This window comes from Balaenoptera borealis, assembly GCF_965194805.1.
Source record: "Balaenoptera borealis genome assembly, chromosome: 12".
Taxonomy (NCBI): domain Eukaryota; kingdom Metazoa; phylum Chordata; class Mammalia; order Artiodactyla; family Balaenopteridae; genus Balaenoptera; species Balaenoptera borealis.
Window position 1 is genome coordinate 4667443 of NC_138869.1, and position 139464 is coordinate 4806906.

The 139464-nt window shown below is 58.2% G+C and overlaps 1 protein-coding gene across 1 annotated transcript; it reads left to right on the forward strand.

Annotated features, from left to right (window-relative positions):
• The first annotated feature begins 2712 nt into the window (after window positions 1-2712).
• On the forward strand, window positions 2713-49340 carry PLXNA1 (plexin A1). Its single transcript, XM_082345177.1, has 32 exons — window positions 2713-2931; window positions 7282-8533; window positions 10262-10444; window positions 20029-20169; window positions 20878-20978; window positions 21162-21285; window positions 21369-21522; window positions 21782-21881; window positions 23015-23129; window positions 25872-26072; window positions 27695-27791; window positions 27873-28066; window positions 28146-28297; window positions 28375-28495; window positions 28745-28881; window positions 30116-30283; window positions 30714-30807; window positions 30974-31213; window positions 31299-31442; window positions 31649-31883; window positions 34235-34377; window positions 35586-35842; window positions 36088-36154; window positions 41168-41314; window positions 41411-41570; window positions 42195-42298; window positions 42489-42585; window positions 42892-43082; window positions 43160-43329; window positions 44566-44778; window positions 44860-45010; window positions 46167-49340. Exons 2-32 carry the CDS (start codon window positions 7355-7357, stop codon window positions 46260-46262), a joined length of 5676 nt encoding a protein of 1891 aa, XP_082201303.1. The 5' UTR covers window positions 2713-2931; window positions 7282-7354; the 3' UTR covers window positions 46263-49340.
• Window positions 49341-139464: the final 90124 nt, after the last annotated feature.

The following is a 139464-nucleotide window of genomic DNA, read 5'->3' on the forward strand; positions in this document are numbered from 1 at the left end:
GTGATCCAGCCCACTTCATGAGGGTCCATTCTGGGAATTTTCTGGACCTATTGGGAAAGAAGCACCTGGAGCTGCAAAGGCCACCGGGCACAGAGGCTGGGGGGCCCCTGCAGAGCCCACAGACAGGGAGGCAGCACCATGACCACGCTTCCCTGCTGCTCACCTGAGCGGCCCTGGGAGCTCGGGCCCAGGTGAGGCTTGTCTCCTGGACCACAGCACCCGCTGGGGAGGGCGGGGTGGGTGGGGATGCGCCTCCGGGCTGCGCCCCATCCTGCTCTAGGGGACCGCTCTGTGCACACCCCTCCATCGGCCTCACCGCGCTGCTGGCCCCCGACAGACCCCCACTCCCGTCTCCACCCAGCGGCCAGCGTGGACTTCCCAGAACGCGGCGGTGACTGCAGCCGCCCCGTGTGCACAGCGGCTGCCTGGGGGCTGAGGCTGGCGGCACCCACCCCACGGGGTGGGAGAGGGTGGGCCACGGGGACCCAGGGTGCTGCACGCTCAGGGCCAGCCCCGTGTGTGCATTCGCACATGTGCACGTGTCCGTGCGTGCACACGCCACGGGTGCGGGGTGGGGGGCTCCGTGTGTGATGCAAGCCCCTGGAGGGTCTGCCCAGGGAGGGTCCCAGCCTGCGTCCTCCCTCCTCTCAGGCCCTCCTGCAGCCGCATCCCTCTCCATCCGTCTGCGTGGAAAGCTGCATGGGGAGGGGCGGGTGGGAGCTGGCGCATCGGGGCAGGAGGTGACAGGTCGGGGTGAAGGCCAGGCAGGAGTCAGGGCCTCCCTGGCTTTGGGCCCGGTGGCCGGGAATCAGTGGCCACCCCCAAGGGGCTGAGGTGTCCGGCCCTCTCTGCTACCCCGAGCCTCTTCCTCCTGCCCCATCAGCGGTGGGGTTCTGCCTCGGGGAGGGGAGAGGCCCCCCAAGTCTACTTCTGCACAAAGCTCTGAGTCACAGAAACGCAGAAGCGGCCCTGGCATGGCTGCAGAGGCAGGAACACTGGAGGTTTGGAAAGGCCCTCCTCCCCAACGCCCCTGCACACACACACCCCCCCCCCCCCCCCGTGATCTGTTTCTGGTTCTAGGAATTGTTTTCCCTGCCTCACCCACCACACACTGCCTGCCCTCCTGAAGGGTGACAGAAGCGAAACCCACGCAGGAAACCCAAGGAGGAAGAGCCCAGCGCCTGCTGACTCATTTCCCTCCTTGTGAGGTGGGATGGGGGGGCGCCTGAGCTGTAGTCCCCACCCCCCATGAGCCCCCGCTGTGCTCCCCCCTCCATCTGCACCCGGCCGGCCTCCTCAGGGGCAGGGACACACTGTGCCAGGCTTTTAGGAGCAACAATTTGCCATCTTTGCTCCAACAAACTGCGTGCTGGGGATCTCAGCCCTGTGTCCCTGTTGGACTGTGGGCTTTCCTTGTCGATTCTTGGGAATTTCTCCTAAATCCTGGATACGCAGCTTTTGTCAAGTGTACGTGCGTTGCAGATGTGTTTTCCTAAGTCCTGGCTTATCTTGATATTTCCTTTCCTAATTTCTAATGAACAAAAATAACCAATATTAAGGTAGTCAAATTGACCCGTATTCTCCTTTATTTTTGATTTGGGGTTGAAGAACTCCTTCCCTGGCCCACGGTCATGAAGACAGTCTGCTCTACTGTCTGGAGTGCCTTTACGGGGCCCTCCTGGATTGACAGTCCTGCGTGGTGCTGAGCGTTACCTAATCAGGTCTCCTCTGGGGAGCGGACCACAGGTGAGGGGCAGGAGCAGGGAGTGGAGGGAAGTGGAGTAATCTGCAGTGTTTTCAGAGAGACCCCACGGGGCTGGGGCTGGGGCTGGGGCTGGGGCTGGCGGGTTCGGGGGCCCAGCGGCGGCTCTGAGAACAGGTGGGACTGCTGTGCTGAACCAGCCACGCTGGGATCCGCGCACCTTCGGGGGACGCCGCAGAGCAGAGCGAACGGCCCGCCTGCCTGTCGGCCACTCGGCCGCGTCCCCGCGTCCCCACGTCCCCAGATGAGCACAGCGGGCGATGAGCGCGACGTCCCGACAAGCCAGCCACGCCGGACCCATAGGAAATGGAGAACGACCAGCTCAGAAACCGGGACGTGGCTGCGTGAGGCGGGGAGGGGCGGGGGCTCACCGGGGCCTGGGGGGGGTTCCTCTCCTAAGGGGTGACCGCCCGGCTCGCGGCCCCCGCTGCGGCCCTCGCTGCGCCCCAGCTCGTCCTCCCGCACGGGCCCCCGGCCCTTTGGTTGTTTCTATGGCTCCGGCCGCCTCGCCTCCCCTCGGCCAGGTGCCCCTGCGGCCTCACCTTCGGGCGGCTCTGGGGCGCGCGGGCCGCTGCGGGAGCGCGGCCACGGGGACCGCGTCTGCCCAGCCGCCCGGCGAGTTCGGACCCGCGCCCCCCGGACCCACTCTCCGCCCCGCGTCCCACCGCCGCCCGGCCCCGCGCTCAGCCCGCCGGCCTCGTCCCGGACCGCGCGCCCCACGCCCCGCCGCCCCCTGAGGACCCCGAGCCGTGACCGCCGTCCTCGGCCGCATCGGGACCAGGTTCCGTCAGCTCCTGGCGGCTGCGATGCCCTTTGAAGCAAGCGGTGGGCTAGGGCGGGCGGCGGGGATCGAGCGCCCCCTGGAGGCCTCCGAGAGCCCCGCCCCGCGCAGGCCCCGCCCCCGCGCAGGCTCCGCCCAGGCCCGGCCCGCCCGGGCGGCGCATGCGCGCGACGCTCCGCGGGCGGTGAGAGCGAGGCCGGTCCGCATCCGCGCGGCTGGCGCCCCATTCATGCTGGGCAGCGGCGGCGGCCACGCAGTGGATCCCGGGCGCGGCGGCCTCGGCCTGGGTGGCCTGCGAGGCTTCGGCGGCCCCGCGGCGGGGCGGGGCGGACGGTGGCGCGGGCGGCGGGCGGCGATGGCCGGCGGCGGGCGCGCCCCGGGGCAGCCCGTGAGTAGGGGTGCAACTTTCCCCGCGGCGGGGCGGGCGGGGGTCCGGCGGGGGTCCCACGGTGGTCTGGGCGTGGGGCGGCCTCGGGCCGGGGTCCGGGCGCGGGGCGGCCTCCGCGGGGTTGCGGGCGGGCGGGCGGGGGTCGCGTGGGGGGCGGCGGCGCGCGTGTCCGCGCCCCCGCGTGTCCGCGCCCCGCTTGTCCCTGCGTCTCCGGTCCGGTTCACGCGTGTCCGGGCGCGGCCGCGGCGCCGAGCCTGCGCGTCCCCGCCCGGCCGGGATGGGACCCTGCCCGCCGCGCTCGCGGGGCCGCGCCGCCTCCTCCGGGCCGGGCGGGGAGAAAGTTCGCGGCGGCGCCGCCGGGAGGGCTCTGCGGCCGGACCGGGCCGACGGAGTGCGCTGGATCTCCGGCGCCGGCAGGCCCGCGCGGCCGGAGTGGGCGCCGGTCCGCCCAGGCCCGCAGGCCCGCGCCGGCTGGGAGGGGCGGTGCGCCAGCCGCGCGCCCGGCCTCCTCGCCGCCCCGCGCGGGGCCTCTCCAGGGTCAGCCGCTTCCCGCGGCCACTCCGAGGGCTGCTGCGCGGCCCCGGGCCTGGTGGGCGGCGGGGCTGGCGGCGACGGGGCGCGATCGAGCGGCTTCGGGGAGGGGATTGCGGCTCCGGGGACCCCCGCCCGTTCCCAGACCCTAGGGGATCCCGGGAAGGGGGCGAGAGGGGCTCCGGTGGCCGCCTAGAGCCGGGAGCTGCCCCTGGCTCATCTGTGGGGTGCTGGTGCCACGCCCCTTGAAAGAAAGAGGGGTGTGTGTTGGGGGACGTGGACCGAGCCTCTGCCCGTGAGCCTGGGCTCCGGCAGCGCGGCCGTCCGCGCTGCTCCACCTTCTTCCGAGCTGAGGCCGGTTCTCTGGGTCTGCGCGGGGGTGGGCTCAGCCTTTGCTCCTCCGGCCCTCGGGAGGCCCTGGGCCCTCGGGAGCTCACCCCAGGCAGGTCCCCTGGCGCCCTGCTGGTTTGGGGTGTGCAGGAGAGACCAGGTGCTGCGCTAAGCAGCCCAGAGCCTGCCCGGTCCTGTGCCAGAGGCGGACTTGGAAGCCAGTGATTCCCTTCAGGGCCGGGCAGCAAGTGGGCCTGGGAGGGGGCCCTGGAGGCCCCAGAAAGGCATTTCAGGCAGGGGAGACAGCTCTGCCGAGGCCTGGCCCGCCCCGGTGTGGCTGAGGTGTGTGCTTGGGGGTGGGAGGGGAGGAGGGCTCTGGACAAAGCAGACAGCCCTCTGCTGGCTCCTGGTCGTGGCTTGTGTGTTTTAAACTCCCCCGCACCCCCGAAGGTCCGTGTGTGTGGAGTATGGGGTCAGGAGGAGAGGACCCTCAGGGAAGCCCGAGGGCAGGCACTTTTTCTGAGGAGCAGGACTCCAGTGGCCCTGGATCCTGGTCCCATAGGACAGGCCTGGAGCGGAGCAGACGGCTGGGGACCACCTCCCGGGGCCTCTGCTGGGGGAGGTGGGGTGACGGGGCAGCTCTTGGTCCCAGTTGCTGACAAGGTACCTTTGGGTAGGAGGGCCGTGTCTTCTCCGTCCCCCACACCTCAACCTGTCCGTGCCCCAGAAGAATCCAGATCCCGTGGCGGGGGTGGGGGTGGGCGCAAGATTGGGGCTGCCCCTCCGTGAAGAGGCCTCTGAGGGCCTTTGTTTCTCAGGGTGAGGAGTGGTGGTGGCCGCTGGGCCCGGGAGAGAGCAGGGCATGACGCTCGCTCCACGCTCTGCTGGACAGCTGAGCCTGTCCGGTGCCGGAGTGGCGGCCACTGTGCCGGCGCATCTGGCCTCTCCCTGCCCTGCTCACCTCCAGTCGGCACACCCAGCACCAGGCCGCTTCTCCTGCCCGGTCTGGTTCTGATTGGCCAGGCCCAGCCCGCTTCCTGTGCCGGGTGCTGCGGTCCCTCTCAGTACCCTCTGCGTGGTCCAGCGGGTTCCACCCCCGGCCTCTGCTCTGGCTCCTCTGTGCCCAGGATGCCCCTCCCCCCCAGCTCTGGGGCCTGGTCCTTCTAGAGCAGGTGGAAGGGCCTCCCCAGACCCCAGCGCTGGTGCTGCTCTGCCCGCCCCCCCCAGCCCGGAGCGTGCATCTGTTGGTGTTCCCCTCCCCCTGCCCAGCATGGAATGAATGCGTTTTCTCCTGGGCAGACCAGAGGCCTGTGGGAGTCCAGGTCTCTGTAGGAGTGTTCAGAACTAGCTGGGTGACCTTGGGTGTATCCGAGCCGCGGGCCCCGTTCCTCTCGGGTAGGGGAAGTCACCCAGAGTCTTCGGTGGCCCCTGTGAGGTGGTGGTCACGAGGACTCAGCCCCAGGCCTGGGTCCCCCTTTCCTGGCTGCAGCCGCGTGCCCCTGGCTGGTCCTTTCGGGCAGCTCTGTTGGGGGAGGGGCAGCAGGCCCCCGGCCAGGCTGGAGTTTGGATGGTGCTGCTTCAGCTGGGTTCCTCCTGTTTAATATAAAGAGTAGGGTCCGTAATTGAGTTAAGACGTGTATAATTATCCCAAAGGAGGAGAGAGCCCAGCCCCTGGTAATTGCAGGCCTTCTTTGAACTGATAAACGGTGAGTGATTCATGTTTTCTTTGGAGTTCCCAGGCTCTCAGCCCAGGCCCCGCCGCCACCCTGAGGAGCCCCTTCTCCGGCTCCAGGTCTGCCCTGGGCTCCTGAGCTGGGGGCAGGGGCTGCCTGCCAGGTCCCTGGCGGCCATAGTTCCTGGGGTGTCTGGGCGGAGATCTGCAGGAAGGCAGCTGACAGCCTGCTGGGGGGGCCTGCAGGCAGCACAGCCCTGTCCCCTTACTGCGGGATCCTGGCCAGAGACCCTCATTTCCTAAGCCTCAGCATCCCCCCTCCCTACCACCTGAGCAGAGGTGTGGGTTTTCAGTGGCAGAGGGTGAGTGCGGAGTGAGGACACAGGGAGGGAGCAGGTCCTACTCTGCAGGACCCAGTCGTTCACTCTTTCATTCACAAGTGCTGGGTCCTGGGCCGGCCTCTGGGGTTCAGTGGGAAACCACAGAGCCAGGCCCTGCTCTCGCAGAACCGCCACTCTGGTGGGGAGAGCATCTGGGAACAATACGTAACAAAACCGTTAGCAAGCGCCATGCCACAAATTAAACGGGGTGACTGAGAGGGAGCGGCTGCTGCCTTCGGCCAGCAGGTCGGGGGCTGTGGGCAGGGAGGGAAGAGCACCCCGGGAGAGGGGCAGGAGGCCAGAGGAGCCCTGTGCTGCAGGGGCAGACGTGGGGGCCCAGAGACCCACAGGCCCTGGGGCCAGTTTCCAGCCTGGACTTGGCAGAAGGCACCTATCCTTTGGGCCTCGGCTTCCCCACCTGTAAAACGAGAGGCGTTGTCTGGGGGCAAAGAGTGCGTGCAGCATGCCTCAGTGCCTGCCTGCAGTGGGGACCCGGCGTTGCTGTGGTCAGTTTCCATCCAGGAGTGGGGTGAGGCCCCAGCAAGCACGTCTGGGGGCGTGACCAGCAGAGCCAGGGCGGGACCCCTGCTGGCCCTGAGAGGGCACGCCGCCTCATGCGGGAGACAAGCTGTTGTCATGACCATTGCACGGATGGGGAGACCGAGGCTGGCAAAGAGGAGTGACCCCACCGGGGCCACATGGCTGCAAAGCAACGGGGTCTAGGTTTAACCTGGTGCCCGACTGCCAGCTTCCGGGCTGCGGGGAGCTGAGACTTTCCGAGAGGAAGTGGGGTCAGGGCAGGATTCGGGGACCTCACGCACAGGGTGGGGGCACCGGTGGGCTGGGGGTGGGGATGATGGGTGGGAGGTGCAGGGCTGGGGGCTGGGCCAGGGTCAGCAGGGAGCAGCCCTGGGGTCAGTGTGACTGGCCCGCCTTCTGCCGGCCCCGCCCGAACTTCCTTGTCTCCCTGAGAGTAGGACTGCCCAGGGCCTCAGGCAGAGAGGTGGTCACCCGCCTTGGGAGCTTGGGGCTGGGGGTCTTGCTCCCTAGGGCGTGGGGAGGCTTGAGTCAGAGGGTGATGGCCTCCAGGTTTGGGTGTTGGTGGGGCTCCCGATCTAGACCCTGAACCCTTGTCACCCGCTTTCTTGTTCTGGGTTCATTTTTCTCCTCCACCCGGCCACGGTGGCCCAGGCAGCGATGGAGCGTGTGTGGCCCGTGCTGCCCGCAGGTCCTAGGCTTGGTTTAGCTGCTTGCAGGGTTCCAGGTGGGGAGGTGCGCTTCCTGCACCTCGGGCTTTTCCTGGAGAGTTAGGTCACGCCCCAGAATTGGGACGTCCCAGCGGAGGACGGGCGCGTGGAGCTCGGTGACGGCACGTGTGCGTGTGGGCACGTGAGGGCTGCTAGCGCTCACATACTTTGTCCCCCGTTCTCCCCACAGGGCTGAGGCTCCCGGCCCCGTGAAGCGCATCCCTGCAGGACCTGAGCGCCGCAGCCCGAGGCCGCAGCCCGTCATGCTGCTGCCGCATCTGAGCCCACGGGCGCTGCTGCCGCCACTGCTTTTGCTGCTGCTGCTGCTGGGGGCCGCGCCGCGGGCGGGTGGGGGTCCACAGCCCCCTTTCCGCACCTTCACGGCCAGTGACTGGGCCCTCACCCACCTGGTGGTCCACGAGCAGACGGGCGAGGTGTACGTGGGCGCTGTGAACCGCATCTACAAGCTGTCGGGGAACCTGACGCTGCTGCGGGCGCACGTGACGGGCCCCGTGGAGGACAATGAGAAGTGCTACCCACCACCCAGCGTGCAGTCCTGCCCGCACGGCTTGGGCAGCACCGACAACGTCAATAAGCTGCTGCTGCTGGACCAGGCCGCCAACCGCCTGCTGGCCTGTGGCAGCGCCTCGCAGGGCATCTGCCAGTTCCTGCGGCTGGACGACCTCTTCAAGCTGGGCGAGCCCCACCACCGCAAGGAGCACTACCTGTCGGGCGTGCGCGAGGCAGGCAGCATGGCGGGCGTGCTGATCGCCGGGCCTCCCGGCCAGGCGCAGGCCAAGCTCTTCGTGGGCACGCCCATCGACGGCAAGTCCGAGTACTTCCCCACGCTGTCCAGCCGCCGGCTCATGGCCAACGAGGAGGATGCCGAGATGTTCGGTTTCGTGTACCAGGACGAGTTCGTGTCCTCGCAGCTGAAGATCCCCTCGGACACGCTGTCCAAGTTCCCGGCCTTTGACATCTACTACGTGTACAGCTTCCGCAGCGAGCACTTCGTCTACTACCTCACCCTGCAGCTAGACACGCAGCTGACCTCGCCCGACGCCGCCGGCGAGCACTTCTTCACGTCCAAGATCGTGCGGCTGTGCGTGGACGACCCCAAGTTCTACTCCTACGTCGAGTTCCCCATCGGCTGCGAGCAGGCGGGCGTGGAGTACCGCCTGGTGCAGGACGCCTACCTGAGTCGGCCTGGCCGCGCCCTGGCCCGCCAGCTGGGCCTGGCCGAGGACGAGGAGGTGCTGTTCACCGTGTTTGCCCAGGGCCAGAAGAACCGCGTGAAGCCGCCCCGGGAGTCGGTGCTGTGCCTCTTCACCCTCAGGGCCATCAAGGAGAAGATCAAGGAGCGCATCCAGTCGTGCTACCGCGGCGAGGGCAAGCTCTCGCTGCCCTGGCTGCTGAACAAGGAGCTGGGGTGCATCAACTCGGTGAGCTTCCCGCCGTCCCGCAGCGAGGTGCCCACCGCTCGTCGCGTGGCGCCCACCCTGCGCTGGGGGCCGCTGCCGGCCCGTCTTCCAGGGTCAGGGCTGCACCTGGGCTGTGGCTGTCCTGCCCATTAGAAGACGGGGTGACGTGACCGTGTCCACGAGTCCACGAGCCCCCGTGGCCATTGGGCGGAGCCCCTCTGACCACGCGCCTGGTGCTGTTCTGGGTGCTTGCGGGCCCCATCTTGTCTCCATTTAAGAGACAAGGTTGCCCAGGGGTGGGGTGACTTGCCCACAGTACACGGCCAGTAAGGGGCGAGCTGGGGCCAGACCAGGGTCAGGTGGACGGCAGACACCGTCTTCCTCTCTGTGTCCTGTTGATAGGCTCTTCTGACTCTTGCCCTGGGCGCCTGGCCGTGCACTTGACCTGGGAGCGGCCTGAATGCTCGGGAGCTGGGTGCTCAGTAGCCGGCAGTCCCACCTCTAGGCCCTGACGGGGTCCTCTAGGGGCCAGCTGCTTTTTGGGGAGTGTCTCTTGCACACCCCCAGGCAGTAGGACCCATTGTTTCTCTGAGTAAGACCCCAGGCTCAGAGAGGGTAAGGGACCTGTTCAGGGCCACTGGGTAGAGGACCTCCAGTGCCAGGCCTTAGCTCCTCTGATGCTGCCGCCCGGGACTTGCTTGTGGCCTAGGGAAAGCCCGGCCTCTCTCTGGCCTCAGTTTTCCCATTTCCGTCCTGGTTTGTCTTCAGAGCAGGGTGGGGTGGCCCTTCTTTCTCACATCTGTTGCTGTGTGTGGCGGGGCCCCATCGTGGCAGGGCTGCCCTCCAGACCTCGGTCTCAGGTGCACAAGGCTGATGCATCGCCCATCCTCCCCTCGGCCTCTCGAGGAAGGCATTTGGTCTCCATTGTACAGGTGGAGAGACCGAGGCTCGGAGGGCCAGCGCTTGCCGAGATCGCTGTGTGCTCTGCACGCCCTGTGCCACGGCTGGTCCCCCCTGCCTGGGCATGGTCCCCACTGCCCCCGGCATCTCCACTGGCCCCTCTTCCCCTGGCCCAGCCCTGACCCCGCCTCCCGTGCTCCTTCTGCATCGGTGACTTCGCGCGCTGCAAACCTCAGACCCCCAGCCTGCTGCAGCGGAGACGCCCAGACCCCCTCCCCCCGCCCCCGGCGTCTGCCTTGCCCTCCCAGGCCCTTCTCCGGAACCTCACGCTATCGATTGTTTCCTCTCTGACCGTAGTCGTCTCCTCTCAGCCGGCCCGTCCCTTTGCCTTTTAGGTGTAACGCTGTGTTCTGTCTTGAATAAGCCGTCCTAGTGCCCCACCGGTCCCTGGCCACCGCCTGTGCGGCCTCACTGTGCAGCAGGCCTGGCCCCTCCCTGCCCACACCCAAGGCTGCCTCTTGCCTGCTCCCCCCTCAGCGGTGGATGCAGGGCCTGTGCCTGGTGGGTGTGAGAGGTGCCCACCCCCGGCGCCTGCTCCTGGGCCTCGAGTGGCTTCCAGGGCCTCAGTTTCCCCATCTGTCAAGTGGGTCCAGGAATCCATGACCCCCCACCAAGGTCTGTACAGTCTGCCCCCAGGCCGCTGCCCCACATGTGGCCTGTGCAGGCCTTGGAGAGCGGCCCCTGAGACCCCGCCCCAGCCTGGTGAGGGGAGCCGGCCGGTGCTGGCCGCGCCGCCCCCCAGGGCCCAAGGCGCCTGGCCTCACCCCCGACCCTCCCCCGCTCCCGCAGCCTCTCCAGATCGACGACGACTTCTGCGGGCAGGACTTCAACCAGCCGCTGGGCGGCACGGTCACCATCGAGGGGACGCCCCTGTTCGTGGACAAGGACGACGGCCTGACCGCTGTGGCCGCCTACGACTACCGGGGCCGCACCGTGGTGTTCGTGGGCACACGCAGCGGCCGCATCCGCAAGGTCAGCCTGGGCCGGCAGAGCGTGAGCTGCCTCGCTCTGTGTGCTGGTGGACGGGGCGGGGGCTCCCCCGTGCCAGGCCCGGTGACCTCCAGGGGCTCAGGGGCCGGGCCAGAGCGCCTGCCTCCGTCCCCTTGTGCTCCCTGTGGGCTGCTTCCGCGTCCGGCCCGAGGCCCTGGCTGGGCGTCGGGGCCTGGTGACGCCGGAGCTGCTGGCCCTGCTCCCCACGGGTGTGGGCGGCAGGGGCGGGGCAGGCCTGTGGGGCCCCCTCCCCTTGCGGGATCCGGTGTCTGCTGAGGCAGCACTCTGCCCTGGAGGGAGGCCCCATCCTGCAGGGAGACGGCAAGGCCGAGGGCAGGGCAAGGGGCGCGCCCTGCCCCCGCTGAAGCGCCACTGTTGGGGTGCTCTGGAGTGGAGGTCAGCTCCTGGGCCCCTCCGTGGGCCCCTGGGGCGGGGCCGGTCCCGTGCTTCCAGGTCTCCATCCCCGCCGGCAGGTGCTGGGCTGAGCGGAGCCGGTGCTGAGCTGGGCAGGGGCGGGCTTCCTGGGGCAGCAGCCCCCCGAGGCTCAGCCGCGACCTGGTGGGTGGGTAGGGACCAGGCCAGGGGAGGGCCGGCCTGCTGTGGAGGAAGTTCCTGGGGCGCAGCGGGGTGGGGGTGCCTGGGAGCCCCGAGGATCAGCGCAGGGGCGGGGCCCGGTGCATGAAATAACAGCCGTGCCGAGGCCACTGCTGACACAGCTCCCCAGCCGGCGTGCGCCCGGGGGTGGGGCCTGGGCCCGGGGCCAGCGAGAGCCTTGCCTGCTCCCAGAGCTTGCGGGGCGGGGTGTCTCCTGTCCCTGCCATGCTGGGTGCCCTGGGAATCACGTCCCACCGCCGGCTGGCTCTGTGGCCTCTGGGAAGGGCCCTGCCCCCAGCCTCAGCTTTCCCACCTGTGAAATAAGCCTGAAGCAAGGGCTTTGGGCAGTGGGGGCCGTGCTGGCCGAGGGCCCCCCGGGCCGGGTGCCGCGGAGTTCTGCTCACAGCGCTTGGGGGCCTCTGGGGTGGTGGCAGCCCAGCTCTGGCCCCTGCCACCCTCCGGGCCAGCCCCTGTGCCCCCCGTCCTGGCCCTGGTGTCGGATCCTGCCTGCGCCCTGGGTGAAGGGCACTCTCCCTTGCTAGGGGTGGGGCCTCACCCAGCTCACAGCTCGCTGCTGCTGCCCCAGGGCTGGGGGAGCAGAGGAGAGGGGCCGTGGACCCCCGTGTGTGTGCGCTGGTGGGCTGTGCCTGGCGGGGCCTGCCCCACTGCAGCAAGAGCCCCCGTGGGGTTTGGCTGCGGGTGAAGCACTTGGAGACCTTCCTGCGAGGCCCCAGAGCCTGTCACCAAGCCAAAGGCCGGGCTCCAGGGGCTGGGAGGGGCCCTCCTGATGGCTGGTGGGCTGGCGGGCAGCTGGCCCGGCACCGTCTTGTCCCACAGTAGCCAGCCTCCCTGTGAGGCCGGGGGAAGGACTAGTTAGTCCAGCGCGGACTCCCCCTGCCGCCTGCCGGTCTCGCTCCCTGCCCCGGTCCCACCGAGGGGAAACTGAGGCCCCGAGAGTGGACCGCGGGGGTGGCCTGGGCTCTCCTGTGAGAAAAGGCTGCTTCGGGAGTGAGGAAGCCACAGCTGAGGTCCCCTCGTCCCTCTGCGCCTCCCCCGCACCTGCCTACCAGGGTACCATCCACCCCGGTGCATCCAGCTGGGCACCACACACCGCGTGAGTGGACGGCACCCTTTTTCGGGTGTGTGGGGTCGGCCACACCCAGGGGCTGTGCTGGCTTGAGGCTCTGGCCCCTTGCCCCCAGACCGGCCCGCCACACCCCTCCTCGCTGCGCGCCCCTGCCCCGTGGGGCGGGGGACGGTCTGCGGCCCGGGCACCAGGTCTCGTGGGTGGCCCAGCCCTCTTCTCTCTGGGCCTCTCTGTCCCGCTCTGGGGCCTGGGGCAGTGTGAGGGCCGGGGGGAGGGGTGTCCCCTCCCTGCCCCTAGGCCTGGGCTCCCGTCCCCTTGGCCCGCCGGTTCCTGGACCTCCTGAGGTCCCCAGGCAAGGCCTCTGGCCTTGGCCCGCTTGAAGGACGCTGCTCCCTGCTGGCGCCCACGTCTCCCCGGCCGGGCCTGGCCTTCAGCAGCAGAATTCCCGCCCCTGCCTCGTCCCTCTCATGTCATCCTGACCTAGCCCGGGGGTGGGTGCGGCTGTGGTCCAGGGGCCGGGGCCAGGGCAGGGGGCGCTCCAGCCGGCACGGTGCCCCCTCCCTGCTGGCCTGCCTGGCTGTCTCCTCCGGGCCTGGGGCGGGCTGGGCCCTCGGCTCTGTCTCCGGGGTTTAAATCCAGGCCCTTCCTGCCCGGGCCTGGCCCCACCACGTGAGCCGCGAGCCCTGGCTCCCTGTCTCCCTGTCTCGTGTCCTCTGTCTGCCCCGAGCGGGAGCCTGGGCCTGAGGGCTTGCCCGCACCTTTGGCCCAGGGACAGGCCCGCTGCGCTGACACACCCCATCCTCCCCACGTCCGGTCTTTCCCGGGCTTTAAAAAGCGACTGGGCAGCCCTAGGGACATGGCTGGCTCTGGGCCATCTCTGAACGGTGTTGTGTAAAATTGTAGCTGATTAATTTAAGAGCTGCCAACTTGAGCCGCTGAGGGCTGGCTGGGGTGCCCCCTGAGTCCTCTGCCCTTCCCCAGAGGCCCTGCCCGCCACCTGCCCCTCCGACCCCAACAGAGGCCGTCATGCTCCTGTGCTAACACCCCCAGACCTCCGCCCTGCCTGTCCCCTCCTGTGCCTCCCCTGCCCGGTGGCCTCCGGGTCCTTGGGTGCCCGCGGGGGAGTGGGGGGTTGGAGCACAGGCTGTGGTCTCCTGCCAGGGGTGCCTGCCCTGCCACTCCCCAGCTGGCGGCATGGGCCTGGTGAGGGCAGTTGTCCTGCCACTGCTGCAGGGCCAGACTGCTCTGGGGACACAGCTGGCCCTGCCGCTTGGTGGCCATACCAGGCAGGAACACGGCCCCGTCCCCCTGAGTAGCCGGTTTTTCGAGAGAACCTGAAAATCTGTGTTTTGTGTGATGTCTCTTGATTGTTAAGTGTTGGCAGCTAATCTACATCTTAAGAAACCATTGTGGGCCAGCCTGAGCGGCGGGGGTGCCCACGGGGCGCCGGGCCTCGGGGTGGGCCCCGGGGCAGCGCAGCTGGACTCCCGGGCTGGGCCCACCAGTGGGTTCACACTGCTGCCTGTGCGGTGATCCCGTAGGGAGGAGAGACCCTGGGCTGCGGTCTCAGTGCTCTGTCCCCAGAGCGGGCCTGGGGCCGGCCCCTCGGGCACCAGTGCTCTGTGTGCCTGCCGAGTGCAGCGCTCTGGGCCTGGGTTGCCGGGATGGGAACGTCCGTTACCCTCCAGAGATCTTGGTCTCTAGAAGCTGCCTCTGAAAGATGGCAGCCCCTCCCTTCACAGCCCCCCCCTCCGCCCTCCCCAGGATTCTGAAACTCAGAGGCCCTGGAAGTCGAGTGGCTGTGGGTAGGTCTCTGCATCAGGGCGGTCAGGGCGGCCTGTCCTCAGGGTCCCTGCTCCTGCTTGGTGCATCAGTGGAGACCCCTGCTCCCCAAAGCCCAGGCCTGTGCGGGAGGTGGGTGGGGGAGGCCCCGTGGCACTGGGGACGCTGACCTCTTGAGAGATGCTGGCAGGAGCTGGCTGGGCCCCACCCCTGGCCTGCTGCCTGCACCCCCGTGGGGCTCATCTCGTGTGTCTGGAGGACGCGTTGATTTCTAGCAGCTTGCCCTCCAGTGGCCGGTGTGTCGCGGTGCTGAGACTCAAGCCCCAAGCGTGTGCACGTGGCCTCTGGGGGTGGGGGCAGGGTGGTATCCAGCGTCCTGCGTGAGGCTGGCCTGCCACTGGCATCCACTCTGAAGGTTACTCACCCTCAGGAAAGCGCCCGGCCCGGGAAGTGTCACAGGAGAGCACGGCGGGCACCTACTAGGGCACTGCCCTTCCCGTGGGTCCCCTCAAGGCCTGACCATCTGTCCCTGGGCCTGGCTGTGGCCCGAGTCCCCCAGCACGTCGTCCATCTACCTCCGCTCAGCACCCTGCGAGACTCACCTGTGCTGTGCGGTCAGTCCCGTGCCGTGGGGGCGTCCTGTGCTCCAGACACTCTTGACGACATCCCCTCCTTCTGGGCGGACGTGACGTTGTTTCTGTCTGTGTTGCCGTTTCCAGCGCCCGGCGGGGGGTGGGTCAGCGGTCACCACGCAGCCCTGCTCGTGGACGGTGTTGGGTCCCTGCGGTGCTCCCTGCCCGAGGAGTTGTCGGTGGGGAGTGGAGGGGCTTCAGCCGCCTGCTTCCTGCGTGTCTCAGCTGCTGTGCCCGTGGGGCCCCGTGGGTGCACTGTCCCTGCCCACCCAGGGCGGGGGTTCCCGGAACCTGCGGGTGGCGTCGCACGGTGCCCCGGATGTTGCTGTGTCCTGGGGGACGTGATGTCGTCTCTCTGGCTCTCGAGGGTGGCTGGCTGCGGCGGGCTGAGCCAGCGGGCACAGGGACCTGCTGGTCACCCTGTGGGTCTATCCGACCCACCTCAGCCCTCACCCCAGAGCCAGTGTTGCACCAGGGCACATGCAGTGGCGGCCAGCGGGGTTGCCCACAGGGGTCTTGCCCCAGGTCCACCTCCCTGCGGGGTCTGGCTGGTCAGGCTTAGGCCCAGCGTCAGCACCGGGGCACCTTTGGAAAGAATGATGTCCTCGGGTGCAGGCCGGCAGTGGCCTTTCTGTGCCCGGTCCCCCGAGTGCCCAGGCTCAGGGCCAGCCTGGTGGGGGTGGCCTCACAGGGCCCAAGGTTACCGCCCACAAAGTGCAGGACCCCTGCCCCCTGGGCAGACAGGGCTCTGCCCTCCAGGACCCATCTGCGGTGGGGAGTGGGAGCCCCTGGCAGCCCAGGAGATGGGTACGGAGGCCGGAATAGGCCAAGGAGCTGTGGAGTGCGCGGGAAGGGCGTTCTGGGGGGGTGGGAACAATAGGGCACAGCTCAGAGGTGCCCGAGCACTGCTGGGGACAGAGCAGTGCTGGAGGGGGTTGGGGGCTTATTCTGTGTGTGGTGGACACATCACTGGTGACCCTGCGGTGGTCATCAGAGGCTGCAGAGCTCAGGCCTGGGGACGGAGCTGGAGGGCAGTGGTGGTTTTGGGAAAGTGGAGGGGCTGCGTCAGCTGCTGGTGCAGAGGGGGTAGAGTGGGTAGGTGGGTGTTGGGTTTGAGGCAGGGACATCTGGCCAGGTGGTCACTGCTGCCTGCTGCGGCATCCGTGGCTGGCCTTGGCGCCACTTGAGTCTCAAGCCGCAGTGGCACCCAGGCCGTGTCACTGCCGTGTGATGGAAGGCTGTACGATCGCAGCTGCCTCCTGGCCCAACTTTCTGCAGCCTCCATAAGCAGTGGGACAGATTCCCCAGGACAGCTGTCACCTCCTCCCCCTGGCAGGGCTCAGCCTTGGGGGCCCACCTCCAAGCAGCTCCCGATTAGGCTGGCCTCTCCGCTTTTAGGAGCTGTGAGTTTTTTAATTCTCACAGTTCTGTGAGTGGGGTGTCTGTGGGCAAATGAGGAAACAGGGTCAGGGAGGACCACTGCTTGCGTTGGTTGGTTCCTGCTCTCCTGTCTGCGTGTTGAGGGTTGAGAATAGGAAAGATGAGATTCCTGGGTCCCCATGCCCCAACCTTACCAGGTGTATCTGGCCCAATTACAACCATCAGGCCTCCTGCAAATCATGTTTTAATTACTTAATTACTGCCAAGAGGAAATTGCTAATTGCTTTTCCAGTATCAAATTCCTCATGGCCTTTCTGAGAACGGACCCAGGAAGGGGCCTGGAACCTGCCCCCAGTCAGAGAAGGGGGGATGCTGTGGTGGCCTGTGAGGGGGTGGGGAGGGGTCTGGGAGCTGGGCCCATCGGGGGGCCTCAGCCCTGTCCGGGAAGGAGGGGGTGGCAGGGGCTCCCGTCCCTGGTAGCCCCTCCCTGGACCACCCTGCCTCCTGGGGGCTGGGAACAGGTTTGGCCGCTGCATCTACAGGAGGAGGGGGTGCCTGTGAAGTCCCAGCACCGTGGTGGCCTGCTGGCCGCTGCCCGTTCTCTGCCTGTTCCCCGACCCAAGGGCCTGTCCTACTCCCCACCCCCATCCCCGTCCGGAGACCAGGAGTCTTGCTCAGCTAGGGCAGCCCCACTTTGCAGATAGACACGGGGGCTGCTGTCTTGGGGTGGGCAGGACAGGGAACTTGCCCTTCCCGGAAGGGGCCAAGCTGGGCAGCCCCCTGCCTCCGGGGGCTAGGGCGCGTGCCGGCCTTGGCATGCAGCCTGGACGGCCCAGACATCCTCCCTGGTGCCCACACCCGCCCTCGGCCCGGAGAATGGACCCTTTGTTGGCTCTGGGCTGGACAGACAGCTGACCTGGCCGGGCCGTCAGCTGCCTGCCCTCAGCCGTTGGCCAGGGCTTCGCGGTGATGGGTATGGGTCAGCCAGCTGGCCCAGCCTAGGGCTGGGGCCTCCAGGGCCAGGGGCCCCCTCCCCTTGGCCCTGGGCAGGGGTCCCTGTGCAGGACTTCCTGTCTGTTGGGCCCTGGGCCCCAGGGTCCTGCTGGCCTGGGGATGCCGAGGTGAACCCATTCCCTGGCCTGTCTGTGGGGTGCGGTGGGCCCGTGGTGGCAGTAGGTGCACAGCCCATGGTCAGCGTCTTGCCTGGCTCTGGCTCCCGGAGGCTGCTGGGGCCCAAACCCTTCGTGGGGGCACTGACAGCCCTTGTGCCTCAGCTCAGCATCCAGGGGACTCCCCCTTGTACAGAGGGATAGGGACGACCCCGGTGGAGAAGTGAGCAGGGGCCAAGGGTCTGGGTCAGAGCCGGGCTGGGTGGGTTTCTGGGCCTGGTGCAGCCTGGCACGCGTGCCAGGGCAGCTGGACGGCTCCGCTCAAGCCAGAGGGACCGAGCTGGGTTTGGGGAAGGAGGGCTCTCAGCTGGTAGTGGAGAGTTCTGGTGGTCGTCGGGGGAAGGTTTGCAGAGCGCAGCGGTGACAGCTGGAGGTCAGGGAGGACACCAGGGGACGAGGAGTCCGGGGTGGGCCGCCCCAGGTGGGTGGCCCTCGAGTGACAGCTGTGGGCCGGGGTGTGGCGTCAGCACGCGCGCTGCCGGTGGTGTGTGTCCCGCTGTCCTGCCAGCTGCTGGGCCCCGTACCCGCCCTGCACGCCCCTTCTCCCCGGAGTGCCCCCCTGGTGGCCTGCCGCATCCCTCCTCCCACTTTAGGAGCAGACGGTGCATCCCCAGCTGCAGCGGGCGGTCTGGAGCCCGGGGTTTCTCTGGCAGGTCCTTGTGGGCCTTCGTTTACCTCGGTGCTGCCTGGGCTCTGCAGCCCGAAAACCAGGCTCCGTGGCAGGTGTGTCCCGAGGACTGGCCGGAAGCCCGTGTGTCTCGTGTGCGTGCGGGGCTCCTGCGGAGCCTGGACGGGGCTGCACGGCGCACGGAGTGGGGCGTGTCCTCCCACTGGCCTGTGGGCCGTGCCTCCCCGGCCCCCCCTTGCTCCGTGCCCTCCGGAAACGGGGGAGCCTTGCGGGTTTAAGGGCTGGGGCCGCCCAGTGCAGGGCGGGGGGGGTAGATGGGCGCGTGGCGATGGACAGCTGGACGAGCACACTCCTGCCGCAGCTGTTGGGAGCCGCCTGTCGAGTCGCGGCGCTTGGCGGGCCTGGGGGCGGGGGCGCTCTGGAGACGGGCTGGCCGCCCCCCCACCTTGCCCGGGACTGTGCCTTCCCCTAGGTGCCCGCCTTCCCTGAACTGTCTCCCTTGTCCCCTGCGGGGGGGTGGGGGCACCCCTGACGCGACGTCCATGCCCCAGCCCGCGCCCTCGGCCCTGAGCGGGGAGGGGTCGGGCCCCGGGGGTCTGGGTGGGAGAGCCTGGGGCCCGGCAGTGTCCCAGTTCAGCGCCCCCTGCACGAGGGCCAGGGGTGTGGTGGTCCCAGGAGTCCCAGGGGCCGGCAGTGTCAGGTCTGGGCTCCAGGGGGGCTGCAGCGGGTGGAGGCGCCTGCAGGGAAGAGGTGTAGAGGACCCTGATTTGGCCCATTTGTGTTGAGATGGCTCCGGAGCTCTGGGTCCCCACTGGTGCCCTGCCCTGCCCGCCGGCCGTCCAGCCCCCTGCTCCCTGGCTGCGGTCCAGCCTGGCCTTGCTGCGCCTCTGTGGCCGGCCCTTGGGTTTTGGGGGTTGCCTCGGGGCCTGGCCCCCCGGGCACCCTCTGCTGGGTCATTTAGTCCCCGGAGTGGCTCTGGTGTGGGGGCAGGCGCCCGTCGCCCGGGGTGTGTGGGGGACCCTGAGGCAGAGGCCCCACAGCGGGGACGCGCCTGAGCAGGGCTTGGGCCCAGGCGGTGCGGGTGCAGAGGCCAGCCTCCCGGCCTCCCGGCCTCCGTGGCCAGGGCCCAGTCAGCTCCCTGTGAGAGCAGGGCAGCAGGCTCTGGGGTTTGGGGGTGCAGGCTGGGGTCCCCTCCAGGCCCTACCCGCGGGGGCTGAGGCTGGGCTGCTGCGCGCCCCCTGCCCCCCTCCTCCCTCTCGGCCCAGTGCTGGCTGCCTCCCCTGCCGGCAGGCGCCGGACTCGGCTCGGCTCTTCCGGGTCTGGTTTGACTTAAGCCTGCCTGCCCGGCGGGGCGGCAGCTGAGCGGAAGTGGGGGGGTGGCCGCGGGCGCTCAGGAATGCGGCCCTCCCCTCCCCCTTCCCCGTGGCCTCCCCGGCCGGCCGCCCTCTCCCAGCCGCCATGGAGCTGGCCTGAGCTAGGGGTGTTCGCCTGGCCGGTCAGGCCTGCCCTGCCCTGTCCAGTCAGCGTGAGGTGCCAAGGAGGGGCGCTGGGCCAAGGTGGAGGTGGGCCGGCGGCCCCGGGAGCCTGCCTGCGGGCTGAGCCGGCCGCCCCACGTGTCCCGTCTCTGGAAAGCCCCTCGGCTCTCTCGCTGTTAATTAAATACGTTTGTTTGGTAAAAGCAACTAAAAATACTTGCAGCGTCGAGCGCAGCGGGCGAGAGCTGGCTGAGTGAGCCCCAGCGTGTTCGGGACGTAGACAGTGTATTTCCTTATGCGTGCGACATCCGCCCCCCCCTCCCGCCTTCGTGCTGGGGGTGCCCCCTCTCTCGGACCCGGCTCCCACTGCCTCCCACTTGGGAGGTTCCTGGTCTCTCTTCTCGGCTGCACTGGACACCCCTGCGGGCCCGCTGCCCCTCGTTCCCCCTCCCCTCTGCACAAATAGCCCTTCCTCGGCGATGGGGACGCCCAGCCTGGCCCCAGGGAAGGCCGCCCGGGCTCCTGCCGCCTCTGCCCTGGATGTGGCTGTGCAGCTCGTGACGGGTGGTGGGTGGCGGGCTGTGGTTTTCTCCAGCCCCCAGAGACCCCCACGCCTGGCGAAGGGGCTGGGCCGGGACCAGCCTGCCGGCCACGGTTGGTCCTGCACCGGCTCCTGGGCGTGGCGGTGGGGGGGGGCTCGGCCTTATTCTTCAAGGGCTGGGAGGGTGGCTAGAGGGGCTCCCGACCCCACACCTGGGCTGGGAGTGGGCAGCGGCTGGAAGGCACTGGGGCAGCACCACGTGGGTCTCGCTGCTGCAGATCCTGGTGGACCTGGCGAACCCCGGCGGCCGGCCGGCCCTGGCCTACGAGAGCGTGGTGGCCCAAGAGGGCAGCCCCATCCTGCGTGACCTGGTCCTCAGCCCCGACCGCCAGTACCTGTACGCCATGACGGAAAAGCAGGTGGGTGCCCCGGGGAGCTGGGCGGGGCCCTCCCTGTCCAGCCAGCCTCCAGGGTTGCCCCGGCGGGGTCTGGAACTGCCCCCGGTCCCTGGACGACTGCACACCCACGGGAGCAGATGCTCAACGAGAGCGTTTTCAGGGTAGTGATGTTGGGGGGTTGGGGTGTCCGTTGGGGCCCCCGAGTTCCCGGGCTCTGGCCCGGCCAGCTCGTCAAGGTCACGTACCATGTTTCTGGTCCAGCCTGCTTGGAGCCGGCCTCTGCCCTTCTGCTCCACCTGGTGACCCCGTGGCAGCCGGAGGGGTGCAGGTGGGGCTGGGCCTCCCTGCCGTCCTGGTGGCTCCCTTCCCCTTTGCCCCTTCCCGCTGTCGGGTTACTTGGTCGCTCTGTGTCTCGGGCCAAGCCGGCGAGGTTGGGGTAAGCGGCGCCCTGCCTGCCTCTGGGCTCAGGATTGGGGCTGGAGTGCCCACGGCTCCCCTGGGAAGCTCGGGGTGCAGCAGAGCGAGAGGGACTGGCCAGAGCTGTCGCCCACACCGACGCGCTCCCTGGAGACCGGCCCGGCCTGCTTGGCCTGGCTTGGCCGGGTCAGGGTCACCCAGGACTGGCCCTTGGAGAGACGAAGCAGGAGGAAGGCCTGAGACGGGGGCTCCCTGGTGTGTGGGGCGCAGGGACGGGTCCGAGAGGACCTGACGCCGAGGTCCCTCCTGCAGGTGACTCGGGTGCCCGTGGAGAGCTGTGTGCAGTACACGTCGTGTGAGCTGTGCCTGGGGTCACGGGACCCCCACTGCGGCTGGTGTGTCCTGCACAGCACGTGAGTCCGCACAGGCCGTGGGGGTGACGGGGGGCCCGGTGGCCTCACTGGGAGCCTGGGGGCCCGGCTCCCGTGACCCGCCGAGTGACAGGAGCCCAGCTTCCCGGGTCCGGACGGGGTGCAGGGTGGGCCAGGGGCTCCGCTGGCCTCCCGTCCGAGCCCGCCCCACACCTCTGCCCGCAGCTGCTCCCGCCGGGACGCCTGCGAGCGGGCGGCCGAGCCCCAGCGCTTCGCCGCGGACCTGCTGCAGTGCGTACAGCTGACCGTGCAGCCCCGCAACGTGTCCGTGACCACGTCTCAGGTTCCGGTGAGCGCGGCCGCTGGGGACGGGACGGGGCGGCGCGGGGGCACAGGGGGATGGGCCGGTCACCCTGTCCCCCTGCCGCCCAGCTCGTGCTGCAGGCCTGGAATGTGCCCGACCTCTCGGCCGGCGTCAACTGCTCCTTCGAGGACTTCACGGAGTCCGAGGGCGTCCTGGAGGATGGCCGGATTCACTGCCGCTCCCCCTCTGCGCGGGAGGTGGCGCCCATCACGCGGGGCCAAGGTGAGGCCGAGTGGGCCAGCCTGGGCAGCGCGGGGGCCTCCTGTCGGGGGTGGACGGTCACAGGGACAGTGGGTGGGTGTCCCATGGTGACCACGGAGGGCGTCAGGGGAAGGCACTGCAGGGCTGCAGGGTGGGGGGCGGGGGTGGGGGCGGTGCCCTTGGCCGTTGGGAGGGTCCTCGGCGAGGTCTTTTTCTGCGCGGGGCTCCTGGGTTCGGCGGCCCCGGGGCCCTGGTGACGGAACCTGTGCCGCTGGTACAGGAGACCAGCGGGTGGTCAAGCTCTACCTGAAGTCCAAGGAGACGGGCAAGAAGTTTGCGTCCGTGGACTTCGTCTTCTACAACTGCAGCGTCCACCAGTCGTGAGTGTCTCTGGCCTCCTGCACAGCGTCCCGCGGGGCAGAGCTTGGTCGGGTTGCAGGAGCCAGGACGGGGCCTCGAGGGGGAGGCCTGAGGCCGGGTGGCGGGAGCGGCAGCTGGGGTGTGACGTGTGCTGATTCCCCTCGTGTGGGGAGTGGGCCGCGGGCACCAGAGCAAGGCAGGGAGCTGGGGGCGCTGCTGCATCGTCCAGGCAGGGGACGGCCAGCCGGGGCTCGGGCCCTGGATGCCTGCTGCTCTGGGGCAGGAGGGGTCCGGGTCCCCTCTGGGTCGGGCAGCCCCTGGGGCACGGACAGCCGGGTGTGGGCGCTCTCCCCGGGCCTCTGGTCTTCTGCGAGCACGCCAGCCTCAGAGGAAGAACCGGAGGAGCTGAGGGCCCCCTGCTCGTCCCACGGGGTCCAGAGCACTGGGCCTGGAGGGGGTCCGCCTCGAGCTGAGTCGCTTAATTTTTCAATCGTGTCTTCGTTTGTCGACCGACTTGCAGGCTGACGCCCTCCTGGCTGTTTGTGGGGCGCCCACTGTGGGCCTGGGTGTTGTTGGCACCGGGGTCCAGCCTCCCCATGCTGGGCGGGCTGGAATCTTTGGGGCAGGGGCTGTGCTCCAGAGGCTTGGAGGGGTCGAGGGTCTCTGTAGAGGCAGGGCGGTGGGTTACGTGGAGCTACAGGGACGGTGAGGTGAGGCGTGGGCTGTGCGGCCCGTCCAGGCCCTGGAGACACGTTGGAACGAATCAGGCCCTTGCCAGGCGAGCCTGCTTTCTGGTCGGGGAGGTGACGTCTCCCACGGCCGTCCAGCCTGCAGCCGCCACTCACCACCTACGTTTAAATTTTAGCGTATTAGAACAAGGTGGATTTTAAAACGCGCTTCTCAGCCGCACTAATGCGTTTCCAGTGCTGATGGTCACGCGTGGCCTGGCGCTGGCTTTACACGTGTGCGTCTCTGAGAGGTTCTGTCGGCCTGTCAGGCAATGGAGGGAGGAGGGAGGGGAGCCCCGGCGGGCAGAAGCAAACCAGCTCCGAGCAGTGAGGAGCAGCCTGTGCAAAGGCCCTGGGGCGGCTCCGTGATCGGCAGCGAGGTGGGGGCCCAGGCTGCGGCCTCACCCCCCGCCCTCTGCCTGCAGCTGCCTGTCCTGCGTCAGCGGCTCCTTCCCCTGCCACTGGTGCAAGTACCGCCACGTGTGCACACACAACGCTGCCGACTGTGCCTTCCTGGAGGGCCGCGTCAACGTGTCCGAGGTAAGGCATCCTGGGGGCTGGGTTCGGAGGTGTGGAGGAGTTGGGTGCCGCCTGGGGGTGGTGGGGATGCTGGCCGGAAGGTATAGGGGGACGCCTTCCGGGGCTGTATCGGCCTGGGGACCTCAGCCAGTGGCGTTGGCTTGGGGACCTCAGACCCAGGGCACGTCCGGGGACCATGAGGGCAGGGACCGTCCTCCCAGTGCGCCCGGAACTAGCTGGGAGCGTGTCTGGCTGGGTCCACATGGACGGAACTGGCTGGGCGAGGTGCAGGCGGCGGGTCATTCCTGGAGTCGCTTGCAGGGCTGCGTGGTCATCAGTAGCCATCAGGTAGTAGTTGTTTTGGAGCCGAGCAAGGCGCTGACTTTATCGTGAGCAGTGGGGCTGAGCACCAGGCCGGACTGACCCGGGCCTGCCAGGCAGGGGGTGGGGGCAGGGCTCCCCGCGTCCAGCCTTCAGGTGTGGAGCCAGGACCTGATGCCAGGCCTTGCCTCTGCGGTGGATACCACATCTGTTGGCTGGATGGGGTAGGAGGGTGTGAGTCCCACCAGCCACGGGGTGCTTGGGGGCTGCATCTGGGCCGCACTTGCCTGGGGCTGGAGGATGCCGCAGGCACGGGGCCCCGTCACAGAACCTGCCCTGGCTGCCCCGCCCCATTCCCTCGGGCTTTGGTTCTTCCACTCCCCGGTGACGATACACAGGACAAGACGGCAGTGGCGGGGGCGGGCCAAGAGCGGGCGGGGACATGCGGTGGGCAGGTGGGCTTCCCAGGTGTGCGGCCTGCTTGAGGAGCTGGCCCAGGGGTCCTTGGGGTGGGGTATGGGGTGGGGTAAGGGGTGGGGGCAGCAGGAAGCTGGGGGGCTGAGCCAGCTGGGGGTGGCAGCAGAATGGATGTGTGAGGTGGGGGCCTGGTCTTCACTGGCCGTCTCTGAGCTCTCTGCCCATCCGAACTGTTCCAGAGGAGCAGGCCGCCCGGCGGGGCACTCGGGGAGGGCTGGCATGGGCGTCGGCCGGGACAGGGAGAAGCAGGGGTAGACCCTGCTCGGGAGCTCGCCTGAGCCAGGCGGGGCTGGGGGGCTGGTGGGGGTCAAGGGGGGCTGTCTGGGGATGGACTTCACGGACGGTCCCTCCTCAGCCAATCCCAGGTTGCGTGGGGATGTTCCTAAGGAGTGTGACGTTGCCACAGTCCCCCCATCCCTGGTTCACGTCTGGTTCTCGGGGCGACCCCTCCCCAGCTCGTGCTCAGGCCGCAGGGCCCCAGTCCCAGCGTTTCCCTGCTTCCCGCCCGGGGTGGGACGGGGTCCCTGTGCTCCCGCGTCTGCCCGGTTGGCTTCGCCTGGGGGGGCCACCAGAGCATGGTGGGGACGGGGTGGCCCGGCAGGGGTCCCACGTGGAGCAGCCCTGGGAGGTGGCCTGCGCCCAGACCCGGCCTCCCCAGGATCAGGGTCGTGTGCTCCCCCGGCAACCTTGTCACCAGGAGGCTCTGGGCCTGAGGCCGGTGCCCCTGCGAGCGGAGTGGAGGTCAGTCTTCCAGACACGTCCCTGATGTGTGTGAGCGGAGGGGTTCTAGGTTAGGGGAACCTAACTTGAGTTATGAAAACGGAGTCGTGGTCCCTCATTCACTCATAGGCCCCGAATTCCTTGGACGGCGGAGCCTCTGCGTCCACGCTGCTTATCAGCTCCCGGCTGCCTCTGGCTCAGCCTGGTCTCAGGCCACTCAAGGGGGTTGGGGCCAGGCCCGATGGCGCCCGTCCATGGCTGGGGTCATGAGGTGCTGAGGCCCAGCCACAGGGAGGCTGTGGCCTGACGGGGGCGTGGAGCCTGCACCCCGAGACCCACAGGGGGACAGACAGCGGTGCTGGCCTCCCGGCAGCAGAGCTGGTGTCGGTGGAGAGGGAAGGTGTGAGGTCGAGGGACAGTGGGAGTGGGACCTGGTGGCCAGGACGAGCTGGGGCTGCTGAGGGATGTGGAGGGGCAGCGGGGGCGTCCCTGGGCTGGGGGCTGGCACGGGCGCCCTTTCAGGTGGCCACCGTGCACACCAGCAGCTCCCGCAGGGCTGCAGCCTGAGCCCCAAACGCAGCCCACATGCCGGTCAGTGCCCCGTGAGCAGGTGGCCGTCAGGGCAACCGCAGACCCGGCGGTCCGTAGTCAGCCTGCCAGCCCTGCCCTGCTAGCTGTGCCCCCCCCAGTGCCCCCAGGGGCCCCAGAAACCTCTGCAGAGCCGGCCCGTGGTGCCTCGGGAGCTGCATGGGGCGTGGGGATTGCAGTCTGTTTTCAGTGTCTCTATTTAAAGCACCTTTCGCGGGGTTCCCGCGGGCCGGCTCCTCCACGGTCGCCGCAGCCCTGCTGCAAGGGAAGCCAGGCCGTTGCATCAGTTAGTGTTGCTGAAACGCTGGTCCTGGGGGCCGGGCTGTTTTTCTGCTCGCTCTGGCTATTTTTACCTACTCCCCGGGCCCCCAGCTGAGAACTTGCTCCTGCTTCTGCCTCAGGGGCCTCTCGGCTGCTGCCAGATGGGGCCCCTCTGGTGGGGTCCTAGGACCCCGGGGCAGGGCACTCGGGCCCCCGGGGCAGGCCTGCCCAGGTCACAGTGTGCAGCCCGGAACCCGGGCCCGGCTGGCTGTCATCGACGTCCTCAGTCTGCCGGTGTGTAAAATGGGCGCGGGGCGCTTGTCTTGGAGGAGCTCGGGCTCCTCGCAGCCCGCCCGCCAGCCTCCACCCCGGCTCAGCTGAAGCCTTGTCCCCCAGGACTGCCCGCAGATCCTGCCCTCCACCCAGATCTACGTGCCGGTGGGTGTGGTGAAGCCCATCACCCTGGCCGCCCGGAACCTGCCGCAGCCGCAGTCGGGCCAGCGGGGCTATGAGTGCCTGTTCCACCTCCCGGGGGGCCCGGCCCGCGTCGCCGCCCTGCGCTTCAACAGCTCCAGCCTGCAGTGCCAGAACTCCTCGGTGGGTCCACTCGGCGCGGGCGGGGCCGCCAGGACCCCGAGCGCCGTGTTTCTGCTTTAGCAAAAGGGCTGCACGTAGTCAGGTCTGCCACGCCCTGTTCGGGGGGCACCTCGGGCTCCCAGGCCCTGCCAGCCTCTCAGCTGGGCCCGGGTGAGCAGGCTGCAGGAGCCACGCCAGCATTTGGAGGGAGCGTGTCTCAGACGTGGCTTTGCGTGCCGTCTTGGGGACCTGGGTGAGGGGGCTGGGGTTGAGGGCGTGGGGGCGTGTCCCTGGGGGCCAAGGTCAGGGTGACAGCACCGGCCCCTTGAAGGCGTCCTGTGTCCGGACACAGAAGCCGTGCGTGGTGGCCAGTGCGTTCCCACGACCCAGACGTGCCAATAGGCAGCCACCTTCGGAGCCTCAGATCTAACTCGTCCCACGGATTAGGGACGGTGGTCTTTGCAGGGCCAGAACCTCCTGGTGGGCGAGGGGAGAGGGCCAGTGGGTGGTCCTGAGGCCGGCTGTGTCTCGCTCCCCCGGCTCGCCCCGTGACTGCCAGCAGGCCTCGGTCTGCCCATCTGTTCAGGAGAGCAGTGGGCTTCCCGGGCTAGCCAAGGCCCTGAGTGGGGAGTGGGTACCTCTGGGCCGTTGGCAAGGCCCCCAGAACCCTGCGGAGGGGCATAAGGTCGGAGGTCAGGGTCCATTGCAGAGGTGGTGGACCCTTGGCCCACCAGCTCTGTCCTGGCAGGGGGGGCTGGGGTCCAGCGGTCAGCACAGTCTCCCAGCCCAGGTCGGCCACTCGGCCGGGCCCCAGGCTCCCCGAGCCTGCCTGCCTGTCCGGTCCTCCTGCCTCCTCTCGGCTCCACCCTCCACCTGCGTCTCGCTCCGGCTCCCCTGGCCTGGCTGCCTGCACCCTCTCCCTCCTTTCTACGCATCCCTGAGGCCAGCTGTCTCTCGGTTTCTCCCCCATCCCCGAGCCTGTCACCTCTGTCCCTGCACCCCCGCCCCCCCAGGCCCACATTTATCTTTCTTGCAGCTCTTGTGTGAAGGGAGAAGAGAGCGTCAGGGAGTTTGATAGGATCCAATTACGTTCCTGCAGATAAGACGATGATGAATCGCCCTGGGGTGGAGCGCAGGTCTTCAACTGCAGAAAGTGGGACACAGCTGGGCGTCCGGGGAGGGCTGAGTCCCTGAGCCTAGCCCAGCCTGGGGTTGGGGCTGCCAGGGCACAGGGGACACATGTCTCGCACCTCAGGGCAGTCCCGGAGGGGGGCTCGTTGAGCCCGTTTGGAGACGAAGCCGAGGTTCACAGAGCAACCCTGACATGTGTCCAAGGGGTGCGGGGAGTCCTGGTTTCCTGGCGGGGGCTCACCCTGGAGGCTGTGCCCCCGTAGCTGCTGGAGGTTGGGGGCCGTGGCTGTGCTTGTGCAGAGGGGGACCCGGGTGGGGCAGCAGACGCTTAGCCCCCTCCACAGGCGGGCAGCGCCGTGGGGAGTCTGCCTCCAGATTGGCCCCCAGACCCCGCCCTGCTGAGCCCGGGCCCCCAGCGGCCGGTCCCGCAGGTGGCCACGAGGGACACACAGGCCCTGAGGAGCGGCCCGGGCTCGGGCCGTGTGGCCTGACGGCTCCTCCTGCCGCCGCAGTACTCCTACGAGGGCAACGACGTCAGTGACCTGCCCGTGAACCTGTCCGTGGTGTGGAACGGCCACTTCGTCATCGACAACCCGCAGAACATCCAGGGTAAGCTGGGCGGGGCGGCTGGGTGGGGCGGCTGGGGGGCGGGGCCGAGGGTGGCCGCTGACGCCCACCCCCTCCCTGCAGCCCACCTGTACAAGTGCCCGGCCCTGCGGGAGAGCTGCGGTCTCTGCCTCAAGGCCGACCCTCGCTTCGAGTGCGGCTGGTGCGTGGCCGAGCGCCGCTGTTCCCTGCGCCCCCACTGCCCCGCGGACTCGCCCGCTGCCTGGATGCACGCCCGCCACGGCAGCAGCCGCTGCGCCGACCCCAAGGTCCTCAAGGTGGGCAGGGCTCCCGGGCCTGGGGGGCGTCGGGGGTGCTCCGAACGCCCGGCCCGCGTCCCAGCCTCTGCCTCCGCAGCTGTCCCCTGAGACGGGCCCGCGGCAGGGAGGCACGCGGCTCACCATCACGGGCGAGAACCTGGGGCTGCGCTTTGAGGACGTGCGGTTGGGCGTGCGCGTGGGCAAGGTGCTGTGCAGCCCCGTGGAGAGCGAGTACATCAGCGCTGAGCAGTGAGTGTGGCCGGCGGGGCGGGGGGAGCCGGCGGGGCCTGGTGCCCACAGCTGCTGAGGCCCCCCCGTGCCCGCAGGATCGTCTGCGAGATCGGGGACGCCAGCGCGGTGCGGGCCCACGACGCCCTGGTGGAGGTGTGCGTGCGGGACTGCTCCCCCCACTACCGCGCCCTGTCGCCCAAGCGCTTCACCTTTGTGGTAAGCCCGCCCGCCTGGCCCTCTGCTCCCGCCGCCACGGGGGCCCTGAGGGCTCGCTTGGGGGGCTGGCCCGGGCCACGGGCAGCCTCAAGTGATGGGCCCCCGCCCCCTCCCCCGTCGCCGCCAGGGCCCCCGTGCGCCGTGGGCCCCGCCTCTGGGCGACGTCTCACACCCAGTGAGCGCAGGCCTGGGCCTGGCTGGAGATGCGGGCGCTTCCCTGGAGCTCCAGCAGGTCCCTTCTCCCCCTAGACGCCGACCTTCTACCGAGTGAGTCCTGCCCGAGGGCCCCTTTCGGGGGGCACCTGGATCGGCATCGAGGGTAGCCACCTGAACGCAGGCAGCGACGTGGCTGTGTCTGTCGGCGGCCGGCCCTGCTCCTTCTCCTGGTACGGGGTGTGGACGGACGGGGAGCGGGGACCCCAGGCACAGGCTGCCTTCCCCTTGTGGTGGTTGGTTCAGATGGCTGGTGCCCCCTCCCATCGCCTGGGAAGCTGGAGGGCTGTGGAGAGCTGGGCTAGGGTGATCGCTATGGAAACCTAGAGGCGGAGAAGGTTACCATGGAGACGGGCAAGCTACCCCGGAGCGGGAGGGCAGGGTGGTGGGTGGGGCCTGGGTCTGAGGGGCGGGCACAGCCGCTCTGCCCTGGGTTTTGGGGGAGTCCCGTGAAACATGAGAAGCGCGTTTAGAAAAATTCTTAAGAGGGAGAAAGGAAAACTTATCAAAAGCCTGGAGCCCTGAAGTGGATAATTTTAGATTAGGGATGATAATGGAGCGGGCCTTTAAATATTTTCCTGCAGTAATTACCTGTCATCAGACTAATTATTGGTGTTTGCAGCCTGCTGTGCGCGGGCCTGGCGGCTGTGGTGAAGGCACTGAGGGGATGGGGCAGGTGCAGGCGGTGACCGGCGGCTGCCCTGGGGGGGGACCCAGCGCCCCCAGCCCCGCCAGCTCGTTTCACCCACTCACGGCCCAGGCCCACGATTAGCCTGTTTTCAGATCAGGGATGATGGGGGCGGGGGGGTACGTGTGTCGTGTGCGTCCCTCCAGCCCGCCCAGGACGTTGAAGCCGTGGGTCCCGCCCGTGGAGGAGCCCAGCCCGTGGAGGGGCCCTGCGGCTGCATCCTGCCCGCCCTCCCCGGGTGACTGATGGGGCCGCTGCACGGCTGCTCTGAGGCCCCGTGAGCCCTTTCCCGCCCGGCAGGCCTGCTCTCTGCACCCGTGGGCCAGGCTCTTGCAAGCTGGGGCGCGGGCAGGCTTGCCGGTTGACGCTGCCAAGGAGGCGGAGCCGGGGGTGGGGGCCACCTGGGCAGCGAGCTGGTGAGGCAGGACCCGCCCCCCTCAGCCGGGGAGGCAGCCACGCTGAGCCTAGGACGCCTCCCGCCCACGCAGGGCAGCGTCCGGGGAGAGGGCCAGGCTGCGGCCCAGGTAGGCACAGACAGCACCTGGCCCCTCGCAGGGGCTGACGGGGAAGGGGGCCCCGCCTGGAGACAGGCCCGTTGTGGCCTGTGCCACAGGTAGGCAGACGCAGCGGGCGGGCTGGTGACTCGCGCTCAGCCTGTTGGTGGTGGAGCCTGGGCGCTCGGTGGCGTTGGAGGTGAGCTCCAGCACCTGCGTCCTCAGGAGGAATTCCCGGGAGATCCGATGCCTGACGCCCCCCGGGCAGAGCCCCGGCAGTGCCCCCATCGTCATCAACATCAACCGCGCTCAGCTCACCAATCCCGAGGTCAAATACAACTACACCGAGGACCCCACCATCCTGAGGATTGACCCCGAGTGGAGCATCAACAGGTGGGAGCCCGCCCTGAACCCCCTGACCCCCATCCCAGGTTCCCTGAGCCCCCCGATCCCCTGCCTGCCCACTGAGTTCCCCCCGAACCCCGTCCCTCCCGCCCTGAACCCCACGACCCCCATCCCAGGTTCCCTGAGCCCCCCGATCCCCTTCCTGCCCATGGAGTCCCCCCCGAACCCCGTCCCGCCCGCCCTGAGTCCCACGCCCCTGTCCTGAGCCACCAAAGACCAGCACCAGGTGTGGGGCTCCTGCACCAGGCCCTCCGCTCCCCCTCCTGTGGTCCTGCCGCCAAACGTGGTGCTGAGAGACTAACCCGCTTGCTGTCTTGCAGCGAGCCAGGTGGTGTGTCTGGTATCTCCCATTTGTGCCGGGCCGGGGCAGAGGGCCCCGGAACTTCCACCCCTGATTTCCATCTCCCTCATCTTTTAGCGGAGGGACCCTCCTAACGGTCACGGGCACCAACCTGGCCACCGTCCGCGAACCCCGCATCCGGGCCAAGTACGGAGGCGTCGAGAGGGAGAACGTGAGTCCTCACTGGGCCCTGCCCCCCGCAGCTCCTGCCATCCCGGCTGCACTTGGAGGCCCTGGGAGGGGTGGGGGCCGTGTGCAGGCGTGGCCGCAGCCCCGCAGTGTCACAGCCTGGCTTTGCACGGGTCAGCCAGCCCGGTGTCCCTGTCTTGCGTCCCCAGAGCTGCCTAGTGTACAACGACACCACCATGGTGTGCCGGGCCCCGTCGGTGGACAACCCTGCCCGCAGCCCGCCCGAGCTGGGCGAGCGGCCCGACGAGCTGGGCTTTGTCATGGACGACGTCCGGGCCTTGCTGGTGCTCAACGCCTCGACCTTCGTCTACTACCCGGACCCCGTGCTGGAGCCGCTCAGCCCCACCGGCCTCCTGGAGCTGAAGCCCGGCTCGCCCCTCATCCTCAAGGTGGGCTGCTCGGTGGGGCGGGGCTCGTGTGGGGGCCGGCGCGGGGGGCCGGCGCAGCCCCCGCTCACCCCGTGCTGCCCCGCAGGGCCGCAACCTCCTGCCGCCAGCGCCCGGCAACTCTCGGCTCAACTACACGGTGCTCGTCGGCTCCACGCCCTGCGCCCTCACCGTGTCGGAGACGCAGCTGCTCTGCGAGTCGCCCAACCTCACCGGGCAGCACAAGGTCACGGTGCGTCCGCGTGTCCTGGCAGCTCCGGCCCGCTGGGCCCCATGTAGGGCAGCCCCTGCTCCGAGCAAGCCCCAGACTTGCCTCCCACCCAGAGGGAGCCCGTCCCTGGTGCCCCTGGCGGGCCCAGCGTCTGCCCCGGGTGCCGGCGCCCCCACCTCGCCGACCGTGCGGGGCGGGGGCGCCCCCTGAGTGGCCTGCACCCCCAGGTCCGGGCCGGCGGCTTCGAGTTCTCGCCGGGGGTGCTGCAGGTGTACTCGGACAGCCTGCTGACGCTGCCCGCCATCGTGGGCATCGGCGGGGGCGGGGGCCTCCTGCTGCTGGTCATCGTGGCCGTGCTCATCGCCTACAAGCGCAAGTCGCGGGACGCCGACCGCACCCTCAAGCGCCTGCAGCTCCAGATGGACAACCTGGAGTCCCGCGTGGCCCTCGAGTGCAAGGAAGGTGGGTGGGAGCCGCGGGGAGGCGTCCAGGGTCGGGGGGTGCTGGGGGTGCAGAGCTCGCTGACCTGGGCCTGCGCTGCCTGCCAGCTCCTCTCCCTTTACCACCTTCCGCACGGCCTTGCTGTGCCGGGCTCGGTCCGGGGGCTGGGCAGGGGCCTGACCGGGGGCAATCACGGGGTGTTGCTTGAAGCACAGGCTCTGCCCAGAGAGCCCCCTTTGCGTCCCAGCCTGTCCGTGGGACCCCGGGTGGGCACACGACGTTTCTGTGCCTCCGTCTCCTCCTCTGTGGAACGGACGTAGCACCAGGTGCGGGGACGCTGGGCCTGCCCGCTCCGGGTGGGGGGCCGTTTCCCCGGGGGATTGTGGGCCCTGCTCGTCCACGTGCTGGCACGGCTGGTTCCCTCCGGCGGCCGGTGGGGGGCACTGAGGCAGGGGCCCTGTCTTCAGCCGCCCTGTGCGCACCCAGACCCGGGCCTGGGCTGCCTCTGCTCTCGGGGCGCTCGCTCGGGGGTGTGTCTGTCTCGCCCTGGGGTGCACGTGACGCAAACCAGCTCAGGCCGCTTCGGCGGGGAGGCTTCGCCGGGGTCTGGGGCCCAGCCAGGCCCTCACTCCGTTCTCAGGAACCCCCTTCCTCTGCGGCTCCCCCTCCCCGTGGTGCTAGGACGGCCACAGGGGGCAGGCTCGGCGGCGTCCCCACACCTGGTCACATGCCCCCTTCCCCCAAGCCTGCTCCTCCGGGAGCTCCCGACCGAGAGGTGGGCCCCAAGGGCAGATGGGGGCGGCCCAGGGAGTGGGAAGGGCAGGGGCCGCGGGCGGCGTCGGAAATCTGAACGGTGGGCCGGTGGGTGGGTGGGAAGGGCCAGGATGGTGGCCTCCAGCTGGAATAGAGCTGTCCCTGGGGACCGATGTGTCCGGGAGACCAGCAGGCCCAAGGCTGGTGCCCGTGGAGCAGATGCTGCCGTAGCCGCCGGTGCTGAGCACTGGGGTCGCGGCTGCTGGGAGGCCAGCAGGTAGGCGCTGAGTGGTGGGTGCCCAGGCCGGGGCCGCGGGGGCCCTGGGGGTTCAGCTCCCGTGTGCCCGTGTGGGCTCCAGGCAGCAGCCTGTGCCTGTGCTGGCCTCTGTCGAGCCCGGCTGGCCTTTCGGGCTGGCATGAGATGGGCCTCAGGGCTGGGTGCCCCCAGCCAGCTGGAGGCGGGGGGGCTCCACTTGAGCCCCGGCTCACTTGTGCCTCTGGGAGTCCCGTCGGGGTCCAGGGCTGTCACGAGGGGTGAACAGAGCAGCGCGGGTGGCGCCTGGCGTGTCAGGTGCCGGGGTTGGGGAGGCCGTGAGTGTCCTGCAGGGTCCGCGAGTGAACGCTGGCAGCCCTGGGGCAGACGACAGGCGTCGTCCCGTTTGGGGACGAGGGCAGGGGGCTGGGCGGGGTCGGAAGCCCTGACTGGGGGGCCTCGTGCCTAACAGGCCTGGCTCTGGGTGGTCACTAATTCCACTGGCCTCGGGTGTCCGGTCTGCCCGGAACCCCGGCCCGTCCTGAGACAAAGGCCCGTGTCCCAGCGCCCCCTCGGTCCCTGGCAGACTGCCCCCCGAGGGGCTCCGGCACGTGTTGGGGGCTTGGGTGGGAGGCAGCGGCCTGGGCCTTCCTGGGACAAGGACAACCGTCTGCCCGTCCTGTCTGGACTGACCTGTGATGCCTGTATCTGGCAGCGTGTGTGCGGGCCCCCAGGGCCGGCCAGGTGGAGGTGGCCAGACTCCAGGCAGCAGTGCCGGGGGGGGGAAGGGCCGGCTCCCGTGAAACCTTCCTGGCATCCCCAGTGCCCCTCTGGCTCCTGACCAGACAGCGCATCCCTGGGCTGCCGCAGGGCTCACACCTCACGGCTCTGGAATGTCCTGAAAGCAGCGGAGCCGCCCTGAGCGGGCGGGCGTGTCAGGGGCCCCTGGCCTGAGCTGTGAGGGCTTTCTTGTTGGCGTGCAGGGCTCTGCCCCTTCCCAGCCAGCCTCATCCCCGCTCTTCCCCAGTGGCCGGAGCCAGGGGGCCACAGTTGCTCTGGCCCCTGCTGCCTGATCGGGACGTGGAGGCCCCTTTCAGCCCCATCCCGGCACCGCCTCTGCTCTCGTCTTGGTGAATTCTGCAGCAGTTCAGGGGCGGAGGGCTCAGCCTCTGTGTCAGGACTGGGGAAACCGAGGCACAGGAATTTCCTCAAGTTCACCCAGCTGGCGACTGGCAGAGCCAGGGGCTGGCCCGACCCTGAGTGTGTGTCGGGGGAGTGGGGGGTGCTGGGGGGCCCTGAGTGTGTGTGGGGGAGTGGGGGGTGCTGGGGGGCGGGGCAGCTGCCGTGACACCTCGTCTGGCCGCAGCCTTTGCGGAGCTGCAGACGGACATCCACGAGCTGACCAACGACCTGGACGGTGCTGGCATCCCGTTCCTTGACTACCGCACGTACGCCATGCGGGTCCTCTTCCCCGGCATCGAGGACCACCCGGTGCTCAAGGAGATGGAGGTGAGCTGCTGGCTGGGGTTCACCGCTGCCTCTGCCTGCGGGGGCTCCTTGGGTGCTGGGGCCGGGCTTGAGCCTGCCGGGAGGGGGGCCGGGTGTGGGGGGCCTCGCCCCAGCAAACCACTCTTAGCCTGGGCTCCCCAGGGCCCAGCTCTGTTTCGTTGGGCCCCTAGTCTACTGCATACCACCTGCAGCTCCTCCGGCCTGGCTCCTGGGTGGGCCCGGGTGCCAAGCTTCACTGGGCCGGGGGGCTGCTGCCATGCGGGCGCTTAGCCGGGCTCTGCGCGGCTGATGCGGCCCCCGAGCCTGCCGAGGGGAAGGCGCCTGGCACCCACGTCCTCCCGGGCTCCCCAGTAGCCGGCCAGGCGCCCGGGCCCCCCAGCTCGGAACGGGCAGGGGCTCAGCGAGTCTGCTCTGCTGTGCTCCCCGGGGGTGGGGGTGTGTGTCGCATCCTGCACCCCTCGGGTGTTGGGGAGCCAACCCCCTCCCGTGGCTGTGTTGGCGGGACATTCCCTCTCGAGCTGCACCTCAGCGGGCCTTCCTGTCGCGCTGGCTCGGGCCCAGGGCGCCCTGGGCTGCTCACTGCCTGCTTGTTTGCTGGGATGTCTGCCACGCTGGGGCTTCCCCATCCGCCATCGGGTGTCTCTCCCAGCGTTGCCGTCTGCCGTGCTGGTCCAACTGTTCTCTTAGCTGTGACTGTGTGTTCTACCTGGTACCTGTCACCTGTCTTGCCTGGGCTGGGAGCCCTTGTGTCATGCCATGACAAGCCTCGGGGCAGATAAGAGTGAGCAGGGCCCTGGAACCAGCCGTACCTGTCGTTCCATCCCCGCTTTCCCACCTCTGTGCTGTGTGGCCGCAACACGCTGCTCCCCTTTCTGCACTTGAGTGTCTTCCGTGAAGGGGGAGGGTGGTTTCTGCACTGGTGCTGGCTGTGAGGGACTGTGGACGGGCACTCCTGGTGCCCGCTGGACGAGCTGGGCCGCACAGAGGGTGGCTGGAGCAGGCCCTCCTTCTGCACCCGCACGCTGCTGTGCCCCGGGCCTCTGCCTGCTGCGGCTTCTCACGCAGCTGCCAGGCCACACGCATTCTGCTAGGACAGTTGCGGCTCAGGGACCCTCAGGGTGACCTGCCCTTTGTACCGGGCCTAGACGGCCCCTCAGCCAGCAGGGGCCGGTGCTCTCTGAGGTCTGAGCAGGCCCGCGGCCCCCCAGGTGCAGGCTAACGTGGAGAAGTCGCTGACACTGTTCGGGCAGCTGCTGACCAAGAAGCACTTCCTGCTGACCTTCATCCGTACGCTGGAGGCCCAGCGCAGCTTCTCCATGCGGGACCGCGGCAACGTGGCCTCGCTCGTCATGACGGCCCTGCAGGGCGAGATGGAGTATGCCACGGGCGTGCTCAAGCAGCTGCTGTCCGACCTCATCGAGAAGAACCTGGAAAGCAAGAACCACCCGAAGCTGCTGCTGCGGCGGTGAGTCTGCGCCCCGTGCCTGCCCCTGCGACAGCGTGCCCACCGGCGCAGCCCGGGCGCTGCTGCCGCAGTTCTGGGGACCCACCCCGGGACTGGCCTTGTCTGGGACCCCTCGGCGCAAGGCGACACCTGCTCTGAGGCCGAGGCCTGACCTCTGGCCCTGGGGAGGGTGGGGTGGCAGGGCGGTGGTGTGGGCGGGCCTGGCTATAGGACTGAGGCCGCCCCTGCGTGTGTTCTGTTCCCAGGACTGAGTCGGTGGCAGAGAAGATGCTGACCAACTGGTTCACCTTCCTTCTGTACAAATTCCTCAAGGTGGGTGGGCCCCAGGGGGCCCCGGCGGGGGTGGGGGGCCAGGGGCGGCTGGTGGGGCCTCAGCCGAGAGGCACGAAGGGGCCAGGGCCTCGGCGGGACCGCCCCCGGCTCGCGTCTGTCCTTTAGCTTCTTCCCTGCCCCTTGTGGAGGCTGTCCTGTCCTCACTCAGCCGCCGAGGCAGGGCTGGACGACCGGGTCTGACGTGGGTCCCGCAGCTGCATGTGGCTGAGCTGGGCTGTGCGTCCAGGCCCCGGTGGGGCTCGTGCAGTGCCTGTGGCCCAGACCTGAGGTCAGAGGGAGCACCCGGGCAGGGGCGTGTGTGTGTCCAGCAGCTGGCCCTGGGCCAGCCTGAGGAGGCGCCCGGGGGGGTGGGTCCTGTTGGCCCCGTTGTGAGGAGGCGGGCAGCTGCCTGGGCTTCCTCTGTCGTTGCCCAGACAATTCCTTCTCGGGCGGGAGAGCCCCTACCCCCAGACAGGCCTTGGGGAGCCAGACTGTCCTCGGACCGGTACAGCCAGCAGGCCGGCTAGACGTGGGTCCAGGTGGACTTTGTCAGGGCCGTGAGCAGCTAGATGGGCCGCCTGCATTTTAGAACTGGGAGGTCGTCAGACCCAGACGTCTGTCTGGCTTCCCTTGAAAAACCCGAAGGCTTGGCAGCCGGGCCCGGTCCTCGCACGGTGGCCCCTGCTTAGCGCTCCACGGTGGACGAGGGAGCGGGCCGTGGAGCCTCGTGACGCAGGCGGCCTGGGTCTGATCTCCGTGGCGGCCGTGTGGCTGTGCAGGCTCAGCTCCCGGCAGTGTCCCGAGCCGGGGATGGCGGGGGGCTTCCCGTCCTCCGTTCAGGATGCTGCGCCCAGCTGCCGCGGCTCAGAGTGCTCAGGACGGAGTCCTGGCTGGGCTGAGGGGCGCAGATGGGGAAGGGGGCGCGGTGTCCACGGGGGCGTGAGAGTGTGGATGGGGCGGTGAGATGAGAGCATGAGGAGGGGCAGGAGGTAGCCCGACGGGGACCCAAGGCCCTGAGGTGGGCGCGAGGTCCAGAGAGGAGGGTATCGGGCGGGGTGGGGCTCACCCAGTGGGTGGTGGCACAGCGACGCCCAGAGTACGACGACGTTGTCGTGCAGGACGGGTGGCAGTAACAGCCGTGCCTCTCCTGTAAAGCACACTGGTTTGCAGACCGCGTGACTTGGTCACGTGCTCATTAAGTCGTCTCTGCGGACCTGGGGGAGCGGGCTCAGAGAAGGCCTGCTTTGACGGCTCTGTCTGAGGACCCGGGCCGGGCACGTGGCCCGTGCAGGACGCAGCTGGCAGAGGCTGAGGGTGCCGTGGCATCGGGCATTGCCCACAGGACGGGTGGGAGAGTGGAAGGAGGGAGGGAGCCAGGCTTGGCCGAGGGAGCAGGACTGAGGGAAGCCTGGAGGGCAGGGCAGGGTGTTGGGAGCCCGCGGCGGAGCTGCCCCCGGCACCCGTCGTCCCCGGCGGGTTCCCGGCCGAGAGGCTGAGTGGGGTCAGGTGCACACACTCTCGCTGCAGACCAGGAAACGCCAGGCAGGGACGCGGCGTGGCTGGACTGCTGCCCACACGGCTCCAGGAGGGGACCTGGCACTGGCCGCTGGGTTCCCTGTGCCACGGGCTGAGCGTGTACGTGTGTTAGACAGACTTTACACTTTAGAGCAGGTTTATGTTTACGGCAAAGTCGAGCGGAAGGTGCAGAGATTTCCCAAATATCATCTGCCCCCCCCCTCCACGCCCCCCACCAGCGTGGTCCATTTGTCACAGTTGGTGACTCTATACCAACATCAGCATCACACAGAGTCTGTGGTTGGCCCTGGGGCTCACCTGGGTGGTGTGTGTTCTGTGGGTTTGGACAAGTGTGTAACGGCACGTTTCCATCATGGTGTCGTACAGGTCGTTGTCACTGCCCTACAAACCCTCTGTGCTCTACCTGTTCGTCCCTCCTCCCCCCAACCCCTGGCAACCACTGATCTTTCCACTGCCTCCATGGTTTTGCCGTTTTCAGAATGTCCTACGGTCGGGATCGTGCAGGGTGTAGCCTTTTCGGATTGGTTTCTTTCACCTGGTAGCGCGCGGTTAAGGTTCCCCCAAGCCTCCTCCTGGTTTGGTAGCGCCTTTCTTTTTAGCAGCCCACAAGCCAGTTTTCAACAACGCAGATCCTTTTCATTCCTCGCTCTCTTTAGGAAAAAAAGTTAACTAGCGAGGTAATCCATGCTCTCTGTAGTGCCCCTAAACGGCAGAGCTGAGCCCCCCACCCCAAGTTCTGGAGGTAACGACCATCTGTTTGGGTGTGTGTCCCCAGGCTGGTTTCTGCACTGAAGCAAATATCTCTAAACAGACTGTGCTTGTGATGGTGAGAAGAAGTCCTAGTGTCGTACGTTTTCCTCAGTGTGGGGTTTTTCCTCTTTGGTGCCGTGCATTTTGCACTGTACCGGGCATCCCCCGCTGTGGCCATCTTTGCAAGTCAGGACAGAGACAGGTGTCCCATTCTTTTTAACAGCTGTATAATGTTCCTTAATACGGGCATTCAGGGGAGCTTGATCTTTCCCCGGACAGTCCTGCAGCTGGCATCCTGACCTGGGGACCTTTGCTTGCCATGTCAAAGCTCAGGTGGGTTTCAGAAGAGTGATGGTGATCAGGCTTATTTTTCGTCTGAATACGCGCTGCCAGGTTGTCGTGCGAGAGAGGCTGCCCCTGTTCATCGTTCTGAGTCTTACCTGCCCAAGCCGTGGACAGGACCTGCCCCCACTGGCCTTTCCATTCTTGCAGACTGCTTGGTGTGTTAGCAGCTGTTTCTTTAATAAGTTGTCACCTTTCGTTTGTCTGATCAACCACTTTTATTTTTATCTTGACTTGTATGTTTTTATCTTGTGCGTGTTTTGGGGGTGGTTATTTCTTTTGGAAGATTAAGAGAATTTTTTTAAGTCTTTGTTGAATTTGTTACAGAATTGTTTCTGTTTTATGTTTTGGTTTTTTGGCCTTGAGGCATGTGGGATCTTAGCTCCCCGACCAGGGATCGAACCCGCACCCCCTGCATTGGAAGGTGAAGTCTTAGCTAATGGACCGCCACGGAAGTCCCAAGAGAATTTTTTAACTTTTCTGTCATTTACAGCTCCTGTGTTATGCTGAGGAATGTTTTCTGTTAGTATATGGTGTGAGGCAGGGATCTCACTTGATTTTCTTTCCCAAGTGGAGAAGGGCTTGTTCTAACATTTATCAAACAGCCTGTACTTGTCTCATCTTTGCGCTTGGAGATTCACTGGCGGTTTCTGCACATTTCTTCCGGCTGGGCCTGAGACACCGAGGTGGTCCTCCTCCTCCCTGTGCAGGAAATGGGCCCAGCAGGGAAGGGCTGGGTTCTGGGCCTTCCCGTCTCCGAGCCTCTCTGCTCCTTGGTTCCTGCTTCCCGGCATCTGGGCGGGCCCGAGGGAGTGGGTCAGAGCCTGCCATCCAGGCCGAGCGTGAACAGCCTGCTCAGCCTGCCTGTTCTGTAAGGACACGTGGCTTTTAAGGACCAGCTGCTTTAGCGGTAGATTGTCTGGGTTCGAATCCTGGCTTCTTGTGATTTGCTGTGTAACCTCACCCTCTGACCTCCTAAGGTGCCCCTTTTCTTCCGAGAGGAGCAAGTCTCGTGGCGTCTGCAGGGAGAGGCAGCTGTTAGTGGCTGTGCCTCTGTCCTAGCTGATGTAACGCAGCCAAGTTTGCAGATGAAACGATTTCAGAGGTGGGCATGTTGCTGGAGGGTCTCGGGATGACCTGTGCTCACTGCCGCTCCTTGGCAGCTGTCTCTTTAATTACCGCAGAGGCTAACGAGCTGCCTGGAGCATCTGGTTCTGGGCAGGGCCGCTCTTGGTGGGCCAGGGAGCAGGCCGGCAGCTGCCTGCTTGGGCCACACTCACTCCCGAGCTCCGTGGGGGGGGGGGGCCGAGACGAGAGGGGCCTGTGTCCGGCTGAGGTGGGGACTCAGCCGTGCAGGGCACGCAGCAGCTCGGTCACTGCAGTTGGGGCAGCCCTCCGGGGGTCAGGACGGGAGCCCTCCTTCCACAGCTGTTTGTTAACGGTGTTTGTTGTCCAGCAGCATCTGTAGAGCCCCCCACGCGCCCGCTCCGTGCTGGGCACTGGGGAGGTAGCGGGAGGGGCCAGGCACGCCCTGGCCTGCAGGCAGCTTCTACTCCAGAGGGGAAACGGCAGGGAAGCAGACAAGACCATTTAAGAGGGCTGGCTCTGTGTGATGGCAGTGAGGGCCAGGGGGCTCGGCCCAGGGCCCGGGAGAGCCTTTCTGACAAAGGGACGTCGGGTAGGGTCTGGGAGGGGCAGTGAAGACCTGAGGGGGAGAGTTCTCGTTGTAGGGGGAGCAGGTGCAAAGGCCCTGAGGTGGGGACGCGCCCAGTGGCTGCAGTGGGGGTGGGGGGCGGCATGTGGTCAGAGATGGGCAGCGCAGACCTTCCCCGAGTGCCCGGACAGCCGCCCTGCCAGCCTCCTGCCCTGGGTCAGTGCGTCTGCACCTGTGATTGCGTCGGCCACGTGCTCTGGAGGGAGGAGCGGCCCTCTCCTGCAGGCGGGTCCTGGCTGAGGGGGCCCCCCCATCTGATAGATGGTGGTCACACCCGTTGTGGTCCCCTGGGCCCTGGGGGCGGCACCGGGGCCTGCGCCTCATCCACATGCAGCACTGGCTGCTTTGGGCAGTGAGTGGCGCCGGGGCAGTGGTCCTACCGAGGCCTGAACCGGGCGAGGCTTCAGGCGGGGTTGACTGGCCTTGGTCCTCCCCGCTTGGTCCCTTTGCTGAGGTTTTTTTCTGGGATTTTCATGCCCATCTCCGTGGGGGGATGGTCTGCCATGAAGTGGTTTTCACGGTCTTCCTTGGACTTTGGAACCAAGGTTCTCAAATTTGGCCATGTTGCCCTTTCTCCGTGCGGGGGCCGGTGTAGATGCTGGGGCCCAGGGCAGTGGCTGGGACGCAGCCCGGGGGTCCTGCACGGCCTGATGCCGCCCACCCGCCCCCAGGAGTGCGCCGGAGAGCCGCTCTTCATGCTCTACTGCGCCATCAAGCAGCAGATGGAGAAGGGCCCCATCGACGCCATCACGGGCGAGGCGCGCTACTCCCTGAGCGAGGACAAGCTCATCCGCCAGCAGATCGACTACAAGACGCTGGTGAGCGCCGCCCGCCCTGCCCCGCCCCGCCCCGCCCCGCCCCTCCCGCCCGCCAGGGAGGAGGAGGGGGCTGACGCCCTGCCCGCCCACCTGCAGACCCTGAACTGCGTGAACCCTGAGAACGAGAACGCGCCCGAGGTGCCGGTGAAGGGGCTGAACTGCGACACGGTGACGCAGGTCAAGGAGAAGCTGCTGGACGCCGTGTACAAGGGCGTGCCCTACTCCCAGCGGCCCAAGGCCGGGGACATGGACCTGGGTGAGCCCGGCAGGGGCTCTGTCGCGTCGTCCCAGCACCGGGCGCTGGCCCGGAGGGTTGGAGGGAAGGGGTGTGTGACCCAGGCTGGGTCTGTCGGCTGCTCCCCGGGGTGGTGGAAGCAGGGTGGCACTGAGAGGGCTGCACCCCTGCCGGTGGGGGCAGGGGTGGGGTCCCCGTGTGCTCTAGGAAGCAGGTGGGCCCTTGGAGCTGGGGGCTCTCGAGATGGCTCACGAGCGGGGCGTGGGCAGGGGCACCTGCTAAGTAGGAAGGGCCAGGGGAGCAGAGCCGGGCTGGACCGGTCTGGTCCCTTGGTGGATGAGGCTGGGGCCGCGATGGAGGGAGGCCTTGAGTGCCAGGCTAGGAGGCCGGCCTGGAGCTCTGGAAGGTGGGCACACCACGTGGGGCTGGGCTGCCCAACGTTGGGCAGGCGGGGGCCTGCCAGAGGGGCTGGGCAGCAGCAGGGGTGTGGGGCTTCTGCTCTGGCCTGGGCCTGTCCCTCCGCTGCCCGGCCTTCACTCAGGGCCCCTGGGACCCTGCCCTCTGGGCCTGTCCAGATGGAGGGAGCAAGCAGCGGGGCAGCACCTGCCGGCCGCCCTGCCCCTCCAGCGCTCCCCTCCTCCTCAGAGTGGCGCCAGGGCCGCATGGCCCGCATCATCCTGCAGGATGAGGACGTCACCACCAAGATCGATAACGACTGGAAGAGGCTGAACACGCTGGCGCACTACCAGGTGACCCCCGACCTGCGGCCACGGCTCGCGCCCCTCTTCCCACGACGGGGCGCAGGGGTGGGGGCCAAGCTGCAGGAGGAGAGGGCACGGTCACACGTGGGGTCGCCCAGGGTTGGGGGGGAGGCTGAGGCCCAGGTGAGAGACCGGCCGCGGGTGGTGGGTCATGCGTCACCCGGCCCCCTGCCTGTAGGTGACGGATGGGTCCTTGGTGGCCCTGGTGCCCAAGCAGACGTCCGCCTACAATATCTCCAACTCGTCCACCTTCACCAAGTCCCTCAGCAGATACGGTGAGGGCCGGCGGGGCAGAGGGCCAGCGGGGGCAGAGGGCCGGCGGGGGCAACGGGCAGACCACTGACCTGGGCAGAACGCCTCTCTGGGCGCCGCTGTGGCAGCCTGGGACGGCTCGGTTCCAGCCTGTCCCGGGGACACTCGGCCTTTCCCCGGGCAGCACCGTCCCCAGAAACCCAGGGAGGTAGGGGCGGACGACCCCAGCTTTCAGAGGGGGAAAGTGAGGCTCACACAGGGGAGCTGCCTGCCCAGGGCGCCGGGCGGGCGGGGGCGGGACGCAGCAGCTGACGGCGCCGTGCCCGCAGAGAGCATGCTGCGCACCGCCAGCAGCCCCGACAGCCTGCGCTCGCGCACGCCCATGATCACGCCCGACCTGGAGAGCGGCACCAAGCTGTGGCACCTGGTCAAGAACCACGACCACCTGGACCAGCGCGAGGGCGACCGCGGCAGCAAGATGGTTTCCGAGATCTACCTGACGCGGCTGCTGGCCACCAAGGTGGGTGGAGGGAGGGGGCCTGGGCGGGTCACACGGGGCCGGGGCAGCCCCTGGAGCTGCGCCCTGCCCCCCCACAGGGCACGCTGCAGAAGTTCGTGGACGACCTCTTCGAGACCATCTTCAGCACGGCGCACCGGGGCTCGGCCTTGCCGCTGGCCATCAAGTACATGTTCGACTTCCTGGACGAGCAGGCCGACCAGCACCAGATCCACGACGCAGACGTGCGCCACACCTGGAAGAGCAACTGGTACTGGCCTGGGGCGGGGGCGGGGCGGGGCCGAGGTCCCCGCCGGAGCAGGAAGCCTGGGACCTGGGGGCAGCCCGGCTAGGCTGGGGGCTGCAGTGCCGGGAGGCCGGCCCCGTCCACTGCCCCGGGCTGCGGCTGGTCCCTCTCCGTGGGGGCCTCTCTGACTCAGCCATCGGGGGCATCCGCTGACCCACTTGTGGGGCCCCCTCAGATGTGGGTGGCCGGGGTGTGTGTGTGCACACGCGTATCCGTGCGCGTCTCTGTGCGTGCACGGCTGCGTGCAGGTGCGTAGGCTTCTGCGTGAGAAACGGGCTCAGTGGGACAGAGGCCCATCCCACGCTGGCTACAGCGATGCGGGTGGCAGTGAGACCAAACAGTCCTGGGGCCCTCAGTCCTGTCGCCCCCTCACTGCCGGTCTGGCTTTTGCCTCCGGAGCTGACCGGGCCCCTCGGCAGGGTCTGTCTGGTCCTCACAAGCTGTGTGCCTCCGGCCTCCTCCTCCCCGTGCCCCGACCCCCCGCGCACTGCTGTTCCGCACGCCTGGGAAGCAGCCCGGGTCCTCTCCAAGCGAGCCCACCCTGGGCCTCCAGCTCCACCCGTGCCGCCCACAGCCCCTGAGGGGGTCCACCGGCCACCAAGGGGAGGCAGTGTAGATCAGGCCCGTCCAGGGGACCTTTCTGGCAGGATGGAAAGTTCTAGGTTCGTGCCATCCACGTGGCCACGTGTGACTAGGAATATGTGACATAACTGGTGCAGCCGAGAACCTGAATCTTTAGCTTTCTGATTTAAGTTTAAACAGCGACACGTGGCTAGAGGCTGTTGATAGTCCAGCTGATGGCTGCAGTAGAGGTGGCCTTTGGGGTTGGGGTCAGCTGTAGTGGGGCTGCGTCTTCTGGACCCTTTCCTGGTCTTGTTACCGAGACTCACGGGGAGCCGGCCCGGCCGTGAGCAAGCACGCAGGCCTGGAGGACTGCAGCCGGGCACAGTGGGTGCCCAAGGGCGAGAGAGCCTGTGGCTGTGCGCACCCTCCCCTGGGACCGTGGGGGAGGGGCTGGCCAGCAGGAGCAGCCCTCGCTCACGGCCCGGCTCTCTGGGCGTGTCTCCCCGGCTGCGTGGAAATGCATGGTCACCGTGAAGGCCAGAGCCGGGAGGATGGTGAGGCCACAGGTCAGCCGCTTCTCCCCGCCGGCCCGAGGGCTGCCGAGGCCCGTCTGACCGTGCGCCCGCCTGCCCGCAGCCTGCCCCTGCGCTTCTGGGTGAACGTGATCAAGAACCCGCAGTTCGTATTCGACATCCACAAGAGCAGCATCACGGACGCCTGCCTGTCGGTGGTGGCCCAGACCTTCATGGACTCCTGCTCCACATCTGAGCACAAGCTGGGCAAGGACTCGCCTTCCAACAAGCTGCTCTACGCCAAGGACATCCCCAACTACAAGAGCTGGGTGGAGAGGTGGGGGCACGGGCCCAGGGCCGGGCGGGGGAGGGGCCGGGACCCAGCTCACATGCCCGCCCGCCCGCCCGCCCGCCGCAGGTACTACGCAGACATCGCCAAGATGCCCGCCATCAGCGACCAGGACATGAGCGCGTACCTGGCTGAGCAGTCGCGGCTGCACCTGAGCCAGTTCAACAGCATGAGCGCCCTGCACGAGATCTACTCCTACATCAGCAAGTACAAGGATGAGGTAAGCTCGCCAGCCTCGCCGAGCAGGCTCCTGCCCCAGCCCGGGCTGCCTGATGGGTCTGGGCACGTCTCCAGGGCAGGGCACGGGCCATCCTCGACCCTCGGCGCCCGATCTGCTTCTGGAGCCAGGCGTGCGCAGAGCTGGGCCTCCCTGAGACGTCGGGACGGACGACTGGCTTGTGGGCTGCACTGGAGGACGGACAGAGCCCAGGGCCGGAGGGGCAAGGCGGGCGCGGCCAGAGCCCAGGCCCTGAGGCCAGAGCGGGCCGGGCTGCAGAGGCCGCGAGGCTGAATGGGAGCGTCCTGGGAGGGCAGGGGGAGGCGGGGCCGTCGCTGGGTGCGCAGGCTGCAGGGTCTTGGGCTGCTCCCGAGGGAGACAGCCTTTGGGGTTCAGAGACGGAGCCTGACTGCCAGGGGCGGGGGGCGGGGGAGCAGGGGCTGCGGCCGGGCTGCCCGTCTGCAGGGGCCACGTCGGGAGCCCCAGGGCTCAGGCGCCAGCTCTGACTTCTGTGCGGGTTTGAGAGGACGGGGCCGTGAGCGCGGGACACCGGGCTGCAGGTCAGAGCATGGGGGCTTGCAGCTGAGCAGGAGGCCCTTCAGCTGAGACGGGGGAGGTGGCCCCGGGGGGGGGGGCGCCCAGAGCAGGGAAGGGGGTGGCCGAGCCCCGGGGCCGACGGGCAGAGGCCACAGGGCAGGGCGTGGAAGCAGGGCCGCGGAGGACGAGCCGTGACCTGGGGGTGGCGGGCTGCGGTTCTTCCCGAGGGGCTGTGCTGTGAGGGGTGCAGAGACGTGGGGCGATGGGGCTGTGGAGGGAGCCGGCAGCACGGCCACGTGCTGGGGGCTGACTGGCCGCCGCGGGAGACTGGGGTGTGAGCACAGAGCCCAGCAGGCCCCGCGGGTGCACGGGGCGGGCCCTGGTGCTCGGGGACCTGGAGGGCTGGCGGGGACCTGAGCCCTGTTCGGGTGGTTTTGGGGGATGAGGGGCGGATGGAGACCCCAGGGACGCGGGGTCTGGGGGTCCCGGCTCCAGGCCCAGGTCCCTCAGCTGCGAGTGGGAGGGACACAGTGGCCTCAGCCTGGAGCCCACTCTGGACACAGCCGCTGTGTGCGACCCCGAGCCCCGGACAGGCCTGATGCCCCCCGTCCCACCTCCGCAGATCCTGACGGCCCTGGAGAAGGACGAGCAGGCACGGCGGCAGCGGCTCCGGAGCAAGTTGGAGCAGGTGGTGGACACCATGGCCCTGAGCAGCTGAGCCGTCGCCCACGGCTGCCTGGCCAGCAGGAGAGTGAGAGGGCCCTCGGGGGCGGTCCCTGTGCAGCGGCCAGAGCTGGGAGGTCCACGGAGGCAGCCTCGCCCCAGCCATGCCAGGTGCCCTGCGCCGCGGGCCGGGTGTGCAGTCCTGGTCCCCCTCGCCGCCCCTGTCCCCTTCCCGCCTGCGGGGGTCCCGGCTCTTCATTGGTGTGGGTGAGATGGTGCCTGCAGCACCCTCCACGCCCAGAGCTGCTCGCCGTGGGGCTGGGGAGCCCAGGTGTGGCTGGGGGCCTTCTCAGGACAGTGGGTGACTGCTGAGGCCCCCGGGGTGAGGCAGGAGTCCTCCTGTAGGGAGAGGTTGGGCTGCCGAGGCCAGGAGGGCCAGGCCCAGGGGCTGGGAGGGGGTCAGCTGTGCCCGGCTCCCTAGGCAGAGTCTGAGGGCTGGGGCGTGGCTGGCGGCTGGGCGGGGAGACTGAATGCTCAGGGCCCAGCCACGGTGAGCTGAAGTCGGTCCAGGCGTCACCACCCACCTGCCACGTGCCGGCAACCCTACACTCACCAGTGCACCGCCGCTGCCATCCTCCGATTCACCGCGTGCTCTCCGCGGCCGAGGCCAGAGCGCCACGTCGACCTCGCCCAGAGAGAGGCCCCCGGCTCCCTCCCATGGAGGGGCTGCAGGACGGCTCCACGCAGGGCCCAAGTGACTTCCAGAAGGACTCGGATCCCATTCCGTCCTCAGGGCTGTGCCTCTGGGAGCCGCTGGGGCCTGGGGCTCCGGGTCATGCGTGCACGTTCCCCTTATTTATTCCCCCCACCGCGCCCGCCCCCATCCCGGGCTGAGCTCTCGGCTGTGGAGGTCCCGGGAGCAGCCCCGAGCACCCTCCTCCCCCCTCCCTGGCCCCGACCCGCCTTCCAGCGGCGTCAGTCTGGCCCCTCAGCAGCGTGCTGGCCCCTCGGAGCGGGGGGACATCTGGGGGCTGTTGCTCGTCTTTTAGGGGAGCAAGGGGGTCCTACTGTGCTCTGCTTGGGCAGCGGGGCCGTGGGGGCCTCGGACCACACCCACTGGCCTGGCCAGGAGCAGGACGCGGTGACCAGGGGGCCTACAGAGCCGGTCTGCCCGTCCTGCTCTCAGCGAGCAAAAGAACACGTTTTTAATTAAAAAATCTGTACATATATATCCATATATATATATATATATATATATATATATATATATATATATATATATATATATATATATATATATATGTGTGGCTCTAGCCTGTCTCCAGCCCCAGTGGGGTCCTGTACAGTTACCCGGAGGAGGAGGAATTTTACACTTTAGAATAAGAGAATTAAGGTAGCGGGAAAGCAATACCAAATGGTCGTGGAGAAAGTGGCCAGAGCTTCCCCGCTGGAGCACCCCCGAGGCCTCCGCCCTCGACCTGCAGGTCGTCCTGTTTTCGTTTTGACGTGAGAAGGAGAGGACTTCTCGGGCCGAGAGCTTCCCGGACGCGGGCCGTGGATTCCTGCATGACTGTGCTAGCGTTTAGTCTGACTTGATCTTTTTAAAACTGCAAGTGTTGAATACTAGAGGTTGTTAGGCCTTTTTTTCATGTTTTTTAATTAATCAGTCACTTGTGAAGGCAGTGGCCTGTCCCCTTTTCAATTCACTTTTTCGACGGTACTACAGATTCCCGCGGACTTTCAGGGACAGCTAGCTGTGGCCGGCCCCGCGCCCCCGGCCGCCCGTCTTGGGTCCCCCCCAAGCAGCGTGAGCCAGACCGCACACCACCATCAGCCAAGGAGCTGCTCCCTCGCGGGAGGAGGGGTGAAACCCGCCACCTCCTGACTCAGGGAGCTCCTGGAACCGGGGTGAAGGGGTCCCTGGGCCCCGTGGGCACTGAGCAAGGCTCGGGCCCCCCATGCGGTGGGTGTCCAGCAGGAGCTCAGGCCGGGCGGGCGCCGGCCGGGGCCGGGTTCCGTCCGGGTTCCGTCCGGGTGCGGGTCTCGCTCCCCCCGAGTCTTCCCTGAAGCTGCTTCTGATCGAAGCCCCCGTTCTTCCAGCCCCGCTCGGGTCAGGGGGCTCCTCGGCCGCTGCGCCGCCGTCTTCAGAATCCAGTCCCAGCCCCCGTTCCTCGGGCCTCCCCGGCCCCGTGCTTGCCCCGCGGGCGGCGGGCTGGGCGGTGGTGACGCAGGAGGGGAGCCGGCCCTGCAGGCGCGAGGCCTCGTGGAGCGCGTGCGTGGGTCAGGTGCAAGCACTTTAGCGCCGTCTGTTTACACACGAGCCGATCGCTGACCTACGCCTGCAGTCCAGTCCGCAGCACGGCCGCCCCTTCCTCTCCCGGGGCTGGAGTCAGGCCAAGTCCTCCTCCTCACTCGTCTCCACGGTCCTGCTGGCCCTACTGCGCCTTCGGCACTGGGCCCAGGCGCCCGCCGTCACCTCCCCGTCCTCCTGCCGGGCACTCGGACCCCAAGCTCCGGCTCTGGCCTGAGGGTGGCCGGAGTGTGGTGTGGGAGCGCTGCTCCGCGCAGGTGGGCGGCCCCCAAGGCCCCTCTGCAGCCCCAGGGCCGGGGGTCTGGGCCGTGGTGTGGGGCGGTGTGCCGGGATGCCTGCCGCCCCGGGCCCCCTCCCGCCCTCGCCCGCACGCGTCTCAGGAGCGCCAGGGACGGCTCGGCCTCGGTCGGGAGGCTGGCGTCTCTATATACCTCGAGCTTGCCCGCACTCCCCGACCCGGGCCCCAGGCCCACGGGAGAGGTCCCCCCGCCCTCCCCGCTTTGCCCCTGCTGAGCGAGCCCCGCCAGTGCTGGAGCTGAGGGCTCACGCCGTTGGTGCTACACAAGCTAGAATAGATATATTTAGAGAGAGAGATATTTTTAAGACGAAGCCCACGATTAGCTGTCCTTTGACGCCGCAAACCCCCACCCAAAAGAAGAGCGATCGCTCGGCAGCCTGAGCGGCCCCTCTGCCGCCGCCTCTCCCGGGGGCGGTGTGGCTCGCAGGCTGTGTAAATACACGGCCATTTCCTATTTTACTGTCTCAGATTTAGTACTTGTAAATACACACACATTAAGGAGAGAATAAACATTTTTGCTAAAACTCGCGGCTCTGGGTTCTCCTTACTCAGCGGTGGGGTGGGGGTGGGGTGCTGGGTTGGGGCCACGCGGCCCGCAGAACTGCAGGCACATCCTGTGCTCCCCCCTGGGAGCAGCGTTGCCCGAGATGCCGGGACTCCTGCCCTCAGGGCGTGGCCAGTGCAGCAGGGCCTCCCCAGAACCACAGGTGCAGATCCTCCGCCAGCTGTGTTTCGGGGGGCTGGGCATCACAGAGCTCCTGTGCTCTGGGCCCCCGGGCCACCGGGGAACCGTCAGCTGAGACTGAAAACACAGGGTCCGAGCCCCACCCAGGGGGTCCTGTTGACCTGGGCCCACGCAGTGTGTTCTCAGGTCCCCTGGGTGTTCTGCCTCGGCTCAGAGCAGTTGGTCCCTGGAGACCCTGTTAAAGTCCAGAGGGGCTGGGGAAGCCTGGACATTGGCCTGGGACCCCACACTGAGCAGCAGCGTTGGAGCTGCACGTGCCAGATTTTCTCAGCCAGGAGCACCCCACTGGGAGCCTTGCAGCGGAGGGGCCCAGTTTGGGCAATGCTGGCCCTCCCAGCACAGGCCCATCGATCCATCCCATGAAGGTTTTGGCAGGTGGTTTCCTGCCCTGACGGAGAAGGTGTCGGTGCAGCCTCTCCCAGGGTGTGGCTCTGGGCAGCACCCCATCTGTCCCTGGGCTGTTTCCTCCAGGGCCCAAAAGGGACAGCCATTCCTGCCCCGGGGGGCGTGGGTATCAGAGGTGACAACCGGGAGAGGCAGGCCTGGGTCTGGACGGGATGAGCGTGATGGATCCCAAAGGGCGACCTGCACGTCTGCCTGTGCCTGATCTGCAGGCGGACGCAAGCAGCTACAGTGATGAGGCTGACGGCCCACTCGTGGTTCAGCCACTGTTGTGGCCAGTGCACTTGTGTGGCCCTCACAGTGACCCAGGCAAACAGGAAGCTGAGGGGCACGGTGGGGAGTGGCCTCGCGGGACTGAAAGCCGGCCACCGCCTCACAGGAGAGAGGTCCCCAGAGAAGCCCAGCGGCACTCCAGCCTGCCTTCCTGCAGTATCTCCGACCCAAGAGCTCTGACAGTGGACCATAAATCATCATCAGTACCTCCGGCTCCAAAACGGGCCCATCCTGCCAGCCAGGGCTGCAGGCGGTGAGCTCAGCGCCAGGCTCAATTACTAAAGAAATCAGTGTAATCAGCATGAAATTGCCTCGGAAACAAATTTAGCAAACACGGACCTGTTTGGGGTGTGACGCAGCCTGTCCCCACAGCTCTGTCCCCTCCGGCTTTCCGGCACAATCAGCCCTGCCTCAATTACCCTCATTAGGCTGCGGAGGGCCCCAGCCCCACCAGCCTGAGAGCAGGCGCCGTCTCTGGGCGCAATCAGCGCTCACGGTGATCAAGCGTGATTATGCAGGGAGCGCAACGCGGCAGGGAGGGTGGTGCCTTCTGATTGCCGTGCACGTGGGCGCATCCCGGCTGTTAGCCATCGACTGTCAAGGCCGGGGCTCGCCAGCCGCTCTGGGCAGGGCACGGGGTGGGAGTGTCCGGGCGGCGGGGGTGAGGCTGGCTGATGGTCCAGCATGTTGGGCTGAGCCCTTCTGGGTGCCAAGCTCTGCGCTAAGCCCTGGTGATGGGGTGGCTGGTGGAGCAGGGATAAAATAACAGGCAAGGCTGGGTAGCACCCGGGTGACTGCAGAGGGGGCGTGTGGCGGCAGCCAGCTGGACAGACAGGGAGAGCCATCTGGGGAGGGGCAGGAGCGTGGAGACCCGAGAGGGAACAGTGTCCCCTGGGCGGGGGCGACCCGGGCGTGCTCCATCAGGGAGCAGAGCCTGGGGCGGGGGGCAGCGTGCGAGGCCAAGGATCGTCCACGCTGAGAGGGGGCCTCAGGCCCAAGAGAAGCAGAGGCTGTTCTAGGCTCCTTGGGAAGCAAGGAGGGCAGGCTCTGATTCGCATTTGGAGGCTGTGTGTCTCCAGGGGCCTTGGCCCTGCTGCACCCCTCTGGGCCCTTCTGGAGACCCTGTAGCCTGTCAGGTGATGTTGCTTCATGGCATGTGTGGCGTTTCTGAAAACGGCTGGGTGGGGCCTTGGGACTCGTTCTGACCATGGGGGTGTCAGTGGGAGATGCTCGGGTCACATCTGCGCTGGACATCTCGCTCCCGGAGTGAGGGTTCCAGAGAGCAGGGCCGCCAGCCAGCATGCATTGGGGGCATGGCGTGAGCTTGTGCAGGACACAGACATTTGGAGAACTGTTGTTTCTGCAGCACAGCCCAGACCACACCGACTATTACAAGCTAGTAGCATTCAGGACACAGGAGGACCTGGGGACAGAGCTGTATGTCCACCAGCTTGCTTGGGGTCTAATTATTTAGAGAAATCGGCTATTCAGGCATCATTGCTGAGCCCAGCTGAAGACCCGCCCCCCCCCCCCAGCACGTGTTCCTTGCTGGGTGCCCAGCTCTCAAACATCTCCCTGTTTACTTTTAGTGGATAAACACTTTTTCCTTATATAACCCCGTGACATTGTCAAAGTTAGTATTTGCATATTCGAATCTCCTCAATTGTCTCAAAACTGCATTTATCCAGGTGGTTTGCTGAATGAGGCCCCTTGGCTTTGTGTCCTCCTCGTCTAGAGCCCTGGGTCCCAGGCTCTGGTTACCGCCCTCCTTGGCCCTCGAGGCCTCGGCTGGCGGCCCCGCCCCCACCCCGGGCGGCCTCTCCCTTCGCGGGTCCTTCAAGCCGCCTCCTCTAAACACGCTTGTCCAGTTTTAACTCGAAGACGTTTTTTAAAGGGAAACTTTATGGCGCTGTCATCACTGGATGACCAGTATCGCCTGCCATCGATAGAAAATGGCCATAAAAATAATACGATGAAAGTGAAACTAATATGAAATTCTAACAACCAGCAGCTACCTGCGCGAAGTTACCACGTGCCGGCCCCGCCCTCCTCCGCCCCGCCCCCGCGTTCCCACCCTGCACTTCCGCTTCCGGTCAGGTGCTGCACCGCGGCTCTCCGGCCTCTCCTTCCAGACTGGAGGATGCCGCAGCCTTGTGGATGGCAGGTTTGTGCCCCGAAGCCCCCGCAACCTGCTTCCCGCCGCCCTCAGGCGTCTGCCCCGCGGCCCAAGGGCCTTTCCTGCCTCGTCCATCCCGCCCCCGGGCCCGGAAGCCCCCAGGGCTCGCCTCGCGCCTGTGTCTCCCTGTGGGCTAGTCTCTCCTGCGACATCACACACACAGGTGTGACACCGCGGAGGGGACGCGGGGGAGGGCGCGGAGCAGCTTTTAGGGCAAGAAAGAGCCTCTTTTCTCTTCTTCGAATGAATTTCTCAAATAGAGTTTCTCAGACACACATTCCTCTAAAATGATCAGTCCGCTCTCCTGGCTTGGAATCCGGGTCTCGTACTGAGTGCCGTGCGACCGCGGGCAGGTGTGTGTCTCGGCCTCGGCCTTCTGGTAGGTAAAGGGGGAGAACAGCTCTAGCAGACCCTGCGGGCTGACGGCTCGAGTCATTACCCTGGAAGGTGGAGGCCGCCTCGAGCCAAGGAATCCCCTCTTCGCTCCGGCCACAGCCTGAAGGGAGGGGCCCTAACCCCGTGAGCCTCACGTGCCACAAGCAGAGTTTCAATGCGCAGAGGACTCAGAGTCCCTGCCGCAGGCGCAGGCTTGGGGGCCGGCCGACTGAGGCCCCTGCCCCACCTGGTGAGGGAAGGGTAGGACGAAGGTCTGAGGGACAGCGGCCCGGGGCACAGAGGTGCTGAGGGGCCCACCAGCAGCAGGAAGGAGCCTGCAGTCAGCAGGAGGAGGCTGCTGGGCGGGGGCGGGGACCGGAGCCGCATCCGGAGTCACTACAGAGGAGCACCTGCCTGCAAGCCGTGGTGTTCAGTGAGGACTGAGGCTGAGGACCAGAGGTGAGTGGGATCAGGGCTGCTGCCCACACAATTACAGGAAGACCTGTATGCACTGTAGTCTGAGCTGACGGTTTCCCATGGAGTTGTGCAGTGCACAACCTGTGCAGCTGTACAGGGAGGCCCTGAGTGCGTGAGACACTTGCACTGGAGGCCGGCAGAGGAACAGACCTCCCCTTCCTAGTGTCAGGAAGCCCTGTCAGCTTTGCCTCAGACCCCACCACTCTCCTGGGAAGAAGCAAAAAGGAGGGAGAGCCCTGTTAGGGAGTTGAACTGTGACCTGGACTTGCCATTTTCCCAAAAGACACTGTTTAAATACCACAGATTGAGATATTTGAAAGTTTAAGGTTTGCTTCTGCTTCTCATAGGGCAGAAGCTTGGGAGCAAGATTAGATAAGTTACGGACAATTAAGAAGTTACATTAACAAAACAGCAGCAGAGCTGTGTGCGTTTTCAACCCCAGAGGCTGCACTGGGCTGCGATTCAGGGCGCAGGTGTTGGGCTCTGCCTGTGGCCTGAGTCCTTGGTCTTGGGAGCTGCTCCTCCTCCTCACTCGGGGGATGCTCCAGTGGGGCTGCCAAACCTCTGATGGGCACATGACCCCGACTGGCCAATAAGAGCATCCCTTCTGGTCAGGCTCAGCATGTCACCTGATCAGGAATAACGTTTTTCCCTGAGACTGTTGAAAACGGAGAGTACTCCTTAATGTGGGGTGTTCTGGGGGCAAGGGGGGCAGAATTCGTGAACTTGCCTAAGAGTGACACCAACTCAAAAACGTGGAGCCAAGAGATGAGGGAGAGAGAGACAAACCTCCTGGACCCAGCCCCACCTGTAGACAAGATCTACTGTGGCCTTCAGTTACATTAGCCAACAGATTCTTTTTTATGGCTTTGCCCAAATGGATCTGTCACGTGGGATGTAAGGAATGAGCCCCGCACTGCTTGATGCTCTGCCGCTGGTCGTTTGGGAGCATTAGACTGGCTGCCTGACCTGAGACATGCTGTGGGTACACACCCGATGTAAAATATCTCAGTAAATTGTTTATGTTGATGACGTGTTGAAATGATAATCTGTTGGAGAGACAGACTTAAATAAGATGATATTAAATTAAGTTTTACTTGTTTGTGTTAACTTTTCAAATATGGCCACTAGAAAATTTAAAGTTACATTTCTGGCTCATGTTCTATTTCCACTGGACAGAGTAGGACTAGACCAGTTTTTTGGTTTTTTTTTTAAACTCTCAGGTCTGTCAATGATCTTTTTTTTAAATTATTTAATTAATTAATTTATTTATTTATTTTTGGCTGTGTTGGGTCTTCGTTTCTGTGCGAGAGCTTTCTCTAGTTGCGGTGAGCAGGGGCCACTCTTCATCGCGGTGTGCGGGCCTCTCACTGTCGCGGCCTCTCTTGTAGCGGAGCACCAGCTCCAGATGCGCAGGCTCAGTAGTTGTGGCTAACGGGCCCAGTTGCTCCGTGGCATGTGGGATCTTCCCAGACCAGGGCTCGAACCCATGTGCCCTGAATTGGCAGGCAGATTCTCAACCACTGCGCCACCAGGGAAGCCCCCTAGACCCAGTTTTCTAGGGATGAAAGAGCATGGTGTGTGTGTGTGTGTGTGTAGGTGTCCATCTTAACTACTGTTTCTTCAGAGAGTGAGTTCTGCTAACCAGAGGGGTTCTTGGTTTTCTGGGCTGTGGTGGATCTCAGCAAGTTTGGGGAGAGAACTGGGGAAGAGAGGAAATGCTGATTTTTGTTTCCTAAACAGCTTTGCTGAGCTGCAGGTCACATACCACACAGTTCACCACTCAGAGTGTACAACTCAGTGCTTCATGTTCACACAGCTGTATGACCACTGTAATCCCTTTTAGAACCCGGTCGTTGCCCCAGAAGAGCCCCATACTCCTTAGCTTCCACTTCCTCCCTTTCTCCCCACCCCCAGCCCCTGCCCCACTCATCTGCTCTCTGTCTCCATCGATCTGCCTGTTCTGGACACTTCATATAAGTGCAGTCACACAATATGTGGCCTTTTGTGTCTGGTTTCTTTCCCTTAGCATAATGTTTTCAAGGTTCATCCCTGTGGTAGCCTGTGTCAGTGCTTCGTTCCTTTTTATGGCTGAATAATACTCCATTGCATGGATGGACCACACACTGTTCATCCGTTCATCAGTTGAAGGGCATTTGAGTTGTTTCCAGTTCTTGACTTATGAACAATGCTGCTGTGAACATTTGTGTACAGGTTTTCATGTGGACATATGTTCATTCTTTTAGGCATGTACCTAGGAGTGGAATTGCTGGATCATATGGTAACTCTGTGTTTAGTTATTTAAGGAACTGCCAGACCAGTTTCCACAGCGTCTGCACCATTTTACATTCCCACCATTAGTGCACAAGGGTCCCCATTCTTCCAAATTCTCACCAACACTAGTGATCATCTGCCTTTTTGACCATTGCCAGCCTAGTGGGTGTGAAGTCGTGTATCATTGTGGTTTCGATTTGCATTTCCCTGGTGGCTAGTGACACTGAGTATCTTTTCACATGCTTATTGGCCACTTACTGGCTATATATTTTCTTTAGAGAAACATCTACTCAGATCCTTTGCCCATTTTTAATTTTGGTTATTTATTTTTTCACTATTAAATTGTAAGAGTTCTCTATATATTATAGATACAAGTTCACTATCAGATACATGATGTGCAAAATTTTTTCTCCCATTCTGAGTTTTCTTTTCTTTCTTTCTTTTTTTTTTTTGGCTGTGCCACGCAGTTTATTTGCAGGATCTTAGTTCCCCGACCGGGGATTGAACCAGGACCACGGCAGTGGAAATGCTGAGTTCTGACCACTAGACCACCAGGGAATTTCCTCTCTTCACTTTCTTTTTTTTTTTTTAATTTTTTTTCACTTTCTTGATGTTGTGTTTTAAATGCTTAACTTTTAATAAAAGAATGGGAAATCTGATGTTGGGTTCAGGGGTGAAGGATGGAAGCCAGGAAACAGATTAGAGCAAGCAGGCAGAGTGGTGCCTGGGAAAGACAGGAGAATGAACTCTGAAAAACAGGATACTGAGGCCTTCAAACCTGTCACTTCGTGATAAACTCTTGTTTCTTTTAATTTTTTTAAAATTGTAAAATACATCTAAGAAAACTTACCATCTTAACCATTTTTAAGTGTCCAGTTCAGTGGCATTAAGTACATTCACACTGTTGTGCAGCCATCACCACCATCATCTCCAGAACTTTCTCATCTTCCCAAACTGAAGCTCTGTCCCCATCAAACACTAACCCTCCCTTCCCCTCCCCAGCCCCGGCCCCCACCATCTACTTTCTGTTTCTATGAATTTGACTCTTCTAGGGACCTCATCTAAGTGGATCACACAATATTTATCCTTTTGTGACTGGCTTATATCACTGAGCATAACGTCCTCAAGGTTCATCCATGTTGTCACATGAGCCAGAACTTCTTTCCTTTTTAAGTCTGACTAATATTCCATTGTGTGTATGGACCATGTTTTGTTTCTCCATTCATCTGAGGATGGACACTTGGGGTACTTTTACCTTTTAGCTGCTGTGAATAATGCCATGAGACAGCAAATGCTTCTTCTGAGACCCAGCTCTCAATTCTTTTGGGAACATGCCCAGAAGTGGAATTGCTGGGTCATATGGTGATTCTATGTTTAATTTTTCGAGGAACTACTATAATGGTTTCCACAGTGGCTGCACCATTTTACATTCCCATCAGCAATGTGTTGGGGTTCTAATTCCTCCACATCCTTGTGAACACTTGTTATTTTCTGTGTGTGTTTTTTTTCTCCTGATAGTAGCCTTTGTAACGAGGTGGTATATCATTATGGTTTTGATTTGTATTTCCCTAATATTAGTGATGTTGAGCATCTTTTCATTTGCTTATTACCATGTGCATATCTTCTTAGGATCTATTCAAATCCTTTGCTCATTTCTCAGTTGGACTTTTGTTGTTGAGTTTCAGGAGTTCTCTCTATATTCTGGATATTCATCCTTTATCAGTATGTGATTTGTAAATATTTTCTCCCATTCTGTGAGTTGCCTGTTACTCTGTTGATACTGTCTTTTGATGCACAAAAATTTTTAATTTTCATGAGGTCCAGTTTGTCTATTTTTTCTTTTGTTGCCTGTGCAAAGAAAAAACTGTTTTATTTTCTCTGAAATTATCTTTATTTCATTTCATCCTTTCCTTTGAAAGATAGTTTTACCAGGTACACAATTCTGGTGTTATTTTCTGCCATTGTCATGGCCTCCATCATTCCTCTCGAGAAGTTGGTTGTCTTTCCTCGAAGGTGATCTTCTTTACTGGCTACTTTAGTGTCTGCTTTCCATCTTTGGTGTTCTGCACGTTCCATCCCATGTCTGCCTGATCGTCACATCACAGCTATGGCAGAATGTTCTGGATATCGACACTTCCAGTGCGGGCCATCCAGAGGCCATTTATTGGTCTTTCCAGCCATGGTGCTGGGGCTTTGTTCCCCTCATTCAACACCTTTCTCATGGAATTGCTAGAGTGTTTGTTTTGTGTAAGGAGCCCTCATGGCCATGGGGCCTCACCCGTGACCACACTGCCCTGAGCTGCATTTTGCCTTTCGTTTGAGTTGCACCAGCTCTGACCCCAGTGCCTCTGAGGAAGGTCGTGGGGGGCGGGGCTTATGGTTCCCAGGCGGTGGGTTGGGGAGCCTGCATCCCCCCATGCGTTTCCAGTTCTCTCCTTCCCTGTTCCTACTAACCCCCTTACTCCTGCAGCATTGTGGGGGAGGCCAGGGGGCTCCCTGTTGGCCACCCCAGGGATCACCATTATTTCTCTGGGTGAGCTGCACCAAGGCACAGAATGTTGTCCAGGAGTGTCACTGCCCAGCCCCAGCCTCTGACAGTTCCTTATAAACCACCAGGGCTCCTCCCTGGCCTTCCTTGAAATCCGAGAGTCTTTTCCAGCAGTCTCCTTCTCTGCCTGCAGCCCCTGGCCCATACGTGGTATCAGGGGCATCTGTCCAGAGCCGCCGTGGCCACGAGCAGCTGAGAGGTTGGAGTGCTCCTCAGCTGAGCTCCCCGCTGGTTGAGACTGTCCCCTCTGCCTCCATCCACTGAGCTCAGCGGACAGCTGGGGATCCTGCTTGGACATCACTGAGAAGGCTGGGAAGCCTCGGCACTACCTTACGGCAGGCAGCTCTGGGCTAGGGAGCAGCTGCTAAGCCTCGGAGCCACTCCACTGCAGGGGCGAGCCCCCAGCATGCCTGATAAAGCCCACTAAATCTCTCGGGCGGGGGCCCTTGAAGGCGCACAGGCAGCTGCTCTTGACTTTCAGATTCCTGCCAGTTGAAATAGTTCCATAGCAACTGACTCTCAGAACCCCTCCTGCAGGGAGGCTGCTTTGGAGTCAGGAGAAGGAATGTCCCCCGCTCCGTGCACAGGGGCTCACAGACCCGCTGGGACGGCCGGCGTGGTGAGCAGACGGGCTGTTGCCCTGGCGCGGGGTCCCGGGTTATGACCGCTGGATCCTAGAAACTGAACAAGCATCACGTCTAGTTATTCTAAGGTTTGTGAGTCTGAATTCTCCATCCGTTTAATCAGGTGCCACCTTCTAGCGAGACCTCTGACCAACCTTATCCCCAGAGCTGTCTCAGCCTCTGCTCTGCTCTGTTTGTCTCCCAAGCATAGGTCATCATCATTTTGCCTGTCTTGTTGATTGCCCTGTGAGGCAGGGGCTTTGTCTGTCTTGGTCCCTGCTGGGTCTTCTGTACCTAGAACAGTGCCCGGCACACAGTAGGCCCTCAGGAAATGTCTGTGCAATGAGTGATGCGGGGATGCCCAGTCTCTGCACGTGCACGGCTGCACGTCCATGTGGACGCCTCACCCGTCTTCAGCCAGTGCGTTGGCATCCGTTTCTCCTGCAGGTGAGCAGAGATGTCACCCATTCAGAGACAGGATTATCTGTTTCCACAGCCTCCTTCCATGGTTCTGCAGGACCCTGTACAGGCAGACCTTGTTTTACTGTGCTTCTCAGATATTGTGCTTTTTACAAATAAGGTTTGTGGCAACCCTGCCTGGAGCAAGTCTACCAGTGCCATTTTTCCAACAGCATTTGCTCACTTTGTGTCTCTGTGTCACATTTTGGTAATTCTTGCAATGTTTCAAAGTCTCCACCAGCAAAAGAATTACAAAACACTGAAGGCTCAGATGATGGTTAGCATTTTTTAGTAAGAAAGTATGTCTTAATTAAGGCAAGTACATTTCTTTAGACATAATGCTATTGCGCACTTAATAGACTGTAGTATAGTGTAAACATAACTTTCATGTGCGCTGGGAAACCAAAAAATTCACGCAACTTGATTTATTGAGATATTTGCTCTATTGACGTGGTCTGAAACCAAACTTGGAATAGCTCCAAGGTATGCCTGTTATTAGTTGTGATTGATAACTTCCCATCTCAGAGCAGAACCTCTGGGCTTTGGAGAAATCATGTACCCTCCTACACTGAGGACCATTTCCCCCCAACCCCATGACTATGGCTCCCACTTGGCTCTGTGGCTGAACTCCACCATGCCACGCGGAAGTCACCATGGACTCAGTTCGGGTGGCTCCAAGGCTGCCAGGATAGATTGAGTGCAGGAGTGTCCCTTTTCTACTCCCAAAGACATTCTATGAAGCCACCATCAATCACCTTGATACCAAAACCAAAGACACTACCAAAAAAGAAAATTACAGACCAATATCTTTGATGAATATAGATGTAAGAATTCTCAACAAAATATTAGCAAACTGAATCCAACAACACATAAAAATAAATGATACACCGTGACCAATTTGGATTCATCCCAGGGTTACAAGGATGGTTCAGCATACACAAATCAATCAGTGTGATACACCACAGCAACAAAAGAAGAGATTAAAAACCACGTGATCATCTCAATAGATGCAGAAAAAGCATTTGATAAATTTCAACATCGATTCATGATAAAAACCCTTATAAAAGTGGGTAAAGAGGGAACATATGTCAACATAATAAAAGCTATTTATAACAAACCAACAGCCAATATAATACTCAATGGTGAAAGCCTTCCCACTAAAATCTGGAACAAGACAAGGATGCCCACTCTCACCACTTCTGTTCAACATAGTATTGGAAGTCCTAGCCACAGCAATCAGACAAGAAAAAGAAAAGGTATTCAAATTGGTAGGGAAGAGGTAAAATTGTTATTATATGCAGATGACATGATACTATATGTAGAAAACCCTGAAGACGCCACACAGAAATTACTAGAACTGATAAATGAATTCAGCAAGGTAGCAGGATGCAAGATTGAAATACAGAAATCGGTTGCATTTCTTTACATTAACAATGAAATATCAGAAAGGGAATGTAAACAAACAATCCCTTTTAAAATTACATCAGAAAAGTACTTAGGAATAAACCTCACCAAGGAGGGGAAAGACTTACATGGTGAGAACTACAAAACATAAAGGAAACTGAAGATAATTCAAAGAAATGGAAAGATATCCCATGCTCTTGGATTGGAAGAATTAATATTGTTAAAATGGCCATACGACCCAAAGCAATGTACAGATTTAATGTGATCCCTACCAAATTACCCATGACATTTTTCACAGAACTAGAACAAATAATCCTAAAATTTACATGGAACCACAAAGGACCCAGAATTGCCAAAGCAATCCTGAGGAAAAAGAACAAAGCAGGAAGCACGACCCTCCCAGACTTCAGACAATACTACAAAGCATGGTAATCAAAACAGTGTGGTATAGACACAAAACGGACATACGGATCAACAGAACAGAATAGAGAACGCAGAAATAAACCCACACACCTGCTGTCAATTAATCTTCAATGAAGGAGGCAAAAATATGCAATGGGGAAGAGTCCCTTCAGCAAGTGGTGTTGGGAAAGTTAGACAACCACATGTAAATCAATGAAGTTAGAACACTCCCTTACACTATACACAAAAATAAATTCAAAATGGCTTAAAGACTTAAATATAAGACAGGACACCATAAAGCCCCCAGAAGAGATCACGGCAAAACATTCTCTGACATAAATCATACCAAAATTTTCTTAGGTCAGTCCCCCAAGGCAATAGAAATAAAAGCAAAAATAAACAAATGGGACCTAATCAAACTTACAAGCTTTTTCACAGCAAAGGAAACCATAAACAAAACGAAAAGACAACGTACAGACTGGGAAAAAATATTTGCAAACGAAGTGACTGACAAGGGCTTAATTGCCAAAATATACAAACAGCTCACACAACTCAATAACAAACAACCCAATCAAAAAATGAGCAGAAGGCCTAAACATTTCTCTAAAGAGAGATACAGGTGGCCAATAGGCACATGAAAAGATGCTCAACATCACTAATTATTAGAGAAATGCAAATCAAAACTACAATGAGGTACCACCTTATACTAGTCAGAATGGCCATCATTAAAAATCTACAAATAACATGCTGGAGAAGATGTGGAGAAAAGGGAACCCTCCTACACTGTTACTGGGAATGTAAATTGGTGCAGCCACTATGGAAAACAGTATGGAGGTTCCTCAGAAAGCTAGAAATAGAGCCACCATATAATCCAGCAGTCCCACTCCTGGGCATATGTCCATAGAAAACTCTAATTGAAAAAGATACATGCATTTATAGCAGCATAATTTACAGTAGCCAAGACATGGAAGCAACCTGAATGTCCATCGACAGATGAATGGACAAAGAAGATGTGGTATATGTACACAGTGGAATATTACTCAGCCATAAAAAAGAATGAAATAATGTCATTTGCAGCAACATGGATGGACCTAGAGATGATCATACTAAGTGAAGTAAGTCAGACAAAAATATCATATGATATTGCTTATATTTGGAATCTAAAATATGACACGGATGAACATATCTGTGAAACAGACTCACAGACATGGAGAACAGGCTTGTGGTTGCCAAGCAGGGGGTGGGGGAGGGATGGATTGGGAGTTTGGGGTTAGCAGATGCAAGCTATTATATTTAGATGGATGAGCAACAAGGTCTTACTGTATAGCACAGGGAACTATACCCTGTGATAAACCACAATGGAAAAGAACATAGTGTGTGTATGTGTGTGTATGTGTATATATATATATATATATATATATATATATGTATAACTGAGTCATTTGATGTACAGCAGGAATGAACACAACATTCTAAATCAACTCTACTTCAATAAAATGGAAAAAAAAAAAAGGGTCCCCCATCCTTATTCCTCCGTGTTACATGCTAGGGTTGCCCCTCCCGTGAGGATGCAGGGTCCATCCCCCCACCCCTGGAGTCTGGGCTGGCCCTGTGACTTGTTCTGACCCAGAAAATGTGGCTGAAGTGTTGGTGTGCCAGTTCTGAAGCCAGGCCTCAAGGGCCTGCAGCGGTCACTTTCTCCTGACTCACGGGAACAAACCTGGGCCAACCTGCTAGCGGATGACAGACCATGTGGAGGAGAGGCCAGCTGCCCAGGCAAAGGCCAGCCAAGACCGGCCTACAGCCAGCTGACCCCAGACAGTTGGCCTGCCGGCCTGTGAGCAATAATTAGTGCTTGTGATTTTAAGCCACAGAGTTTGGAGTGGTTTGTTAAGCATAAGGTTGCCAGATAAAACACAGGACACTTAGTTAAATTTGAATCCCAGATAAACTACAGAAATGGGGTGCTTATCTGAAATTCAAATTTAACTGGGTGTCGTTGTGTTCTTACTTGCTAAATCTGGCAACCCTAGTTAAACAGCAATGTTATGGACTGAACTGTGTCTCCCCCCCCCATTCATATGTTGAAGCCCTAAACTCCTGTACCTTAGAATGGGAGTGTATTTGGAGATTGGGCTTTGAAGAGATGATTAACTTAAAATAAGTTAATCAGTGTGGACCCTAATCCAGTCTGGTTGGTGTCCTTATAAGAGGAGATTGGGACACAGACACGCACACAGGGTGGCCCGTGTGAGGACACAAGGAGAAGACCATCTACACGCCAAGGAGAGAGCGCTCGGGAGGAACCAGCCCTGCTGATACCTGGATCTCCGACATCCAGCCTCCAGGACTGAGAGAAATAAACGTCTGTTGCTTACGCCGCCCCTTGTGTGGTATTTGTAACGACCACCCAGCTGACGCTGAGGCAGTAACTGACTGAGCTGTGGGGCTGCCTTCTCAGGGGCAGGGGATGGTCCGCCGCATCTCCCCTTTGCAGCCCCTGCTCCACCCCAAGGACCACCCCCTCCCAGTCGAGGCTGGGTCTGCAGAGCCCGGGCGGCTGCACCGTTAGTTCTCAGCCTTTAACAGGGAACTGCCAAGTGGCTAGTTCTGTGCCAGTAAATTAAAGAGGCCGATTTCTGCTCACGGTTGGAAGATTCTCCTAAACCGAATTTACGTCTGTGCTGAGAGCTCGCTCTGGGGCCCCCCATGGGGGAATGGATGGGCGTGTTCCTCAGGACCCCCCAGGTCTGCATGGCCCCCACCTTCTGAGGTGGGTCGCCAGATGCCGTGGGGACAGCTGGACCCTGAAAGCACCTGCATTGGTGTGAAGTCCTGGCTGCCGGAGGCGGGAGGCCGGGCGGCCCCACCCCCAGCCGCCCCGCCCCCGCGGCACAGCGCACGCGCCAGCTTCCCGCGCCCCCCACTTCCGCCCCCGTTCCCGCGGCCGGGACCTACAGTCACCCTGTCCGGAGACGAGCCGGCGCTCGCTGGGCCGCCTACCCCGGCTCTGGGTGTGGCGCCTGCCTGCCGGCCACACTTCTTGTCCTCGCAGTTAGGGTTAGGGCTCCCAGAACCTTCCGGAGTCCGCGGAGCAGAGCCTGACAGAACGGAGCCAGGGCTCGCAGAACGTTCCGGAGTCCGCGGAGCAGAGCCTGACAGAACGGAGCCGGGGCTCCCAGAACCTTCCGGAGTCCGCGGAGCAAACTCTGAGTAAAAGGGAACCAGAGCTCCCCGGCAGGCTCTGGGCTCACAGAACCTTCTCGAGTACGCCACGCAGCCCTGCCTCGCTGGCCCGGTGCTGGCGGCTGGTCACGCGGCCGCTGGGCCGTCGCCGCCCGTCCTCGCAGCGGGCTGCTCTGACCCTCCGTGCCGCGGGCCGGGGCCGTGCGGCGTGGCCGCCTGTCTTCGGTGGACCGCGGGCGCCTGGGGCGGCGCCTCCCGCACTGCCGACTCCTAGGCCTGGGGCAGCGGCCCGTTAGCGAGTGCGCCTTGGCCCTGGTTTCCCAGTTATCTGCTGCGCCACGACCAGTCACTGCAAACCGCAGGTGCTAAAGACGGAAACATCTCTGAGTCGCGCCGTTCCGGAGGGTCACTGCTGGGGTGGCCGTAGGTGGGGCAGCTCGTCATCGCAGCGCCTGTCCGCCCCATGGGACTGCTCGAGTGTCGTTACAACGCAGCGGGTGGTCCAGAGAGCCAGGACGAAGTCCCGGTGCCTCCAGAGTCACCTGTGTCGTCCACCCAGTTCGGCCACTCCGACCGGGAAGGACGACCGGGGCCGTGACACCGACGGGCAGGATCCCGGGGCCGACGCGAGGCTGCCGGCCGCTCCCGGTGCAGGTGGAGAGGCACCAGCTTCCCTCGAGCTCGCACCGTGACGCCCGGGGGCTGGAAGGTAAGACCCGCTGTTTCGGGGGGCTCTGCTCACGGGCAGGACGGCCAAAAAGAACCGCCAGGGTCGTTTTGTCCTTTCCTAACCTCTTAAGTGGGCTGGTGATACTGTGATTTATCGTAAGAAGTTTGTGTTTGCTCTGTCGCCATGCCTGGCCCGGGGCTCCTGGAACCCTTGGAGTTTGCTGAGTGATGAGAGGGATGAGGATGACTTTCTGCCCCCGAGGTGACTGTTGGAACGTCTCATGGTCCCATAGGGTGGCGGCTGATGATTAGAGGGTTGGAATTTTTTCAGCCCCCGCCTCCCCCCCCGCGCCGCCCCGTGGAGGGGAGGGCAGAGGGCTGGAGATGGAGTCCACTCACCAGTGGCCAGTGGCTTAATCAGCCATGCCCGTGTCATGAGGCCTCCATTAAACCCCCAGCGCTTCCTGGTGGGTGGGCACGTGGTGATTCACGGGGAGGTGTGGGCTTGGGGAGGGTCGTGAAGCCCGTGCCCTTTCCCTGTTAAAAAACAGAATTCAGCTGAGTCCATTTGAAAGCTCTGATTGGCTTTATTTTCTTTTGGTGAGGCGGGCAGCCTGCAATTAGCAGATGGGAAGGAGCTGAGCAGGATGAAGGACTTTTACAGGCGGAAGGAATTTCACAGGCAGAAAGCGGGCTGGTTGTGGCGGGCTTGCTGTCCTTTAGGGGAGGCAGGGCCTCCCGGGCAGGTGCTGGTGGTCTGGTTTGAGACCCCATTGCTGGGCGAGTCGAGACCAGAGTTACGTCTAAGTTTGGTGACCTGTTGTCTTTGCCTTTCCCTGTGCGTCCCTTCCGTCTGGCTGTTGCGGAGTCATCTCCTTCTACAGTAAATCCGTAATCTCGCGGGTAACAGGTTTCTCTGAGTTCTGTGAGCCATGCTAGCAAATTAACCGAATCCGGGGAGGGGGTCGTGGGAACCTCCAATCTACAGCCGGCGGGACAGAAGCACAGGTGACAACTTGGACTTGTGTTTGGGGTCGGGGGTCGGGGGCCGGGGTCATCTCATGGGACTGAGCCCTTCATGGGACTGCGCCCTTAACCTGACGTTCCCTCCAGGTAGAGTGTCGGAACTGAGTTGAATTGCAGGATCCCCAGCTGGTGCTGGAGAATTGTTTGGTGTTGTGTTACAAAATACATACATTGGAATTGGTATCAGAATTGTAGGGATATTTAATTCAGTTATTTTCATTGCTTCTTGTTTATTAATATAAATATTTAAGGCTATGAATTTTCCTCTGAGGAACGTTAGCTCCGATGTACTGTTTTTAGTATATCTGGATATTCCAAATGTGGGTTTTGATTTCTTCTTTAATCCAAATGTTGCTTAAGAGAGAGCTTTAAAATTTTCAGGTAAAGGGCTTTTATATTGGTTTTACGTCATTGTATTGAATTGTGATTAAAGACTTCTTCTGTACTTATTTTTTAACCTAATAAAATGTGTATAGCTTAAAAATTCAGATTGTAGCGCATCAAGCTTAGAACAAAAGTCCTGTGCCTTGTCCTACCCAGACCCCTCCCCTGCGGCAACTCTTTCCAGTCCTCTCAGATGTGTGTCCTTCTTGGTCTCAAGGACAGAACTGCTGATTCTGGGCACTTGGGTGTTAGGCATAGTCTGCTGAAGTCATCTTTATAGGATCAGGGTGCAGCTTTTTATATCCTACTGACTCATGCACACGCCCCCTTCGTGTCCTGCATTTAACCTGAAACATCACAGTTTCCGGTTAAATCAATGTCCCGAGGTTCTACTGCTCTAGGTTGTGGATGTGTTCACAATATCCCTGAGCCCATTGTTTTCTTAGGCACTTTTCCCCTGGAATGGCCCTCCTTGCTTTTGTTGTATTATTATTCAAACACATCAGGTAAGCCGCCAACTTAAATGGATGACAGCCCTGGAGCCCCAGGTGCTTACCTGGCGGGTGCCGTGGTCGCCTTGGTCCTGGGTGCATCCCGGATCTGGGGTCCCCATGCCTGTCCCTCCCTGGCTTGTGCCCTCGTGTAGCCGAGTGCATTCTCAGGGGGCTCCTTCATAAGTGTGTATATGGGGAGGCAGAATTTTTGAGACCTTTGTGTCCAGAAATACTGTATTTTACATACTCTTTAAAAGGCATGTTTTCCATTTATCCTGAACTCCAGGTGGGAGTACGTTTTCCCTCAGTATTTGGGCATCGTCCAGCTTCCGTGTTGCTGCGGAGAAGGTGGACACCCCTGGCCTCCCGACCTCGTGGGCCCTGGGCTGGCCCGACACAAGCGTCTGTGGCATTGATGTGTCTTAGTTGGGGTCCTTTTTCATTCGTTGGCCCTTCGCGAGGCCTCTCAATGTGGAAATTAATGTTATTCAGTTCTGGAATGTTCTCTTTTATTGTTTTCTGGATAATTTTCTGTCCTTAGTTTTCTCTAGTCTCCCTCAATTCCTGTTATTCAGACGTAAGATGTCTTGGATCGACTATCTGATTTTCTTATGTTTTCTTCCCTTTTGTCCTTTCATCTTACTCCCTGGAAGATTTCCTCAAGTTTGTCTTCCAATCATCCTATTTAATTTTAAAATTTGTGCTCCCACAAATTTAATTTCTAAGAGCTCCTTAGAAACTGTTCCCTGAATTTCCTCTGTTGTTTCCTTTATGGCTCTTCCCTTATTGCTCTGCAGGTATTCATTTTAGTTTTACTTTGAAGTTTTGCTCTGCGGCCTGCATCAGAGGCTCTCTGAGACCCTCTGTTTTACTCCGTTTTCCATGTTTGAAGCTTTCTCCCAGTGATCCTTGCCTGTCTATTCATATTTAGAAGGGAGGCACTAAAAGCTGATTAAACACATGATGAGTATTAGTAAGAGCTGAAACTGGACGTTAGCCCAGTGCCCATCAACAATAGGGTGGATGAAGCCGTATATTCCACAACAGATACTGTGTTGCAGTGAGAGTGAGTGATCTGTACACACGTTCGTACAGGCAATTCTCACAAATGTGATGTTCAACAGAAGTTGTGCACATGCATGATTCAACTTACAGAACCATAAAAACAGCAAAAGGAATCTCTGTCACTAGACGTCAGCACAGTGGTTGTCTTTGAAACAGGGTGGGGCTGGCAGGGGATGAGGGGCTTCTGGGATGCTGGTGACAGGTAGTTGGGTTAGGGAAAATCCATCCAGCCAGACACACGTGATGTGTGCACATGACCGTGCATGGACTATGCTTAAACACAGTTCAAAGCATATGAATGAAACTGTGTGTTTGGGGTGGGGCTTGTGGATGGGCGTTCCTCCTGGTGGTGACCCCACGCCCTCCCCGTGGTGCACGTGCTGTGAGTGCAGCAGGCAGCGGTCTGGGGGCTCGAGGCGCCATGTGCAGACCTTCTCCTGCTCCCCACTTTCTCAGTAAGGAGGCTCCCGTCTGCCCCAGCGAGCCTCTGGTTCACCTTCTGCGGAGAGCACAGCTGCTGTCTTCTTTGGGGTGGGGAAGGGGGTCCCCTGGCCGCACAGGTCGGTGGGGAGCCATGCCGTCCAGCCGCCAGACCCGTCTCCGAGGAACCCGGCATCTCCGATTTGCAGCCTTTCTGGGACTCTTGACTGTGAGGTGGCTTCTGTGTGGCTTCCCCAGTCCTGGCATCCAAACAGTGTTCATCTCCCTGCAACTTCTCTGTTGTCTTTCTGGGCCTCCGATCAGTAAGTGAGGGGCCATCTGGACTGATTCTCTGAGGCTTCTTTTTTCTCTCATATTTTCGTCTCCCTTTCCTTTTGTTCTACTTCCTGTTAGATTTCTTCAACTTTATGTTCCAATCCTCACATAGATTTTTAAAAAACAGCTGTCATAGCTTTACATTTTTAATTAAACTGTTTATCTCGAGATAGTCCCATGCAGTTATAAGAAATAATACAGAGGGATCTCATGTACTCTCTACCCAGTTTTCCCCAGTGGTGACACAGGAGAGTATCAAAAGCAAGATACTGACATTAAGACAGTCAAGATGCAGAACATTCCACCACCAGGATCCCTGTACTACCCTTTTACAGCCACACCCACCTCTCCCTCCATCCCTGGTCCCAGGCAGTCACTTGGCTGTTCTCCAGTTTTATCATTTTGTCATTTCAAGAGCGTATGTGAATGGAATCACGCAGTGTGAAGCCTTCTGTGATTGGCTTTTTTCCACTCAGCGTAATCCCCTGGAGAGTCACCCTGGTTGTCCCGTGTGTCCGTAGTCTGTGCCTTTATTGCTGGGCAGGATTCCACGGTGCGGGTGGACCACAGTCTGTTTAACCATTTACCTGTTGAAGGACATCTGAATTGGTTCAGTTTTTGACTGTTATAAATAAAGCCGCTGTGGATATTCATATTCAGATTGTTGCAGGAACGTAAGTTTTCATTTCTCTGTGACAAATGCCCAAGAGTGCAGTTGTTGACGATAGTTGCATGTTTAGGTTCATGAGAAACGGCCACTGTTTCCCTGAGAGGCTGCACCCATTCACAGAAATGTAAAAGCAATACAATTTCTCTGCATCGTCACCAGCATTTGGTGTTATCACTATTTAAAATGTTAGCCATTGTGGTAGGTGTATCTCATTGCAGTTTTAACTTGCATTTCCCTAATGGTAATGATGTTGAACATCTTTCTGTGTTCTTATTTGCCATCTGTCTATCTTCCTCAGTGAAATGTCTGTTCATGTCTTTTGCCCATTTTCTAATTGGATTGTTTGTTTTTTTACTGCTAAGTTTTGAGAGTTCTTCATATATTCTAGAGACTAGTCCTTTGTTGGACTTGTGGTCTGCAAATATTTCTCCCAATGTGTAGCCTTTCTTTTCATTCTGTTAGTATGGTCCTTTGCAAGCAAAAATGTTTGATTTTGATGAATTCCAGTTTATCAGTTTTTCCTTTTACGGATCATGCTTTTGGTGACAAGTGTAAGCACTGGCTCTAGATCATGAAGATTTTCTTGTGGTTTTTTTTCCTAAAAGTTTTATAGTTTTACCTTTTACATAAATTCCATGATCCATTTTGAGTTAATTTTTATATAACAGGTGAGGTTGAAGTTCATTTTTTTTGCAGCTATCATCTGACAAAGTTGATTATTAGATTTATTTTTTTTAGAACAGTTTTAGATTTACAGAAACATCGAGTCAGTTGTTTGGAGAGTTCCCTTATAATCTGTCTCTCTCACACTTAGTTTCTCTTATTATAAGCATCTTACATTAACGTGGTGCACATGTTCCAATTAATGAACCAATATTAGTGCATTATTGTTAACTGAAGTCCATAGTTCACTCTTACTGTTGTACATTCTGTGGGTTTTCACAATGCATATAGTTGTGTGTCCACCATTACAGTCCCACGCAGAGTAGTTTCACTGCCCTAAAAATGCCCGTGCTTAGTAATCACTGACCTTTGTACTGTCTCCGTAGTTTTTTTTTTTTGTTTGTTTGTTTTAACATCTTTATTGGAGTATAATTGCTTTACAATGGTGTGTTAGTTTCTGCCTTATAACAAAGTGAATCAGTTATACATACGTTCCCATATCTCTTCCCTCTTGCGCCTCCCTCCCTCCCACCCTCCCTATCCCACCCCTCTAGGTGGTCACAAAGCACCGAGCTGATCTCACTGTGCTATGCGGCTGCTTCCCACTAGCTATCTGTTTTACGTTTGGTAGTGTATATATGTCCATGCCACTTTCTCACTTTGTCACAGCTTACCCTTCCTCCTCCCATATCCTCAAGTCCATTCTGTAGTCAGTCTGCGTCTTTATTCCTGTCTTACCACTAGTTTCTTCATGACCTTTTTTTTTTTCCCTTAGATTCCATATATATGTGTTAGCATACTGTATATGTTTTTCTCTTTCTGACTTACTTCACTCTGTATGACAGACTCTAACTCCTTCCACCTCACTACAAATAACTCCATTTCGTTTCTTTTTATGGCTGAGTAATATTCCATTGTATATATGTGCCACATCTTCTTTATCCATTCATCCGATGATGGACACTTAGGTTGCTTCCATGTCCTGGCTACTGTAAATAGAGCTGCAATGAACATTTCGGTACATGACTCTTTTTGAATTATGGTTTTCTCAGGGTATATGCCCAGTAGTGGGATTGCTGGGTCGTATGGTAGTTCTGCTGTCTCCGTAGTTTTGCCTTTTCCAAAATGTCGTAGATTTGGGATCATGTGGTATGTAGCCTCTTCATACTGGCATCTTTCAGTTAACAATAGGCATTTAAGGTTCCTCCATATATATTTTTTTGTTTGTGGCTTGATAGCTCCTTTCTTTTTTATCACTGAATAATATTCTCTTGTGTGCATGTACCACATTTGTTTAGCCACGCCAACTGTTGACAAATACTTTGAATCCTTCCAATTTTGGGCGATTATAAATAAAGCTGCTATAAACATAGCAGTAGGTTTTGTCTGGACCTAAGTTTTCAACTCAGTTGGGTAGATACCTAGAAGCATGGTTGCTGGATTGTATGGGAGGACTGTGTGTAGCTCTGTAAGAAACCTCCAGTCTTCCGGAAAAGCTCTACAACTTTGCGTTCCCACCAGCAGCGGATGAGAGTTCCTGTTGCTCCACATCCTCACCAGCTGTTGGTGGTGGTGGTTTTTAAAACGAGCATAGTGTTGTTGTTTGATGGACTGGATGAAGCATTTCTCTTGTCTCCGTAAGAATACTAATTAGCATTTCTTTGCAAGTGTCCTTCTGTTTCCTACCTTACTTTGGTTGCTTCAGTTCCTTTTCTATGGTCATTTTGTTCTCTGTCCTTCATGTTGGGGCTTTCTGCATATGTCTGGTCATCCTTGGCTTTCCATTCACAATCGAGAGCTAACTGGACGCTCTGCGCTCTCGGGCTGGGCTTTTTGGTTGGTGAGTGGGCAGGAGCAGCTGTTTTACTGGGGGGAGGCCAGATGTCTGATCTTCTACTGGGTGGAGGAGGTGGGCAGCCTCCTTCCTGCTGGTGTTGTGTGTGGGGTGGAGGGGCAGTCTGGGGGGGTGTCCACTCTGCATCAGCCCTGGGCCTCATCCTTGTGGCCTCATGCACTCACCTCCCCGTTCAGCACACCCACAGAGGGAGTCTGCAGTCCTGCCCGGTGCAGGGGGGCCAAGAGGGGGTTGGCATCTGCCAGGTGTTGGGCGCGGGCCTCGCAAGGGACTTGCCGTAATGCGTAGAGACTCCAGTCCAGCCCTGGTTTTCTTCCTGGCGCCCCTTCCCTTTCCTGCTGGTGCTCTCGCGCCTCTGCGGGGACACGGGCTCAGTCTCAGTGGTTCTCTTCGCTGTCCCTTGGGGTCGGGACTTTCCTGACCTGTTAAGTCAGGTGTCCTTTTTCACACCTTCCAAAGGGTGAGAAAGCCTCTAGCCACTGACGGTTCCCTCTGATGTTTCTTATGTCTTTATGGGTTTAAATTTTTAAACATCTTAAATTCTTTTAGTATGGTCTTGGGTGAAAGCAGAAAGAAACTCATATGGTTAGTCTGTCACCTTTAACCCCAATCCCTCAATTATTTTATAAATATAAATTAGTAGATAGAGAAATACTTTAAACCTTCCAGCAGCATGTAAAGTAAAAGAAAAAAGGTGACATTTTCTCACTACCTTCTGCCACTTTTCCACTTCCCAGATGTCACACTATCAACTGTTAGGGTGTTTGTCGATGTAGGTGGGTGATTACAGACTGAGAGAACACGCCTGTGTGGGCACATCCCCACAGACTGTGACCACACCACGTGTGCAGACATGGGATGTGCCCCCTGGATTCCCTTTCTAGAAGGGGCTCCCTGGTTCTAAGGCAAGATCGTGTCTTCTTGGGGAGCCTGGGCCAGGAGCAGCAGGAGGGAGGTACCGGTCCTGCCCATCTTGGCTCCGGAGCTCCCGTCGGGCGGCCGGACTGTGGGGTCTGCGTGGAGATGGGGGCCCCCGCCCAGCCCTGCCTCGCCCTTCCTTCCCCGGGTGGCCCTCCTGACAGGCCTTCAGCACCACCTTGATGTCACAGCTGCCGCCTGCAGGGTCCAGCAGACCTGCTCTTTTTCCCACCCTGACGTCTTTCCATGTCAATGCATGTAGGTCTGTCCCGCCTATTTCTTTTTCTTTTCTTTTTAAAATTTTGGACCGTGCCCCGAGGCACGTGGAATCTTAGTTCCCCAACCAGGGGTGGAACCCATGCCCCCTGCAGTGGACGTGTGGAGTCTTAACCACTGGACCGCCAGGGAAGTCCCACCGCCTCATCCTTTTTAACATACGTATAGTACTTTATAGCACAGAAGTAGTGTAATTATTTCACCATTCTCTTTTTGATGAACCTTTAGAGCTCTCTCCCTTTTACTAAAAATCTTGTGATATTTGAAATCTGTATGTTTCAACACAACAGACTAGTGCCCAAACAATGTGTGCATCTGTTGATCTTCTCTTAGCACCTCTCACTCAGGATACATGCACAGCAGACCCCAAAACACCTCTCCCGTAGAGCAGCCCTTGTACTCAGAGGGAGGGGAGCGGGCGGGGGACGGAGGGACGCGAGGGCTGTCACTCGCTGCACCGGCCTCGCTCTGGAGAGCTGTTTACACACAAACCAACGACAAGATAATTACATGCCACTCCTGCCCACTCATTAAACCCGCCCCGAGAGGCCCCGGGTAGATGCTGCTCTCTTAGCTCTGTTTGAATTACTACACAAATCAGAGAATTTTAAAAATATGAATTTTATTCTCCTCAAATGTCGCTGTAGGATTTTGACAGGTATTTCTTACATTTTGATTCTTAAAAATATTTTCCGTTTTCCATGCTGGTCACCCACAGTTAAATTGGTCATCTGGTCTCTCCTTCCCTGCCTCCTATGACCCTGAGCCCCGCCCTCTCCCCCCATAGCCCTGACTCTTCTCAGTGTCTGGAAGGGGGCTCCACTTTCTCATCCCGCCCCTTCCAGCAGGGGTCTGTGCCTGGGGACCCTTTCATGGACTCTCCCCTTCCTCCCCAACGTAGCCAGGAGTGGACACTGGACAGTGTTGTTCTTAGCAGTCCAGCACCACTCCCCCCCGGGTACTTTTAGTTTAGTGGGTGTTGTGTGGAAAGTTACCTGATGCAATGGGACTACACTGTCTGTAGGATGGGCGTGCGTACCCAGAGGTTACCAGCAGAGGTTCATGGACCATAGCAGATGCTCAAAGCGCACGGCTTGTTAAGTAAATAAAAATCACACAACAAGAAGCAAGGGGCTAGAGGTGGGAGGGATGTCCACACTCCCTGCATCTGCTCTGCAGTGCCCCAATGTCCAGGCTCCCTTCCCGGTGATGGCGCTGTAGGAGGACCAGAGTTGAGGACGGGTCAGGGGGCCAAGGACACGTGCTGGCCCTCCTGGCGATGCAGGAGCAAGGATGCCAGCCAGGAGCTGTCACAGCCAGCTGGCCAATCGGCAGCCAACAGCAGCTGCAGGTTTTCTCTGGAAGAGGACCAGAGGGGCCCAGTGAGTCACCAGTGAGTGACTGACGTAATGCCTCACAAAACTTTTCTCCTGTATGTTCTCAAACTGTATAGTAGCAAATGCACATTACAGTCATCTTCGTTTTGAATTGCTTTATGAAATTATGTGATGTTACATCAAAGTGTGTGTACAGCGTATATGAGTCTCTACATTTATAACAAAACAAATACCTGTGCGTCACTCTCAGGCTAACACAGGGGCGTAGATGGTCCTTCAGAGGCCCCGTGAGCCCCCAGCCCCCAAAGCAACTCCCTGTTCTGTAATTTGTGCTGAAAGTTTGCAGCTTTCATCGATAGTTTCATCCCAAAACAACATATCCTAGAACGGCCTTGCTCGTCTCCCTGCTGCAGACGCCTGGAACACGCCTCGGCTCACAGACTGCCGACTCGGGGGCCCTTTGCACAGCGTGGTGGCCGCCACGCACCGCTGTCTTCCAGGGGCTCAGGCAGCTGCTCTCCCACCAGCACCTCCAGTGCTCCACTTCCGGCAGCACTCGGTTTTTGTCCGCTTTCTATTTTTCACCCATTTGATGGGTGTGAAATGGATCTCGTAGTTTTCATGTGAATTTCCAAGGTTACTAATAAGGCTTGTTAGACGTTTAGATTTCCTTTGTGTGAAATGACCATTTTTCTACTACACTGTTTCTTTCTTGACCACTGGCCTCCTTTATATATTTTGGATATTAATCCTTTGCAGTTACACGTCTTACAAATATCTTCTCTTAGTTTGTGGCTAGTGATTTCACTTTCTGTGGGGTTTTGTGAACAGAAACTCGTCATTTTGATACAGTTGACTTTGTCTTTCCTGTTTTCTGCTCCTTGGAGGAAGGGCTCTAACCTGAAGTCATGATACACTCTCCTGGCCAGCCTCCTGAAGTTCTGCATTTATGCCTCTCATCACCTGGAGCTGATTCCTGCTTAGGGTATGAGGCAGGCTCTGATTTACTCTGAGTTCCGTGTGGATCACCCATGATCACATCCTGTGTTTTGACCAGTTGGTCTTTTCCTGCTGGCCTGCAGCATCACCTGGGTTATGAAGCGAGGGTCCACGGACATGTGGGTCTGTTCCTGGGCGCTCCTCTGTTTTCAGTGAACAACTTTCCTCCTACACCTGCCATCCTTTTGGCAGAATCCTACTCAGGGTCGTCTTGGTGGGAGGGGAGGCTGCCTCACAAGCGGAGGTGCACCTGGGCCAGGGTGCCAACTGCTCCTCACTCCTTGCGGGGTTTCCTGGGCTCTGTCTGCAGATGCCCTAGCACAGCGTGTTCCGGGCAGGTCTGCCTCCTGCTTGCCTCTGGCCCATCAGGCAGGCAGGGCACATGTGCCTCAGGGCCTTTGCACCAGCTGGTCCCGCTGCCTGGACACTGTTTCTCCAGGTGCCTGCACTGCATGTTTGCTCCCTCACCTCTGTCTGGTCTTTACTCAAAGCTCCCTCTTGGAGGGAGACCTTCCCTGACCACTCTTTTGAAAATTACAGCCCCATGTCCCCCTGATAACTCCCTCTCCCCGCTTCCAGCTTTAATTATCTTCGCTGAACCTTTACCAACTGACATACTATATAATTACTTGCTTATTTTGTCCATTGTTTCCCCTCCCCTAAATGAGACTGTGCCCTAATGCCGGACGCATGGTAGGTGCTTAGTCACGAGTCACTGAATGAATAAGTGAGAGAATGAGGGATCACTGGGGCCCAGGGCCCAGCACAAAGCGGGTGCTGAGCGAGTGTCGAAGAAAGAACATTCATGCTGGGACCAGTCATTCTCTTGATGCACTTGGGGCCCCTCAGGGCCCCTCCCATGTGCAGCCATGGCTCCGCCTTTATCCCATCTTGGCTTCCCTGCATCCTTTCAAGTAAGACAGTTTAGACGTGATCCCAGTTTGACAGATGACAACATGACATCCAGAGCCGGTAATGGGCATTTCTCAAGGCAGCCCAGCCTGGCCAGAGAGCTGCCCACATGCAGGCCGGCCCAGCACCCGGTGACACTCATTTCCTCATCCCGACCATGAAGCAACCACCAAATTCTTCCAACGTTTCTTTCTGAAGAGCTGTTGCTTGGCAATGGTTGCTAGGCAAAAATTCATAATTAACGAAGAGTTCAGGGCTGTTGATCGGAAGCCCTCAGGAATGCCGAGACACCTGCAGGCTGAGGTGGGCAGAATTCTGAGACGGCCCGAGATGCCTGTCCCCAGGGGCACACACCCTGGGTGATCTCCTTCCCTTGAAAATGGGCAGAGCCTGTGATTCAGTGGGATAGCTGCTCCCTGGATTAGGTTACATTACACGGCAGAGGGGTGTGTAGGACGGTCCCTCCCCTGATCACGCTGAGTCCAGTCGGCTCCATCCCAGCAGCTGGAGAGCGTTCTCCTGGGCCGTGAGGAAGTGGCGCTGTGCTGTGGCGGCGCCCGCTGGCAGCCAGCAAGGAGCCGGGACCTCGGTCCCACACCTGCAAGGAATGAATCTTGCCAACAACCAGTGAACCTGGAGGAGGACCCAGCCAGCACCTTGATTCTGCCTGGGAAGCCCTCGGGCAGAGGACAGGCTAACCCAGGCTAGTACCTGACCCACAGAAGCTGCGGGATCGTAACGGGTGTTAAGTCACTACATTCGTGGTGATTTGTGCAACACAAGAAACCAACATGCAGGCCTTGGGGCACGGGGTGGGGATCAGCTTTTAGGATTGGCCTTGGTGCTGCAGTTGGCCGCCAGGACCATGAGGAGAGGAAGGAAGGACCCAAGACGACTGCACTGACGCTCAGACCTCTTCCATGTTAACGCAGGTGGGCCGACCTCGCTCTTTGCAAGGCTGCGTCGTCCTCCTCTGGATGCGTGTGCCTAGCGATGGAATTTAGGTGTCCCCCCTTTTCTATCTTACTGTCCCACATACTTTAAAAATGAAGCGTGGGCACGTTGCATTTTGAGAAAATCTTGCTCTGAGCCTTTGAAAGAAGATCCACTCAGAGGTCAGGGCATGGGCAGGCTGGACCGGGTCCCCCGTGGGCTCAGGCTCCTTTCCACCGGCTGTTGAGAACTCTGGCACGCCCGCCTCCCTGCCCCACAGCCACGTCTGAACGATGGGCGGGCGAGCCTGGGCTTGAGGACGGGCTCCCAGGTGTGCCCTCTGGGCTGGTGGTGGAGGCCCCTCAGTCCTAGAAAACCATGGGGGCCTCTTCCCAGAGAGAGGGGCCCGGGCCACAGGTGCCGCTGGTAGACGGGAAGGAGCCGTGGCCCCGCAGTGCTGGTGCCGCCCTCAGCCCCGCCCACCTGCCTGCTGGCCCTGCCCACCGCCCTGCTCCCGCTCCCGCTCCCTGTCCTGGTCCCTGGTCCCCGGTGGACCTGCGGTTGTGAGGAGGCCCCGAGGCACAACAGCCGGTGGGAAGAGGGTATGCAGATTAGGTGACTCAGAGGAAGGCTGGTGAGGGTAAAATGAGGAATTAGGCATAACAGTAAAAGAATGGATCTTGTTATAACGTGTAACATAAGATTTTGAAACAAGGGATTTAAGGAAAGATGAGACCTTTAGAACGTAAAAAATCATAAAATAAAAGATATGAAAATGAGATTCAAGATAAAGAGATGAAGGAAGAAACCAGCGAGGTGCTGGAGCAAAGATGAATGAGGTTGGAGTTAACACCCACGACATGATGTTTTAAGTAGATGAAACCGTAGATTGAACGTGAGAATTAACGGCTGAGTTGTTATGACTGAAAATGAACATAAAAATACAATAAAAGAACAATACTTTAAACGATCCCCCCCAACCCACCATCATAACACAAAAGCAACCCAGCCATTCCCAAATAAAACCAGGAAGGAAGTTGGAAGATGGCAGATTAAGTAAGAATGCAAGTAAGGTCAGTTCAAACCACAGACATCAACAAAGTGACATACAGATAATGAGCTTGGAAGTTGTAAAATCCTATTTTCTTCCTCCAAAAGCCCACAGCCCCAAAGGGGGGGATTTCCAGAAGCATTCGAAGCCCTCCACTCTGGCCCAGTGCTCTACCTGCCCTGCCGCCACCCTGGCCGTCTTGTCGCCCCTGCAACCCGTCCCCCTCCCTCTGAGCGTGGACCCTGTGGAACTCCCCGAACTACAGCCACTGGGCTGTCCTGGTTATGTCACGAATGGACGGACGGACGGACAGACGACCGGGTGAGAGAGGCCCCCAGCTGCGAGCCTGTGGCAGAATCGCCTGGAGGCGTGTGGCGGGCCCAGGAGATGGGCAGGTGCAGCACTAAGGCCTGCAGGCGAGCGGGTCGCTGCTGCTGCAGCCACATTCGGGAGTACCTCTCGGGACACAGGCACCCGGGAGCTGGCCCTCTGCCTGCCCACTGCCCGTGTTATGGGCCAGTGCCCTTGACCACTACGGGGTGGAGGCCTGAAGGTGTCGGGATGGCTGGTCTGCCTTGGCTGATGCACCTCTTACCCCGGCCCCCTTCTCCCACCCCCGCCCAGACTTTGCAGGGAGCGTCCACGAAGCTTCCCACTCCACACCCAACTCCCGCCATCCTGGTACTCTTCCTGAAAGATGCATGGAGTTTGAAAATTTCATCAAAGCTGCTTGCTTCCTGGGCTCACAGGCAGGAGGGCGGTGCTGGGAGCCCTGGGGGGCCTAGGGCCGTCATGATGCTTGGCCAGCCCTCGATGCTGCTCTGGGTTTTCACAGGACTCAGGTGAGGAACAGATGGGCTGGGGGGAGCTAGGGGAGCCCCTGGTGTGCATACACGCACAGTGGCGGGGGTGAAGTGTGGGGTCGGCAGGAATAGGGGTCAATGAGTGGGCAGGGGCGTCCCCTGTCACTGGACAGCACACATCCACTCTCTTGTCCTCTGCAGCTTTTTTCTTTGTTATTTAAAAACAGATAATGCATTTACACAGTTTAAAAACAAGGGTGGACATGCTAGACTGTTCCTGTTCCTTTGCTGCCATGAACGCTGCGGGGACACCTTCGCCCAGGTGCCATTGCAGGTGGGCAGGTGCGTCCGCAGGGCAGATCTGGAGGTGGGACTGCGGGGTCCGTTTGATGGCATCCCCCGGCTTCCCTCACACAGGGTGCTCCGTGGGGCGCCCCAGCAGCAGTGTAGGCAGTGTGTGTTTCCCGTGTTCTCGCCAACAGAGCGCTTTGCAAACACCTGGGGATTTGCCAATTTGATGGGGAGACATTTGGAAAACTATAAAGAAGCTGGTTTTCCCTGTCCTCTTCAAGCTGCTTTCTTAGCAGACAGTGGCAGGATGAGCTCTCCTGTGACCGGGGGATGACAAGCTTGTTTAACCTCGTTGGTGTATGTGCTTGCACACGTGTGTGCGTGTCTTACTCAGAGCATCCCCACCTCTGAATCTGCAGGGCCAGTCACGGAGCAGGAGGCTTAATGTGAACGCAGAGCCCGTTGCCTTCTGTGGGGAGGGAACGAGTGCCCTCAGCCCTGCTCCCCGAGATAAGTTAGGGGGACCTGGCGGGCGGGTCTGCGTGACGAGGGGCCAGCTCCAGTGAGGGCTGGGCGGGGAGGTGGGCGCAGCTAAGGCTGGGCCGTGGGGTTGGCTTGGCCCTGGCAGAGAGTGTGCTGAGGCGGGTGCTCCCTGGAGCCAGAGGCAGCACCCACTTGTCAGGGAGGCGTGGCGGTGTGCTGCTGGGGCGGGTTATCAGGCCACCTCCGGACATCGGGCTTTCAGCAGGAGCGTTTACTGTTTCTCCAAGTGGAGGTGGGTGGGCTGAGCTTGCTTGAACACCAGTGGTCAGTTGCAGGTCTGCTGGGGTTGGCTGGTGTAGGTTAGCTCTGCTGGCACAGCTGGCTGTCTTCCACGGAACCTCCCACTCTACGGCAGGCTGGCTGGGCTTGTCCTCGGGCAGAGGCTGGCCCTGGGAGAGAGACTGTGGGCTCAGCACTGGCACAGTATCATCTCCACTCCCCCCCCCCCTCCCGCCACCATCTAGTGGCCAGAGTGAGTCACAGGCCAGGGCAGGCCAGACTCTCAGGTGGGGACATGGACTCCAGTCCTTGATGGACACTCTATACCGTTACATGGCCCAGGGTGTGGACACAGGGAGGGGGAGCCGTGCGGCCAGCACTGGGGTCCATCTCTTGCAGCAGGAGAGGCGTGCTCGGGCCCTCTGTGCAAAGCTGACCACCAACACTCAGCACACAGGACACAGCTGGGGGCCGGGACACGGTGACGGGCACGATGTGGCCGTGGCTCCTGGGAGTGGGGAGAGCACGTGGATCTGATGGAAGATGTGAGGAGGATCCCTGGGGAGAGGTTTGGGCAGGGGTTTGAAGCACGTGTAGGAGTTCACCTGTGACAGTAGGGTGGGGCAGGGGCCTCCTGACTCCTGGGTCCCCCTCCTGAGCCTGGAGTCAGAAGGCAAAGGAAACCCAGCCTAGAGCTGAGGAAGGGGGAGCCTGTGTGCACGTGGCAGTCGCTCTGGAGCCCCCAGTCCTGTACTGGCTGCTCCTGACCAGGCAGCCCAAGGATTAAACAGACTTCGTTAGGATTACTGCTGCCAATCAAGTTCAAGTGCATTTTTAAGAGCTTAATTTGCGGCCCTAGGTTTCAAATAAAATCATCAAGTCCAGTCGATTAAACTCATTAAGGCGGGTGGACTGGCTGGCGTTCGCGCTGCCATCAGATTCGGAGAATTAATTAGGGGCCTGTTATCCTTTGTTGGGATTAGCGGAGCCAGCCCAGAGGCCCAGGGTTTCACTGAAAGACAGGCCAGTAATCTCTTTAGTGGGGTCCCAGGAGACAAAGCTCTGGGCCGCTCCTGCGAAGCAGGAAGCACCGTGCTGGGCGTCTCTGATCCGCCCTGCAAACCCGGGAGCCCGTGGGTGGGGGTGGGAGGCTCCAGGGACCCCACCCTGGGTGGCACTTCGGGTCACATGGCCTGCACACCATCCTGACCTCACAGTCACCTACGAGGAGGGGGGCTTGTGTGGAGGACGTCTGTGGTCACGTTTGCTTTTCAAAAGTGTCCCCCATCCCAACTGGTGGGATTTCAAGGCTCCATCTTCTTGTTAACCCAGCCATGTGACCAAGCTGGCCGCCAAGAGCATCCTCATCTCTTGGGGGGGGGTGGGAAGGGGGGGGTGGTGGTGGTTGGTTGGTTTCTGTGCGCCATGAAGAGCCAGTCAAAGCATGCAAGGGGTCTGGTATAGCCCAGGGTTAAACAGTAGCCTGGAACTGCCGAGCCAAGCATGCACTGCCTGAAATGTAAGCCAACCCTGAGGAGGATGGAGACAAGAGAGATGAGTTTCTAATGACACTGGGTGAGCGCCTGGATCAAGCCATACCTGAAGCTTTTCCTTGGACTTTTCAGTTTCATGAGCCAATATGTTCCTCCTTTTTCTGCTTATGCCAGTTGAAACCAAAAGGGTCCTGATAAATCAACCCAGATCTCAGGTCTTCTGCCTTCCATGCATCGGAGCTGGGAAGGACTTTAGAGGATCTCTGTCCCTCCCATTTTATATGTGGGAAAACTGAGACCCAGAGCATCGGAGACGACTCTGGGTGGGACTCTTGGTTACAGGGACAGTAGAGATGGTAAACTAACTCAAAGTGGCCCAAGAAAAGAATATATGGGGTCCCAGGGCAGAAAAGGGGGAGCCTTTGGAGGTGGCTGGAACAACTGCTTCTGTAGGGGTCCCAGGCCTCTCTCCATCCCTCGGCTCTGCTCTGGGGCAGCTCCCCCGAGGCCAGGCCAGGGCCTGACTGTGGTCTCTTCAGCCCCTCCAGCAAAAAAAGAGAAACTGGGAAACTTTCTCTTTACGTCCCAGGATTGTGCCTGTTTGGCTCTGACAGGGTCACGTGCCTATGACCAAATGCCAACTCAAGGAAACGCAGTGCCCCCACCGGCCAGGGCAGGTCACACCTGGGAGCTGGGGATGAAGGCCGCACCAAGAAACCATGTGGCCTGAGAGCTGGGGGCACCTCACGAATGCCTGGGGCAGTTACTATGCACGCCAGGCAGGCAAAGACCACGGAAACAGAGTGAGAGCGGATGGCAGGAAGAAGGGATGCACTTGAGGAGGGGGAGGGGCAAAGGTGCGGTCCCTGGGGCAGGTGGCAGGTACAAGAGCCTGAGGCCCTGACGATCTTGGGTGTGAAAGCACTGTGCAAACCTTGAGGTCCTCCTGCAGCCTGCAGTCAGGATGCCCCTGGGGAGGGGTGGGTGCACTGGGGTCATCCCTGTCTGCCAGGCGCCGGGTCAGAACACGTGGTTCCGGGCTGCAGTGACTGGCTCAGAGGTGGGCAGTCAGGTGTGCAAAGGACTCTTTCCACACGTGACGTTGGAGACTCTGGGCCTGGGGCAGGTAGGGGCCCCGTCCGCCACGAGGAGAAGCTGGCAGGAAGGACAGGCTGGCCCGAGAGGTGGGAGGTTGAGGTGGGTGCTGAGCCGCGCCTGAAGCTTGTACCTGCCTGGGGCCCCCAAACCTGTGGGCCGACAGCAGAGGAGTCCAGCTGTGACCGGGCCCCGGGTCCCAGCTCCCTGTGCCCAGAGGAGGCCTGTTCTGTGCTCAGCAGTGCAAACGCCCCCCCTCCTCCGCAGGGCCCGCCCATTCTCTCCCCAGGCCTCCCGCCGGCTCCCTCTTGCAAAGCGGGGTGAGAATCCCGCACAGGGATGCTGCGTGTGCGCATGCGCGCGTGTGGTCCAGTGTTGTTCGCTGATTCGGCATCTCCCTCACCTGGGAGCCCCCGGCGCAGTCAGCCTGGCTTAGTGAGGCCCTTGACCAACGCCCAAGTTCGGGCTCCGCTCTAAGTGTGTTCCCATCGCTGGCTCGGGCCGTCCTCACCACAGCGGGGGGGTGGGCGTGGTCGCTATCCCCGCGGAGGCCACCCATGAGCTACGCTGCTGCTGCCCGAGCGCCATCACCTCTGGCTCAGCCTCTCCTTGCGCCCCTCCTCAGTTCTCCCCGGGAAGCTCCCCCAGGTCCTTTCTTCTCCGCTGATCAATAGGCCTGGAAAGTCTCCTCTGATGGTTTCCTTACCAACCAGCCCACAGGCAGCTGCCCTCGGTCAGCTTGCTTTCTGATCCGAAACCCAGCTCAAAGGCCCTGCCAGCACCTCCTGTGCCCGGCTGAGGGCTGCAGGGTCCAAAGCCATCCTCTTGTCAAGTGGGCAATGCTGACGCTCCTGGGGGAGCCCAGGACTGTGGGTGGACCCGCAGAGGGAGTCTGGGTTCAAAGGCTGCGGGTGTCGGGGGGATGCCGACCCGAGTTGACCATCTGCTGTGGGCCAGAGCAGGGAGATGGCCCCAGTGTGTGACAGCTGGTGATCTGGGCGCTGGCCAGTCACCATAGGCCCCAGCATCAGCCACCTCGGGGAGCGAGGGCTCCCTTCCCCTGCTGTAGAGGAAGCAACAGACTGCGGTGGGGCAGTCTATGAAATGGGCCTTGACAGCACTGTCCCCACTGGGGAGTCGACCCAGGCACCCAGCGCAGAGCCGGGCCAGCCGCCGCCTGCCGGTGCTGACCGTCACCGGAGCTCTGTGCTGGGGCTGCAGCTCAGCCGCCTGGCCCTGTCCCCCCACTTACGACAGCCTCCCTGAGCCACGGGTCCCCTCCCCGCAGCGGGTTGCTGTCCCTGGTTCACCCTCTGAGCCCTCCCGATCCTGGACGGTTATCCTTCCTGAGCTTGGGGCAGTGAACTGGTGGCTAGACACCACGTCTTTCCTCCCAAGATTTGTTTGTCTTAATTTGGGGCTAACAGACTTCTGTGTAGTTTGCATAAAAATCCTGATTTCTGGCTTCCCTTGAACCACGGGAGCCACTCAGCTGGCTTGGCACTTGGGACACCGGCCAGGGTTGAGCGGGCTGGCCCTGTGGCCATGAGACCTGCAGTGCTTCACCCCAAGTGGACAGAGGCCTTTTAATACTTCTGTGAGCTGGGGGAGGCCCAGGGCCCAGGAGAGGGAGGTCCAGGGCCCAGGATGGGGAGGCCCAGGGCCCAGTGGGGGAGGCCCAGGGCCCAGGAGAGGGAGGCCCAGGGCCCAGGGTGGGAGGCCCCAGGGCCCGTGAGCAGGAGGCCTGGAGCTGAGGAGGGGGAGGCACAGGCACCTGGCATGGCTATCACTTTTCCTGACCCCCAGTCCCTGGGAAAGCCTCCTGCCCCCACACCAAGTACCTAGTCAGGTGGGCTCTGGAAATGCACAGTTCCTTTCCTCCTACCTGCGCTGGGGAAAGGTGACCTCTAAACTCTCTCCCTGTCATCCACTTGGCCTCTGACCTGAGGAGCCTGACCTGCACTACAATGACCACCATCCTGGACACCCCAGGCCGAGGCCAAGGGGTGTGTCCCGCCTCCCCCCCCCCCCCGCCAACATAGCGGGCCCCAGCCCTCTCTCGGGGAAGCCACCGGCTGGGATAAGGCCAGGAGTGGGGAGACCCCCACTTCTGAAGGCTGAGGTCTGCCCTTGTTGCCGAACCAAACCTACTGACCCCGGGTTGTGGTGAAGGAAAGTACAGCGTTTATCGTACGGACAGACAAGGAGATTGGGCAGCTCCTGCTCAAAAGACCCGAACTTCCTGATGGTTTTCAGGGGAGAGTTTTTAAAGGCTGTGTGAGGGAGGGGCTGCAGGGTGTGTGAGCAGCTCGTGGACAATTCCCAGACTGGTTGGCATCAAGGTGAAGTTTTGAGCATCGCCAACCTTCTGGTTTGAAGTGGTCTGGGGTCTACATGCTTGCGGTCAGCCGCTTTCATCTGGGGGTCGGCTTTCTGTAAAGACAGCTTAGGAAGGTGTCTCGGGCTTTTGTCTGTACTTTTCAGGGAACTGGGAATTCGGGGAGTCTGCTACGTGGCTGGTCCAGAGTCTAAATTGTTTCCAGTTGCCTGGCCCAACAGCTATGCTTTGCTTCTACATCTTTACATTTCCTTAATCACTAACTCTTGAGCCAGCTGTTTTGAGGCCCAGGGAGGCCTGGGAGACTGAAGTGAAAGCCTTTCATTTCAAAGGACAAGGACATGCGCTTGTATATGGTTTCAGCCTCCTGCCAGACCCCCAGACCCTTTGCATGCCCACCTCCCACCCAGGGACCACCACCACTCCCCTGGGTATTGGGGCCCAACAGCTCAGCCCCACCATGGGTGGGAGTGGGTGACACTGGGCTGTCCCCTACCTGTCCCTCATGCTACTGCCCCCCTCAGTGGAAGGAAGGCCACCTCCTAGCACTGCTCTGTGGGTCTCTCCTCATCAGGAGCTTCCAGAGATGGCAGGAGAGAGGTTTAATTACAGCCCGCCCAGGAGCCCCCTTGGCACTGATCCGCCCTGGGTACACCCTAGCCGTGGCACGCTTTAATGAAGAACAAAGAACTGCTCCCAGGAGCCCCACTCAGCCTGTCTGCCTTCCACTGGTGGGCAGAGCTGGGCTGGCACGGCCACCACGGGATGGCCAGATGACTGTCCAGGGGCGGGAGTGGGGTCTGTGCCTTCACACTGAGGGACAGAGGGTAGCAGTTGGCACATGGGGGCTGGTTTGGGCCAAGTTGCTGGGTTGTTATTTTCTGATCTGTTGACTGCAAACAGCAAAACATGAGCCCTGGAGCTGCCCTTTCCTGAAAACACACCTCCTTGTGGATGACCCACCTTTGTTTCATCCTTGGCACACCTGTGAGCCACGCCAGTCCCGCCAGAGCCAGTGCTGGTGGGGGCATCCCCGGTCCTTCTCCCAAACGCCAGAGTCTTATCCACCGGGCACCACAGAGCGGAGGCTGAGCCCACGAGCTCCTGGCCGTGTGGCCTTGGGCAAATCACCCAATCTCTCTGATCAGAGGTCCTCATGTGAACAGTGGGAGGAGCACAGCAGCCTCTCTCGAGGACTGACCGATGGGCAGTATGGTAACCCCAGGGGCGTCCTCACCCCACCTCTGCGGCCCCAGGGCTGGGCTGCACCGGGACTGCATACCCGCCCACGTGCCTGCGTCCCTCTGCTCCTCTGCCTGAGACCCCTCTCCTGTGTCACAGGGGCTTAACAGCCTGGGGACAGGGTGCCCTGGAAGGGTAGACCTCAGTCAGGGCGGGATGGGAGGTGGGAGGTGAGCACCCAGCTCCCCCCCCCCTGCAGTCCACCGTGGCAGTTCTTTGTTTAAATTTGTTATTTTTATTTTTTCTTGTATAGTTCTTCCTTATTTCCTCATTTAGTTCTTAGGTTTATTTCATTAAGGATATACTGTCTAATTACTGTTTGCTTGTTAGAAATTTTAATCGTAGTAAAATACACATAATGTAAAATTTACCAAACCTAGCCATTTTTAAGTGTACAGCTCAGTAATGTTAAGTACACTCATATTACTGTGTAACCAATCTCCAGAACTCTTCATCTTGCAAAACTGAAACTCTGTCCCCATTAAACACTCACTCCCCACCCCCCTCCCCCAGCCCCTGGCCCCGCCGTCTACTTTCTGTCTCTGTGGATGTGACTCCTCTAGGGACCTCCTGTAAGTGGAATCAGACAGGATTTGTCCTTTTGTGGCAGGCTCATTTCACAGAGCACAATGTACTCAAGGTTCACCCGTGTTGTCACATGTGTCAGAATGTCCTTCGTTTTTAAGGCTGAATAATATTCCGTTGTATGAATGGACCACCCTTTGCTTATCCAGTCATCCCTCCATGGTCACTTGGCTTTTGTGAATAATGCTGCTGTAAACGTGGGTGTAGAAATATCTGAATCCCAGTTATCAATTCTTCTGGGTTTATACTTAGAATTGCTGGATCATATGGTAACTCTGTGTTTAACTTTTTGAGGACCTTTCATACTGTTTTCCACAGTGGCTGCACCATTTTACATCTGCATCAGTAGTGTACAAAGCTTCCAATTTCTCCATATCCTTGCCAACATTTATTTTATCCCTCCTTCCCTTCCTTCTTCTCCTTCTTCCTTCCTTTCTTGTTGATAGTGGCCCCTTAATGGTTCTGAGGTGACATCTCTTTATGGTTGTAATTTGCATTTCTCTAATAATTAGTGATGTTGAGCACCTTTCATTTGTTTATTGGCCATTTGTGTGTCTTCTTTGGAGAAACAGCTATTCAAGTCCTTTGCCCATTTTTTTTTTTTAAAGTTTTAATTTATTGATTGATTGATTGCTTGATGGCTATGTTGGGTCTTCGTTTCTGTGCTAGGGCTTTCTCTAGTTGCGGCAAGTGGGGGCCACTCTTCATCGCGGTGCGCGGGCCTCTCACTATTGTGGCCTCTCTTGTTGCGGAGCACAGGCTCCAGACGCGCAGGCTTAGTAGTTGTGGCTCACGGGTCTCGTTGCTCCGCGGCATGTGGGATCTTCCCAGACCAGGGCGCGAACCCGTGTCCACTGCATTAGCAGGCAGATTCTCAACCACTGCGCCACCAGGGAAGCCCCCTTTGCCCATTTTTTAATCAGGTTGTTGGTTATTCTTGTTGCTGAGCTGTAGACACTCTTTATGTACTTTGGGATATTAACCCCTTATCAGGTATATGATTTGCAAACATTCTCTCCTGCCCCGTAGGTTACCTTACCTTTTCACTCGGTTGTGTCCTTTGATGCACCGAAGTTTCTAATTTTGAAGCAGTCCACGTTATTTATTTTTACTTTTGTTGACTGTGCTTTTGGTGTCACATCTAGGAGTCTGTCACCAAATCCAATGTCATGAAGCTTTCCCTGGTGTTTTCTTCTAGGAGATTTACAGTTTCAGCTCTTCCATTTAGGTCTTATATCCATTTTGAGTTAATGTTTGTAGATGATGTGAGGTATGGGCCCAGCTTCATCCTTTCCCTTGTGGACAAACAGTCTTCCCAGCACCAATTGTGGAGAAGACCGTCCTTCCCCACGAATGGCCTTGGCCCCTCGTCAAAGCCCAGCTGACCATGTACAGGAGTGGTTACCCCCACGGCTGGCACTCTGAGGCACTCTCTCCATGGGCTCTCGGAGGGTCGCTGCCCACTGTCACACTCTGTGCAGGTTGTTCCCTCTTGCTCTCACCGCCTGTCCCTTTTCTATTTTCTGGGTCATTTTCCAAGAACCTGCCTGCACCCAAGTCCTTGTCTCAGGTCTGCTTTGGGAAACCACGCAGACATCCGGCACATAGTAAATGCTCAGCAAATGTTTGCTGTATTGTCAGTCTTTCTACGAGAGCTTGTTTCTCTAGAGCCTCAAATGAGCTGCTGTACACTTTACATCCTTCAGTCACCAGGGCAACCCTGAGAGGTGCTTCTTATAACCCTTGTCTGACAAAAGGGGAGGGGCTCCCAGGGGTGAGTGCTCGGCCCGAGATTACAGCTGCAGGAGGCTGGCCTGGGATCACGTCTGGGTCCCGTGCCTGCCTTACCCTGGACCTGGAAGCAGGACAGAGGTTGCTCAGAGCCTGGCCCCGTGCTGGGCTTGGGCGCATCGCAGCCTTCCATAACGCCTTGCCTTCTTGGTGTTGGAGCCAGGCCATGCTTGCGGCCTGAAGCATCCAGTGGGGCCGGTGTCAGAGCCTTCACCCCGGCTGATACCATTGCAGCCAGGGAGGCTGGGAAGCGGGTATTTAAAATCCCGTTGGAAAAGTGGATATGTGCTCCGGGGAGCTGATGGTGGATGAATGGATGAATGGACAGTGAACGTAAGAGAGTGCTCAGGAGGTCGGGGGCGGCCATGAGTGACAGGTGTCCACTGCCCCTGGCAGTGCTGTTCCTCTCCAGTGACCTTGAGGGGTCAGTAAGGAAGAGGCTGTGATTCTTTCCTGACGGGCGAGGCACAGAGAGGGGAAGTCACCCGCCAAGGTCACACAGCTCCTGAGAGGAGGGACAGAGGTTCAAATTCAGGTCTGTCCACCTGCACACTCTGCACTCTGCTGGGAGCTTGGGAGCGTGACAGAGGCTGAAGCCCAGGTGCACAGTGAGCCTCCAAAGGACGGGTGGCACGGGGAGAAGCCCCAAGCACGTCGTGCCCTCGCCCCGCCCCCCCCATGCAGCCCGGGGGCTGAGAGGAGGAGGGGACGCCCATTCACTGACCTCTCGGCCAGAACCAGCAGGCGGGGCAGGCCTCCCCACCAGAGTTGGAGACTGCAGAGCACGCGCCACTGCCTCTTTTGGTGAATGAGGTGTTGTTGGAACACAGCCACGCCCTTTCACACCGCTTCCACGAGACCGTAAATGGCAGAGCTGAGTAATTGTGACAGAGGCTGTGTGGCCTCCCTGCGAAACCAAAAATATTTACTGTCTGATCCTTTGCCGAAAAGTTCGCCAACCCCTGATCTATACCAACGACCGCCTGTCCTTATGCCTAGAACACGACCATTAAGATTCCTTTGAATTTTGAAAGCATTTCATCCCTCTGGAGTCCTTCAGGACCATGTAAATCACCCATAATAGAACCGGTGTTCTTTCAGGGCTCTTTGGATTGTAAGTGACAAAATACTTAAACCAGCTCTAACAAAAACAGAAACTTACTGGCAGATGTAACTAGAAGTCCAGGATGATTGGCTTCAGGCATGGCTGGATCCAGGTGCTCAAATGACATCTCTCTGCCTCTTGGTTCTGGTTTCCTCTGGGTCATACTCATTCTCAGGCAGGCTTTCCCCATGTGGTAGCCAAGAGGACCAGTGATAACTTCAGGCCAGTAGCCTTCCACGAGAAAGAAAGTGTTTCAAGCCCAGTAGCTGCTGTAAAAGTCCTAAAGGCGGTTCCCAGTGGGCTATGTGCTAAAATCCTCAACTGGTCACTGTGGTCATGGGCTGAGTAGGTGTGGGTCAGGAACTGGGCTGGGTCAGTTCTACCTGGGCCGTGAGCACTGAGAGTTGGGGGGCAGGGGTTCCTAAAAGAACAGAAGGGGACAGGGCCTGGTGGGCACACAGAGCAGGCGTGCACTGCTGGCGTCACCCCGGGGCGGCCCTCCCTGTGGCTGCTCTCCTGGGGGCCCCGCCTTGCCGTGCAGTCTTCACCTCGTCCTCGTTCCCCGCTCCTGAGCCCCCCCTCCTGTCGGGGCCACCTTAACCCTGAGTCTCCCAGCACAGCTCCTCCGCTGCTGGCAGGATTCTGGGAACTCAGAGGTGGCCAGCAGTGGAGGACGTGGAGTTGCCTGGGCAAGATCTCGAGGGTGAGCTGTGGGGCTATCTAAGAGGGTTCGTGCTGGACTCTGGGGTCATAGAGACACCAGCCACCTTGAGGGGGTCCACTGTGCTGGGGATGACAGTTAACAGGTAACTCGGGAAGGCTTCCTGGAGAGGGTGACCCCTGAGATGAGTATCGGAGGGCACTCTGGGGACACGTACATACACACACATGCACACACCTATCAGTACACACACCCACACATACACACACATGCCCACACATACATGCACGCACACACTGGGCTAATCGTGGATGACATCTGAGTCCAGGACTTACACTGTCTGATGCCTACAGAGGCCAGTAGATAACACTGGTGGGGAGGTGGGCAGAGATGAGACTACAGGGAACAGTGGGGCCTGGGGCAACCTGGGAAGCACCCCCACTAGATGGAGACCATGCTCGTGTCCAGGCATCTGTTCCCACGCAGGAGTGCTTCCCCGGGGGTTAAATCTTTAGATATTTCAAAAGAAATTGGTAATTCTGATTTTTAAACAGACTTCCCATTTTAAAATGTTGGCAACTTACTCAGATTTTTATAAGACACTAAGTGCGTCATACGAAAATAGGCTCGTGGGCTCCCTTCACCTGTGATGGTGATGAGACCACTGAGTGGAGGGGGAGGGGGGCGAGAATAAGCATGTTCGTATCTGTCAGTTATCCGTCAAGCTCATGGAGGCACTGGACACAGACGTGAGCCGGACAAATCCAGGGCTCATATTCTAGTAGGGAGGTCACACACGGCGCGGGCACAACCCTTCAAGGAACCGGGCCCCATGCTGGGTGATGTCACGCCCCGATCTTACTGACCCCCGTGGCGCCCCACTATCCCTACTGGGGAAGCTGAGGTGACACCTGCTGGTGGACTTCTTGGTGACCAGGAGGTGAGAGAACTGGACGGGAGGGTGTGAGTGGTGCCGTGTCGTCTGTCCCCCTGCGGCACCAGCCTCCACGCACACACGCCCCGGGCCCACGGACGCGATTTCCACAGACACTGGGGCTCACCTGGGTCAGGACCGGCAAGCCCTGCAGCCCGAGCTCCATCCGACACACACTCCTGTGTCCTCCATTCTGAAGACTTAAGCCGCTGGTCCTCTGGAGCAATGCGAGTCCCTGGTCCTGGCTGGGGGCCTGTTCACAGGAGACCTGGTGGGCTTGTCACTGCCATCTTTAGCACTCTCTGCCTGTCCCTTCCCTTTCTCTGTGGCTGTAAAGGGGGCAGCATGTTTTTCTGTGACCGCCACCATGCTGGGCGTGGTTGGTACAGGGGCGGGTCCTCAGCCTGAGCCTGGCCCACCCGAGGGCTTCCCTGGGAAGTGTCTGGACTGGAACTCAGCAGGAATGGCAGTCCTTCAGCAGCCACATGTGCACATGGAGGAAGCTGGTCTCCAGGGAGAGAGGGGACCATCCCTTGGAGAGGGGGCAGGCACAGGTCCCATGGCTGGTGACCCCCTGTTCCTGATGTTTCCCACCCCCCTTTGCATGAAATACCTGGACCTTTCTAAGAACTATCCTTTTTTTGTCTATTTTTTAAAAAACATTTATTTTTTAATTAAAAAAATTGTGGTAAAATTTACCATTTTTAAGTGCCCAGTTCAGTGGCATTAAGCACATTCACACTGTTGTGCAGCCATCAGCACCATCATGTCCAAAACTTTCTCATCTTCCCACACTGAAGCTCTGTCCCCATCAGACACTAACCCTCCCCTCCCCTCCCCAGCCCCGCCCCCCACCATCTACTTTCTGTCTCTATGAATCTGAGTGCTTTTGGAACGTCATATTAGTGGATCACAGAGTATTTGTCTTTTGTGTCTGTTTCATTTCACTGAGCATAATGTCCTCAATCTAATAACCATCCTTTTACCCAAGCAAGTTCAAGTGGGGATTTTGTCACTTGCACCCAGAATGACACTGACTAACTCGGTCATTAAGACTCATTTTTAGCAACTTAATCTAAACTGTAATATAGAAGAATATTGAAAGAAACAGAAACACCTGCACGTAAAGTAAGCACCTTTTTTTTTCCATGAAACTCAGCTGGTTCAGTCACTGCCTGATGAAATGTTGACTTTTCTCTCATTTCTTAGTTGTTGAGTTGTCAGGATTCTCAGATCTTATACGTGGTCCTGCAGTTCCATGCATTGCTTTGCTCTCCCCATGGGCATCAGCCAGATGAGGGCTCTCGGTTGGGGTGCACGGCGGGGCCTGCGGTCTTTGCCACTCGGCCTCGTCCTATGTTGGGGTAACTTGTTGGTCCAGGTGCTAGGTCTGGACAATGCTGGACTGTTCTCAGGATGGTCTCAGTACTTCCTCTGGGCCTTTAGCCATCCTCAAAGCCAAATAACTCTGTGCTCGATCTCTGCAGCCCTCCTGGTTTTCACCACCTGGCTTTCTGCTGACGTGACGGTTTCCCCACTTGACGAAACCCAGTTTCCAGGGTCAGATCCTTAACCACTTAGTTGCTCAGCTGCCCCAGTGTCTGCTGCCCAGGCTGGGGCAGGCTGGGCTGTCCCAGGCCTGTCCTGAGTCCTCCTGTCTGTCTGGGCCTTGTCCCCCCGTGCCTGTCCTCAGTAGGAAACAGAGCCAGTGTTCAACGGACCACACATTAGGTCTGGAGTCCAGGACGTGTCCAGGGGATGTCTGGGCCAAGGTCCTGTTTGCATTCTGTGAGGGTGGGCTCAGCTGTGCAGGGGACCAGGTGGGGCGGGTGATGAGGCGGCTGGGGGTCAGCTGCTGGTGGGCCTGATGACTTGGGGCAGCCCCCTGCCTTGGGAAGATGGCCTTCAGCCCAATGGCAGCTGCTTGTTGGGGGCCGCCTCCCCCTCCCCTGCTCCGAAGCCCCACTGCCGGTGATGATGGATGTCGGGGGGCAGAGGGCCAGCCCTCCGCCTGGAAACTGCTCCGTGCTGTGGTTCCCCTCGTTCCCGAGCGCACTGGGATCCAGCTCCTGCTGGGATGGTGTTCTTGCCCATGTCTTCCTGGCCCTCGCTGCCTCCGAATCCCTGCTCAGCCTCTGCTTCTAGGAAACCCTGGGGTGGGTTCGGGCTGGAGGAATAGATGGCAAACAGGAACCAAGTTAGGAGTTCCGAATCTGAGAGGAGCTGGGACTGGGAGGGGCTGGGTGGAGGGCAAGGCCAGAGCCAGGAGGGGCTGGTGAGCTGGTCCTCTGAGAGCAGTGGGCGGGGCTCCATGTCCAGCAGCACCCAGAGCCCTCCTCCCGGCTCTGGTCTTGACACACGGTGGTTTGGGGCGTCACTGCAGAGTGTGCGTCTCAGGTACGGGGATGGTTTGGGTGGATGCTGAAGAGCATCTGTTTCAATAGCTGTGCCTTTACCTTCATAGATTTTAGCAAAGGATGCCTAACAGCCGAAGTCAGGATTTCAGGGCTTAGGAAGTATCGAGGTAATGTTAAAAAAAATATTCAGTGACACTTGTTAAAGATGGTAAGGCAGGCTGCATCCAGCCTGTTGTGATGGGTGTAGGGATTTTACGGTGGGAAAGGAGACTGGGCTCAACTCTGAACGTGGACCACTGGGGTTCACAGCCAAGGAGCAGGGTGGCTGCAGCTCGGGGGTGAGGAAACTCAGGGTGGGGAGTTCTGGCTGAACTGTTGAAGCCAGGTGATCAGACACCCCCTGGGGGTGGCGGGGGGTGAGGAGCCCAATCAGATCCCAGGGCCGGCAGGTATCGAGGGTGGGGGTCCCTGGTTAAACTGACTTAGCAGTTTTCTTGTTAAAAATGGGTTTTACACGGAGGTGCAGGACGGGTCCAGGTGGTCTCAGGAGCCTGACTGAAGTTTGGCCAAGCGTAGCCTTTGTCAGTGAGTGAGAACGAGAGTAAGCAGCTCTGGCAGTGCCGTGCGGCTCTGCGGGCGTCTCTCTGGCAGCAGCCCACAGCATCCCTGCCCTGGGAACGGGTGGACTTGCCTCCCTCTCCACCTGCGTGGAGGGAGGGGCTGGCCCCCTCCCGAGGCACCTGAGGCCTTGCTGCTTCTGGGGCTCTGGTCCCCAGTACTGAATTCCTTGTCCTTGTGTCCTTGTCCTGGGCTGCACGCAGCTATCCACAGTGGGCATTGCCTGTGGGGGAAAAGAAGGGGGTTGTCCCACTGCCAGAAAGCCAGCCATACCCCCCCCGCCCTCGATAGGGCAGTTTCGAAAGAAAAGACCAGGGGTGGCCCAGATTCTTGGTCACTTCTCCAGCCGCTCCAAGCCCCTGAGGAAATCACCCCGTCCTTTTGCAAAAACAAAACCCAGACCGCATCCATGTAACTTCAGGCGTTAGGGAGGACATCTGTGTTGCTCCTTTAAGAAAAAGAACAGCTCCTGTCAGCAGAAAGCAGGTTGCTTAAAGCCAGGTAGAAAGCAGCTCAACTGTATGCAAATGGAGGAGCAGAGGCGCTGCCGAGGGAACCAGGGAAAAGCCACTGATCAGGGCCTGACAGCCCCAGAGTCATTAGTTCTTACAGTCAAGACGCCTTAGAAGGGCAGCAGGAAGGGAAGCAGGAGGAACACAGTCGCCTAGGCCACTGTGAGCCAGGCCGCGCAGGGGATTTGCTTGTTGCTGCGAAGCCTGCAGCACATGGTGGGCTCTGGGTCCAGACCGGCCTCGAGCGGCCCCCGAGCACAGGAGATGCAGCGGATCTGCATACAGGCGCACCAGGATTCAGAGACTCAGTGTGACAAAGAGGATGTAGGATATCTCACTGGGAATTTCTGCGTTGATTACATATTGAAGCAATGGTTTTCAGACATATTCAGTAAAATCAAATACATCATGAAAAGTGACTTTGCTAGTCTTTTTATTTTTTTACAAGTATGACCTGTTCCTGTTGGTCTTTGCTGGTGAGGATGGGTGGCCTCTTGATGGATGAGCCCTTGAAGGGGAGAAGGAACTAATCTCAGAACAAGCTCGGCCCCCGTGGGACCCCCGTGCTCCTGGGGCAACCAGGCCCCTTTGTCGCTGGGTCCCTGGAGACTTACCTCCAATGTCCGAGGCTCAGTTTTCACATCTGCTCACGAGATGGTGGCCGCTCCTGTCCTCGGTGTGGTTGTGAGGATCAAATGAGACTCTTGTCACCAACTGGGCCAAGAAATAACGAGACAGATATGCAGGAGGCTCTCCCTGTGGCTGCATGATTGGTGGTTGTGATGCCGAAGGCCCGGGGTGACGTGACAGCTCTCGGGTATGAGGAACGGGGCGCCTGTCAGCGGGTCCAGTGAGGGGCTTCAGTTGGGAGGGGGGCAGGGGGTCGGAGGCTGGGGCTGGAGCCGGGGGGGCCTGGCACCCTTTTCCCACCGAAAAGCCCCCGACGCACACGGTGACCATATAGCGTCAGGGAGGGGACGGTGCTTGGGTGAGCAGGCAGGGTTGCATGTGGGAGAAGTGGGGCTGGCTCCAGGGAGGACTGGCGTGAGCCATTTGAGGAAGTGACAGCCCGCCGGCCACTGTCGGGTGAAAGCCCCACTTCGTCCAGCCTCCCAGCTCCTTGGCTTGCTCTGGGAGAAGCAGGAATCTGTGCTTCTGAGCAGAGAAGGGTGGGGTGTGTGGGCACACCCTTGCAGCAGGCGACCTGGCCTCATGTCTCTGGGACTGGCCACGTGGACTCTAGGGCGCTGGGCTGGCCTGGATCTGCTCCCGTGCCCCCAGGACATGCACTTTTGTGCTTGGCTTGTTATGTCCCACCTGCATTGTCCACCTCGCAGTGGGAAAGGCAGCGTTTCTGGAGGGGTTGAAAGGACCAGCAGGCGGAAGTGAGTGACCAGGACCCTCATTCATACTTTGATTTCAGCAGGACGCACCATCTTACATGGAGTACCGAGTAGGTTGGAGGTTTCGAGACAGCTGGGAACAGTGGGAAAAATCATAAAGTTTCAGCTGGCCTGAAATGGAGATTGTGGCCCACACAGCTGAGTGCCATGAGACCCACAGAGAATACTGCTGGGTATATATCTTTGAAGAAATGTCTCTTCAAATCCTTTGCCCATTTTTAATTGAGCTATTTATCTTCCTATTGTTGAATTGTAATAGCTCTGTATATATTCTGGATACTAGAACACTATCAGATATATGATTTGCAAATATTTTTCCAATTTTGTGGGTTGTCTTTTCACTTTCCTCTTTTGAAGCACAAACTTTAAATTTTTGATGAAGTCCAATTCATCTGTCTTTGGTTGCTTGTACTGTAAGTATCATATCTAAGAAACCATTGCCTAATCCAAGGTCACAAAGATTTATCCCTGTGTTTTCTTCTAATTGTTTTATAGTTTTAGCTCTTACATTTAGGTCTGTCTCAGAACCTGTGACTCAGTTGGTATTCTGAATTAATTTTTCTATGTATTGTGAAGTAAGGGTTCTCATTCTTTTACTTTCAACCTATTTGTGTCTTTGAATATAAAGTGTGTCTCTTGTAGACATCATGTTTTTTAAAAACAACCATTCTGCCAATCTCTGTCTCTTAATTGGAGTGTTTAATCCATTTATATTTAATATAATTACCGATAAGGTAAGATTTATTTCTGCCATTTAGCTCTTTGTTTTTTATTCCTCTATTCCTCCATTAATGCCTTTTTTGTGTGTTAAATAGATATTTTCTAGTGTGTCATTTTAGTTCCCTTGTTTCTTTTCCTTTATATTTTTCTGAGTTATTTTCTTAGTGGCTTGTCTGGAGAACACAGTACATTAATTTACCACAATCTAGTTTGGATTAATACCAACTTATTTCAATAGTATACAAAATCTTTGCTATATAGCTTTATTTCCTCTCCCTGCTTTGTGCCATTACTATTATACATATGATGTCTATATACACTTTGAGCCCATCAACATATAATTATTGCTTTATGCAGTTGTCTTTTTTTTTTATGCAGTTGTCTTTTAAGTCAGCTGAGAGAAAAAAATATTACAAATGGAAAACGTATATTTTACACTGACATTTACACTGTCTTGTGTATTTACCTATGTACAGCAGTTACCTTTATTGGCACTCTTTGTTTCTTCATGTGGATTCAAATTTCTGTCTTTTCATTTCAGTCTGAAGGAGTCCTTTTAGTATTCTTGTGGGATAATGAATTCTCTTGTTTGTGTTTAACTGGGAATGTCTCAATTTCTCCTTCATTTTTTTTTTAAACTTTATTTATTTATTTATTTTTGGCTGTGTTGGGTCTTCGTTTCTGTGCGAGGGCTTTCTCCAGTTGCGGAGAGCGGGGGCCACTCTTCATCGCAGTGCGCGGGCCTCTCACTGTCGCGGCCTCTCCCGTTGCGGAGCACAGGCTCCAGACGCGCAGGCTCAGTGGTTGTGGCTCACGGGCTTAGTTGCTCCGCGGCATGTGGGATCTTCCCAGACCAGGGCTCGAACCCGGTTCCCCTGCATTGGCAGGCAGATTCTTAACCACTGCGCCACCAGGGAAGCCCTCTCCTTCATTTTTGAAGAATAATTATGTTGGATATAGGACTCTGGGTTGAAGTCTCTTTTCACACTTTGAATATGTCACCTCACTGCCTTCTGGTCTGCATGGTTTTTGATGAGTTGTTAATAATATTAAGAATTCCTTGTACATGGAGAGTTGCTTCTTTCATGCTGCTTTCAAGATTCTCTTTGTCTTTGACTTCTGACAGTTTGATTATGATGTGTCTAGGTGTAGATCTTTTTGAGTTAATCCTACTTGGAATTTGTGGAGCTTCTTGGAGATGTAGGTCAATATTTTAAAATCAGATTTGGGAATGTTTTAATCATTTTTCTCTTTGCATATTCTTTCTGCTCCTTTCTTTCTCCTCTTCTTCTGCTTCTTCCATTCTATTTATGGTGATATGCTTGAGGGTGCCCCACAGGCTGCTGGGGCTTTTTCTTCATTCTTTTTCCTTTCTCTTTCCTAGATTAGATAATCTCAATTGATTACCAAATAGGAAATTCATTGTTGCAGATTCTTTCTTCTGTCTGTTCAAATCTGCTCTTGAGCCCTTTTAGTGAATTTCTCATTTCTATTATTGTTATTTGAATTTCCATTTGGTTCTTTTTTCTATCTCTTTATTTTTATTCCCTATTTGGTGAGATATTGTTCTCATACTTTCCTTCAGTTCTTCAAACATGGTTTCCTTTATTTCTTTGAACATAATAAAAATAGCTTACTTAAAGTCTTTGTCAAGTAAGCCTACTGTGGGCTTCCTCAGGGATATTTCTATTGACTGTTGTTTTCTTTCTGCTTTCTTCTTTCTTTGCATGTCTCCTCATTTTTTGTTGAAAGATGGACATTTAAAATAATCTAATATATCAGCTCTGGAAATCATATTCTCCCTCCATCACAGAAGTTTTTTGGTTGTGGCTTTAAAAAAATTGTTTGTGACTTTTCTGAACTAATTCTGTAATGTGTGTATTCTTTGTCATGTGTGCTTACTGAATTCTCCATTTTGTTAGCTTAGTGGTCAGCCTGTGTTTGGACAGAGATTTTCTGTTCACGGAACCCGTGCGTCTCCCAGTCCCTGCTGAGGGCTGTGTGTGCGTTTTAGGGCCTCAGCTCTTGGCCAGGCAGTCTACACCTCCATCTTAGCCTTCACCTCCTGCCCCTGCAGATTCTCCAAGTCAGCCAGAGGTGAGAGCTTAGGGCCTCCTCGGGTCTTCTCTGCACAAGTGCACAGTGTTGCACATCCACACAGCCCTACACACCTGCATGGCCGTCTAGAATCCCAGGACTCTGTAGGTTCAGTGTCCCTGTGGACATCTCACTCCCTAGCTTTTCCTTTTAAGCTTTTTGGTTAACCTGTTGTTTGCCTCAACTGTTACTCAGGCATCTGCAACATTCAACAGTTGCCTTTGATGTTTTCTGCAAATAACTCCAGGAGACAGGCTGTTTGCTCGGGGTGAGCTCTGAGTCAGTTCAAATAAAGACAGTTTTGATAGTGGGGTTTTCAAGGTAACCGCTGGACAGGCCAAATAATGATGGGGCCTTAAAGGAGCACCCACACCATTCCGCCACCCCCCTGCCTGCCTGGCTGCTGGTTTTCACCACAGTGGTGGGCTGTTGGTTTTCAAGGTATCATGGAGCTACCGGCAGGGAGGGTTGGACTAGGACCAGCTAAGATGGCACAAAGCTCATTGCTCTCACTGAGAGTCAGTAAAAAACACTCTTTAGATTGCTGCACACCTTTGGTTAAATCCCAGAATTCTGAAATGTTGATTCTGACCGTATTTGCCAGAATTCTCATCACTATTATGCAGGAGAGAAATGTTGGAGGTCCATAGCCATTTTTGCTGCTGTAACATCTCTGAGTGGTTTTTGACTCTTACTTCACATACAGTTACAATCAGTTTGGTTTCCCACCCCCAGTGGCTAGGCAGCAGCAAGCTGGAAGGTGAGAAAGTGGGTGCTGTAGTGATGCACTAGTGCTAAAGTGGTGCATTAGTGCTGTGGTGATGCATTAGTGCTATAGTGGTGCATTTGTGCTGTAGTGTTGCATTAGTGCTACAGTGGTGTATTTGTGCTATAGTGGTGCATTCATGCTATAGTGGTGCATTAGTGCTATAGTGATGCATTTGTGCTACAGTGGTGCATCCCTGCTATAGTGTTGCATTAGTGCTACAGTGGTGTATTTGTGCTATAGTGGTGCATTCATGCTATAGTGGTGCATTAGTGCTATAGTGATGCATTAGTGCTATAGTGGTGCATTTGTGCTACAGTGGTGCATCCCTGCTATAGTGTTGCATTAGTGCTGTAGTGGTGTATTTGTGCTGTAGTGGTGCATTCATGCTATAGTGGTGCATTAGTGCTATAGTGGTGCATTTGTGCTGTGGTGATGCATTTGTGCTGTGGTGATGCATTTGTGCTACAGTGGTGCATCCCTGCTATAGTGTTGCATTAGTGCTACAGTGGTGTATTTGTGCTATAGTGGTGCATTCATGCTATAGTGGTGCATTAGTGCTATAGTGATGCATTAGTGCTATAGTGGTGCATTTGTGCTACAGTGGTGCATCCCTGCTATAGTGTTGCATTAGTGCTGTAGTAGTGTATTTGTGCTGTAGTGGTGCATTCATGCTATAGTGGTGCATTAGTGCTATAGTGCTGCATTAGTGCTATAGTGGTGCATTTGTGCTGTAGTGAGGTATCAGTGCTGTAGAGATGCATTGGTGCTATAGTGGTGCATTCTTTACCACAGTGAGTGTTCCTTCTTCCCATTTCTTTTCAAGCCAGAGAGACCTGCTTGGACATCAGAACAGGAGTGTAGCTGTATTGAGCAGGGAAAGTCGGGAAAGACCTGCTTCCCAGCTCCTCACTTTCTGTAGCTGCTCCATTTAATGAGCCCTGTGCTCTGCAGACCCCTGTCTGCAGGCCCGGGCCCTGTTCCGTTGGAGGTTTGAGGAGTCTGTGGCTCTGGCAATTAGCCGTCCTGCTCTGGAGACCTCCTAGCATAAGCCCCCGCTTCTCCCTGTCATCTTCCTATCCTGCACAGCTGGTGGCAGAATGACTTTATTAAGTGCATCCTGCACTTAATTCCCCAAGGATGTCACTCCATTAGGAAAGACTAAATCTGCTACCTGCAGCCACACAGCTGGTTTAGTCGCATCTGCCCAGACCTGGGTGGGGTCCAGGAAAGGTTCACAGCGGCTGCTCTTCAGGCCCACCTGATTCTGGGGGTCTGGGGGCTGACCTGGAGGGAGGCCATGTCCTCTGCATGGAGTCGAGGGAGCCCTGTGGGGCTGCCTGCCTGGTGGGATGCGCCCACCTCTGAGTGGGGGTCTGGGGTCTGGGCATCCGTCAGCATCCAGAGGCCTGGGAGGGGTCTAGGATAAGGACTCACGTTCCCCCAAAGCTTCCACACAGGGGCTGTGGGGGTCTGAGCACACTCCCGAGTGCTGTCGGGAAGGGCAGAGGGAGAATTCACAGATTCGAGGAGGCTCTGAGAGGGGCCGGCGGGCCTGGACTGCAGAGGTCGTGTCTCAGCCGAGGTCGTGGGAGAAGCTGCCTGGGGGACTCCTGCCGCCTTGGATGGGAGCAAGGAGTTTACACCCTCAGCCTGAACTTGTGTTGTTTCTCTGGGCCTTAACCTTCTCGTCTCTGCCATGGGGATAGTGGTTCTTCGCTTTCATGAAGCCTCAGGTCAGAGAGAAGCGGGGGTTGCGCTCTGCACACAGGGGCAGATGCGGGTGAGACGCTGCTCCAAGGCAGCTCAGCACGCGGCATCGTCCTGCACTGGCCAGAGGATCCTGTGTCCGTCAGGACCCCTCCGGCTGCGAGTGAGGGAAACCTCACTTTGCTTAACAAAGGGCAGGCGTGATCAGCACATGTGACTGAAAGTCTTGAGATTCTGGTGAGGCTGTTTGGTCCAGGCTGGCACCATCAGGAGCAGGTCCCGCCACACCCCGCCTTTCTCCTTCCTTCTACGTGGCTTCATTCCCAGGCAGGCTTTCCTCACTCTGGGTCCCGATGGCCACAGCCTCCATTCTACCAGCTCCCAAACCCGGGGAAGCGGGCCCTCAAATCCCAGCCTGACCCACTGGTCGACACCGGGTCTTGTGTCCATCACGGAGCCAGTTGTCTGACTCTGAAAGTTCAGGCCTAGACTACGGCGCCTCTTCTTGGAAGGGAGTAGGGACAGGGCTGGGGGTGAATTGGGGGCTCTCGGCTCTTTTCATACTACATGAAGTGAAAGCAGGGCGTGGTTTTCCCCCAAGAGATCTGGGTACAGTTACCAGAAGGGTGCTGGGTGGGCAAAGCCATCAGGTGCTGTATCTGTCTGCTCGGGCTGCCAGAACAGAGTCCCCTAGACTGGGGGCGTAAACAACAAACATTTATCTCTCACAGTCTGGAGGCGGGTGAGTCCAAGGTCAAGGAGCTGGCAAATTCAGTTTCTGGTGAGGATTCTTCCCGGTGTGCGGAAGGCCCCCTCTCCCTGTGTCCCCCCCATGGAGGAGATAGAGTGAGCAAGTATCTCCTCTGAGGACACTAATCCCATCAAGAGGGCCCCACCCTCATGCCTCATCTGACCCTCGTGACTTCCAAAGGACCCACCTCCAAATCCATCACATTGGAGGTTAGGGCTTCAGCATGTGAATTTGGGGGACACATGACAGGTCCCCGCATGGCAGAACCAGGTCCACCCCCCAGGGCTCTGTCCAGTCAGCTTTGCATCCTCCTGGCCTCCAGAAGGCTCTTGCCTTTACTTGGGGGTCTGGGCTTGTCCTCACTCATGGCTCCCTCAGCTGAGAGCCATCTGCTGTTGCTGGTTCAGGCTGAGGAGAATCCGCTTATTCATCATGTATTCCTTTGTGTGTCCGTCCATTCATTCAGACACTCCTCACTGAGTGACTGAGTTAGGTGCCATCCTAGGGAATGGAGAAGCTTAGACAAATTGGTCTTTCATGGCCTCAAATCAAGGGGACCCCCTCTCCTTGCCAGGCCCTAAATTAGCTGATCCATTAAAAATAGTTTTATTGAAGTGTTATTGTCATACAGTGAACTGTGCGTAATTAAAGTGTATAGTTTGATGTTTTGACCTAGTATATACCCGTGAAACCACCACCCCATCAAGACCATACCCATATCCACTTCCCAGAGCTTCCATATGTCCGTCCCTTTGTCAGTTTGTCCTCCTTCCCTCCTGCCCCTCCCCCGCCCACAGGCAGTAGCCATTGATCTGCTATCAGCCACTACAGATTAGTGTGAATTTTCTGAATTTTTTACAAATAGGACAGACAGTCTGTACTCCTTTTTGTCTCGTTCTCTCACTTAGCACAGTTCCTTTGAGGTTCATGCCCTTGGTTGCCGAGTGGTACCCATCGTACAGACACACTCATTATCTGTTGATGGACTTTGGATTTGCTGGGAATATTCACGTAAGGTCAGCTCGGTGAAGGGACTGGAGGGAAACGTGACAGCCTTGGGGTTTGTGATGTAGGAATCCCAGCACACAGAAGACTGGGTGTTTGGGAAATGTGGGAACACACTTGTCCTTGGACTGGCGTTTTTCACACTGTTCTGCAGGAAGTGGGTCCCCATTCTTGGAGAGCCACCATCTATATTGGCTTGTTAAAGGCTCTGAGAAGTCCTGCAGTAAGGAAAATCCAGTGTCTGATGAGCTCCTTTGGCCACACAACCTCCAGCCCCTTTTTGTCCTGTGATGACAGTAGAACCCTCATGGAGGCGGGTTGATAAGCTCAGCCCTGGACCGCGGCGCTGCCAGCACACGAGGGACAGGCGTCCACTCTCAGATATGTCACCCCAGTGTCCTGACACTTCACCCACCGGGTCCCACATGTGTTCACAACAGACTTAAATGTTTTAAATTGTAAATGTTGCTAACACAAAAACCGTTGAGAATAAAATGACAAACACTCGTAAACAAAACACGGTTTGTCAGCATTCTGCCTCTGTGTGTTTCAGAGAGTGTGTGCATGCGTGTGTGTGCATGTGTGTGCGCATGTGATTTAAAGCAGCGGAACCTCGCCAAAAGCTGCCTGAGTCTCTTTCCCATCCTCCTCCCTCTCCATCCTTAGCAGAAACCGCTGTACTGAGTTCAGTATTTCTCTTTTCCATGCGTACCCTTATTCTTTGACTGCATGTGTTCTTGCATCGCTAAATAATGTATAGTTCTGCCTTTCACGTCTTATGCTTTCTGCTCTAAGCATGAGTCTTAGGTTTGACTCTTGAGCTGCTGCATGATATTCCACCCGGCGAAAGACCGCAGTTTGTGCTCTGTTACCTGGTTGGTGGACGTCTGGGTTGCTCCCCACTTTTCTATGTAGTAAGTGAAGCTTCAATGACAATTTCTGTGGGTGTCTCCTTGTTACACGTCTGAGAATTGGGGTGGAGTTGCTGGGTCGTGGGCTCAGGGTCTCTCTACCTGGTATCACAAAAGGGCGGACCCGCAGATGCTCTGTCTGCAGTTCAGGAGAGCTCCACTTTCTCTGCACTCTCACCAGTGGCCGATGTTTCCAGACATTCATTTAATTGTATGGGGTTGGAGCCCCAGGCCTGGACCCATGGGGGCCTGCATCCCAGCTGTCTTCCAACTGCGTGGGTGATTTGGGAGAGAGCCTGCAGCACTGCCCAGCTGAGTGCAGCCGTGGCCTTCCCGCTTCCAGGGAGGAAGGCTCTGGAACGTTGAGGAGCTGACCCCTGCACATTACTCTAGGAAAGTGCCATTCTCAGGCAGGGTCCCCCGCAGACCCCCAAAGGACTGGTGACCCCGCCCCCCAAAGTCCAGGCCTTTCCCAGAAGCCATAGCAGCTCTGACCTGAACTCAGCAGTCCCTGGTACTGAAGTCTGGGTGCTGGGGTCGTAGTTCAAAGGTTTTCCAAGGTCATAGCACTGCCTGCCCCATCCCTTCATGCAGAGAACCCCCAATCTCACACTTGAAGGTCTAGATTTGGGGTGTGGTATCAGTCACCCCCACCCAATCTAGAAGATCACAAGGCCTCCTCTGTACTTAGGTGCCACAGACCTTTGATCTTGAGGCTCACATACGCAGTGGGTGAGTTCTCACATCCAGCCTGGGTTTGTGTAGAAGATGGGACTGTCTGGGAATCCCAGACTTTCAGTGGCAGGAAAATGCCTGGCCCTTTGTAGGTGCTCAGTAAACATGCAGAGAATGGCACGAAACGCTATTTTTTTTTTTTTTTTTGGCTGTGTTGGGTCTTCGTTGCTGCGGGGGCTACTCTTCGTTGCAGTGCGCGGGCTTCTCATTGCAGTGGCTTCTCTTGTTGCGGAGCACGGGCTCTAGGTGCGTGGGCTTCAGTAGTTGCGGCACGCGGGCTCAGTAGTTGTGGCTCGTGGGCTTTAGAGCGCCGGCTCAGTAGTTGTGGCACACGGGCTTAGTTGCTCCGCGGCATTTGGGATCTTCCCGGACCAGGGCTCGAACCCGTGTCCCCTGCGTTGGCAGGTGGACTCTTAACCACCACGCCACCAGGGAAGCCCCACGAAACGCTCTTTAGCTCCCACCTCCTTGGTTCCTGCAACCCCACCGCCTTTCCTCCTGTTCACCGGCCACCCCCTTCCCTCTTCCATGAACTACGTGTTTCTGTCTTTTGCCTGTCCTCTGGCTGGGCTGTTAGGCATCTTCTTTATGATTTGTAGCAGTTCCTTATGTATTCTGAACAATAATCGTTCGTCAGTTATGTGCATAGCACATATCTTTCCCAGTTTGGAGCTTGTGTTTTCATTTTGTTTATTGTGCCTTTTGTCTTACAGCAGCTTTAAATTTTAATGTACACAAAGTTCTCAATCTTTTCTTTTGTAGTTTGTGATTTTGTGTCTTATTCAATAAATCCCCACCAGAAAACATAAAGATATTTTCCTGTTTTTTTATAAGCCTTAAAGTTCTTCTTCACAGTTTAATTCTATAATGTATGTTTTTAAAATATTGTGTGATTTGGATTAAAGATTCCTTTTTTTTCTGCAGGGATAACCGTTTTTGTTTTCTGTCACCTACCCCACTGGTCTGCATGTCTTTTCCTTCTGTGTGATCTGCCTCTGGGTTCCCTGCTCTGTCCCTTTGGTGTCCTCTTACTGTGCCGACGTCTCACCATTTTAGGTACTAAAGCTTTGTGGTCGATCTTAATAACTATCTTGGCAGGTCCCCACCCCTTTGCTCAGGATGTCATAGCTATTCTTAGTCCTTTGTTCATCCACATAAATTTTAGGATTAGTTTGTCATGTTCTATAAAATTCCCTATTGGGATTTAACTGAGATTAAATAGGGACTTCCCTGGTGGCACAGTGGTTAAGAATCCGCCTGCCAATGCAGGGGACATGGGTTTGATCCCTGGTGTGGGAAGATCCCACATGCCGCGGAGCAGCTAAGCCCGTGCACCACAGCTACTGAGCCTGCGCTCTAGCGCCCACGAGCCACAACTACTGAGCCTGTGTGCCACAAGTACTGAAGCCCATGTGCCACAACTACTGAAGCGTGTGCTCCCAGAGCCCATGCTCTTCAGCAAGAGAAGCCACCGCAATGAGAAGCCCACTTACCGCAACGAAAAGTAGCCCCCGCTCGCCGCAACTAGAGAAAGCCAGCGCGCAGCAATGAAGACCCAACACAGCCAAAAATAAATAAATAAAATAATTGAGATTAAATTAAATTTATAGATCAATATGGGAGACTTGTCATTTTTACGATCCTGAGTCCTGTCATCCATGCACGTGGCCTATCTGCCTAATTTACTTTGGTCTTCTTTTATGTTTTTCAATAATGTCTTATAATTTTCTTTACAAAGATCATACACATCTTTTGTTAGATTTCTTTCTAATCCTATAAATGTATTGTTACTGTTCTTGGTGCCTTTTTAAATTAAACGTTCTGACCACCGGCTGCTGTGGTCTGGAGATATGATTTATGTCTGTGCTTTGACCTTGTGTCCTTTACCAGCTGCACCAGGTTGTTGTAGGTTCTCTGGGACTTTCAGTGGAGCTGATCTTGTAATTTGTGCATGATGAAAACTTTCACTGCTTCCTTTCCAATCCTTATGCATTTAATTTCTTTTTCTTGTCTTACTGCACAAGCTGAGACTTTTCGAACAACATTGAGTAGCTGTGGTGACAGTGGGTGTCCTTGTCACATTCCTGACTCTTACTGGATCATGCTCCTAATATTTCATCATTAATCGTGACTCTGTAGTGGGTTTTTCATGTATACTTTTTATCACTCTTAGGAGTTCTGTTTTATTCCTATTAAGAGTTTTTGTTGTGAATGGACATTAAATCATATTAAAGTGCTTATTCTACATATGTGAAGATGATGTTAATGGTTTTTCCTTTAGTCTATTGAGAATAAATGTGGTAATAGTTGTTTTTAATGTAAACACCCTTACATTGCTGGAAGAGAGTTATTTGGGTCACATATTTGGAGACGATTATCTGGAAGTGGTCCCGCCTGTGGGGCAGTTTTTTCTTCTGTGGAAATAAATGAAGGCCGTCTGAATGAGAAGAAGCAAAGGCTGTTTACATAGAGCTTTCTGTAGCAGGGGAGTCGGCCACCATCCCTTGCGTTTGGCCGAGACTCAAAGGCAGGCAGAGGGGTGGGAGAGCTTCACCCAGGAAAAGGGAAGCCTCCAGGCTGCTGGAGATGGCCCCCTCGGGGTCAGGCAGGTTCTCTGGTTGGTGCTCAGTTGGAAACAGGGACAAAATTAGGGAAGCTGTCCGTGACTGATCAAGTCCTGGCTGTTTGGGGCCGATTATTACAGGCTATTGTTTGGCTTCCTGGACTGGTTGCTGGAGACTGTGGTCTGACTTGCAGGGGGCCGGCTGGCCCCCTGGGCCCGTGTCTGTAGGTGATGGTCTGTTTTCCTGGGCTGGTTGCTGCGGACTGTGGGTCCGAGTTCTGTCTCTGTATGTGGTCTGGCCATGGTCTGTTTGTATATTCAGTCTCTGCCCTCTGAGGGGTCTCAGTTTCCACCCACATCTGCCCAGGGCCAAGGCTTCTCCTGCGGGAGCCTTGGACTCTGAGCCCTGCTCTTCCGAGAGCAGACCGCCCCTCACACACCCGCACCTCCCCAGCGACAGTCTTTGTGCTGCTGCCGCTACCCGCTTGTTTGTGGCTGGTTCACTTTTCTCCTGGGTCTAGATCCTGGCACTCTCCCCAACCCCCGTTTTCTACCAGTTCCTCTTGCCTTTAGAGGAATATTTGTTGGATTTTATCTACTCTTTCTGTGTGTTTGCAGCAGGGGATTGTCAGGCTTTGCAGTCTGCCAAGTTGCTGGTACCAGAAGTCTCCAAGCATCTTTTAAATTGGGAAGCATTTTCATTCATTTTTTTTGCTAGAAAACACTCATTAGCTGTGTCTTGCAGAGGGCTCGAGCTGGCAGCCCTGAGCAGGATCTGGCCCTCAGTCATGTTTTTGTGCAAAATGAAACCGAAAACGGTTTGTTAGAGCCCTGATGTAGGTGCTCTGCAGAAAGCACACCCGTGGTGTTCGCCAGGTATTTGGAATTTGTGGTCGACTGCTCACAGAAAGATCCCAATCCCTCCCGAACCCTTGCTCCCCTGCCACGCGGTGCAGCCCCTCCCATAGGGTCCCCCTCCCCAACCTCTGGGCCGACTGGACCCGCTTTGGTCAGTGGATGTGGCAGAAGTGGTGGTGTTCTGGTTCCCAGCCCAGGTCTCAGGAGGCCTGTACTTTCCACCGCGGCTCCTGCACTGCCCACTGGCGCGTGGACAGGCCAGGGTAGCCTGCGGAGGACGAGACACGCGTGGAGAGAAAGGCTGTGTCGGGAGGGCCTCCTGCTCAGGCTGCCCTCGGCCGCCGGGTGCTGCAGGGGGAGAGCCCACATCACAAGCTTGGTAAATGGCCGTCTACTCATGTACAAGCCTCTCGGTTTGGGTGGCTTATTCTGCCGCAAAAGCCAGCTGGCCCAGGGTCCCTGCCCGCCCCTGTGCCTGGGCTTGCCGTCGTGGCCGCTTGTGTCCCAGACCTGGTGCTGGGTCCCAGACCTGGTGCTGGGTACCCAGCCTGGGTACCCAGGTCAAGCATGAGACTGGCCCCTGCACCCAGTGCTCCTGGGGGCCCCAAGCTGCTGCCCTGGACATGGGATCTGCAGTGTGAAAAGGGGACGAGGGGTGGGGGATGGGGGCGGCAGTCCTTGTGGAGAGAGGGAGGAAGGCCCTCAGCTTGCCTCAGAGGAGCGGGGGGCAGGGATTGGGCCAGGAGTGGGGACAGAAAGGTGTAGGGTTGGGACCCAGCTTCCAGCCACAGGTCTGACGCTAACTTGCTGTGTGACTTGGGAAGTCCTGTCTCTCCTTTGAGCCCAACTTTTCTCATCTGACTGCAGAGGGCCTGGAATGAGATGCTGGTCTCCGCTCCGTGAAGAGGCCCAGAAAGCCCAGTGGCTGGGGGGCCCCTGCTGAGCTGGGTGTCCTGCGTTCTGGGGTTCTTGTTTGGCGAAGAGCAGACTCCTTCCCTTCTTCCCTGCTGCCCTCCTTCCTCCTCTGCCGTGACCTGGTCCCTGAAACTTGCTCCCAGGTGGCTGAAGGCCAGTCCCCACGTGGAGTCCCTGGGCTGCGTAGAAATCCCCACTCAAAGCTTCCACTGCTGGGGGCCCGGGCCCCTCTCCTCTTTTTGTAAGTGATCTGGGAAGACCGAGCATCCTCAGGACCACAAGGACTGAGTGAATGCTCTGAAATTTCAGGTGTCAGGAGCCTGGTCCAGAGCATTGCCTGGGAGCATGATCTGTCAGGTACACGTAGTAGCAAGCGGCAGAATCCCACCACAAAACCACCTAAGCAGAGAGTGATTGTATGTTGGTCTGAGCTGCTTAAAGGCCAAGGGTAGATCTCGTCAGGCTTCAGGCTGCAAGGATGCTCTGCTGCTCAGAAGATGCTGATCTCACGCCCCCTCCCCCAGCGCGGCTCTGCCCATCCTCTCCCGGGTTGGCTGAGTTGGCCGTCGGCCGCTCCAGGCTCACAGCGGAGCAGGAAGAGCGCTTCTCCTGCGCAACAGAGGGCCGAAGGCGCTGAGGGTCAGCTGCACCTGAGCCACCGGCTGAGGGAGGGAAAGGGGGGTTTTGAAGGAAAGTGGGGGCTGGTGCCACAGGAAGGGGGACGGGTGCTGGGCAGGTGAAGATGACAGGTGTCTGCTCCTTGGCACCCTGGACGCTTCCAAGTCCTCCTGGGTTAGTCCTGTGTCAGGTGGGAAGCGAGGAAGGCCAGGGCGCAGTGTGTAGCTAAGGACACAAGTCAAGAGAGGACGACACCCCAGGGGCACTGGAGAGGCCTCCTGGGTGGAACCAGGGCAACCCGGGAGTGGGGGAACCAGACCGTAAGCCCCCTCAGACACCCCCCACCCCCACCGGAGGAATCCCGGAAAAGCGCGCAGCTCACCTCCTGCTTAAACCCCTGGGGGCAGCCCATTGCCGCCTGCACCTCCAGGTGAAGGTCAGACCCTCGGTGGCCTGCCCTGGGCTGCACCCTTGGCCTCCTTGCTTACTAGCCCTCCACGGGGTAGGTCAGGTTTGCGCTACAGCCTGCCCGTCTCCACGCCGCGGGCCTGCAGTCAGCCCCCACGTCCCCTACCTGGCCACACCTGCACAGAGCAAGCAGCTAAGAGGGGCGCGCCCTAGGTGCCAGGCATGTGCCCCCGTGGCCACAATCCTGTCTTCTGTTGTGGTCCATCTTAAGAGCAGGAAAAGGCCCATTTGTTTGCTTTCAGCAGGAAGAATAGCAAACCCAGAGCTCTGTGGTGACAGAAGACACGTGCCCTGTTCCCTTGTTATGGCCAATCCTGGCTGACAGAAGTGGGTTATGGGGAGACGGGAGGCCCGCGGGGGAGGCCGAGGCGCGAAGGCGGGGGCCCTGCACGAAGGAGATGCTCAGGCAGCCCTGCACCCGGAGACCCACCTCAGCGTTAAACACAGAGCTGAACGCTGCTCCCCGTGCCAGATCAAGCAGTGGAGAAGGGTTAGGGTAAACCCGGAAGTCCTCTTAACCCTCCCTCTGCCGTTTTGTACTGCCCTCCCTGCGCTAATCATTTTTAAATGATCTGTTTTCGTCCTGACCTTTTTTTAAATGCGCATACGTATGCATATATAATTGTAGTTTAAAAAATAAACGGGATCACATTATATTATTATTCTATAATTTGATTTTTTCAGTTGACAGTATGCTTCTGAGATCTTTCTAAATCATCTCAGTGTACCTTTATCACATTCTTTTTAAGAATATGCTATAGTTTTTTAACAGTTCCTTAATCAATGAATAAATTATTTCCAGTTCTTTCTTTTTGTGTGTGTATGTGTGCCCCTGTGCACGTGTGTGAGTGCATGTGTGTGCCCGGTACCTCCTCTTCCCTTCTCCTCATTTAGCAGGAGGCCTTCCTTGGGACCTGCTCCCCGTCACAGCCCGTCATGTTCTGTGGGACCCCAGCCCTGGCCTCCAAGGTGGTGGGCCTGTGACTCGACCCCATGTGCCACTTAAGTGTGGGCTCCTGGAGGGTCTTGCGCTTAAGCCGGGCCCATCAGGGTCTCTCTGGAAATTTCCATACAGAAGCGAGTTCACCACCTGTCGGGAGGACCCCAGGGCTCCTGCAAGCTGCCCCCGTGTCAGTAGCAGAGACCAGCGAGGTGGTCACAGGGAGCTCCCTGTGCTTTTGGTCTCTGGATCTGGCTGCCCTCCCAGTTAAGTGAGCCCAGATGGGCCAGCTCAGGTTGGGTTTCTGCATTTATTTAGTGCCTACTGTGTACCTGGTGCAATTTTAGGGCAGAAGTGAAGGCAGGGTCTCTGCTCTCGTGGAACTTACACTCTGTCCCCACATCAACTCTTGGGCCATCGTGTCACCTTCCAAAGACGGATGCAGTTCCGGGGATGATGTCCCAGCTTTGGGAGGTGAGACGGCTGTAGTGACGGGCTGTATGGGGAGTGATGGCAGGCATTCTACAATCGGCTGGCTGCTTCTGATGGTTCAGGGGGGTTTACAGGAAAAAAGTGGAAAAGCTCAGGGCTTTAAAATCTCAGCTGAAGGCACATCAAGGAGTTAGAGAGCTGCTACCATGTTCCTAAAGCAGTCCCTTCTCCTTTGAAGTGACAGGGCTGAGAGAGCCGAAATGAGACTCTAGATTTGATCGTGGGGTCGCAGAATTACAGCCTAAATCGAATTAGCAGCCACAACAGACCTGCTACATAAATGCCAGGCGCTGGTTGGAAAGGAGGGGAACCCTGAGGAGGGGAACAGGGCCCCTTGTCTGAAACCAGCCTCTTCTCCCCATCTGAAGAGACCAGCCTTTTCTTTCTCAAAGACCCTGGAGTGACCTCCCATGAGCCAGTGTCTTTGCAATACGGTGCCAGTTCTCCTCAAGAAGTACCCCTGCACCCCTGCTGCCCGCGGAGCCCCGTGTGCGCCGGGAAGCAAGCCCAGCGTCCGGCCGGCAGATGCCAGGTGCTGGGCGTTGCAGCATCACGCTCAGAGCCAGGTTGTGACGGGTCAAGAGTTCTTACCGTCTGTCTTCTCAGCGTCTCTCCCAGTCGGCCCCCGAAGAGCAGAGACCTCCTTCCTCTGCCCCTCCACGCCAGCCACCTCCAAACCACCTGTGTGCACAGCTCACCAGAAGCTGTTTTCTGAGCACCGCAGCCCTGACATTTGTACACTTATGTGTGAGTTATGTGCACATTCTAAAGTCAATCCATACAATAAATATTAGCAAAGCTTAGTTTCTTCCTTATTCATTAGGTTATATGTCTCCAGGTACTTTATTTGGCCCTCCTGCCCCCAGGTAGAAAAACTATTGTCTGTGCCTCCCTGACCTGCATCCGTGTGTCTGTGTGTCCGTGTGGTGCAGGGTCCAGAGCCTGAGCAGAAGGGGGTAGAGTCAGAGGCTGGAGAAAGGGGGACCCTTAGGCAGAGAGCTGCGGGGATGAGTGGAGTGCCCTGGGGGAGGGGCTTGGCTGTGCAGGCTGCTGGACGGTGCGTCTGAGAAGTGTCCCCGGATTACAAGCCAGCCCTCGAGGCTTCTTCGTGGGTGGAGGTCCTGTTTGCACACCCCTTTCAAGTGCCTTCAGCTTCTGGGCTTTTCTGAGTATGACCGTCTGCAGAGACGCAGGGCTGCATGGGGGAATGTTTTGTCCTTTAAGTAGTAAAAGAAGAAATGATGGTTGAAGGCAGGTCTCAACCTCAGCACTGACGTTGGGGCCAGATCACTGTCTGCTGTGGGGGCCATCCTGCGTATTGTGGGATGTTTAGCAGTATCCCTGGCCTTTAGCCAGTCAGTGCCAGAGCACTCCCATCCCCAGGGTGACGACCAGAAGCTCCCAGGCATTGCCCGCTCCCGGGGACACCGTCCTCCTGAGTGAGGATGGCTGGTTTAAGGGAACTAGTATGGGGAGGGGTCATGTCCTCAGCACAGAAATCTTGGAATTATGGGATGCAAGGATGTAAATATTTTCTTAGAAAATACAATTTCTAATTATAAAATTAGAAGTTATTATAATAATTTCTAATTATAAAATTAATACACTATAGCTGCAGAAAACTTGGAAAATGCAGAAATGCACAAAGAAAACAAAAAGATAGCCCATCACACCCTCCAGAGATAATCATTCCTAATATTTCATTTTATAATCTCCTGTCATTGTCTATGCATATAAATAGACATATTTTCTATTTTTAAACAAAAGGAGATTATAGTGCACACACTGTTCTGTAACAGACTATTTCTGTTTAACGATGGATGTTGACCATCTTTTCATGTCAATGAATGTAATCCTACAGCACAGACTTTCCTGGCTGTGGGTTGTGACTGTGTGTGTAATAATTTAGTCATTCCCCATTCTTCCTGAAAACATTTATTTTTATTACACAATTAATGTATATTTATTGCAGGAACATTTTTTTTTTTTAAACATCTTTATTGAAGTATAATTGCCTTACAATGGTGTGTTAGCTTCTGCTTTATAACAAAGTTAATCAGTTATACATATACAATATGTTCCCATATCTCTTCCCTCTTGCATCTCCCTCCCTCCCACCTTCCCCATCCCACCCCTCTAGGTGGTCACAAAGCACCGAGCTGATCTCCCTGTGCTATGCGGCTGCTTCCCACTAGCTATCTATTTTACATTTGGTAGTGTATATATGTCCATGACACTCTCTCACCCTGTCACATCTCACCCCACCCCCTCCCCATATCCTCAAGTCCATTCTCTAGTAGGTCTGTGTCTTTATTCCCGTCTTGCCACTAGGTTCTTCATGCCTTTTTTTTCCCTTAGATTCCGTAACAGGAACATTTTTAAATGGAAGTAACCACAGTATAGCAAGTATACGGATCACCCACAAGCTCACCAGCAGTGGATAATCAATGTTCATAGCATACGGCCTTTCTTACTTTTCCTACAAAAATGGATTTGGGGGGTATGTACTATTTTATCTCCTGTTCTTTTCACTTAACAATACCACACTGATGTACCTACTCATATGACATCATTATCGATGGCTGCATCGAATGCCATTGTGTGAAAATATGTGATTTTATATAACCAGCGATTGCCTATTAGTTGATATTTAGGCTTCTTATTTGCCATTCAAAAAAGGACCTCAATAAAGAGACTTGTAGCGAATTATTTTTTTAGGACGAATTTCTACAAGAAGCATGGGTGGGTCAAAAGGTACACAAAGTGGGTATGGATATGGGAGGTGAAATCGCAATCTAAAAAGCTATACCACTTTGTTTCCACCAAGAAAGCGTAAATGCCCATATTCCCACACTCTTGCTAACACTGAATATAATAATAGTAATAATAAAGTGCCAATTTTATAGGTGAAAATGATAGCTGGTTGTTTTAATTTGCATGTACTTGAATACTAATTAGGCTGAACAGGTTTTTAAATGCCTTTTGGTATTTGTATTTCTTCTATTGAAAATTGTTCACATTCTTTGCTCATTTTTCTATTTGTATGTTAATATTTGCTTGATTATTTATATGTTAAGGATATTAACCCTTTCCCTGGACACATATATTACGATTATTTCCTCAAGTAATCTTTCTCTTTTTCATTTCGTTTTTTCATTTTGTTTGTTTCATCTGTTTGATAGAAGTTTAAGATGCTTATGTAGTCAAATCTGGTACTCTTTTGTGATTTTTGCTTTTGGTGTTGTGCTCAGGGAAGCTTTCCCCATCTCGTACACTCATCTATATTTTATGGCTTATTTTTAAGTTAATTTTTCATTTTTTTCCTGGAGCTTATTTCCTTGTGGTTAGATGACGTTATGGAGCAGAACCACGTTTTCTGGGCCCCCTGACCAGCGCCCCTCAGCCAGGAGGTGGTGGAGGGCCGTGGCCTCCCGCGTTCTCCCCAGCGGGGTCTGCAGCTCAGCGTCCCCAGCACATGTGTCCTTGGGGCTTCGTAAGGAGCTGTGACACCGGGGGCGCCCAGTGTCTCCTCAGTGGCCGTCTTTTCAGCAGTTCCCTGTCCATCCGTGAACTGAATCTTCCCGGGCCACTTTTCAATGATGTTTTCCAAGTCAAAAAGATAAAAATCCCAACTGGATCTCGAGTTGAATTGTGTCATCTTCAGAGTTAGTTTGGGTTGAATTTATACAAATGCCACATTAAGATTAAACCTTCCAAACAAGGAGAGGGCACGTCTCTAAGTACTCAACTCTTCCTTGAACTTTTCTGAAGGCTCTTTTTGAAAGCTTTTGTAGTAAAGAATGAACTCTTCAGTTGTATGGCATTGAGGACAGAGAACTGGACAGCTTCTCCATTGTTGTTTTTTTGTTGGCAGGGTTGATTGAGGCATTTTGATGGTCCGAACTGTCTATTCCAGGGGTGTTGCAAAGGAAGGCGAGTTTTCTGTTTGCAAGGTTCAAAGTTTTCTACCCCCGTCCTTCTGCCCCACCCCTGATTACGCTCCATATTCACACACACCCACACGCAATGTTATTACTAATATTATTCAGAATCTTTATTGCTTTCTTTTGCCTGTGTGGTCTCTCAAGATTTTAAGAAGTGAATTACAGTTCTCAATCAGTGGAGTATTTTTGCCAAGCCCTCTCATGTTTCTGGGAGTTTTTACTTCCTATACTTGACTGTGATTTGTTGCGTTACATCTCATGACAGTTTGGCACTCTTGTCTGTGTAGCGCTTTTTGCCTTATATGTGGCTGTATCTGAAGTTGGTATTTGACCCGTGCTTTCCTTCTGATTTTATATCCTGGTGTATTTTTATCTGTTGTAACTTCACTTTGCAAATGTCTGCCATGAACAGCCTTTAGTTTGATTTTGTTTTACTCAGTGGGAAAAGGTGGACTCTTAAGTTGAGTTTGCTTTATACCTATTGTAAAACACTAAGTTAAACACGTGTTGTAATTAATAATTTCAGGCTAACATCTGTCATCTTCTTTCCTGGTTTCTGCTTTTTAACCGCTTAAGATTCTATTGCCATTTTATTTGCTTTTTATGTATGTCAAGGTTTTGGAAAGTTCACATGTTCTGTTTTTAGCTGAACTCATTTCAGCTTTTCAGACACATTCTTTAGCCCTTATTTTTCTAGATGTCAGAGACAACAGTCAAGCACAGCATCTTCGGGGGTTTCCCTACTTAAGACAACTATTAGGGACTTTTTTGGTTGCAAGAGACAGAAATCCAGGTGAAATTGCCTTAATTTCCAGTGGGGGCGTTGGCTCCCAGGGGTGTGGCAGCTTCGGCTGAGGGCAGGTCACGGGCACCTTGGGCCCCACGCACATTTACTTTGTAATTATCTGCTTGGAGGTCTGGCTGAGGCACTAACAGGGCGGTTCTGTTAGGACCGCTCCCAGCACGTGTGTTTGGCGGTCTCCTCAGCAGTGAGCTGTGTGGTCTGAATGAAAGGACTGTCCCCAGGCCCCGCGGTTGCTCTCTGTCCCTAGAGGATGCTCTGCGTTTCCTGGGATTGGTAAGTGGGGTCAGAGCGTGTTCTCGCGTGTAAGCTGCTCTCGCTCAGGTGGTTTGGGGATGTACCGCGATGTGCTGAGCGGTTTCCACTGCGTGGACGCACCACGCCCTGCCGACCCTCGCGTTCCTCCTTGAAGCACCTTCTCCACTTGGTCTCAGGAGAAAGGCCCCCTCAGCCTTGTCTGGTTTCTTTCTCTCTCTGACTCTCCACGTGGGGCCCCGGGTCAGGCTGGGGCCTCTTCTTGTATCTGTTACACAGGCTCCTTCGGGGGCTTCCAACACCTCCCAGAGCCCCGCAGCTCCCCAATCTGTGCTCCTCCTGGGACCCGCTCTGTGCCCACAGCAGCCCCTCACCAGCCCCGCTGCACAGGTGTGTCTGTGTTAGCCACGCAGTAACATGCCCACGGACCTGGTGGGTCAGGCAGTGAAACGCTCTCACAGTTCTGGGGGTCGGGCTCCCGGCATCGAGGTGTCCGGAGGCCCCAGAGGATCTGTTTCCTGGCCTTTTCCAGCTCCCTGGGCTTGTAGCCCCACCGCCTCTTCACGGCAGCTTCGATCCCTCTGTTTCCTTCTGTGAGTCTGAGCCGCTGCCCCCGTGTAAGGACGTGATCCCATGGGCCGCCCCGATAATCCAGAATCACCTCCTGGAGCTCTCGCGTCCCCCCAACCCGCTCTTCAGTCTCCCTCATCTCGGATGGTGGTGAGGTCAGTCCTGCCCCTCCCTCCCCTCCGCTTCTCCCACCAGCCCGTCGGCACCATCTCACGGCCCCGCCGAGGTACACCGGGACCTGGCCACCTCCCAGCTGCCCTGGGTTAATGCCACGGCCTCCCGCTGGGCTCGGCCGGCAGATCCTCAGTGGCCACGCACCGAGGGCTGTCTGCGCCTTTGTGGTCTTATTTCCTGCCCGCCTGCCCCCCCGCTCTCTCTGCCTGGAGCCCCCGCCTCCTCCTCCCTCAGGCCTTTCAGGACCACCACTGACCCCCACCCGCTCTGCTCTGCTCTGCTGTGGCCTTTATCCCCTCCCACGTGCCACACGCGTGGGCCCCACTCACTGTGGCTCATGAGGGGGCCTTGGGCTCGCCGCTTACGAGCGACCCCGGGTGGAGCTCGGTCCTGGAACGTTCAGGACATGTTGCTGAGCGGGTGGCCGGGGAGTGGACGTGGGCGGGCCCAGGGCCGGGTGCCCGGGGAGGCTGCCTGGGGCCACGGAGCTTCGGTGAGCAGGATGGTGGGCGTGAGGGCAGAGCCGTGCTGAGAATGGTCCTTCCATCCGCCAGGCTGAGATGGTCCTTCCATCCGCCAGACAGGGCAGGGGAGGGGCGACATTGCACGGCTGGGATACTGGGGGCTGGGGGGGCCCCGTGAAGAGGGCTGTGTTCAGGAGGCATAGTGTGTGGCCGTGTGGACCTGCCCCGAGTGGGAGGGTCTGGTCACCATGTCCATGTGTGCAGGACCTGTTAGGAGTGTGTCCAGGTGTGATTTGTGTGCGTGTGTGTCCTCATATGTTTATGAGTGTTGTGTGTCTGTGAGCATGTGTGTGTGTGTTTATGCCTGTGTTTGAGAGCATGAGTGTGTGTGTGTGACATCTGTGTGTTCATGTGTGTCTGAGGGTGTGTCTCTTGGGCATGTGTGTATCTGTGCATGAGCATGTCTGGGTGTGTTTTGTGAGCGTGTGTGTGCTGGTGTCTGGGTGCTGAGTGAGTACCTGGGAGTGAGCGTGCGAGTGTGTCTTTGGGTCTGGGTGTCCAGGGTCCTGTGCGCCGGAGCATGCGTGTAGAAGCGTGCGTGTAGCCCGGGCGGTGCTCTGGTTGGCCGTCCGGGGGTCCAGGGGTCCAGGTGTGGCCTGGGCGGGGCCCGGACCTGTCGCTGTCACAGGCGGGCCTGCAGAGCAGCCAGCACGGGGCCCTCGCTGTCAGCAGGGCCGCGAGCGTGGGTCACTGATGGCAGGGGACCCATCAGGCACCCCTTCTCCCGCCGTCCGTTGTTGGCTCATCCGCTGTCCTCCCATTGCCTTCACGTAACTGAAGAAAGTTTCCCCATTACCACTGTCTCTGCCGTCACATGGCTTCTGGTTTCCTTCCTGCTCCTAAGAAGCTGACCTAATATCCACTCTGTCATTTTCTCCCAAACTCCCACCAGATCACGTGGGGAGGTGGCCTCAGGCAGGGCTGCTCCCCTCTGGGCGGGTCTGGGGGGACCAGGGGGCCACCAGCCACTTCCCGGCCGCGTGCCTGGGTGCTGTGTCCCCGCCTGAGCCTGACAGGCTGAGCTGAGGCGCACCGGGACGGACGTCCCTCCTGTGCTTGTGCAGGTGGACCCAGGGCTGACCTGGGCACCCTCACAAGTACAACCACCAGCAGACGCTCTCTGCTGTTCTCTGGGCAGCTCCTCCCGGGGGAACTTGGACCCTTACTGGCCCCCAGGGATGGCCTGGCCAGAGGCTTTCTCTTCCTGCTGGGGTCTGAGGTCGGCAAGCTGGTCTCCCCGGCGCCTGCTGCAGCCCCTAGCTCCCCACCCTCACGTTGGCCTCTGAGCCTCTTCCTTCCCCAGGACCCTCTGTGGCCAGCAATGTGGGCAGGAAACGGGCCAGCATTGTCCTGGCAGGGGCTGGGCTCTGAGGAGCACTGGAGTACCCGTGGTGGCCCTGAGGGGTGGCACCCGCTCAGCGCCTTGGACCCAGAAAACTGGTAGAGGACCCGTGTGCACAGCCTCACCTCAGGGGGCCATGGGGGCACCCCCAGATGCCCTGATTCCACATGCAGGGCAACTAGCTGGAAACTGACCCGGAGAGAGCTCAGGCCACACCCTGCTGTGGGCCCCCAGGAGGTCCTGGTGGGCAAGACCCCAGGGAGCAGGTTGCCAGTGGTTTGGGGGCATTTCTGGTGTTTAATTCAGCCTTTCCCTGACCCTCTGCCCCCTGGACCCTTGGACCCTCTGCCCCCAGGGTCTCAGGTGGCTGCTGGCACAGGCTCTGTCCTACAGACCTCCAGCCCCTGCCTCTTCCCATGCCTGTGCCCCACACTGTCAGAATGATGCTCCTAGCCCCCAGGGGGTCAGCAGCTACAAGGGGACCAGCTCGGGCCATGTCCACTCCACTCATGTCCCTCTGGTGCCTGGACGTCGGTCACTCTGGGAAGGACAGGGTCTGGGCCTCTGGCTCCTGCCAGGCCCAAGAGTGCCGTCCTGCGGTCCCGGACCCGGGGCCGCTGGGGCTGATGTAGCGACCAGCCTGCATCTGGCCAAGGCCAGCTTTCCAGAGAAGCGACATCTGCACCCGCAGGTCCCTCCCGCCCCTGGTCTCCCCACGGCCCTGGAGGAGGTGGAGGTGGCTGGAGTGGGCAGGGTGCTCCGCACCCCCGTCCACCGCCAGGCCGGGGTCACCGCAGCCGCCGAACACGTGAGCCAGCCACACAGTGCCCTCCAGCCCCACCCCTGGGACATCTGTGCCCCCAGATGCCCCCCACCCCCAACACTGGGCTTCATTTTGTCCTTGTCATCCCCTGAAGACGGCTCTTGTCAGCCATATGTCAGCCATAGGTCTGGAGGGGCTGTCTCATTTCCACATCTGTTTCCTCCAGTGTGGTCCATTGATGGATGGATTGATTGCAAAACCGGCCACAAGCCCCGCCCTGCCCTGTATGCACGCCGCTTCACAGGGGGGCTCTGCGGTTCCTCCCATGCAGCCGGGGTCTCTGTCCCAGCTCCGCATGGGGCTCGCTGAGGAGGCTGGACCAGCTGCTCTCCTGGGCTCTGACCAGCTGGCTCTACTCCTTGGGCGCTTTCTTCCCTCAGTGCCGCTGCGTGCCTTGGTGCTGCTGGTCTCTGGGCCTCAGTTTCCACATCCCTGCAGTGGGTCTCCTGGCTCGAAGTCTCCGTCCCGGTTTGCGGAGCTGGCGTGCAGGCTCCTGGGCCTCAAAGCACCAGAGCTGTGAGCCTGAGTGCGAGGGCCCCGGAGAGCAGGCGGGGACGGATAGAGCCTGCCCCACCTGCAGCTCTGCGAGGGATTGTCTCACGCCCTCCAGACCAGCTGGGGCTTTCGACCTACCTTAACCCCTTCCTGAATCCTCCTCCCCCCGCTTCACTCAGATCAAGATGCTTCAGGCCCGGAAAGGTCCCCGAACGGGCCATGTCCCTCCCAGGGTGGCGCTCAGGGATTATTTTCATGCTGGTTTGCCGGGCGCGTCTTGCACTGGACCATCAGCTCTGTGAGCGCTGGGCTGTCCGCTCACCGCGGTGCCGCCCCCAGGGCCTGGTGAGTGCCGGCGGCATTGGCGGTGCCCAGGAGATAGTTGCCAGCTGGACAGATGCTCCTCCAAGTGCTTCTGGTCTGGGGACGAGCGGGGAAGGGCCCCGTCCCCGGGGCTGCCCCGGCGACCGTGGCTGGGCTGCGCCAGGGGCGGGAGACGTCAGCCAGCTGAGAGGGGTCCTCGAGTGACAGGTGCTTCTCAGCTGCAGGCGCGCCCCCCCGGCCCAGGCTGAACTGGCTGTTCCCGCAGCCCCCGTTTCCTGGGCTAATTGGGGAGGCGGAGGAGGAGCCAGAGAGGGGTGCGCTCTGTTCTGGGCCCAGACGAGAAGCCCTCAGGGCTCACTCCTGACAGTGGAGAGGCAGACAGCGATGCAGGGAGATGGTACACATGTGCACGTTCTGTAGGTCTGCGTGTCGGGTCCTCCTGGCCTTGTGACTGAGCTCTACATGTGCATTTGCACTTTGTGTGAATGCAGGCATGTGCCTGTGTGTGTATTTATTTCTGTGAGCATGAGTACATATGTGCCTTGTGTGTGTCAGTGTGTGTCTGTGTCTGAATTTGCGTGTCTCTGAGGACTTGCTTTTGTGACACGTCTACTTGTTCCAGTGTGTATACTTATTCGTGCGGGTGTTGTTTGTGCCTTGTGGGTGTGTTTATCTGTGTGTGTGTGTATCTGGAACCGTGTGTGTGTGAGTGAGGCGTACCTAGTGAGCAGTGATTGAAGTGTGTGTGTTTGCTTACCCCACCCCGCCGGTGCAGAGGCCCCGTTTCCACATGGGGACGGGGGACTGTCCCTTGGAGCCGCAGCTCAGCGACAGCCCGCACCTCTCCAGCTCCCTTGGCCCCCTCCACCCATGGCCTCCTGACTGCCCTGCCCCTTCTCTGGACTCCGGCCTCATCCTGGCCCACCTCCATGGGTCCCTGGCAGCCCGAGCCCATGCCTCCACCCTGGGCGCGCTCGCGGTTTCTGCAGACGCCGTCAGACCGGATGGCAGGGGTCCCCAGCAGGCCCTTCGTTGGGACCTTCTGGCAGCCCCTAGTCCTCGTGCCCGTGTGGGCCTACAGGACCTGCTCTTGCACGGTCATCCTGCCGTACGACTCGGCCACTTTTGTGAATGAAAGAAGCCACTGCTGATGGTCACACAGCGCAACAGGCACCAACCAGGACTGTCCCAGGAAATCGGGGACAGCCCCCTGCTCCGAGTGCCCATGCAGAGCCCTGCCCCGTCCCGCAGGGGCCGTGCTGGGGCCACGCTGACCCAGCTGGGCGGCTCTGGCCACACCTTGCCCACTGGGGAGCCCATTTCCCCCTGTGCACACAGTGGCCGGAAGGGGATGCACGCGGATCCTCTGTCCGTGGAGGGTGCACCCGCCCCTCCCACTCGCTCCCTTTGGAGCAGCTGCTCCACATCAGGTGGGATGCTGGGCGCTGGGGGAGCCACAGGGACACCCCCGCCCCGGTGCTGCCCTCCTGGAGCTTGTGTTCCGGGGGGGGCATCGAGCGGCAGAAGGCAGACGCTGAACAAATAACACAGACAAACACAAAATCCCACCCGTGGGGATGCCACCAAGGGAACCCGGCGCCGTAGGTGCCAGGAGGCTTCTGGGAGGGCCCAGAGCAGGGGCGGCATGTGCTCAGGCCCGGTGAGGGGAGTCGTGGGGGGAGGTGGGCTTTGGGAGAGCGGAGGGGATGGGGCCCCTTGCAGGGCTTAGTGGTGCTCGGTGAGGCCCCTTTTCTCTTCCTGCTGTGTTGAGGAGGAGGATGCCGTGGGGAGGGAGGCCGAGGGGTCAGTGCAGGGGCGGATCCTGGGGCCAGAGGGGTCAGGGGAGCCCCTGGACGCCTGGCTGATCGTGCTGGGCCCAGCCACATGCTGGCTCTTTGGAGCATCCCTGGCCTGGTTTGGGGACAGGCGAGCTGGGTCCTGTCTGGGGCGGGCAGGAGATGGCCCTCGTCCAGAAGGACAGAGAGGTGCCCCAAGGGGTCAGACTCGCTTGGCCATGAGCTGCTGGGCCGGCCCCGGGCCATGTTGTCAGTGAGGGTTGAGGGTCGAACTCTGCAGTCTTCTCCCCAGGTGTCCTTTGCGTCTTCTTGCCAGAGGTGTCATGGGAGTGAGAGGGTCCTTGCTCCCGGGGGGCAGCCCAAGCCCAGGCCCAGGCACATGGGGGGCAGCTGATGGGCATTTCCTCCCCGACCCTGGGCTGGCTCCCAGCTCCGCAGAGGGGAGCTCCGCCTCCAGGACAGGAGGGCCAGGCCTTCTCCGCAGCCTCAGTCCCTGGGAGGCTTTGTCCACTGGGGCCTGGGGTCTTCCAGCGGTTTGGACTGAGTGCCCTAGTTTGGCTGATGGGAAGCCTGGGCCTGAGGACGGGTAGCACCGGGCACAGGAAGGGCCCTGCAGAGAACACAGGTGGTGCTGTCAGTGGTGGGCCTTCTCCCATGGCTCTGGGCTGATGGCCCCCTTGCTAAGAGGCCTCTGGGGGTCGTGACTCCCCCTTCCCTGCGGGGTGGGTGGCCTGCAGCCAGTGATTGACTGGCATGGGGTTCGGGGTTCAAAACTCCAGTCCCCTGGCCTCAGAGTGGGACGGCCCTGGGGCGATTCAGGCTCCGTCACCCTTACCGGGTGGGCAGAGGCAGATGAGCTGGAACCCGTCCCTCTGTGTCTTTCTCTGGCCTCTCCCTTCCCTCACTCCCCTCCTCTAGAGGCCCCCCCACCCCAGCAAATGGCCAACACAAGACCGCGTGAGGTCGGCTCCCCTGAAAACTGCCAGCCAGCCCAATGCTGTTGTTGCAGAGAAGAAATAAGGAACGAACGCACGGGGGGCTTTCCCTGCCCCGCCTCTCCGTGAGCCGCTGGGGGTGGTCTGGGGCGGCCACAGTGTGGGTTTCTATAGGACGGGGTCTTATGAGCATTAGATGTAGCCTGGGCCTGGGCTTCTTCCTGTGGCGTAGAGTGATAATTAGGGACTCAACACGGAGGGTGTTAGCTTAGGGTCCCTTAGGAAACTGAGGCCCAGGTGCAAGGCCTTCTCCAAGGGCCCAGGCCCCCACCCCAAACACAGGCACCTGGTGCCAGCTCCCAGGAGAAGGACAATCCGGCCTTGAACCCAGCTGGGAACTGTCCTTCCTTGAAAAACCCTGCCAGGATGCTGCAGGCTCCGCAGGTGCGCTGAGGCCGTCAACACGCAGGCCTGTGGGAGAGACCTCGGGCAGGAGCCGAGCGGACGGAGCCCTTCAGTGCGTTTGCTCACAGCTGTCCTCTGCTCACAGACACAGGCCAAGCGGGGCCTCAGCTCATGGGGCGGCACGCTGCCTGCTCCCCACCTGCCACTGTCCCGCTGAGCCATCCTGGGCGAGGAGCTGGCCTTCTGTGAGTGGATGTGAGGGCGTGCAGCCTGTGCGTATGTGTGAACCACAGCCTCGACTGGGGAAGTCAGCTGTCAAGCACAGTGTTTTAAAATGTGCTTATTAATGTGCTTATTCATCTGGCTTGTTTGCTGCTTTTATAAATATTTATCAGTGTTGTCGCACTGACATTCCCTGGGAGGAGGTGAGAATGGGAGGGGAGTACGGGATGTCAGAGGGGAGCTGACAGGCAGAGGGAGCCGGGCTGGGGACCCCAGGAAAAGGGACAGGAGACCTGGTCCAGGACCCCCCAGCATGATTCAGAAGTGGGCAAGGATGAGTTGGCACTGTGAAAGTCATGTGCCTTCTGTGGAGTGACAGGGTCCTTCACCATTCACGTGGCTATTTATTAAACACCAACAGTTAGCACTGGCTTGCTGTACGCCAGGCACTGTTCTGAATATTCACTTTTTTAATCCTTACAAACAACTCAATACGAAGGGACTAGTCTCCCCATTTTACAAACAAGGAAACCAAGGCACTGGGATTGAGTTACATGCCCAAGTCATGCAATTTTGCACAGAGCTGGGATCTGAGCATAGTCAGCTGGTTGCAGAGCCCCAGCCCTTAACCACTGCACCATCCTTGGTGCTTGCAGTAGACACTCAACAAATATCTGCTGAATGAATGAATGGATGGATGGATGGATGGATGGATGGATAATGGATGATGGATGGACAGATGATGGATGGATAATGGATGGATGGATGATGGATGGATGGATGATGTATGGATGGATAGATGATGGATGGATGGATGGATGATCAATGGATGGATAGTGGATGATGGATGGATAATGGATGATGGTTGGATAATGGATGATGGATGGATGATGGATGAATGATGGATGGATGGATAATGGATGGATGATGGATGGATGGATGGATGGATGGATAGATGGATAGATGATGGATGGATGGATGGATGATCAATGGATGGATAGTGGATGATGGATGGATGGATAATGGATGGATGGATGGATAATGGATGATGGTTGGATGGATGATGGATGGATAATGGATGAATGATGGATGGATGGATGATGAATGGATGGATAATGGATGGATGATGGATGGATGGATGGATGATGGATAAAGGATTATGGATGGATGAATGGATGGATGGGTAATGAATGATGGTTGGATGGATGATGGATGGATGGATAATGGATGATGGATGGATGGATAATGGATGGATGGATGGATGGATAATGGATGGATGATGGATGGATGATGATGGATAAAGGATTATGGATGGATGAATGGATGGATGGGTAATGAATGATGGTTGGATGGATGATGGATGGATGGATAATGGATGATGGATGGATGGATAATGGATGGATGGATGGATGGATAATGGATGGATGATGGATGGATGGATGGATGGATAGATAGATGGATAGATGATGATGGATGAAGGACGATGGATGGATGGCTGGGTGGATAATGGCTGGATGATGGATGGCTTTGAGGTCCCACGCATCCACTGCCTAATTTGCTCACTGTGTAACCCTGGCCAAGTTGACCAGCCTCTCTGTATGCCCCTTGTTACATGAAGGTGGTGGAGATATGTTTTAACATGGCAAACTGGTAGCCCAGGCATGAGTTTCGTTTGGTTCACACAGTGTTTTAAACGATTTCAATGGCTTGTCAAAATTGAAAAATATGGAGATTTCATGTAAAGTTCCAAATTCCAGCTATATGTGAAAGAAGATGGTTCTCTTGCTCTGGGGGCTGCTTTCTGTCACCTGGAGCCATACCTGGCTGCAGCAAGGGGGGCTGCACCTGCCAGCTCTCCCCTGTCATGCCTGGCCTGGTTAAGCGAGTGAGACTCTGCTCTGAAGCATGTGTACCTGAGGAGGCCTTTTCTGGAAAAAGAAAGAGCAGGCATTCATTGAGTGCTCCCAGTGAAGCCGACACTTTGTTTCTTAACGCCTTTGGCATGTCTGTGAGCTGGTTCCCTGTGGTCACCGAGGATGCTTGTGACATGGGTCAAGGGAATAGTGAGGGGCGTGGCCTGCCGGCACCACCCATTTTGTGGATGGAGACACTGAGGCCCCAGGGATTACACGGCTTCCCCAGGATCACACTTGTGAGTGGCAGAGCTGGGACTGGGGTCCAGGTCGGCCTGACTCCCCCACCCCCAATATCAGCTGCCTCTGGTTAGGATGCCGTAACCCTTGGCAATCCCAGGCCATCTTTGGCTCTGCGTGCAGGAGTCTCTGTTCCACCGTCTCCTGGAAGGCTCTGGTTTGTCCCTTGTCCTGACCCTTCATGGCGGGAGCTCTGAAACATTTAGTTGAGGTATTACACACAGGTAGCAAGTGCACACGTCTAAGTGTGCAGCTCAGAGGCTGCTCACACAGGTAGACTCCTGAACACGCCGGGGTCAACATGCAGAGCGCAGCTTACCATGACCTTTGTGCTATTTTTAAACACTGTCTCCTGTCAACGGCTGAGCTAGCTCCTTGTCCCCACGATGTCCCCATCACCTTGGGGGTGCCTGGCCTCCTCCAAGATACACCGTCAGTCCTATTTGAGCAAAGGTGTGAGGAGCTGCCTCAGGGTCAGGGCAGGTCTCCCGGCCTCAGCGGGGCTGTCCAGGGCAGGGGATGAACAGGACCTGTGGTCTCTGATGGGGTAGCTGCAGGATCATTTATTCCTTCAATAACTTCAACTAAATATGGTTGTCCTTTATCTGGACTTTTAGCGTGGATGTGGTCACCTAACATTGAAGAATATCAGTTGTCCTCAAAACTGTGTGTTCAAAGCCTTCTGGGTAAGTGTCTTTGTAACTGGGGGCTGGATGTGTCTTCTGAAACGTAATTCCAGATGAACAGGCTGTAAGATACAAAAGGTGTGAGTGTGTTGACATCAGTATAAGGGCTTCTTTGCTTTGAAGGTCACTGAAGAAGGTTCGCAGACAGGCGGCTGGTTGGGGAGGATCTTTGCGATGTCTGCCCTGATGGGACTGGGATCTGTGCTGGTCGCTGTGTGCGTTGACCGCACAGTGTCTGCAGGGAAAGACCTGCAAATCAACTAGAGCAGCAGAGGAAAATAGGCAGAGGCCGAGTCGGGAGCCACAGGAAACCAGACTCACCACCACTCAGAGGAACACGGGTTCAGACGACAGGAGAACCTGTCAGTTTCCCCTGCTAAACCGATAAAAACGGGAGCCAGCGGATGTGTGATGTGTGCTGGGGCTGCCCGGACCTCAGGTGGGAAGCAGGTGGGCCCAGCACCAGGAGGGAGCTCTCACGGCACCTGGTCGGGGCGAGCGCACGCCCATGGCCTGAGCCAGCCAGCCACTCCCCGTTGGTCCACGTCCATCCCTGAGACCTCACGCCCTGCGGGCAGGCAAGTGCCTGCAGGGTCCTTCGGGGATGGGGGTGGTTGGTAGAGAGTCACACAGACAAGCCGGTCCCCTGACAACATGGAACAATCCTAAAACCAGCGGTTGGTGGGGAAAAACACACAGCGTGAGGCTCAAACGTAATACTGTTTACATAAATTAAAATACCCACGGAAGAGCAGCGCTCACTTTAAAAGCACACGTACAAAGCACACCCATCGAGCACAGGCCGGTCACCTTGAGTGGCAGGGGGAGGGGTCAACGACTAATAACCTGAAAGAGAGGAACCTTCTAGGGCCCGACGATGCTAATCGGCTACAAAGTGAGGAGTGTGGTTAATGCAGCCCTCCACACCTGAGGTCCAATTTCCAAAACAAACAAACAAAAATTACAGAATTGCCTCAGGATTTTTTACATATATATATCACATCTTTTTTATCCATTCATCCATTGATGGACACTTGGGTTGTTTCCATATCTTGGCAATTGTAAATAATGCTACAGTGAACATAGGGATGCATATATCTTTATGAATTGGTATTTAGTTTCCTTTGAATAAATACTCAGAAGTGGGATTGCTGGATTATATGGTAGTTCTATTTTTAATTTTTTGAGGAACCTGCATACTGTTTTCCACAGTGGCTGCGCCAGTTTACATTCCCACCAACGGTGCATGCATGAGGGTTCCCTTTTCTTCACATCCTCGCCAACTTTGTTATTTCTTGTCCTTTTGATAATAGCTATTCTTTTTTTTTTTTTTTTTTTGTCCGTGCCACGCAACTTGCGAGATCTTAGTTCCCCGACCAGTGATCGAACCTGTGCTCCCTGTGTTGGGAGTGTGGAGTCTTAACCCCTGGATTGCCAGGGAAGTTTCTGCCGCAGGATTTTTCAAAGAACTTAATAAACTTGTTCTAAAATTTGCATGTAAGACTACAGTAGTTCAGATAGTGACGTTCATTTTGAAGAAGCAGAGCAAAGAGGCTCAATTCGCTCCAGCAGATTTTAACACATCCTGCAAAGCCAGGGTCAGAGAGAGGCTGGCAGGAGTGGACACGGTCTATAGATGCTCCAGGCCGGCCGGGGGGGGCAGCAGGATGCCTCTGCCCAGTGAAGCCTCCTTCTGCACCCACTGGCTCTGTGTCCACAGGGAGAGCACTCACTGGGCATCGGCCCTGTCCAGCCTGGGCCTGGTGCCGGGTGTGATGGTGAGAACGACTGAGCGGTCTGTGCTCGGGAGCTCCCAGGGCAGGGGCAGCAGTAGCCACACACTCACTTTCAAACCGTGATAATGAGTTGTGACGAGAAAGTCAGGGGGCTGGGGGCTCGGGGTGGGGGTGAGGTGGTCCAGGAGGGCTTCCCGGGAGAGGTGGCATTTGCTCGCTCGCTGAGGCATGAGTCTGTATACGCTGGGTGGGGCGTCGGGGGTGGAACGTGTTCCAGGGAGGAGAGGAGTGTATGGGTCTTGTGGAGGCGGGAGGGTGGGATGGATTTGGGGAGGCGAGGTGGCCTCTACCTTGGGGAGGAGTCTGGAGATCCTTGAGCCCCTGTGCCCTCATTTAACTCCATCGCCGTTCTATGGGGCGGCCTTTCTTTCCCACGGCCGCCTCTCAGAACCCTCAGGAACTCACAGGGTTTCAGAGCCGAGGGCCCACATTGCAGAGGAGATGAGATGGTTCTGGGGGTGATGCCGTGCCTGGGCCCCCAGGTTTTCCGGCTTCTGATCATCCTCTCGGCACCCGGCATGTCGGACCCCAGCCTCTTCCTCTCTCAGGAGCCCGGGGCCTCCAGTTTAAGCAAAGCTGCCGGGTGCTTAAATGCTATCATTGATTGTTGTAAGGGCTTATGAGCCTTATTGGCTTAGATTTGTATCTGCAGAAGAGCTGTTCATCTTAAATAAACATGTTCTGAATAATCTCCGACTATTTATGGAGCATAGAGCTGTCAGACAGAATGGAGACGGAGGTTCCTGCAGTCAGTCCCTGGCTGCTGTGTGCCGAGCCATCATCAGAGACGCTCCCAGCTGGACAGCCTGGAGGGCTTGGGGGGTTATCATCTTCAGGTATTTGGTTATTTAACCTACAATAACCACTTAATAAACACAGTAAATTACTTCCAGGTTTAGAAATATTCTCTGCTCCTCCTGCCTATCCCGGGACCACCTGTGTTCCCCAAGTCCCAGGGACGGTGTTCTGCCCCAGCCCCGGCTGCACTGGTGCTGGGAGTTGCTCAGGCCTCCGATCTGGGGGGCCAGGGTCAGGATGGGGGCCCCTTGCTCTGTCTTGTGCCTCGAGCTGGGGTCCACGTCCCCTTCCCAGCAGGAAGGCCAGGTGGCAGCCAGGAGGATGGGACCCAGGCCAGCCTGACAGACCCCTCCCCCCCACCTCCCTTCTCCACGGTGAGCTGCACGCCCACCCCATCGTTTGTGCTTGGACCAAGCAAAAAATTCAGGGAACTTCCACGCATCTTATAATCAGCATGAAGTCGCCACTGCTCCCGTCACCCGCTCCGTCACTGGCCATCACAATCCAGCTGTAACTGAGCATTTGCTCTGTGCCCGGTGCCACTCTGAGCACTTGATACAGGCTCACCTGTTTTATCCTCCCCACCGAGCTGCGTGGCAGGAACCATTTCAGGGGTGGGCAGCATTCTTAGTCCTGCCTTCCAGTTAAGGAGCCTGGTGAGTGGCTGTGGCTGGACCCTGGCCTGAGCAACCCAAGTCCGTGCGGCCACCCACCTCGCGAGGGGAGCCCACATGAGAGGGGTGGGATGGTTCCGCAGTCCCTCTCCACTGCCGGGCACTCCGCGTCCCTCAGGAAGGGTCCCAGTGGGCCATGCCATTGGCACAGTACCAGTCAGAGGCCCCAGAGAGGGGTGCATCCACCCTGGGAGCACCCCGACAATCCATGAGGGTGCAGGAAGATAACACGAGAATTGCCTCAGAAAAAGCAACCTAAACTAGACATTACATAGACGTTAGAACATATACTGGTGTGTATATACTGATGTGCATGCTCCAATTTTTTATCTGATGGGGAAGTGAAACAAAATGTAATAGACATCAAGGAAATGTAAATTAAAACTAATGAGATACTGCCACACCCCAGGAGGATGGTTAGAACTAAAAGGATGTTTTTGTCTGCTCTCACCACTTCTATTCAGCTTTGTGTTGGAGGTTCTAGCCAGGGAAATTAGGCAAGAAAAACAATAAAAGGCATCTAGTTTGTAAAGAAAAAAGTAAAACAATTCCTATTCATAGACAACATGATCTTGCATATAGAAACCCCAAGGAATGCCCAAAGTGACTATTAGAGCTAAAAAAGAAGTTCAGCAAGGTTACAGGATACAAGATCAAATGTATTTTTCTTCACTAGCAGTGAGCAATCCAAAATGAAATTAGGAAAACAATTTGTTTACAGTAGCATCAAAAAGAATAAAATGCTTAGGAATAAATTTAAAGAAGCGCAAGTCCTGTACACTGAAAACTACAAAACATTGTTGAAAGAAATTTTAAAAGACCAAAATAAATGGAAAGACATCCCATGTTCATGGATTGGAAGACTTACTATTGTTCAGATGTCAATCCCCCGTAGATTGTTCTGCAGATTGAACACAGTCCCTATGAAAATCCTAGCTGCCTTTTTTGAAGAAGTTTACAAGCTGGTCCTAAAATTCTGTATTAGTCTGGGTTCTCCAGAGCAATAGAAACAGTAGGGTGCATATCTACCTATCTATCTATCTGTTTATCTATCTAGAGATTTATTTTAGGGAATTGGCTCACACGATCATGTGGGCTAGCAAGTCTGCCTTCCGCAGGGCAGGCCCTCAGGCTGGAGACCCAGAGAAGAGCTGATGTTGTACATGGAGTCCAGAGACGTCTGGAAACAGACTTCCTTCTTCCTCAGGGGACCTCCCTCCATCCTTTTTCCTTGAGGCCTTCAACCCCTTGGATGAGACCCACCCACATTATGGAGGGTCACCCGCTTTGCTCAGAGCCTACTGATTTGAACGTTAACCACGTCTAAGAAACACCTTCACAGCAACATCTAGTCTGGTGTTTGGCCAAAACCTGGGTACCATGGCTACCATAGCTTAGTCAAGTTGATGCACAAAATTAACCACCACAAGCTCTTATGGAAATGCAAGAGACCCGTAATAGCCAAAACAATCTTGAAAAAGAAAATGTTGGAAGGCTCACACTTCCCAGTTCCAAAACTTACTACAAAGCTACAGTAATCAAGACAGTGTGGCACTGGCATAAGGACAGATGTATAGACTGGAATTGAAAGTCCAGAAATTAATCCTTACATCTACAACCAACTGACTCTCAACAGAGGTGCAAGTTCATCTTTTCCCAAACTATCCTGGGACAATGGGAGGTCCACATGCAAAACAGTGAAGCTGGACCCCTACCTTACAGCACATACAAAAAGTATCTCAAAATGCATCAAAGATCTAAATGTAAGAGCTGAAACTATGAAAATAGAAGAAAACATAGATGTAAATCTTTGTGACCTTAGATTTGGCAGTGGTTTTTTATATATGATACCTAAAGCAAAAACAACCAGTCAAAAAAGTAGATAAATTGGCCTTCATTGAAATTTAAAACTTTTGTGCTTCAAAGGACATTATAAAGAAAGTGGAAAGACAACCCACATAATAGGAGAAAATATTTTCAAATCATATGTCTTATAAGGGATATGTATCTAAAATATATTTTTAAAATTCTTATAACTCAACAGTAAAAAAGTACAAATAACTTAATTTTAAAATGGGCAAAGGACTTGAATAGACATTTCTTCAAAAGAGATATACATATGGCTAATAAGCACACGAAGACATGCTCACATAATTAGCCATTAGGGAAATGCAAATCAAAACCACCGTGAAGTACCTCTTCATACTCACTATGATGACTATAGTTCAAAAGATAAAAAATAACAAGTGTTGGTGTGGAAATGTGGAGAAATCAGAACCTTCATCACTGCTGGTGGGAATGGAAAATGGTGCAGCCGCTGTGGAGGACAGTCTGCTGGTTTTCAATCTTCAAGAAGTTAAACATAGAGTCACCACTACAACCCAGCATTTCCACTCCTAGATATATAGCAATACTTGAGAGAATTGAAAACAAATGTCACACAAAGACTTGTACATGAATGTTCATAGCAGCATTATTCATTACAGCCAAGAAGTGGGAGCAACCCAAGTGTACATCAACTTGGGGCCTTCCCTGGCGGTCCAGTGGTTAAGACTCCATGCTCCCAGTGCAGGGGGCACGGGTTCGATCCCTGGTCAGGGAACTAAGATCCCGCACGCCACACGGTGCGGCCAAAGAAAAAAAAAAAAATCCATCAACTTACAAATGGACAGAGTGTGGTAAATCTATACAATGGAATATCATGCAGCCTATAAAAAGGAGTGAGCACTGATTTGTGCTACAGCACTGGCAAACCTACAGACACTAAGTGAAAGAAGTCGGTCAAGAAAGGCCACATTTGTGGGGCTTCCCTCGTGGCGCAGTGGTTAAGAATCTGCCTGCCAACCCAGGGGACACGGGTTCGAGCCCTGGTCCAGGAGGATCCCACATGCCACGGAGCAACTAAGCCCACGCACCTAGAGGCGGTGCTCTGCAATAAGAGAAGCCACCGCAATGAGAAGACCACGCACCACAATGAAGAGTAGCCCCCACTCGCCACAACTAGAGAAAGCCCGCGTGCAGCAGCAACGAAGACCCAACGCGGCCAAAAAATAAATAATAAATAAATTTATAAAAAATAAAAAAAGAAAGGCCACATTTGTATAAAATATCCAGGATTGAGACAGAGGAATGAGTGGCTGACCAGGCTGGGGAAGGAGGCAACTGGTGTCACTGCTGGGGGGGGGTTGGGCAGGGTTCCTTCTGGAAGGGGATGGAAATGTTTGCCATGGTGATGGTGATGGTGGTGATTGCGCAACGTTGTGAATATTCTGAAAACCATGGAACTGTATACTTCCTAAGGGTGAATTGTACGGTATGTGAATTACATCTCAGTCCCTAAAAACAAGGAATGACGGGTACTGGCGAGAATGAGGAGTGACCGGAGCTCTTTCATGGTTGGTGACGGTGTGAAATCGTGCGGCCACTTTGGAAAACTGACCGTTTCTTGTAAAATTACGTATATGGGTATCTACCCGTAGGACTGTGCCCATGGGTGGGTTTTTTTCACCAAAATAACATGGACAGTGTTATTCTTAGCAGCATTACTCATAATAGCCCCCCAGCGGAAGCAACCCAGATGTTCAAAAACAGCAAAAGGGGAGGATCATTGTGATCTAATAATGTGATGGTGTCTACACAGGGTGCCATGGTGTCTACACAGCAATGACAGAGTGAGCTGCGGCTCCACGCGACCCAGAGGAATCTCAGACAGAAGATGACGCACCTACGGAAGAGCACACGGGGTGACTCCATCCACATGGCGCTGCGGGGCAGGTAAGACGGCGGCGGGAGTGACGCCTGGAGCAAACGGGGCACAGAACTGTTGTCTTTAAGTGCTGGTCCGGGCGGCAGGGACGAGGGTGACACACATGTAACGTTTCTATTCGAGCAATGCCTTCCGGTCTGTGGACTTAAGCCCGATGTAGTTCGGTGAGTTTTCACGTGTCGGGGTCACGGGGTGCTGGGCAGGCCCTCACAGAAGCAGGCAAGAGGGAGAAGGCCCCAGATTCTGCCCTGAGGCTGCCGCCCCCGGCCCTGGAGAGGGAGGGTGGTGGGGGTCAGCCCCTGAGAGGGCACGGGCTCTGTCACACACACGGTCGAGTCCAGCCTGGCAGCACAGGCCCTGAACGCCTCCCAGCGGCCAATCCCCAGTGGTCCCGTGACCAGGGAGGCCATCCTGGGATGGGGGGCTGAGCAGCCTGCAGGGCCCCCTTGACAGGAGCTTCGGGCCGCGTGGAGTCGGGATGCCTTGGGCTGGCGGCTGCCCCTCCCTGAGGGTGTTCTCCTCCTGCCTGTCCCCTGGATCCCAGTCTGGGCCACATGCTGGTCTGGTGCAGAGCAGAGGCAGCCTGAGGCTGGCCGGGCCACACTCATGTCACACGTCCCCACGTGACTGTGACCCAGACCTCGCCAGCCTGGCCCCTCTGCCTGCAGCCTGGGGGCCGTGGACAGGCACTGGCCAGGAGAGGGCAGTAGCGAGTGACCCCGGTTCTGGGGGCCCAGGGGTGGCTGGCCGAGCGTGGGGGGCGGCTCTGGGCCTCCCGCCTTCAGCCTGGTCTTTGGAAGACTCCCCTCCTTGCGGGGGTTGTGACTCTGAAGAGGGCACCATGGGAGGCTCCAGTCCCCCGTCCAGGTGCGTTGTCTGTGGGTCGTGTGGCTTCAGAAGCACCGCCAGTATCTTGCTGGGGCTCCCAGGAGAGCTGTTTCATCTTCTGATGACACCAGCCATCGGCAAAGTGCTGTGAGGAAGGCAGAAGGCGTTCCTTCCATACTGCTGAGTGTGCCATCGCCGGATGCTGGCCGGGTGTGAGTGGAGTGCTGGCCCGGCCAGGGTGGGCACCCACAGTTAAGGGTGTCACGCCGGAGAAGGTGCAGGGCACAGCAGGAGCTCGCACAGGGCCCTGGCAGGGAGCAGGCTGCGGCAGCAGTAGGGGAGGGGGCGGTGACCGTGGGGCTTGGGGCCAGACGCAGGGTCGCAGCCACCGCGTCATGGCGGGGGTAGCTGGGGACGCCTGGCCTTGCACACTGGGCAGCGGCCTGGGAGACGGTGGGCAGAGGGGCGGGAGAAGAGGGCCGGGCCTGGCTCCGTTGCTCCGGCTGCCAGCTGTGTCTGCGTGTGTGTGTCTGCCTGGCGGGTCTCGTCTCCGCTTCTCTGCCGTTGACTCTTCCTTAAACCGCCCCCAGATTTTACATTTTTGTCTTAAAAAAATTTTATTGTGGAGCATGTCACACGTTCAAAAGTGTGTAAAATGTATGTGTGTGATGTAGATCAGTAAATGAGCCTGTAATGAACAGAACGTTTCCAGATTTTGGGGGCCTCCGTGTGCCCTCCCCATCACACCTGCCACCGCCCAAACCATGACGACCGTTGTCAAGTTAGTGTTAACCCCCTCCGTGCACCGTGCAGCTTACCTCCGTGTGAGCACCCAGACAGCGTATTGTTTAGGCTTTCTGGCTGCTTTTGTTTTTTTAACTTTATGTAAATGAATTGGACCTGTGTACTCTTCTGTGCCTTGGTTCTCTTGGATGACATTGTTTCTGAGAGTCATTCACAACGACGTGTGTACCCAAAGACCAGTCATTCTCAGCGTCGTGTGGAATCCCATCGTTTGAATGTGCCCCGTGTCCTTGTCCGCTCTGTTGTGAGTAGACGTATGGATCGCGTCCAGGAATCTTTTTCTGTTCAAGAACAAGGCTGCTCGGAGCATCCTCACACACGTTTTCTGGGGCACATAACTTTCTGGGGTGTGGGAATGAGTTTCAGGGTCACGGGGATGAGAACAGTGCGGGGTTCTAAGTGGTTCCCCAGTGTTCCCTCCGCCAGAGGGACAAAGGCACCCCCCCCAGTTCCTTGCTCTCCTGGCTTCCCCTCCCCCACCCCCCTCGTGGCTCCCCCTTCCTGTACACGCGGGGGTTCAGACATGTGCTGATGTACTTGCTGAGTTTGATGAGAGCAGCCTGGCGCTGAGGATGGGCCACGTCCCGTAGAAAGTGGCTGTGATGAGATCTGGTGGGGGCAGGTGTCCTGGGCCCAGCTCAGTGGCCCCTGTTTGCCTCCTGCTATGGTTCTGCCCCTCCTCCGCAGCTGAACCGGGCAAGCTCCTTTCTTCTGTCTCAACCAAACCATCATCCAAAATGCAGCCCCCGTTGAGGCAATCAGGACGCTCTTGTCCTCCGGGCAGCCGCCGCCCCTCTTGGGGGAGCAGAAAGCCTCCCAGCCCCGCGTCCTTGCCTCTGACTTCTGTGGGAAGCTGGTTGGAAAATGTGGGGAGCGGGTTCTTTGTCACCGGTTTCCAGGTGGTTTGTAAACGCTCCGAGGAAATGCTTCTCGGGGACGAGCGAGACCCGTGCAAGCTGAGTGTGTGAGCAGTTAACCCCCGGCCCGGTGCACAGCACAGCGTCGATGCCTGGCGCTTTCTGAGGTTGCACAGCTTCCCTTGCAGTGCCCACCACTGGGCAGCGCCCCCATGTCGGCGTCTGTGGGGATGAGTGGGCGGGGGCAGGCGGCTCACGCTGAGGTGTGTGGGACAGTCACAGGCACTGTCAGCACAGCACTTAGATGCATCTGTGCCCGACTGAGAACCGTAGGCGGGGTGCAGGGGCACGCCTTCTCTTGAGGCTCTTTTATGGGGAGGGCATGCGTGCCAGAGGTCTCCACCCCCAGGACTAGCCTGTGTCCCCCTCAGCTGCCACAGAGGCTGGGAAATGAATATCCAGCATGTTCCAGCCCCACTGTGGAAGGCAGAGTCTGCGTTCGGGGGAGAAGGGGTGGGATGACTGCGGGTAGGTGGAGTTGGGCCTTGAAGGTTGAGTAGGAGTTCACTGGTATAAAAAAAGGGAGGAAGGCACAAGCTGAGGGAACGGCACGTGGAGGGCAAGATGCCTTCCAGTAACAGCAAAGGGTTGGGGGATTAGCATGAAGAGGTGAGAGGAGGAACTGGGGAGGCCGGAGTCGGATTCCCTGCTGTGAATCACGGAGAACCATCCATTTTCCCAGGGGGCATAAAACTCCTTGGTTTGCCCTCTTGAACTTTTCTGGGATCTCGGGAAAGTTTTCTTAGGCCATCTGCCTGAAGTCCCCTTTGGCCATCAGGCCTGTGAAGGTCTGAGCTGGGGGAGGGCAGAGCAGGGGCCAGGGCACAGGTTCTGGGCTGACAGCTGGCTGAGAGGCACTGGGGACATCATGGCCCTTGCGGAGCCCTCGCTTCCCGGTCCATAGAGCGGCAGCAGGACCTGTCTCACGAGGCCCTGTGTTCATTCAGTGGGTTAAATCCCTTCAGGGTTTGCACGTGGAAGTAGACCCACACGCTCGACATTCACACTGTGGCTACTACCACCTGGCTACTGCCAGGCCCGGGCACATGGCCGAGAACAGGCAGACGGGGGCCCGCCTTCTGGGGTGAGACCGTTCCAGAGAGAACTCGGGGAAGGTCAGCAGGAGAGTGTGTCAGCAGCCAGTGTGGACTGTGTGTCTTCTCTCGGGCAGTCAGGGAGGGCTTCTCATAGGAGGTGACAAAGGGCTGAGACCTGAGTGACAAGGAGGAGCCAGCCGGGCAAAGCCCTTGGGAAGAGGGACCAGCAGAACAAAGGCCCCGAGGCAGGAGCCTGCCAGCACATTCCAGAAGAGCAAGGAGGTGGACGTGGCCGGAGCAGTGTGTACGTGAGTGGGGTGGGCCGCTCTCCTCCGCTGGCTGCCTGTCCCCCAGACAGCCTGGTTCTGCTGGGCTTGGTAGAGTCTCCGCTGCGGCGCCAGGCCCAGCCCTGTCCAAGGTGCTGAAAGGCCCGCTCTGCGCTTTCCCCTCCGCAGCGTGGGGTGACCGCTCCCCCCGCCCAGGCTGTTAGGGAAGAGGCAGGCCCAAAGCACAGGTCAGTGGCTGCGTTTGGTTCCCTGCTCCGCCCTTCCCGGCTCTGCCACCTGGACAAGCCTCTTGCCCTTAGAGCCCTAGTTCTACCGCCCATCACGGAGGTGGGGACCGAGATGCGTCCTGAGCACGGTGCTGGCAGGACAAGGTGAGGGGCAGGTGCCAAAGCTGGGCCCCTCCCCCATGGGCAGGGAACACTGGCCCCCGGGCTCTGGGTCTCTGCAGCCTTAGTTGGGGTGGGGCGGGGGGCTGGCACATCCAGGAACTCTGGCCTTGGGGTGGGGCGGGGGGGTGGCACATCCAGGAACCCTGGCCTTGGGGTGGGGCCTCCCCCCTCCCGGACGGCATGTCCCTCAGAGGTTGGGGCTGCCCTGCAACCCAAGGCTGGACTTCAGGGCACAGGTGGGGCTCTGCTGGGACCAGCTGCTCCCCCGACGGGGCTCCAAGAGTGGGCGTCTGGGAGCAAGCGGCAGCAGCCGGAGGGGGTTTATAAAAAGGCTGGCGAGTAAAGTGTGAGGCCTGCTCTCTCCTGTGAATAGCTCGCACAAGAGCCTCTTTGCCATCGGATTCAATTTATTCCCATCTGGGCCCTGCTGTCTGCATCAATTCGGCTAATAAAGAGAGGTGGACGGCTGTGACCTGGGCTGCCGCGGAGGCCTCTTCTGAGCTAATTAACCGGCCTGAACAATCCCTTTTAATACTTCTGTGCTTAATGCCCTAAAAGGAAAAAATGAACTGGAGGCGGGGTGGGGGAGGGGGCTGGGAGGCTGCAGCTGGCTGTGGTGGGAGGCGGAGGGAGGCTGGTCACTCAGCGCACTGCTGGGGAAGTGGGGGCTGCCAGGGCCGGCCCCCAGACCCCGCTCTGCACCCTGGGTGGGCAGCCTTTCTGTCTGAACCCCGGTTTTCTCACTTGCAAGGTTGGGGGCGGACTGGTGTGAATGCCAGTCTGCCTTCTCGTGGGACAGACCCAGAGAAGGGTGCGGGCGTGCCGTCCTGCGCACAGAGGTGGTCCCCCAGGAGAGACTCACGGGGGAGGTGGGCCGTCCACCGGGGCTCAGCACGTCCCAGCCGCGGCAGCCTGGGCGAGGCTCTTCCCCACCCTCCCCTCATCCGTGAAGTGGGAATAAGAGCAGGGCTGTTCCCAGGACTGCATGAAACAATGTTGGCAAAGCACTTA

What these genes read in the sequence shown, in the direction of transcription:
- PLXNA1 (XM_082345177.1), top strand. Translation starts at nt 7,355, where the DNA reads ATGCTGCTGCCGCATCTGAGCCCACGGGCGCTGCTGCCGCCACTGCTT. An exon ending in CCCGAGTGGAGCATCAACAG is followed by an intron (nt 30,284 to 30,713) that starts GTGGGAGCCCGC and finishes CTCATCTTTTAG; the next exon opens with CGGAGGGACCCTCCTAACGG. An exon ending in TTCTGTACAAATTCCTCAAG is followed by an intron (nt 36,155 to 41,167) that starts GTGGGTGGGCCC and finishes ACCCGCCCCCAG; the next exon opens with GAGTGCGCCGGAGAGCCGCT.